Source organism: Moschus berezovskii, chromosome 27 (genome assembly GCF_049115385.1).
Source record: "Moschus berezovskii isolate FMDL1 chromosome 27, NW_MosBer_1.0, whole genome shotgun sequence".
NCBI lineage: Eukaryota > Metazoa > Chordata > Mammalia > Artiodactyla > Moschidae > Moschus > Moschus berezovskii.
This window is the reverse complement of record NC_142486.1, coordinates 29,761,466-29,905,644: the sequence shown is the minus strand read 5'-3', so window position 1 is coordinate 29,905,644 and position 144,179 is coordinate 29,761,466.

The window sequence follows — 144,179 nt, the reverse complement described above, 5'->3', positions numbered from 1 at the left end:
GGACTTTGTGCTGCAAATAATGAAAAACTAAACTCATGTTGGTTTTAAAATGTGCAAGACAGAGAATTTACTGACTTGCACAGCAGGAAAGTCCAGAGTTAGGATAGATTTCCAATATGGATGGCTCCAGAGATTAAAAATATCATTAGGTTTTTAGTTTTGCAACTCGGTTTCTCTGCAGTTCTCTTAGCTGTGTCCTCAGGATGGCTTCTCTCACAGTAGCGAAATATCTTCAGGAGTCTAAGACTTAGCATCTATACAAGGCAGGATTTTGGAAAAAAAAAAAAAAAGAGAGAGCTTCTGTGGTCTCTTTCCAGCCAAAGATCTGATTGGACTGGCTCAGGTCACATGGCTATCCCTGAACCAACCACCGGAGCCAAAGGAATGGACACTGCTGACTAGTTGGCCCAGATCACATGATCCAGAGGTTAGTGTCAGCCTAGAGTTTCCAGTAGTCATGTATGGATGTGAGTTGGACCATAAAGAAGGTTGAGTGCCAAAGAATGGATGCTTTTGAATTGTGGTGCTGGAGAAGACTCTTTAAGAGTCCCTTGGACAGAGGGAGATCAAACTAGTCAATGTTAAAGGAAATCAACTCTAAATATTCATTGGAAAGACTGATGCTGAAACGGAAGCTCCAATACTTTGGCCACCTGATTCAATGAGCCAACTCATTGGAAAATATCCTGATGTTCTAAAAACTTGAGGGCAGGAGGAGAAGGGGTGACAGAGGATCTAATGATTGGATGGCATAACCAACTCAATGGATATGAGTTTGAGCAAACTCTGGAAGATAGTGAAGGATAAAGGAGTCCGGTGTGCTGCAGTTCATGGGGTTGCAAATAGTTGAACATGACTTGGCAACTGAACAACAACAACACAGTTTCCAGCCAAAGATCTGAGATTCACTCTGACTGGATTGGCTTAGGTCACAAGTCCACCTCTGAACCAACAACCAGAGCAGAGGGGATCAATAGTGCTTATTGGCTGGGCCAGGTCACATGATTCAGAGGTTAATGTCAGCTTTTCCAGTACCTGAAGAATCTACCAAAATTTAAGACTAGTAGAAAGAGGGGAATGAATATCAGAAAGCAACAGCTTTCTATTACACTCTGACACAAAAAGGACAACCAAGCCCTCAAAGTGAAAACAGAGATTTCAGAAATTTCTCTTTTTAAAAAATGCATATTGATCCACAAATACTATTTTTCCAGGTACCATGCTAGGTTCTGAGTATATGTAGGTGAAAGATTCCCAGTCTCCATCCCCAAAGAGTTCACAATCTAGAGCTGAAGTGAAGAAATGTACCAATAATTACAGCACAGTGTCATCTGTTCAATACTAAGGGTAAATTCAGGACATACTGGAATCAAACAGGTGAAGTATCACATGTGGACTTAAAAAGTACTGGAAGGAAAAGACCATGAATGAGCCAGGGGCCCAAAGAGGGCTGGATTTCGCAGTAAGAATCAGGATGGCAAAACTATTCCAGTAAGATGGAACAATGTGTGCAGAGACACAGTGCTGAGAGGACATGAATTTCTGCTGATTCTCAAGGGCTGGATCACAAGCTTTACATGCAAAGGAGAGAGGAAGCCAGAGAAATTTCAGTGCTATCTCATCCCTTGAACAGCAACAACAAATTCCTTCCACATTATTTATTTTTTGAACATCTTTTTGAATATGGTATGTGCGCCAGGATTTGAAATGTTCAACGTCGAGTGAAGTCTTTGGCAGTTATTAGTCCCAGAATATTAGAAGACCATGAGTCATCCAAAGGAATGTCTTTGAGAGAACCAGCAGCCTCTTCCCACCAGTGACTGCCTTCCTTACATAAGCTGAGGGAGGAGGATTCAACCTCACATTCCTCGTGACACATCAGGTCTAACGGGAATCTCTAATCCCAAGACTTCACTCTCAAACTGATGTTGAACAGCTGCTCTGATGCTTAGGATTCTAAGTGAGAAGCAAACTGTGGACAGGAACCTCTCCTTTCCATTCCCTCTCAGGTTTGCAGCAAAATTGTATCTGATGCTTTTGCCTGGGTTTTGTGTTGAAGCACGCTGATTCTTCAGGGCTCCATTCAAATTCAGAATTTAACAACACAGGGGTAGCCAAGCGTGGGAAGCTGGAATTGGGAGAAAGGACTGGCTTGGTGAGTCTGATTGTCACAGTCAAGTGGCCCTAAATGCCAGGCGATGGGCAAAGGGAATCATCTAGTGCAAGCCTTGGTGTACAGAAGATGTTAAATAAATGTTAAATAATTTATAGGGTTGTGACAGCAGAAAAGAAGTGCTGGGTATACTCTGTATTGGTTGCAATTCAAATTCACTTAGCAAAAGAAAAGATACCAACAGTAACAAAGCAAAAGATAACTCTATTGGCTTGTGTACCTAGAAAGCTGAAGAGGAGACTAGTTGCAATCCAGAGTGGATCCTGGGACATCACTGAAGTCGTAAGAACTCTATGTCTCTCCCCTTCTTGGCTTGTTTCTCTGTAGGTGGTGGCTGCAGCCTTACCTTCCACAGGTAGCCTTTTTCCACATGGAGGGGGAGATGGTTGACCCAGTCACCTACCTTTCCTTCAGCTTTGTGACATGCAACACAAAGTCGTTTTCTTCCAGCACAGAATGAAGAATCATAGGGGATGTTCTCTTATTAACCTGTTTGAATGGGATAACACCTCCCAGAACAGGCGTTATGAACTGGAATAAGGCAGGTCCAAGATGCGCCAGCCTGGGGGTGCACAACCACCCTAATGATAGAGCTGCTTGAGTCAGCAAATAAAGAGATAAGCACGGACTAAAAAGTTATTCATTGTTTATCCAAATAAACAATGGGTGTCTTATATTTGATCCAGCAACACTGTGGTTGCCAGAGGTAGGAGGAGGATTCTGTGATTGAAAACTCCCCAGAGTCACTAACTAGAGGGGAGAAAGAAGAAATCAACTGGCTGTTGGATGGGCAAAAACAAAATTGCCCTCCACAGCTCAGTTTCTCCTGAACAAACTCACCGAGACACATAAAAATTCAAAACTTGATAGGAAAACCAAAGATTAAAAAGACCATAAACCAATGTTTCTTAAAATGTGCTCCCCAGGACATAAAATGAGTGGGATGTTAATAGTTCTTCCAGATAAAAGGAGTTTTGTGGCCAAATAGGTTTAGAAAAGACTGGATAAACCCAGTTAATCATGTTTCTCTGCTCTAGGACTCTCCTTGCGGAAATATGTCAATTTCCGTCGCAGATTTCCCAAGGGGAAAGGTATTCTACAGTTTTCCTCCAACACGTTAGGCTGGGGAAAGCTTTTAGAGTCAAGCAGCCTCTCGGCTGCATTCTATGGGAATCACAAAGTCCAAGGGGCATTCAGCTAGCTATATGGTCAATGGGATAGAACCCACAATCCGGTTCTCTGGATTACAAGAGTATCCCCGAAAAACAAAATTAGAGAAAATACTGATCCTCTTCACTATTTCCAACTAAAACTAGAATGCAGGGAAGGCAAATCCACCAAAATATACGTGTCTGTGATTTCAATGCATGCAGACTGTGTCCTGAGCCACAGGCCAAGTTCCGATGTTTTTCAACTTCTCTCCTTTCAACTCCTTGCTCTCTGCATACGCTCATGAGAGATAACTCCCAGCATGCAATGCAACAAGAAGTGTAGCGACAGGAGTGCAGAGTTCTAATTTCTGAGGGGATTAGATGCTGTATTATACCTGGTCCACCACGCTTATCACAAGTTGATAGAAATTGGGAATGAAAGAAAACTTTAAAGGAGAAATAAAGAGAAAGGACTTGTGGACACAGTGGAGGAAGGAGAGGGTGGGACAGACTGTCACGTTTCCACTACCATGTGTAAAGCAGACAGCTGGTGGGAAGCTGCTGTATAGCACAGGGAGCCCTGCCCGGTGCTCTGTGATAAACGAGAGGGGTGGAGAGGGAGGCTCCAGAGGGAGGGGCTATATGCATACACTCCCAGGTGGCGCTAGGGGTAAAGAACCCACCTGCCATTGCAGGAGTCATGGGTTCGATCCCTGATCAAGATCCCACAGGGTGCAGAGCAACTAAGCCCACGAGCCACAACTACTGAAGCCCTCATGCCCTAGAGTCCATGCTCTGCAACAAGAGAAGTCCCCACAATGAGAGGCCCTCACACAGCAACTGGAGAGTAGTCCCCACTTGCCGCAACTAGAGAAGAGCTGGCATAGCAACAAAGACCCAGCACAGCCAAAAATAAATATATAAATAAAAATTATATATTTTTTAGCATTTTAACAAGATTGAAAAATAAGTTAAAAGAAAAAAGAATAGAATCACATCTTGACCACCAGGCCCACATCAGACAGCTTGCTGTTCCCTTGTCATCCATTTTCTCAGTCACTTCCCCATAACAGTCCTAAATCTTATTTATAAAGGGGGTTCTATGCCCTAATAGGCAGAGGTTGTCTCATGGCCACTCCACAGATGCAGAAAGTAAGCCATTGTCTATGGCTTGATTGAGCTAATTTTGCTCCATGTCAATGTATGGCAAAACCAACCAATATAATACTGTAAAATAGCCTCCAATTAAAAAAATTTTTTTTAATTTTAAAAAAACAAACAAAAAAAAAGCTTTTGGAAGAAGAGATTTTTATCCCCTGTACAAAAATTTTTGCTATCTTGCACCTCTCTCAGCCATGCAGTGCTCCACATCCCCAAGAAACTCTGCTTCTTATTTTAACATCTGTCAACCTCTGCTCCCTCCACCAAATTTCTTCTAATGAACAGCAGCCAAGAAGCGCCGTTCCCTTTGTGTGCCCCGCTGATCCTCCGCATTATGTTTGATTTCAACATCTCATTGAAAATTGGATATTGGTAGTTGCCCTGCTACGATAATGAACCATTCATGTCTCAATTTGAAAAGGCTTTGAAGACACCTGTTTTCATTAGTAATTACAGATAATTGCTATGGTGGAGGGATATATATATATATATATATCACAGTAAAGGTCTTTGAGAAATGGAACAATTAATTTTCTGATACCTTACTAAGAGCAAATTATGATGTTAGCTTTCACTTTGGGAAGAATTTTTAGGTAATTGGGCTTGACTGCTTGTGAAGAACAAAAGTAAATTATATTCTAGTCAGCCTCTGATACATCCTATCTATGGATAGCTATTTTTTTTTAATGTTTTATAATTTTATACAAAGTTTACTCATTTATGCATTCTAAGAACATTTGTTGAATGAGTCCTATAGGCCAGGCACCCTGTTAAATGCTGGAGATGCAAGGACTCTGTTTATTTACTCTTTCATTCAACAATTAGATGCTTACTGCATACAAGGCACTGGTTATTAAACAATGACTTACAAATTTGAAAGCCTACTTTGACAGTATGAATCCATTCTCCTAAAGAAATGTTCCTGTCTTTCAGCCTAGAGTTCCATATCTAAGACGTTTTATTAAAGAAATTATATTTATGTTAGGAGCAATCTAGTTCCCTGGTGGCTCAGACGGTAAAGCATCTGCCTACAGTGCAGGAGACCTGGGTTCAATTTCTGGGTCAGGAAAATCTCCTGGAGAAGGAAATGGCAACCCACTCCAGTATTCTTGCCTGAAAAATCCCATGGACGGAGGAGCCTGGTAGACTACAGTCCCTGGGATCGCAAAGAGTGGACACGACTGAGCAGCTTCACTTTCATTTTCACTTAGGAGCAATCTAAGTATTTATCAAGAGTTGAAGAATGGTTAAATGAATCATGATAGTAACGTGCAGTCATTAAGAAATGTCTTATAGAAAAAGATACAAATGGGGAAATGACATTTTAAAACAAGGGAGAATGTGGTGTTGAACACTCCAAACTTGTAAAATAAGATAGACTAGAAGAAGGACTCCCCTGGTGGTCCAGTGGTTAAGACCTCATGCTTCCACTGCAGGGGTGAGGGTTTGATCCCTGGCCTTGGAATTAAGATCTTATGATGCTGATCAGCTTAGCCAAGAAACAAAGAAAAAAAAAAATAGAGATGCAACAAAACTATTTTAAAAAGAATAGAAGAGCATAAGTCAAAAATTGGAACTATCCTAGGTCTAGCCATCCCACTATTGAGTATTTATCCAAAAGAATTGAAATCAGATTCTTTAAGAGATCTTAATATTCCCGTGATTATCGCAGCATTAGTCACAGCAGCCAAGATGTGGAAACAACTTAAATGCCCATCAGGAGATGAATCAATAGAGAAAATGTGTTGTATACACACAATGGAATACTATGCAGACCTAAAAAGCAGACCCTGCAATATGCTACAAGATGGATGAAACTTGAGGACATTTGCTAAGTGAAATAAGTCACAGATGGACAAATACCTCATGATTCTCCTTACTGAGGTATCTAATATAGTCAAATTCATAGAATCAAAAAGAATGACGGCTGCGAGGACTGGAGGGAGGGCAGAGGGAGGGAGTTACAAATCAATGGGCATAAAGCTTCAGTTAAGAAAGGTGAATAAGGGGCCTGCTGTACAACAATGTACCCATGGTTGCCTTAAGGGATGTAAATCTGAGTCCAAAGGTGATAATAAGCTCCCTCATGATAATAATAGCAAAAGTAATTCACAGGATCTCAGGATGGGAGAGAACTACAGAGGATGATTCCTTCTACATCTCTGATTACCAAACTTGGCTGCAAATAATCAGCTCTGAAACTTTTAAAACATAAGAATGCTCAGGTCCATCCCTACTGCACACACCTCACAAGAGATTCACCATGAAATGGGGCTAAGCCTGGATACCTCTTAGACTCCCCAGGTGATTGTAATGTGCAGTAGCCAGGGTTGCGAACCACTATACCATTGATTCTCAAACTGAATGTAGGAATTACCCGGGAGGCTTTACAAAAACATTGATTCCTAATCTAAAAATAAATGATACAAATTGACTTACAAAACAGAAACAGACTTAGAAAATGAATTTATGATTGCCTGGGGTTGGGGGGAGGATAGGAGGAAGGGATAGTTAGGGAGTTTTGGATGGACATGTACACTGCTTTATTTTAAATGGATAACCAGCAAGGAACTACTGTAAAACACAGGTAATTCTGCTCAATATTATGTGGCAGCCTGGATAAGAGGGGAGTAGAGTGGTGTTTGGGGGAGAATGGATACATGTACAGGTATGTATAGGCTGAGTCCCTTCATTGTTCACCTGAAACTTTCACAACATTGTGAATCACCTGTGAGTGTATGGACACTAAGTCGCTTCAGTCATGTCCGACTCTGTATGACCCCATGGACTGTAGCCCACCAGACTCCTCTGTTCATGGGATTCTCCAGGCAAGAATACTGAAATGGGTGGCCATAGCCTCCTCCAGGGGATCTTCTTGACCCCTGGAGATCGCAACAATATCTCTTATGTCTCCTGCTTGGCAGGCAGGCTCTTGACCACTAGTGCCACCTAGGAAGCCCTTATCGGATATGTAAAATTTAAAAATACTGATTCCTAGGTGTCACTCTGAGATTCTGATCTAACTGGTCAGGGGTGTGGCCTCGCATCCTGATTTTTGAATCGGTTCTAATGAGGTGGATGAAACTGGAGCCTATTATACAGAGTGAAGTAAGCCAGAAAGAAAAACACCAATACAGTATACTAACGCATACATATGGAATTTAGAAAGACGGAAATGATAACACTGTATACGAGACAGCAAAAGAGACACAGGTGTATAGAACAGTCTTTGGGACTCTGTGGGAGACGGGGAGGGTGGGATGATTTGGGAGAACGGCATTGAAACATGTATATTATCATATGTGAAACGAATCACCAGTCCAGGTTCGACGCATGATACAGGATGCTCGGGGCTGGTGCACTGGGATGACCCAGAGGGAGGATATAGGGAGGGAGGTGGGAGGGGGGTTCAGAAAGGGGAACTCATGTACACCCGGGGCGGATTCATGTCAATGTATGGCAAAACCAACCAATATAATATTGTAAAATAATTAGCCTCCAATAAAAAATAAATAAATAAAAGCTCTCCAAGCAATTCTAATATGCAACCAAGTTTGGGAGCTATCTCTTTATACTCTTAAAGAGTGGCCCATGGACCAGAAGCATGGTTCATCTAGGAGCTTGCAGGTAATGCAGAATCTCAACTCTAGATTCCTACCTCTAGAAAAGCAGGGTCTGCAATACTCACAAGTATCTGTGTGTCTATTAATAAAGTCTGAGAAGCAGAATTACCAAGTCTCTGGCATTCTTACAAGTCACATTTCCACAGACACATGTCTCTACCTCACCCCTACTCCCATCCTTTAAAAGGGTGGGACAGGGATCATTTAGGACAGTGCTGCACCAGGTAAACTAAGGATTTATCCCTCCCAATTTATATCTCAGCATCAGGATATACACAATGCTGGAAAAGACTGAAGGAAGGAGAAGGGGACAACAGAGGATGAGATGGTTGGATGGCATCACCAACTCAATGGACATGAGTTTGAGCAAGCTCCAGGAGATGGTGGGGGACAGGGAAGCCTGGCTTGCTGTGGGTCCATGGGGTTGCAAAGAGTCATCAATTTATATCCAGGCTTTTAACCATCCCCTACCCAACGCAACTCAGCTGGAAGGCAAGCATTTGCTCCCTGAAGCTGGAAGATCCAGATTTTTTATTATTCCAAAGGACCACATTGAGTGGGAACAGAACAACCCCTGAAGAGGACATTTCACCAATGAACAGCTTCAGGAGGCCCCAGACTTCCCTACAACAAAGTGAACCATTTTCAACAGCAGCTGCTGGCTCGTCTGTATGCGAATCCCATGAATATGCAGGCCGGGTGATAGGATCTCAGGGAGCAGGGCTAATTAGTCCCTTTCACTTGATATTCCAGGCCACGGTTCTCTTCTGGTGCAGTTTTCCTCCCCAGCAATCTTGTGAGGGATTTAGGTCACAGCAAATGCCATGGGCATTCTCCATTAGAACAAGATCAAAGGGAGGAAGGAGCTCATTTTAGAGTCCAGGGGTGCGGTGTGATTACTTGATGATACTATTCAATTTCTTCTATGTTTGGCAACCTCTCTGGAGAGGGGTTTGCAAACACCCCTCTGCCTCATTAGCCTTGGGCCAAAGCAGCCCTGGGCTTACTGCATGGTGGGAGGTATGAAGCTGGTGCCTCCCCCTCTGCAGCCTGCTCTGTCTTTGGGAATGGAGAGATGTAGGGGCTCCCTAAGGCAAGATTAGTGAACGTGGAAGTCGCTCAGTCCTGTCTGACTCTTTGCAACCCCATGGACTGTAGCCCGCTAGGCTCCTCTGTCCATGGAATTCTCCAGGCAAGAATACTGGAGTGGGTAGCCATTCCCTTCTGCAGGAGATCTTCCCAACCAAGGGATCGAATCAAGGTCTCTGGCATGGCAGGCGGATTCTATACCAGCTGAGTCATTAGGCAGGAGCATTTGAAGACCCAAATCATCCAGATGTAGCCTCTGAAGCAGACACCATTGTGCTCACCAGCATTTATTCTCTCTTCTTCCTCTAGAGAAGAACCATTCTCTCCCCGGTTTTGATTTTGCATGGTTTGGGGATGACCGATCAGACTAAGGGTGGGTGTGTGATGCAAGTCCAGCCAATCACAGCTGCCTGATTCAAACACATGATAGAGTGGGAATTCAAATCCAGATAGGTTTCTCTGCTTAGGCCTGTCTGAAAATCCAGGCCAGAGGTGGAAAACTGCAAAATCAAGCCAGATCATGCCAAACAGTTGTGACTGGACCATGGAGATTTTTTTTTTTTTTTACATTTTAGAAGGATTGTTGTTGTTGTTCAGTCACTCATCCATGCCTGACTCTTTGCAATCCCATGGACTACAGCACACTGGGCTTCCCAGTCCTTCACTATCTCTCTGAGTTTGCTCAAACTCATGTCCATTGAGTTGATGATGTCATCCAACCGTCTCATCCTCTGTTACCCCTTTCTCCTTCTGCCCTCAATCTTTCCCAGAATCAGGGTCTTTTCCAAAGAGCTGGCTGTTCACATCAGGTGGCCAAAGTATTGGAGCTCCAGCTTCAGCATCAGTCTTTCCAATGAATATTCAGGATTGATTTCCTTTAGGACTGACTGGTTGAATGTCCTTACAGTCCAAGGGACTTTCAAGTCTTCTCCAACACCACAGTTCAAAAGCATCAGTTCTTCAGTGCTCAGCCTTCTTTATGGTTCAACTCTCACACCTGTACATGACTACTGGAAAAACGGTAGTTTTGACTATATGGACCTTTGTTGGCAAAGTGATGTCTCTGCTTTTTAATGTGCTGTCTACGTTTATCATAGCTTTTCTTCCAAGGAGCAAGTATCTTTTAATTTCATGGCTGCCGTCACTGTCCTCGGTGATTTTGGAGCCCAAGAAAAGAAAATCTGTTACTATTTCCACTTTTTCCACATCTAGACCAAGTATTCAAGACCAGCAACCAATAAAGGGAAACGAATAAAGTGACAGAAAAAAATGTGCCTCCCACTTGTCTGAAGAGGAATGAAATGACAGGTCAAAAGGGCTTGACCTCTTTCATAGTGGGGAGAAAAAAGTTTGGGGGGGATTAGGAACATCCGATTTATTATTGAGTATCTTCTGCGTGCCAGGCATGGTGCTAGGTGATCAGATACAGTGGTAAGTGAGACACAGTCCCTGCCCACAGTCTCCCTGGGAAGATCACACTATCGGGGGCTGAGAATAGGGAGATGAGAAGGCATGGGATGCTATAAAGTATAGGAGAGCTCTGACAGAACTGTGCATGGAGTGCAGGGGTCAACCCCACTCAGGGGGTGCAGTGGAAGCAAAGGCATGGAGGGGGAAAACAATGAAGCACATTAAGGGGATGGCTGTACAAAAAAGATCTTCACAACCAAGATAGTCACAATAACGTGATCACTGACCTAGAGCCAGTCATCTTGGAATGTGAAGTCAAGTGGGCCTTAGAAAGCATCACTACGAACAAAGCTAGTGGAGGTGATGGAATTCCAATTGAGCTATTTCAAATCCTGAAAGATAAGTGCTTAACTCAATATGCCAGCAAATTTGGAAAACTCAGCAGTGGCCACAGGACTGGAAAAGGTCAGTCTTCATTCTAATCCCAAAGAAAGGCAATGCCAAAGAATGCTCAAACTACCGCATAATTGTACTCATCTCACACGCTAGTAAAGTCATGCTCAAAATTCTCCAAGCCAGGCTTCAGCAATATGTGAACCGTGAACTCCCAAATGTTCAAGCAGGTTTTAGAAAAGGCAGAGGCACCAGAGATCAAATTGCCAATATCCACTGGATCACGGAGAAAGCAAAAGAGTTCCAGAAAGACATCTATTTCTGCTTCATTGACTATGCCAAAGCCTTTGACTGTGTGGATCACAATAAACTGTGGAAAATTCTGAAAGAGATGGGAATAGCAGACCACCTGACCTGCCTCTTGAGAAACCTGTATGTAGGTCAGGAAGCAACAGTCAGAACTGGTCATGGAACAACAGACTGGTTCCAAATAGGAAAAGGAGTACATCAAGGCTGTATATTGTCACCTTGCTTATTTAACTTATATGCAGAGTACATCATGAGGAATGCTGGGCTGGAAGAAGCACAGGCTGGAATCAAGATTGCCAGGAGAAATATCAATAACCTCTGATATGCAGATGACACTACCCTTATGGCAGAAAGTGAAGAGGAACTCAAAAGCCTCTTGATGAAAGTGAAAGAGGAGAGTGAAAAGGTTGGCTTGAAGCTCAACATTCAGAAAACAAAGATCATGGCATCTGGTCCCATCACTTCATGGGAAATAGATGGAAAAACAGTGGAAACAGTGTCAGACTTTATTTTTTTGGGCTCCAAAATCACTGCAGATGCTGATTGCAGCCAGGAAATTAAAAGACGCTTACTCCTTGGAAGGAAAGTTATCACCAACCTAGATAGTATATTAAAAAGCAGAGACATTACTTTGCCAACCAAGGTCTGTCTAGTCAAGGCTATGGTTTTTCCAGTGATCATGTATGGATGTGAGAGTTGGACTGTGAAGAAAGCTGATCGCCAAAGAATTGATGCTTTTGAACTGTGGTGTTGGAGAAGACTCTTGAGAGTCCCTTGGACTGCAAGGAGATCCAACCAGTCTATTCTAAAGGAGATCGATCCTGGGTGTTCATTGGAAGGACTGATGCTAAAGCTGAAACTGCAATACTTTTGCCACCTCATGCGCCGAGTTGACTCACTGGAAAAGACTCTGATGCTGGGAGAGATTGGGGGTGGGAGGAGAAGGGGACGTCAGAGAATGAGATGGCTGGATGGCATCACCGACTCTGTGGACATGAGTTTGAGTGAACTCCGGGAGTTGGTGATAGACAGGGAGGCCTGGCGTGCTGTGATTCATGGGGTCACAGAGAGTCGGACACGACTGAGCGACTGAACTGAACTGAACTGAAGGGGATGGCTTAGGTATGGGTAGGGGCTTCCTCAGTGGCTCAGTGGTAAAGAACCCACCTGCAATGCAGGAGACACGAGTTCAGCCCCTGGGTCGGGAAGATCCCCTGGAGGAAGGCATGACAACCCACTCCAGTATTCTTGATCGGAGAATCTCATACACAGAGGAGCCTGGCAGCTACAGTCCATGAGGTCACAAAGAGTTGGACACGACTGAATAAACTAAGCATGCATGCATCTAGGTATGGCTGGAGTATGGGCGGTGAGGAGGCCAGGGGCCCAGATGAGACAGATTATGCCAGAGAGGTTGGCAGGACCCCTAGTGTGATGGGTCCTTCATACTAGATTCAATCAGGTTATCATAGGGGATAAAGTCATAACTCTGGCAACACAGAGAATGGGGCTCAAATCCATATTCCCTGTCTACCTTACTGGGTGACCTTGAGCAGGTGACATCACTTCTCTGAGCCTCAATTATCTCATCTGAAGAATGGGAAATTAGCAGTGCTTACCTCATCGAGTAGTGGGGATAGTTAACTAAAATAATCTATTCAGATGCTTGCCACAGTGCTTGGCACTGAGTATGTGTTTAATACATGTTACTGTGGAAAGCTCCTGAAAGGTGAGGCAAGGAGTCATGTTGTTATCGTTCGTTCGCTAAGTACTGCCCAACTCTTTGCGACTCCATGAACTACAGCATACCAGGCTTCCCTGTCCTTCACTATGTCCCAGAGTTTGCTCAGATTCATGTCCATTGAGTCAGTGATGCTATCTAACCATCTCATCCTTAGTCTTTTCCAATGAGTAGGCTCTTCACATCAGGTGGCCAAAGTATTGGAGCTTCAGCTTCAGCATCAGTTATTCAAGTGAACCCCCCACTCCACCCCCATCCCCTCACCAAATGCCTAATTTGCTGCTGAGGATATGAGAAAAAAAGAGCTCCTGGAGGGAACTGGATCTTTCGGCTCCCACAGGAGACTATTTCTGCCTGTCCCCAACCCCACTGATAAGATGTGTTGGTACACAGGGAATATACAGAGTTTTGAGAGTCCCAGACATGGAAATGAAGTTTCTGATTTACTTTTCAATTTGCACTTCTATAAATGCATCCAGGCTGTAGGTCACTGAATTATTCAGGCACTTTGTGAACAATGCCCACAATGGAACGGGTGCTTTGGAGCTGTGCTTTCTGGGGTGACATCATTTGGGAAGTTATCAACAACTCGTCCTCAGAGATACCAGGCGAGCCTGCATTGTTGAGACAAGTGCTAATAACTTAAGCCTCTTGAAAATTAAGAGGGAAGAGTGATAAAATTAAGAAAGAAACAGTTTACATGTGGAATTTGCATTTGCAATGAGAAGCACCTCATGTGACTGCTGCATACACAGGACTGAAAAGGTTGGAAAGGTGAGGATAGTCATCCTGCTCATCCTCTGTCAGGCTGGTCGGGGGTCTGAACTCCACTATGATGCCCATCAATTTGAAGCCTGAAGACTTTACAGTCTTTTTGGATTCTTATTTAAAATGCTAATATCCTTAAAAAAAGGCAAAGGATTTCACATAAGAATTGTGGTTTTTAACTCCAGCTATATGCTGTTTATGCCTAAAACAAGTGACAACAAAAGTTTGTGAATATATCTACAGGTAAGGTACAGTGGACTTCCCTGGTGGCTCAGTGGCACAGAATCTGCCTGCCAATGCAGGAGATACGGGTTCCATCCCGGGTTCACAAAGATGCCCTGGAGAAGGAAATGGCAACCCAGTCCAATATTCTTGCCTGGGAAACCATGGACAGAGGAATCTGGCGGGCTACAGTCCATGGGGTTGCAAAAGAGTTAGACACAACTCATTGACTAAACAACAATAATAAAGGTACAGTAGGCAAATGCAAAAAACAACAATGGAAAGTATAAGTGGTACTGGTATCAACAGATAGAACACAATTCAAGACCAAAAGTATGAATTTACCCAAATGTTAAAAGATATAATCCGTGGAGAGAATAGTGTAATACTGACCGTTTCTGCACCAAACAATGGAGAATAAGGGAAAGAAATTAGGAACAACCTAATGAACACGAATGATGAACAGATTCTGATGTACCCCCTACTATGAAATATTATGTAATTATTAAAATGGACGAGTTACATTTATATGTATTAAAGTAGATCAGAGGCTTTCAGTCCTGACTGCACATTAGAATCATCCGGAGAACTTTTAAAAAAGGCCACTGGCCAAAGTGATTCATACCTGTACCTTTACCCGTAGATATATGAGTCTAGTCTTTGGAATTGTTTTAAACTTTCAACAGTGATTTTAATGTGCAATTGGAATGAGACTCACCAGCTTAATAGGACATCACTGTATCATCAAATATTAAGTAGTAAAGCAAAGAGAGAGGGAAATGAAGAAAAACAACAAGAGGAAAAATAAGAGAATAAACAATATGAATGTGTATAATTTTTCATAACTTTGTCTGAGGCTTGTGAAATATATATATATAATACCAAAAGTAAATACTGCTCATCTAATTTGTGGGGAAAGGAGTGTGGAGTACAAGGAGGTTAATCATTGACTGTCCTATATGTTTCTTTGTGTAATTTGATTTACAGTGATAAACATGAATTATTGTGTAGCCGTTAAAATTAAACCATTCAATAAAATTAATTTACCATCTACTACATGCCAGGCACTATCTTAGTCGCTGATGTTATAGCAGTAGGAAAAACAGGCAAAATTCCTACCTTTATAGAGCTTATATTCTAGCGGAATCAAATTTTACTAAATTATAAATAAAATGCCAATAATTATTTTAATGTTAATACTCAAAGTTGACAAGACATAGTGCTGTATCAGCTGTTGTTTTTATGTAGATTAAAACCTGTAGAAACAGTAGAATGATGGAAACAGAATGATCTCAGAATTTGATGGCTGAATCAGGGACTGGAAGTGATCCCCTGGTCTGACTGACATGTGGTTCAATTTTAAGTTAAGCAGACCTCTAAGTCATTCCCATAGAGGTTGCCCTCACTGTGGACTAGATAATCAGGAGTTTTTCTGTGCTTCAGCTAGATGTCTTATGTATTAATAATGGCATTTCTGAGTCTACTCTTCCCACTGGCATCTGAGTGTCCACTAAACCCAGACTTCCCAAATATCTAAACAGGGTTTTAAGACCTTAATAGGAGAGATAGGTGGCTTGAATAACAAGAATAACTTACTCCAACCTTATTGAGGCTACCTTATGTGCTTACTCATGAAGTCTATACTATAAACTGGCTTAAAACAGAAGAAGCCTATTTGAAACAAGGCATATAATCCCCTTCCCTTCTTATTCCTCTGATTAAAGAACAAAAAATAACTTGAGTTTCCTCAGGTCAGAAAAGAGCCATAAGTTTGTAAATACCTATTTCATGACTAATCTTGTCATCCCAGTCACTGCTGGTTTCTATTAGCACCCTCAAACCCTAAAACTAATGTTGTGTACCTAAAAGTATACTGAAGCCTTGTCAAATACTGGAGCCAGGACAATCCCCAAATATGACCAAAGTTCAGGAATAGCTTATGTTTTTACTAGCTGGAGAGAAAAACCTCATAATTCACAGAAAGTGAAAGTTCTGAAAAATGAGTCATCTTATTAGTTTGGAAATGTAAGCCCTGAAGTAAAGGGTCTGCTTACCAAAACTTAAAAGGCAAGCCTAGAAAACAACAAACTTAACTATGTCCCACAACAAAATCCCAAAATATTTATAAGATTACAAAACTATTCAGCATCCAACAAGGCAAAACTCAAAATGGCTGATAATAATAAAAATTTCCAGGCATGCAAGGGAGTAGAAAAAACTTATGAAAAATGAGGAGAATAATTAACCAGTAGAAAGACACCCAGAAATGACACTGGCCAGAGACTAGATGGACAAGGAAAACAAAACAGCTATTATTAATATATTTGATATGATCAAGAAGAGAGAAAAGCTGGAACATGTTAAGGAGAGAAGATATTTTAGAAGGTCGAAATCACACTTCTAAAAAGGAAAAATACAATCTCTAAAATGAAAAATACACTAGATGAAATTAACAACAGATTAGACACTACAGACGAAAATATTAGTGAATTGAAGACACAGCAATGGAAACTTGAGAGGAAAAAAAAAGAATGACAAAACCCCAGAAGATAAATATGCTGTGGAACAATTTCAGATGCCTTTGATAATGTAACTGTAATCCTGAGAGGAAAGTAGGCATAAATATTTATAAGTAAAAAGCAGAGACAATACTTTACCAACAAAGGTCTGTCTAGTCAAAGCTATGGTTTTTCCAGTAGTCATGTATGGATGTGAGATTTGGACCATAATAAAAGCTAAGTGCCAAAGAATTGATGCCTTTGAACTGTGGTGTTGAAGAAGACTCTTGAGAGTCCCTTGGACAGCAAGGAGATCCAACCAGTCAATCCTAAAGAAAATCAGTCCTGAATATTCATTGGAAGGACTAATGCAAAAACTGAAACTCCAATATTTTGCTCACCTGATGGGAAGAACTGACTCACTGGAAAAGACCCTAATGCTGGGAAAGATTGAACGCAGGAGAAGGGGATGACAGATGATAAGATGGTTAGATGGCATCACTGACTCGATGGACATGAAATTGAGCAGGCTCTGGGAGTTGGTGATGGACAGGGAAGCCTGGTGTGCTGCCGTCCATGGGGTCACAAAGTTGGACACGACTGAGTGACTGAACTGACTGACTGACTAATAAAAAGAAAACCAAATTAAATCCAAAAAAGTAGAAGAAGAAATGTAATAAAGAATAGAAATAAATGACATAGAAAATAGGCATATTAAAACTAAAAAAAAGTCTTTGAAGACATTCAGTTCAGTTCAGTCACTCAGTCGTGTCCGACTCTTTGCGACCCCATGAATCACAGCACGCCAGGCCTCCCTGTCCATCAACAACTCCCAGAGTTCACTCAAACTCATGTCCATCGAGTTGGTGATGCCATCCAGCCATCTCATCCTCTGTCGTCCCCTTCTCCTCCTGCCCCCAATCCCTCCCAGCATCAGAGTCTTTTCCAGTGAGTCAACTCGTTGCATGAGGTGGCCAAAGTATTGGAGTTTCAGCTTTAGCATCAGTCCTTCCAATGAACACCCAGGATTAATCTCCTTTAGAATGGACTGGTTGGATCCCCTTGCAGTCCAAGGGACTCTCAAGAGTCTTCTCCAGCACCACAGTTCAAAAGTTCACATCAATTCTTTGGCGATCAGCTTTCTTCACAGTCCAACTCTCACATCCATACATGATCACTGGAAAAACCATAGCCTTGACTAGATGGACCTTTGTTGGCAAAGTAATGTCTCTGCTTTTTAATATGCTATCTAGGTTGTTCATAATTTTCCTTCCAAGGAGTAAGCGTCTTTTAATTTCATGGCTGCAATCAGCATCTGCAGTGATTTTGGAGCCCAAAAAAATAAAGTCTGACACTGTTTCCACTGTTTCCCCATCTATTTCCCATGAAGTGATGGGACCAGATGCCATGATCTCTGTTTTATGAATGTTGAGCTTCAAACCAACCTTTTCACTCTCCTCTTTCACTTTCATCAAGAGGCTTTTGAGTTCCTCTTCACTTTCTGCCATAAGGGTGGTGTCATCTGCATATCTGAGGTTATTGATATTTCTCCCAGCAATCTTGATTCCAGCTTGTGCTTCTTCCAGCCCAGCGTTCCTCATGATGTACTCTGCATATAATTTAAATAAGCAGGGTGACAATATACAGCCTTGACGTACTCCTTTTCCTATTTGGAACCAGTCTGTTGTTCCATGTCCAGTTCTGACTGTTGCTTCCTGACCTGCATACAGGTTTCTCAAGAGGCAGGTCAGGTGGTCTGGTATTCCCATCTCTTTCAGAATGTTCCACAGTTTATTGTGATCAACACAGTCAAAGGCTTTGGCATAGTCAATGAAGCAGAAATAGATGGTTTTCTGGAACTCTCTGGCAAGAGATTAATATACTTTTACTCAAATTGATCAGGATGAAAAATGATGTCAATCACCAATATCCTAAATGAGAGAAGAGACATCACTATTGATCGATCTTACAAACATTAAAGGCCTAATAAGGGAATATTATGAATCCCAATATGCCATCATAATCAACAACTTGTTGATGAAATGGACAAACACCTTAAAAACCACAAACTGTCAAAATTCAATTGAAAAGAAATAGAATATCTGATAGTCCTATATCTACTGATGAAATTAAATTTAGAGCTTAAAACACCTTAGCACCAAGAAAACGCCTTGCCTAGATGAATTCATTTGTGAATTCCAGCAAACATTTAAGAAATAAATAATACCAACTCTACAAAAACTCTCTGGAAAAGTTACAAGCACTCTGGGACATAGACATGTGCGCACGCTAAGTTGCTTTGATTGTGTCTGACTCACTGCGACCCTATGGACTGTAGCCCATCATGCTCCTCTGTTCACGGGATTCTCCAGGCAAGAATATTTGAATGGGATGCCATGTTCTTCTCCAGCGGATCTTCCCAACCCAGGGACTGAGCTTGCATCTCTTATGTCTCCTGTATTGGCAGGTGAGTTCTTTACAACTAGCACCACCTGGGAAGCCTCTGTTGAACATATACATGCTTGCAAATTTAAAAAAAATTAAACATTTCACTAAACTATGATCCAATCATTCTGTTCTTAGGTATGAACCAAGGGGCAATTGAGACCTAGGTCCATACAAAGACTTGTAGACATATGGTCAAAGCAGCTTTACTTGTAATAGTCAAAAAATAGAAGCATCTGAGCAGTCTCTCATCAGATGGATAGGATAAGTGAGTGAAAGTCACTGAACAAAAAGAGTGTGTAATCTATTAATCCACTTATATGATATTCTAGAAAATTACAAACCATTCTACAGAGACCATAGATACATGGCAATCTGAGATAGGAGGATGGGGAAGGAACGGAGATGTATTACAAAAGGACTCCAGGAAACTTGAGGAGGTGATATATTCATGATCTTGATTGTGGTGATGACTTCACAGACACATCATAATGTCCAAACTCATCAAATTGTATATTTTAATGTGTGAAGTTATTGTAAGTCAATCGTACTTCAGTAAAGCTGTAAAAAAACACACAGCCACCCAGCTCCATGCCCAGAAATGTTTAAGTAGCAGTAGGTGAAATACAAGAATCAGCTTTTCAATACACCTCCCAGGACATGCTGGTGAAGGTGGTCCCCAAATTGCACTTTGAAAAATGCTGCTTGAGGAAAATATATCTTGGCCACACCAAGCCAGCCAGGAATACTAAATGCCAAGCACAGTTGGCCAGTTAGCCACAGTCAGCTGGACAGGTAAGTGACATATTACTAGAACTTATTTCCACACTTTTTCCTTTCTTCCCTTTCTCTCTATATTGGCTTATCCACAAGTTCATTTTTCTTTCCTGTCATTGCCCTTATGTGTCACATCACTGGTTCTGGATGGCTATCCTCAAGTCATCCCCTTGCGGCTTTAGACTGCTCATTCTTCTAAGCACTCCAGAATTGCCAGGGCCCTCCCCACCCTTAAGCTGGAAAAATTCGCCAATGAAAAGAAAACACATTATGGTTTCCAAATTTGATTCATAGAAAATATATTCTTGTTGTACAGAAAGGCTAGAAACCAAGCTCAGTTTAATGGAAATGGTTCGATGGCTCTTAAAACATCTTTTTTTGTTCCACAATTTTTTCTAAGAGTTCTTTTTCTGACTGCATCAAGTGTTGAGATCTTATGAAATGAGGTCAGCAGGCAATCCAAGGGCACATTGTAATAGTATAGAAAAAGGTTTCTTTTTGTTTTTTGTTTTTAAAAAGAGTAAGAAATGGAAATAAAAAGATAATAAACTTCTAAAAAATGCAAATAACTATGAGTCAAGTTTAATGCATTGTGCCTTATCAGTAGGTGTCTGTGTGGGTTTAAGGGGGTTTTGGTTGTTGTTAGTGTTGTTAGAGAACTGCTTTCGTCCATGTTTTTAAATTAACTAAACAAGAAGGTCAATAGACTAAGTTGACTTTAATGCCTTAATAGCTTCAGGTGGCTCAGCGGTAAAGACTCCACCTGCCAATGCAGGAGACGTAGGAGACGCAGGTTCGATCCCTGGGTCAGGAAGATTCCCTGGAGAAGGAAATGACTCCAGTATTCTTGCCTGGGATATCCCACGGATAGAGGAACCTGGTGGGCTATGGTCCATGGATAGGGTCACGAAGAGTCAGGCACAGCTTAGCTACTGAGCACGCAGCTGACATAAGCAAAGCAAAATCTAAGCCTGAAATCTCTCAAGGTTAAACAATCAATACCTAAAGACAACCAACCACAAATAGCCAACTAGTTTTCTCCCCATAAGGCAACCACTTAAGCTATAACTGAGCAAACCATTCCCTCACATTTCTTTCAACCTTTCTCTATAAACATCTTCCCCCAAGCTCTTGTGTTGGGCTACTCCTAACCACTTCCTATTGGGCACTGGCAAATTCAAATAGATTCTTGCTCAAATAAATTCTTACCATTTTGAATATGACTCAATTTATCTCTTAAAAATGCGCATTGACATCACCCATTTGCCTGCCCCACTCTACTTTTTTCTACCTTTCCTTCTAAAGTAAATCTATGCCTTCCTCTGGTTTGGTTTAAGCTGTCAGTCTTATGATGGTCACTTTGTTTGAAAGTCACTTTGCCAGCACCTGGCCCTCAGCAATTAGGGAAAGCTGGCAGGAAAGTCTCATTCTCAGATATGGGCAGCCTTGGTGCCCTCTGAGAGTGCCTCTTTTCTGGCTGAGACAATGAAAAATCTAATTTGGAAAACTGCCCTGGCTTGGAAGGCTCTGCTCACTCAGTCAAAAGAGAACTTTATTTACATAGCAACAATAATCCTGTAAGTTGATTGACTGCTTCTCATTTACATAGCACTCCTGGGGCCATTACAGCAATAATATCAGTCAGGACTCACTATTGCAGGTATCCAGAATTTCCAGCTCAGAGAAATAAGCAAAAGTGGGAGAAATGGCTTATGTAAACTGAAAGTGCAAGGGGAGAGTAAACTTTAAGCATGTTTTGATCCAGGGACCTTGTTTCTCTCTGTCATTTGACTACCATCCACTGAACTATCTTCATTCTCAGACCCCATGTTTGGCCCCTGACTGGTCTAGCTTGTGATGCAGTAATTGTTAGCATTATCTGTGGGAAAGACCATGTAACTCTCTACCAGCATTTCTAGTAAAAGTTTCCTTGAGTTTTATTGGCTTTCATGAGATCACGTGATCACCCCTGAACCAATCACTATGGGCAGGCAAATCTCATATTCTCTTTGGCCAAGTCTCAGGTCACAAGTCTCTCCTTGGAGTTGGGATAAGACTGAGAGTAGGGCAAGGGGCTTCCAGAGGAAATCAAAGTGCATTGGAAAGGTACAGTGGATGCTACTGGTATCCCAGCCTCAATACAAAGTCTATGCATTCATCTCCCAGCAGCTGTGATGCTGGGTGCTGACAGTTTATCTTGCATCCTTCTCTGGGGAATTGCCTTGCTATTGATAGGAGCCTTCTGTCTGGGAAATTAGGTCCTTCTGGGGGCAGGCAAGCAACCAATGACTGACTGATATGGCGGTATAAAGCCCAGTTCTCTGGCCTCTGGATAGGATAAACTCTGTGATACAGTGCACTAGAACTCCCTGCAGGATCTGACCAAAGCTGGACATCACCCCAAATCACTTCTTTGCATCTTTCCTTTCCCACTCTCTCCTGATTCCCTGATACTTGCTTGTCCTGAGAGCAGTCTCTCAGTAAACCATTTGCACACACACAAAAAATATCCTATTGAAAATTATGCTTCTAGGCAATATAACCTAAGGCAGATGGGAAGGGAAAAAGCATGCTAAGCAGCGAAGCAACCATCTGTCCCTCATAATGGTGGTAATGATGGTGATAGTGATGAAGACAGACGATGGTGGTTTTGAAGGTGGTGACGATGACGGTGATGATGGTGATGGTGACGACAGTAGTGATGATGATGGTGATGATGTGCTGATGGTGATGATGATGTGGTGCTGATGATGGTGATCCTTACATTGTACCGAGGACTGACATGTACTGGCCTCCATTCTAGATGTTTTAGATACATTGCTTCACATCCTCACTATAGCCTCAAAAGATGGTCATTATTATTCCTATTTTGCAGAGGAGGAAGTTGGGGTGGAGAGAGGGGAATGGAATCATTGCTAGGAGCAGGCGAAAGCTGCCTGTGATCATACTCTTCCTTGCTGCTGCTCATAGACCAGTTCAGTATTGCACCCGGCAATATAGCACACCTCCGTTCTCTGTTATATTATTTTTAGAAATATGCCATATGTGTCAGACACTTTGCTAAGCCTTTATATGCATCATCTCATTCAATCCTCCCAACATCTCTGAGAAGTTGGTTATTATCCCACTTTACAAACTGAGACCCGGTAAGGTGAATGAGCCTGCCAAAGTCATTCAGCTAATAAGTAGCAGGACCCAAATTTTTACCCAAGTATCTGACTTCAAGGCCCACACTCCTAACCCTTACCTTAACATCATTAATAAAGTTTTTCCAAAATAGTCTTATGAAACCAAACTTCACCTAACTATGAAAAAACTAAAACAAATAATGTTTCTCTATTCTGCCCTTCAACACTGATTTCCTAGATACGTGAAAGTGAAGTCGCTCAGTCGTGTCTGACTCTTTGTGACCCCATGGACTGTAGCCTACCAGGCTCCTCTGTCTGTGGGATTCTCCAGGCAAGAGTAATGGAGTGGGTTGCCATTTCCTTCTCCATCCTAGATATGTAAGAAAGTGATAATAACTCTGAGTTATTAACCCATGACTCAATCAATTTAAGTCAACTCCCCAAGCTGCCAGAGGTAGGCATGAAATTGTCTGTCTGCTTCATAACAATTATGATCTGAAAGAAAGAAAAAAAAAAAAAACCCTGAAAATCATGTTTAAAATTGGGACCCATGTCTTTTAGCCACATAAAGACCAGTTGGTTTCCTTCTCCAGTAATTGCCATGATTTTTTAGCAGTTTTTTTTGTTGTTGTTTGGCTCTTCTTGAAGGTAACCTCCACAAGAACAAGGGTTAGGTTGGCATTGTTTATCACTGTTTTTCCAATACCTGGCACTATCATGGCACATAGTTTTGTTTTTAAAAATTATATTTGGATGAATACATTCTGAGGATGAAAGGAAAAATAGCCATCACATCAGGTTATGTGTCACTGATACAGAAACTTTCCTTTAAAAGAGAGAACTGAATAATGTTAGAGGTCTACTAACTCCTCATGATTCTACTAGTGATTAAAAGCCAGTAGTTTCATTATTTCATTCTGTTCTGAGGTTTCTGGAACTTAATTGTGCCTTGTAAATTGAGGTCAGAAAACTGGTAGAGAATCTAAGTCCTCTGGGCTGTTTCTCCATTCTGGAGACTACAGTCGCCATCAGCAATGTCTTAATGAATCTCCACTCTATTAAATTGTTATTTGGTCCTGAAGCAGGTCATTTGCAGTTCTTCTTCCTCAGAACAGAAGGCAGGCTGCAGAAAAGAACAGGAAAATACAGGCAAGGCAGAATAAAATGAATATGTACCCTTCAACGGTGGATCCTTACTGAATTAACTCTTTCTATCTCAGATCTCAGACTCACACTATCAGAGGCAATGTGGTGGAAATTTTCAGCATGGGACTGTCCAGACCTGAACATGGTAGGAACCCCAAGGATAGGGCATCTGTTTGACGATTTGAATGTCTTGTTGCTGGGTCCCTGGAGAATGTCAGTTTCTTGAGTCAACTCAGTTCAGGTAGGAGCTACTACAGCTCATCTCCATCACCCCATCATTGTGCTAACTCATGACCCCATCATGTTTCATTCCTTCTTCTAAACTGGTCTCCCTGCCTTCAGGCTCAAACCCCCACATTTCCCGGGAAATCTAGAATAATTATTTAATGAGTTTCAACTGCATCCAGACACTTTAAGCACATTAAATGAATTAACTTCTTTAATCCTCACCAACAACCCAGTGGGGTAGGCAGGATTATCATCTTCATTTTGCAGAGAAGGAAGTGGGGGTTTAGGGAAGAGACATGCTTTGCCCAAGGTCCCACATGCTATTCGATGGTGAAGCAAGATCCCAGCCCAAGGCAGCCTGATTCCAAAGACAGTGTCATTCACCCTGATGCCCCAACTCTCGCCAACACCCATGTGATCTGTCTAAAGTCCACATCTGCCCGTATCACTTTTATTAGCCTTTTTGTAATTTCCTGCTGCCCAGTTAATGAAGTCCAGATTCATATTCTAGCAGTTTTCCAAAGTGGACTTAAATCTAGGTCGCCATCCTATCCCTCAATCCCTAACTCTCTCCCTAGTGTACCCATCACCCCATTCCCTTTAAATTTCTTACTCTGTTTCAATCACACTCACTAGTCACCTTCATATCACAGCCCCTTTGTTTGGGAGGGACTCCTTTCTTCCCCACCTGGGGAATATCAGATGATTACCCGAAGCCCCAAAGACACATCTTCTGTAATGCTCTGTCTGACTGTCCAAGAAGAAACATCCCTCCTTCTTTGTCTCTGACGGTACTTTTGCCAAACCTTAACACGGCACTTAGAGTTTTGTAATACACTTGCTCACATGACCTTCTCACAAGAGTAGTTTATTTGTCTTGATCTTCAGAATGCCTATCCCAATATTTCTCAACAGGCAACAGTTTTGTCTCATCTCCAGGGGATGTTTGGCAACATCTGGAGAAATTTCTGTTTTCACAATTGGGGAAGAGGGAGACTAGCATTTGGTGGGTTGAGTCAAGGATACTGCTAACTAACCAAAAATGCACAGACAACAAAAAAAGAGTTATCCAATCCAAAATGTTAATATTGCTTAGACAGAAATCTGGCTTCTCTCAAAGTCTGCTGACAGCATGGAAATAGGCCAGTATTTCCATGAGGGCAAATCTAGCTAGGAACCTCAGTTGTGATAGCTGTTTGTGTTAGAGAACCCCAGCTCTGCCATTGGGAAGCCAACAGAAAAATCCAGACAGAATCGAAGACTTTAAACTCCCAGGAATCTGCAGTGGAAAAATCTGATACATACACTCTTAGTCTTTGTTCTGGGCTTTTGGAAATTGACATTATTTGACAAAGACAGGATACTCAATATGGCAGAAATAAAGAAGGAGCTCCATTTAGAAAAGAGATTTTTTTTCAGGAGCTATTTTGGGGAGGAAGAAAGAATTGTCAGATACAGGAGAGGCTAAGGAGTGTGATCTCATGGCTGTGTTCCAGAATATATCCAAGAGTGCTTTAGATAGGAAGTATGGAATTATGCTTAGTGGAAAAAAAAAAGTGAAAGTCACTCAATTGTGTGACCCCATGGACTATACAGTCCATGGAATTCTCCAGGCCTGAATACCGGAGTGGGTTGCCTTTCCCTTCTCCAGGGGATCTTCCCAATCCAGGGATCATACCCAGGCCTCCCACATTGCAGGCGGATTCTTTACCTGCTGAACCACAAGGGAAGAAGGGTCTACTGTGTTGAGATATTTTGAGCAGAATACTGAGAAAACCCTTCCTCCAAAAGAAGATGGTGGCTAATAATGAGTGATGAGGGCCCAACAGAAGAGATTTAGGAATATTTCTTGAGTTAACAAATGAACTAATAATAATCATACAAAAATCTTTCCAGAGTGATTGTAGATCACTTACTATCCAGACTAGGAGACACTCTTGAAAATAAAGAGGCGTACATGCATAACTAAGAAGGATTAACTGATTTATGACAGGGATAAACTGAGACTGTCCCATGCATATTGGATCTTATGATAATCCTTTGCAAACTTTCTGTTTTATTTATTCGACTTAGGCTGCAGGTAACATACACATGTATACAGTTATTTCTTCTTCCGATGCTTGTAACGGACATTACTATTCACTTACATCACTCCATCCTTCTAAATTAGTGAGTGGTCTTCAAATTATCCTCAGTAGAGCATCCCCACCCTTCTCTATAAATGATAGGTGTTCAGTAAAAGAGTAAAAGGGCTTCCCTTGTGACTCAGCTGATAAAGAATCTGCCTGCAATGCAGGAGACCTGGGTTTGATCCCTGGGTTGGGAAGATTCCCCTGGAGAAGGGAAAGGCTACCCACTCCAGTATTCTGGCCTGGAGAATTCCATGAACTGTATAGTCCATGGGGTTGCAAAGAGTCGGACACGAGTGAGCGGCTTTCACTTTCCGGTAAAAGAGTAGATGCTTGCTGTAGGAGAGCACCTTATCTTTTTACTCCACGTGCTTCCACCCTGCCTTTACCACGCCTCTCCTTACTAGAGTTCTCATTCCCAGGAACACAGAATTCTATTTTTTCATACTCTCATAGGAAGACAGCATCCTAGATACAGTGGTTCTTTTAGACTTACTTGCAGTTATTTGAATATCTCTCTGTGCTTTTTAATAAAAATGCTATATGATGCTTGATCCATTAGATATCTAGGGTCAATGAGGCATGAATATTAAATATGTTTTTCAATTAATGGATAGTAAAATGAAACCCTCAGATGGATTTCTGCTTGTTGGAAGTTCTAGGCTTTGATTAACATGGTCATTTTTCCAAGGAGAGATTCCAGTTCCTATCTTTGCAAATACATGAGAGAATTTTGACATGCTTGACTAGTGGTTACTAAAGTGAGCGGAGGAACCAACAATAACTGATGGGCTGAAAGCCAGAAGCAGTTAAGAACCCCACCTCTCTCCATGAATATTAATGCATAAACACTGAGAACATGGTGAGGCAAGGTCAGGGGGCATGATAGGGAGCTTCTCAAGGGTGACATAACTTTCATGATTTCAATCATAATGGAGATCAATGACCTGAAGACGACAGACTCAAGGTCTCTACTGTGCTGAGTCAAGCACTAGTATAAAATGCTAAAAATTGATCTTTAATGCCATAAGCCTTCCTGTGTTATCTGGGAAATCCTTTGTGAAGTAGACTCACTAATATCTAACCTCCGGCCTCAAAATTGGGCTTTAACTGGGTCTCTATCAATTTTATAGGTTTGGTACTATTCAACAATAAACGTAGTATTTGATATTACCCAAGGTTGTTCTTTGGGCATCCCTGATGGCTCAGATGGTAAAGAATCTGCCTACAATGCAAGAGACCCAGGTTTGATCCCTGGGTCACGTATATTCCCTAGAGAAGGGAATGGCTACCTATTCCAGTATTCTTGCCTGGAGAACCCCAAGAAGAAAGGAGCTTGGTGGGCTACAGGTCCATGGGGTCACAGAAGTGGACACGACTGAGCAATTAACACCTTCACTAGTTCAAGGTTGTTCATTGTAAATTAAATATTCATTGCAAACTAAAATACCATTACAGGTGTAAAACATTTAACTCCTTTTCTCAGACTGATGGCTTATGAGTTGGCTGTAAGCTTTGGATATATTTTATTTGGCCCATATAATATTTTAGACATTCTGTTTTACTATTTCCCAATTCTATTAATAAAAAAATTAAAATCAGCACCTTTTACATTTCTGAAAAGCACATTTTAAAACTAAAATCCTACTCTGAAAAACTAGAATATCTAGCAATACTGAGTGTCTATTTCTATGAAGATACTGGATATCCATTCCTATGAAGATATTGGGGTTTTTTCAGTTATACCTAACCATCCTTGTTTATTATGCTTCTTTCTGGCCCCTCAAGGTAGTCTAGTTTTCAATTCCCAGTTTAGCTTAATAAGTCAATCACAAAGGAATCAACCATGAAATTGAAGATGTAGTCACCCAAGAGCATATTTTAATTTAAATTTAACATTAGCCAGTGCTTCAGGCAAATGATGAACATTATCCAGCTATTTCAACACAAATACACACAGACACATGCAGAAATACACACACAAAAAAAACTTCAGAACAATTTCTATTCACTGAACCAAACAAATATTTATTGAGTGTCCACTGTTGGCCAGAAACAATGTCAGGTATTCTGATAACAAGATCAACTTGATTCTTTCTCTCAAAAAGTCCAGAGATAAGCAGGATAAACTCACAGGGTAATGGAAAATTACAACACAGTGAAATGCTGGATGAGGGGATGTGCTATGGAAGCTCTGATGTGAAGCATATACCCCAGATTTTTAAAAATCCTTGTACTGAGACAAGCTAGGAAGAAGAGATAAGTTTGAGTAAGTTGAATAAGTTGATAAGCTTGTAACTGCCTTGGTACTTCGATAGGTACAAATCTTATCCAAGACATAGTAACAAAGAATCAGAGGACAGATGTTAATGACTCACTCAAGGTCAATTATTTGGCAGGACTAGAACTCAAGAGCTGGGCAATTTTATTTTTTTAGGAGGTTTACAAATCCCAACCCACTGACTTGAAAAGTGTGTCACTCAATTGCTGGTAGATTTGGAAAATACTATCTGCAAAAATACCCAACATAATATCTCCTTATTTCCACTCCTCTGAGATCATTATGGTGGCAAAAAAAAAAAATGCACTGAAAAATATTTCTGTCCTGTGAGCTTCATCTAGAATACCTGGCCCAAATAATGAGGGTCAGTCTTGAGGTTGGTTTTCAGTACAACACTGCAAGATCATAATGGAGAAATCAGGGGCTTGGAAGAGGCCCTTGTGGCCACACAGATCCAATTTGTATTTGACAAAATGTTGAATGAGACAGCTAAGCCCCAGAACGAAAGAGTCAAATTGAGAAAGATCTCACTAGACTGGAACATTGGGTGCAAGCCAAAAGATAAGCATTAACAAGGATAAATATTGCTTTTAAAAAAATCAATTGCTCAAGCAGAGAATGGAGAGGCTCAAGCTTGGCTTTGGCTTCCTTGAGAAAGACTCGGGGTGTCACAGAGGCTTCTGTGAGCCAAAAAGTGATGCAATGCCATAAAAAGACACTAACACAGAAAACTCTTCTAGTTAACAAATAATAAAACTCCAACTCAAATTAATTTAAGCAATATGGAGAACCTATTGGATCATATATCTAAAAAGTCCTAGGGTGAACTCTTTAATGTTAGTCATTTTTTATTGTGTGGCAAAAAAAACTTCCTTATCTCAGTAGCTTTCAACAACAAATCGATGCTTTCCTTTCTCATAGGTCCTTGGGGCGGATTTTCAGCAGATCCGGGTTGAACATGGTTGAACCAGACAGGACTCAGGACTCCCGGCTTGTTCCAAGTACTCCATGGGTCTCCACTCTGATGCCCTGCCAAAAACGGAGTGGCAGCTTAAGGAAGATCATCTCATGGCTGATCACAGAAGCTTAAAAAGGGCAGTAGAAATACAAACTCTCATAGGTCACTGCTCAAAACTGGCAGCCATCACTCCTACCCGTATTCTGTTGGCCAGGTCCAGTCCTGTGACTAGCTCAGCATCAGTGGGACTGAGAAATAGAATCCACATTGTTTGTTAGGAGGTGTTCTGGTTGCATGATTAAAGATGAGAATGTGTAATTCTAATGCAAAGAGAGGATGATTCAACCAGTCATTGTTGACTTCAGTATTTCTGGATTCAGAAATGTATTTATTTGTATCAAAGTATAGTTGATTTATAGCATTGTGTTAATTTCAGGTGTACAGCAAAGCGATTCAGCTATACCCATATGTATCTATTTTTTTCAGATTCTTTTCCCTTAATTGGTTATTACAAAACATAGAATATAGTTCCCTGTGCTATATAGTAGGTCCCTGTTGATTATGTATTTTATATATAATAGTTGGTATATGTTAATTGCAAACTCCTAATTTATCCCCATACTCCCTGCTAGAAATTTAAATGATGCCAACAGAATATCTTCCATCCCTCTACCTTCCATCACCTACATCCACAGCTTACTGTCTACATTATCAGTTCAGCTCAGTTCAGTTGCTTAGTCAGGTCCAACTCTTTGCAACCCCAGGGACTGCAGCACATCAGGTTTCTCTGTCTATCACCAACTCCCAGAGACTGCTCAAACTCACGTCCATAGAGTCAGTGATGCCACCCAACCATCTCATCCTCTGATGTCCCCTTCTCCTCCTGCCTTCCTCAATCTTTCCAGGAAACAGGGTCTTTTCCAGTGAATCAGTTCTTCACATCAGGTGACCAAAGTATTGTAGTTTCAGCTTCAGCATCAGTCTTTCCAATGAATATTTAGGACTGATTTCCTTTAGGATTGACTGGTTGGATCTCCTTACCATCCAAGGGATTCTCAAGAGTCTTCCCCAACACCACAGTTTAAAAGCATCAATTCTTTGATGCTCAGCCTTCTTTACGGTCCAACTCTCATATCCATACATGACTACTGGAAAAACCATAGCTTTAACTATACAGACTTTGTTGGCAAAGTAATGTCTCTGCTTCTTAATATGCTGTCTAAGTTGGTCATAGGTTTTCTTCCAAAGAGCAAGTGTCTTTAAATTTCAAGGCTGCAGTCACCATCTGCAGTGATTTTGGAGCCCAAGAAAAGAATGTCTGTCACTGTTTCCATTGTTTCCCCATCTATTTGCCATGAAGTGATGGCCCCGGATGCCATGATCTTCGTTTTTTGAATCTTTAGTTTTAAGTCAGCTTTTTCACTCTCCTCTTTCACTTTCAGCAAGAGGCTCTTTAGTTCCTCTTCACTTTCTGCCATAAGGGTGGTGCCATCTGCATATCTGAGGTTATTGATATTTCTCCCTGAAATATTGATTCCAGCTTGTGCTTCATCTATCCTGGCATTCACATGATGTACTCTGCATATAAGTTAAATGAGCAGGGTGATAATATAAAGCCTTGATGTACTCCTTTCCCAATTTGGAACCAGTCCATTGTTCCATGTCCAGTTCTATTTCTTCTTGACCCACATACAGGTTTCTCAGGAGGCAGGTAAGGTGGTTTGGTATTCTCATCTCTAAGAATTTTCCACAGTTCGTTGTGATCCACACAATCAAAGGCTTTAGCATAGTTAATGAAGCAGAAGTAGATATTTTTTCTGGAATTATCTTGCTTTATCTATGATCCAACAGATGTTGGCAATTTGATCTCTGGTTCCTTTACCTTTTCTAAATCTAGTTTGAACACCTGGAATTTCATGGTTCACATACTGTTGAAGCCTGTCTTGGTGAATGTTGAGCATTTCTTTGCTAGCGTGTGAGATGAAAGCAATTGTATGGTAGTTTGAACATTCTTTGGATTTACCTTTCTTTGAGATTGGAATGAAAACTAACTTTTTCCAGTCCTGTGGTCACTGCTGAGTTTTCCAAATTGTCTGGCATAGTGAGTTCAATACTTTCACAGTATCATCTTTTAGGATTTGAAATAGCTCAACTGGAATTCCATCTCCTCCACTAGCTTTGATCATAGTGATGCTCCTAAAGCCCACTTGACTTTGCACTCCAGGATGTCTGGCTCTAGGTGAGTGATCACAACATTGTGGTTATCTGGGTCATTTAGATCTTTTTTGTATAGTTCTTCTTTGTATTCTTGCCACCACTTCTTAATATCTTCTGCTTCTCTTAGGTCCAATGCCCAACGGTAACTCCACATGATCAGTTTGGTTAGTTTTCTGTGATTGTGGTTTTCATTCTGTCTGCCCGTTGATGGATAAGAATAAGAGACTTGTCTACATTTTCATGACTTTACTATTTTTCCAGGGCTTCCCTGATGGATCAAACAGTAAAGAATTTGCCCTGAGTGTAGGAGACCTGGATTTAATCCCTGGGTCGGGAAGATTCCCTGGAAAAGGGAATGGCTACCCACACACCAGTATTCTTGCCTGGAGAATCCCATAGACAGTAGAGTCTGGCAGGTTATAGTCTGTGGGCTCTCAGAATCAGACACAACTGAATAACTAACACTTACTATTTTCCTGTCTTCATAGACATAATTTTACCTTTCCAGAAAACTCTTACCCAGAAAGATAAAAGTGGCAAATAACTTTATTATTCTTTTAAGGAACTTGAGGAAAGATCCATCAATTCTTCAATAGAAAGCATTAAACAATAGTTTATATCCAAGACTCTTTGAATCCCTCATCTCGAATTTCTCATCCTGATATGTCTACCAATCCTAAATTATTATACAACAGTCCTTACTAATTCTGACAAAGTCCTCACATTAGAGACCCACAATAAATTGATTTCAGAATCTCAATAAATACTTCAATTTTGTCCTTACTTTCTGTGATGCTAGTAAGGTTCTATCAAGGTAGAGCTCTACTCTATGGTAAAAATCAACTCAACTTTGACTTATCAGCAAATTGTTTTGTTGGTATTTGAGGGAGCCAGCATTCAATAACTTCAGTCTTAGGATGTCATCATAAGACTGCAAAAATGTCCACAGCTCCTTTTGGTTTATATTATTAACATAAAAACTGGGCAAACCTAAAAGAAAAGGTGAAGACTGTTTCTTGGTAGCTACAGAAAAAGTCTTGGATTCTCCCAGATTAAAGTACAAGCCCAACTATAAATCAATCAGTTCTGAGGGCTGTGTATTCTGGCTCTGCCTTAATCTCTTGGCTACTGCTGGATGTGAGAACAGAGGAAACTCCTTCTGAATCATGTGGGTTGAGAGTGGGGGAATTGAGGCTCCCCAGATGACAATCAAGCATTTGATAACAGAGTAAGGAAGAATGGATGATGAGTAGACAAAAATGACTGCTATTTGCTACACGATCTTAGTGGATAGATATAAGTGGATCCCACACAAGAAGAGAAAAGCTTTATTGCATCGCTTAGTACTAATGTCTACACACTTTTGTGTATCCAGAAGAAACAGTGATAATAGTCATGAGGTAGAAACCAACTGAATAATGAAGCCTGCATAGTTTACACAGAACAAACAAAAGCCTTGAAGTCTTGTATAAAATGAATATGGGATGGGACGGGGGGAGAGGAGGTGCTCAAGAAAGAGAGTATATATGTATACATATATCTTCTTCAATTTTTTGTACAGTAGAAACCAAGGCAATGCTGTAAAGCAATTCTACTCCAGCAATAATAATAATAGGCGAACTCTTCAGTTCAGTTCAGTTCAGTCGCTCAGTCGTGTCCGACTCTTCGCGACCCCATGAATCACAGCACGCCAGGCCTCCCTGTCCATCACCAACTCCCAGAGTTCACTCAAACTCATGTCCATCGAGTCGGTGATGTCATCCAGCCAACTCATCCTCTGTCGTCCCCTTCTCCTCCCGCCCCCAATCCCTCCCAGCATCAGAGTTTTTTCCAGTGAGTCAACTCGTCGAATGAGGTGGCCAAAGTATTGAGGTTCAGCTTTAGCATCAGTCTTTCCAATGAACACCCAGGATTGATCTCCTTTAGAATGGACGGTTTGGATCTCCTTGCAGTCCAAGGGACTCTCAAGAGTCTTCTCCAGCACCACAGTTCAAAAGCATCAATTCTTCGGCGATCAGCTTTCTTCACAGTCCAACTCTCACATCCATACATGACCACGGGAAAAACCATAGCCTTGACTAGACAGACCTTGGTTGGCAAAGTAATGTCTCTGCTTTTTAATATGCTATCTAGGTTGGTCATAACTTTCCTTCCAAGGAGTAAGCGTCTTTTAATTTCATGGCTGCAATCAGCATCTGCAGTGATTTTGGAGCCCAAAAAAATAAAGTCTGACACTGTTTCCACTGTTTCCCCATCTATTTCCCATGAAGTGATGGGACCAGAGGCCATGATCTTTGTTTTCTGAATGTTGAGCTTCAAGCCAACCTTTTCACTCTCCTCTTTCACTTTCATCAAGAGGCTTTTGAGTTCCTCTTCACTTTCTGCCATAAGGGTGGTGTCATCTGCATATCTGAGATTATTGATATTTCTCCCAGCAATCTTGATTCCAGCCTGTGCTTCTTCCAGCCCAGCGTTCCTCATGATGTACTCTGCATATAAGTTAAATAAGCAGGGTGACAATATACAACCTTGACGGACTCCTTTTCTTATTTGGAACCAGTCCGTTGTTCCATGTCCAGTTCTGACTGTTGCTTCCTGACCTGCATACAGGTTTCTCAAGAGGCAGGTCAGGTGGTCTGGGATTCCCATCTCTTTCAGAATTTTCCACAGTTTATTGTGATCCACACAGTCAAAGGCTTTGGCACAGTCAATGAAGCAGAAATAGATGTTTTTCTGGAACTCTCTTGCTTTCTCCATGATCCAGCGGATGTTGGCAATTTGATCTCTGGTGCCTCTGCCTTTTCTAAAACCTGCTTGAACATCTGGGAGTTCACGGTTCACATATTGCTGAAGCCTGGCTTGGAGAATTTTGAGCATGACTTTACTAGCGTGTGAGATGAGTGCAATTGTGTGGTAGTTTGAGCATTCTTTGGCATTCCCTTTCTTTGGGATTGGAATGAAGGCTGACCTTTTCCAGTCTTGTGGCCACTGCTGAGTTTTCCAAATTTGCTGGCATATTGAGTGCAGCACTTTCACAGCATCATCTTTCAAGATTTGAAATAGCTCAACTGGAATTCCATCACCTCCACTAGCTTTGTTCGTAGCAATGCTTTCTAAGGCCCACTTGACTTCACATTCCAAGATGTCTGGCTCTAGGTCAGTGATAACACCATCGTGATTATCTTGGTCATGAAGATCTTTTTTGTACAGTTCTTCTGTATTCTTGCCACCTCTTCTTAATATCTTCTGCTTCTGTTAGGTCCATACCATTTCTGTCCTTTATCGAGCCCATATTTGCATGAAATGTTCCCTTGGTATCTCTAATTTTCTTGAAGAGATCTCTTGAAAGGCTAATAGAGTTTTGCCAAAGAACGCACTGGTCATAGCAAACACCCTCTTCCAACAACACAAGAGAAGACTCTACACATGGACATCACCAGATGGTCAACACTGAAATCAGATTGATTATATTCTTTGCAGCCAAAGATGGAGAAGCTCTATACAGTCAGCAAAAACAAGACCAGGAGCTGACTGTGGCTCAGATCATGAACTCCTTATTGCCAAATTCAGACTTAAATTGAAGAAAGTAGGGAAAACCACTAGACCATTCAGATATGACCTCAATCAAATCCCTTATGATTATACAGTGGAAGTGAGAAATAGATTTAAGGGACTAGATCTGATAGATAGAGTGCCTGGTGAACTCTGAAGGGAGGTTCGTGACATTGTACAGGAGACAGGGACCAAGACCATCTCCATGGAAAAGAAATGCAAAAAAGCAAAATGGCTGTCTGAGGAGGTCTTACAAATAGCTGTGAAAAGAAGAGAAGCAAAAAGCAAAGGAGAAAAGGAAAGATATAAGCATCTGAATGCAGAGTTCCAAAGAATAGCAAGGAGAGATAAGAAAGCCTTCCTCAGTGATCAATGCAAAGAAATAGAGGAAAGCAACAGAATAGGAAAGCGAACTCTTACAATTCAACAATTTAAAAAAAAAACTCGATTAAAAAATAGGCAAAGAATTTGAATAGGCATTTCTTAAAAGATATACAGATTCATGGGGTCGTGGAGAGTCAGACACGACTGAGCGACTGAACTGAACTGAACTGAAAAGATATACAAATGAAAAAGGTATACAAATGTATACATACACATCTAAATATGTGTAAAACTGAGTCACTTTGTTGTACAGCAAAGATTGTAACAGCATTGTAAAACAACAATACTTAAATAAAAAAATTTTAGAACATGAATGAACCTGATTTTCATCTGATTCCATTCAAAACTGGACTTTGTTATGGAATGAATGTATGCATCCTCCCAAAATTCATCTGTGGAAACCCTAATTCCCAATATGGCTGTTTTTGGAGTAAGGAAGTAAATAAGATTGAATGAGGTCATAAAGTTGGAGCGCTGATACAAAAGGACTAGGGTCCTTATAGAAAGAGACACCAGAGAGCTCCTTCTCTGTGTGTACATGGAGGAAAGGCCCTGTGCGGACAAGAAGGCAGCTCTCTGCAAGCCAGGAAGAGACCTCTCACCAGAACCCAATCACAGAAACTTTAATCTTGGACTTCTCTCCTCCAGCACTGTGAGAAAATAAATTTCTGTTTTTAAAGCCACCCAGTCTAGCAGCCTTAGCTGACTAACACAGATTTCAGGTTAATTTGCTACACAATATTCTTTCATTGGCTTCCCTGGTGGCTCACTGGTAAAGAATCTGCCTGACAATGCAGGAGACAGGGGTTCAGTCTCTGGGTCTGGGAGATCCCCTGGAGGAGGAAATGGCAACCCACTCCAGTATTCTTGCCTGGAGAACCCCATGGACAGAGGACCCTGGTGGGCTACAATTCCCGGGGTCACAAAAGAGTCAGACGCAACTGAGTGACTAAACAAAACAGATTCTTTTATTTCAGTCAGTAGTTGATAAATCTTCACTGGATTCTGATCAAAGCAAAAATTTTATTTCAAGAACTGGGCCAGGTGCTATAGCAACACCACAAAAGGGGCCTTGACCAAATGGGCTATTTTAAAAAGATGATATAAAATTTATAAATAAGGTCAAAAGAACATAGCCTGAGCTCTCAATGTTGTGTCAGAGCATTGTTTAACAATTCTGCTCACTTAAGATTTATTTAGTTCTCTTAGAGAATGTATCTATATTGGTTTTGTTATTTATTCTTTGCTTAGAGACCAAATCCTCTGAAGTTACATGTCACCTTGCAGATTTCTGTGCAGTTGAAAAGGCTACCCTACCGGTTCCATTTTCTCGTCCTATAGGACAGTATTCAGTTTTGCATCTAACCTAGCAGTCTTAGTCTAATGTTTTTCTTTCTAAGATGCCTATAAATACCCAGTTCTTCAAACTGCTCTCTGAATAAGTTTTACCTTTTCTATGGATTTCTTCATTAAAAAGAGAAATAAAATCTTGACATGAGTTCAACTGATATTCACCTGGAAGTTATGTCTTTAACTTTTTGAAAATTATTCTGGGAGAGAGCTTTCTAGACTAGGAGAGAGACATTAAGCAAATTATAGCTGGGAATTGTATTAAGGAAAGGTGACTACAGTGTCCTGTGGGGCCCGGAAACAGTGGGGTTTAATCTAGTCAAAAAGATTGCAGATGATTTCCCTAAAAAAAAAAAGTGGTATTTCCTGAAGCATGAGTGGAAATCAATCAAGTGAAGAAGAAGTTGGAGGCCATGAGTCCAACAGAAAAGACAGCTCTCCTAAGCCTGTGTGACACAGAAACCTAATTAAATCCCCATCCATGAAAAGGAATGGCTGCCACGTGGGCTAGCTCTGATTCCATCTCTGCTTTGCAGATGAGGGGGTTTAGATAATGAGCCCAATGCGCTCCTCATTTGGTTGCAAATTTCAGAAAACAGCAGAGATATAAAATGCCAGGGCTTGTGTTGCCAGGATATTAAGCTACTTGGCATAAAATGAGATAACTAGAATTCCATACAAAGAGGCGGCTTTTCAACGCTGGGTCCTGACTTCTGAAGCACAGGGAGGCCTTTGAGGGGGTGGTTTGACCTGGAGGATGGTGGAGGGAGGTGCTTTGTTTAGCCTGTAACCAATCCAGTCCATGCCAGCCACCTAAAGGAATCCCTGTTTGAACTTTAGACACTGATCAAAATTGTGCAGACTTCAGAAACACACAGGCCTGGGACTGTACCCTGGGTGTGTTACTTACTATGTCTGTGACCTTACACAGATAGATAGACTCAACTTCTGCACTGGGGAAATAACCGTCCTTACCTCATGGGGCTTCTAGCGTGAAGTGAGTGAATGCATACAAAATGCGTAGTCCAGGGAGGGGAATTTGGGGGAGAATAGATACCTGTATTCGGTTGGCCAAAAATTTCATTTGAGTTTTTCTATAACATCGTATATAGAAATCCAAGTGAACATTTTGGCCATCCCAATATATTAACACGTATGACTGAGTTGCTCTGCTGTGCGCCTGAAACTCTAACAACTTTGTTAATCAGCTATTGTTGTTAGGTAGTCGCTAAGTTGTGTCTGACTCTTCACAACCCCATGGACTCTAGCAGCCAGGCTCCTCTGCCCATGGGATTCTCTAGGCAAGAATACTGGAGTGGGTTGCCATTTCCTTCTCCACAGGATCTTCCTGACCTTAACTATAGTGATAATAATGATCCCCTTCATGAACAAGAACTGTCTGTAATTTCTATTATACAAATTTGATTTCAAATTCCAGTCTCTTTTTCTATCTCAAATTTCATCTTCTAACAGTTTTAAAGAGCATGTCAGCATCTTGGGGGAAAATGTGAGGAGTTTTGATTCCTGCCATTCAACTTAGAATGCCAGGCAGGTTCAGAATGATGACTGGCCAATTTGTCTCGGTTTGCATGGGTCCTTCCTGGTTTCAGCACAGAAAAATCCCATATCCTGGAAAACCGCGCCGATCTGGGCCAACCTGGACAGGTCAGTCAGTTACCTTAACTGCAGGACTGACTCAGGATGCACAGTGAGTCTGACACAGAACCCTTTCATAACTCCAACCTGGAGGTGCACCCAGCAGAAGTCACCTCATCTGGTCCTGGGGTGGGGTGAGGAGGAGCCCAGACTGAAGGAAGTTCCAGTTGATAAGCTTCAGGGCATAGCTTTTTGCACCTGGAACTAAAATGAATGAGCCATGCCAGGGGATTCCTGCAGCAAATCACACAAGCTTTCTAAGTGGGCAGCAGCTGGTTCAGTTCAGTTCAGTGGCTCAGGCGTATCCGACTCTTTGTGACCCCATGGACTGCAGCATGCCAGGCTTTCCTGTCCATCACCAACTCCCGGAGCTTACTCAAATTCATGTCCATCAAGTCGGTGATGCCATCCAACCATCTCATCCTCTGTCATCCCCTTCTCCTCCTGCCTTCAATCTTCCCCAGCGTCAGGGTCTTTTCCAGTGAGTCAGTTCTTCGCATCAGGTGGCCAAAGTGTTGGAGCTTCAGCTTCAGCATCAGTCTTTCCAATGAATATTCAGGACTGATGTCCTTTAGTATTGACTGCTTGGATCTGCTTGCAGTCCAAGGGACTCTCAAGATCTTCTCCAACCACAGTTCAAAAGGATCAATTCTTCAGCTCTCATGGCCAGTTCTTGACAGCGGGAGAACTGGAGCCAGTGTTGTGAAATACACTGATTATTGAAGAGATGGCAGATTTTCAAAATCTTTTCTTAAAAATGTGAAATCTCCCTATTTTTAATGCATCTGTTGACTAAAAAATATAGTCACAACCTGAAAAGTAGATAATTATTTTATCTGATGGAAATGTTTAGGACTCCAAGTCCAGGAGCAGCTTTCTCAGAGCTAACAACTAATTCCACTAAGATAAACAAGCAAACAAAAACTGGACGAGCCAAATAAAAGACATTAGTGAGTCAGTGAGGTCCGCCGGTCCTCAGTTACAATCCTGACCTTGACCGTCCTTTTCCTCACTCGTGGCCCTTGTACATTCTGGCCCCTCTGCCTGGTACATAATTTCCTATGCTTGCTTCTTATTCAGCTTAAGTACCAGAGCCTATTGGCCATGACACTGCATCTTCCTAATTTTCTTGCCACTTTTCGGAGGGTCCCAGGGCTCTACCCTTGGACTTCTATTTGTTATCTATGTTTATTTTCTAGTGCTTTTATCCTCATGACATTAAACAGTATCTCTAAGTTAATGACTCCCAAATTTTATTAGTAGGTTAGAACCCTCTCCGGAATGTCAGACCCATATACTCACCTGCTTGCTCAATATCTATTCTTGATGTTATCCGTTCCGTTCCGTCGCTCAGTCGTGTCCGACTCTATGCGACCCCGTGAACTGTAGTCTACCAGGCTTCTCCATCCATGGGATTCTCCAGGCAAGAATACTGGAGTGGGTTACCGTTTCCTTCTCCAGGGGATCTTCCCGACCCAGGGATCGAACCCGGGTCTCCCACATTGGAGGCAGACGCTTTAACCTCTGAGCCACCAGGGAAGCCCCTTGATGTTATAATTGGCATTTAAACCTTAACATGACCAAAACTGGACTTGTGATCATGTGCCTCTAAATCTATCCCCTCCCAGTAATGCTTACACCATTTCTTCCATCTCTCACCAAAACAGAAGTCATTCTTGGCTTCCCTCTTTCTGTTGTATCCCATATAAATACTTCAGTAGAGTCCATGGCTCCTCCTCCACAATACAACCGGAATCCCACCTCTTCTCACCCTTCCCCTGCTATCATCTTGGTCCAAGCAACAATCATTTCTTACCTGGATTAGAACCATAGCCTCCACAGTAGTCGTCCAGCTTCCACTCTCACGAAAACAGTGTTTGACAATCTGCCCTCCTCCCCAGCACATCTCTGACCTCAATTCCTGAAGTGTAGTGAAGTGTTAATCACTCAGTTGTGTCTGAGTCTTTGTGACCCCAGGGACTGTAGCCCACCTTTGTCTGGGGGATTCTCCAGGCAAGAATATTGCAGCGGGTAGCCATGCCCTCCTCCAAGGGATCTTCCCAACCCAGGGATCAAACCCAGGTCTCCCACATTGCAGGAAGATTTTTTACTGTCTGAGCCACCAAGGAAGCCCTCAATTCCTATTGAGTAGAATAAATCCCCTACATACAAATGAGTTCCATTTCGAGAGTGGGTCAGTAAGTCCAATTGGTTCCTAAGTCCAACAAAGATAGCCTAGGTTCCCAACTAACACAATCAGCTATACAGTACTGTGCCGTACTTGAGGATACCTTAGAAATGGAATATTTCCTGCCATATCAGTAAACAAGGATATCACAATCAACAGTGATTACAGCCCTTCACAATGATCTGGTAAGCCCTAAGGGCACTCAGGAAGGAAAAGAATACCTGCAATTTAGCAGCCATCAGACGGTAGTCACTCTACAGTGAGCCCCAAGGAAGCTCAGGATGTGAAAAACAGAGGACACTGGCCCCAGACAGCTGAACTGCGTGTGAAAGGAATGATTTCACTGAGACCAGACTCTTGTATATTTCCATTCATAGAAATGCACTAAAATCCTTAACTTGGGATAATGGGTTTTCTCTAATTAACAATAATCTCTCGATGTTCAGACTACCTGCCCTTTGTTGCAAAACTTCTATGTAACCTGGCTCCTCCCTTCACCTCCTCAGAGCATTTATCTCAGGGTCAATTGATAGGATATCTCCAGGGCTTGAAGTCCTAAAAATATCCACCACATAAAACATAACTCTCAACTTTTAGGTTGTGAATATTTTTTAAGGCCACATACTTTTCACACAAATAATACATTTAAAAAACACACAAAAATAAAAAACATTTTTAGTCTTACAATACAGTACCTTGAAAGCTACAGTAGTACCAGCTACATCACTGCTGCTTTTACACTTATTTCTGGACATGCTGGGCTTGAAATAAAGATACTCTACTACTGGTCTCTCTACAGTACTGTATTATAAAGTACACCAAAGCGCAACCACTTGTAGAGGCTAGAAGCACACCAGACATGTGAGTTAACTTACGGGACTGGATGTGTGAAGGCACGCCCACATCTTTGAAAGTTCGCAACTTGAAGGTTCTTTTTTTAATTTATTTATTTTAATTGCCGGCTAATTACTTTACATTATTGTATTGGTTTTGCCATACATTGTCATGAATCTGCCCCGGGTGTACATGTGTTCCCCATCTGGAACCCCTCTCCTACTTCCCTCCCCATCCCATCCCTCTGGGTCATCCCAGTGCACCAGCCCCAAGCATCCTGTATCATGCATCGAACCTGGACTGGTGATTCATTTCACATATGATAATATACATGTTTCAGTGCCATTCTCCCAAATCATCCCACCCTCACCCTCTTCCACAGAGTCCAAAAGACTGTTCTACACATCTGTGTCTCTTTTGCTGTCTCGTATACAGGGTTATCGTTGGAGGATTACTCAGCAATTAAAAAGAATACATTTGAATCAGTTCTAATGAGGTGGATGAAACTGGAGCCTATTATACAGAGTGAAGTAAGCCAGAAAGAAAAACACCAATACAGTATACTAACGCATATATATGGAATTTAGAAAGACGATAACTTGAAGGTTCTTATGTAGGGGATTTAATACATTTTGCTATTCCCACCATGCTTCCTTTGTACTTGCTGTTTTCTTAGCTGAGTGCTTTTCTCCCAGATATTCACATGGCTCATTTCCTTGCCCCCTTCATATCTTTAATCAAATGTCATCTTCACAATAAGACAAGGTTTTGAAAATTCAAATTTTGTAATTGCCACCCTACAATCCACCCCCCACCCCATGAAATCTTGATTCCTTTCACCTGCTTTATTTTCTCCCTAGCATGTATCATCACTGAACATATTATATATTTTACCTGCTTTTTGACTATCTGTGTCTCCTCGCTAGCCCCTAGAAGACAAAGGTTTGTGATAATTTTATTTCTGTCTTTCCAGAACCTAAAACAATGTCTGACACATAATAAGAGCTCAGTATTTGTGGAATGAATGAATCAAAGAACTAAGAAGGCATGAGGTGAAGGATCCTAAGGACCAGTTGTCCTTTAGGAGCAATTATGGATATTTGAATAAATCAGAACAAATAGATTCTCCCCATCCATAATAAAATCAAAAGAAAAAAATTATAAATTGAAGGAAAAATACTTTGGCACCATCAATGACAGAAGAAGGGTCAATTTCTTTCATCAAATCAGTGCTCTTTCAAACAAATTAAAAAATGGTCCCAGTAGAAAAATTAGCCTAGGACACAAACAGCAGTTCACAAAGGGGGGAAAAAAACAATAAAATGCCTCATTAACATATGAAATGATGTCTAACCTTCCTCATAATTAAAGAAATGCAAATTAAAATAACAATGAGACCCTAATTTTTGCCTCACAGGCTGAAAAATATAAAGATATTTCTAACTGACAGTGTTATTGAGGAGAGCCTGGCTGAAATGTGTCAAGCAGGACAGCTTCTGGGAAGCCAAATTAACCCAAATTATAAAAACTGTAAGATACAAATCCTATGATCTACCAGGAATTTACCTTCCCCTACAACGTGCTGTGATTCATGGGGTCGCGGAGAGTCGGACACGACTGAGCGACTGAACTGAACTGAACTGAACTGAACAACAAGAATACACAGAAGAACTATACAAAAATGATCTTCATGACCCAGATAATCACAATGATGTGATCACTCACCTGGAGCCAGACATCCTGGAATGCGAAGTCAAGTGGGCCTTAGGAAGCATCACTATGAACAAAGCTAGTAGAGATGATGAAATTCCAGCTGAGCTATTTCAAATCCTAAAAGATGATGCTGTGGAAGTGCTGCACTCAATATGTCGGTAAATTTGGAAAACTCAGCAGTGGCCACAGGACTGGAAAACGTCAGTTTTCATTCAAATCTCAAAGAAAGGCAATGCCAAAGATGCTCAAACTACTATACAATTGTACTCACCTCACATGCTAGCAAAGTAATGCTCAAAATTATTCAAGCCAGGCTTCAACAGTACATGAACCATGAACTTCCAGATGTTCAAGCTGGATTTAGAAAAGGCAGAGGAACCAGAGACCAAATTGCCAAATTCCACTGGATCATCAAAAAAGTGAAAGAGTTCCAGGAAAACATCTACTTCTGCTTTATTGACTATGCCAAAGCCTTTGACTGTGTGGATCACAGCAAACCATGGAAAATCATTAAAGAGATGAGAATACCAGACCACTTTAGCTGCCTCCTGAGAAATCTGTACGCAGATCAAGAGGCAACAGTTAGAACATGGAACAATAGACTGGTTTCAAGTTGGGAAAGGAGTACACCAAGGCTGTACATTGTCACCCTGCTTATTTAGCTTCTATGCAGAGTACATCATGAGAAATGCTGGACTGGAAGAAGCACAAGCTGGAATCAAGATTGCCAGGAGAAATATCAATAACCTCAGATATACAGATGACACCACCCTTATGGCAGAAAGTGAAGAGGAACTAAAAAGCCTCTTGATGAAAGTGAAAGAGGAGAGTGAAAAAGTTGCCCTAAAACTCAACATTCAGAAAACTAAGATCATGGCATCTGGTCCCATCACTTCATGGCATATAGATGGGGAAACAATGGAAACAGTGACAGACTTTATTTTGGGGGCTCCAAAATCAATGCAGATGGTGACTGCAGCCAAGAAATGAAAAGATGATTGCTCCTTGGAAGAAAAGTTATGACCAACCAGGACAGCATATTAAAAAGCAGAGACATTACTTTGCCAACAAAGGTCCATCTAGTCAAAGCTATGGTTTTTCCAGTAGTCATGTATGAATGTGAGAGTTGGACTGTGAAGAAAGCTGAGCGCTGAAGAATTGATGCTTTTGAACTGTGGTGTTGGAGAAGATTCTTGAGAGTCGCTTGGACTGTAAGGAGATCCAACCAGTCCATTCTAAAAGAGATCAGTCCTGAATACTCATTGGAAGGACTGATGCTGAAGTTGAAACTCCAATTCTTTGGCAACCTGATGCAAAGAACTGACTCATTTGAAAAGACCCTGATGCTGGGAATGATTGAAGGTGGAAGGAGAAGGGGACAACAGAGAATGAGATGGTTGGGTGGCATCACCGACTCAGTGGACATGAGTTTGAGTAAGCTCTGGGAGTTGGTGATGGACAGGTAATCCTGGCATGCTGTAGTCCATGGGGTTGTGAAGAGTCAGACGCGACTTATTGACTGAACTGAACTGAACTGAACAACAACAGCAACATTTGTCCTTGCAAAAATGCACTAATATATACACATGAAGAGATTTATAGCAACATTGTTCATAAAAGAGAAAGACTGGAAACAACCTAAATATTCATCAACAGGAGTGTTGTCGAATTTTTAAAGCAGGTCAAGACTGTCCCATTTTATAGATGACCATATACACCTATTTGGGGGAAAAAAGATATTAAGGTGGATCTGCATTATTTATTAGAAAATAGTAAGTGAAAAATGTAATATACAGAACACTGTGCTTAGTTTTGTCCCTTTTATGTTAAAAAAAAGGAGAATACACTGACATACATATACTTATAATACATAGAAAATTTATTTTAAAAAAACATAAGAAGCCATGAATACTGGTTTATCATGGGAAAAGTCATGGGAATCTGAGGTGGGAAGGAGACTCTGGTTTCATTGATACAGTTGTATTTTAATATTTTTAATTAAAATTATACTTTAAAATACTATTTCCCTAAAATGTACACTGAGTATTTTAAGTCCTACAACATAGCACCAAGAGGTACTTGTCTGTGAGATCACAGGCTCCCCACTACCTCACCCCAAATGTGGATTTTGCTGCTTCTTAATATCCTACCGTACACATGAATCAGTGAGAGTGATCCTCTTACATCATTCAATCTGGGCAGTGGCGCCTTCCAACCTGCCAGCTACAAAGATAATTACATTACAATGGCATTTTCCCTCTCCTGAGGCTCTGTCCTCTGCATATGCCTTTGGAGAGAGAAAAATTAAGGAGAGCTTTTATCCTTGACTTTGAAATGAAGCTTAAAAACCCTGAAACCACCTGTACAAATAAAGTGTAAGACAGACAGAAACTTCAGGTCCAAGAATACCTTGCTCTTTAGACTTGGGAATGAGATTCTTTGCAAAATAATAGCGTCTATTTAAGATGTATTGCGAATAAAGGTAAGACCACTCTTCCTCATTCTCTGGATCCAGGGATAATTGTCACCTCTTCATATGCCCTGACTACGTGCTCTCATAATTTACCATACTTTTTCTCTGTTGCGTTTATCATGAGTGCAGTTAATTGCTTGTGTGATTATTTGCTTAATGATCTGACTTTTCCTTTAGACCACAGCCCTGGGTAGGTGGAGACAATGTGTGTCTTGTTCCCTGCTCAAGGGAACAGTCGAGTGAATTTCCACATACTCAGCACTCACGATTGAAAAACATTTGTTCAACAGGTGGATATGTTTGAAGACAGATACCATTATCCTCTCCACATAATTAAGAAAAGTTACAGGGTTCAGTAACTTGCCTTAGTTTACAAGGTAAGAAGTAGATGGTAGAGCTGGAATTTGAACCTATTTCTATTTGGCTCCATAGCCATGCTCCTATCATATCTCCTCCTAACAGGAACAGAGTATTACCAGGGGTAGAGTATTTTAAGATATAAAGGGCCTATAGGGTTTGGAAGCAGTAGGTTATTTTCTTTCCCCACTGCAAGAGAAACTGTGTATTAATCACTCCTGCCCCTGGCTTGAGGCATTTGTGAATGAAATTGAGTGAGTATGAAGGAATACAAGCTCCTGGCTTCTTTGAGATAAATCATCAAATACTTTGAGAGGCAAAGAGGCACGGATTCAAGACTTTGATTTTGAATATTTTACTTAACATGTTTGAAATAGTGGGGAAGATTAAATTAGAAAATAAATATAAGGGCCTAGCTCAAGCTGCCAGGTTAGAAATAGTAATCATCATTATTAACGACAATTTTCAGTTAGTAATAACATTGTGTTGAAGACAAGAAAATAACATGATCCCCTAAGAGCACATGAAATTTATGACATGATTAAAAGAAATCATAATTACTGGATAGATAGATGGAAGAATGGAAGGGTAGATGGATGAAGAGAGAATATATTAGCCCACTCAAGCTACCATAATAAAGTACTACAGACTGGGTGGCTCAAACAACAGAAATTTATTTGCTCACAATTCTATAGACTAGAAACCTGAGTTGAATGTATGAACTCTCCAGGTGTTCTTTTTTTCATTCTTTTGTTCTTGAAATAACTGCATGTATGGATATTAAAATTAAATAATATTGAGAATTCTGTTCTTTGTTTGCCCTACTAACATGTCACAAGGGATCCACAGCCACATACCAAGGTCAAGTTTTAGCTGCTAAGTCGTGTCCAACTCTTGCGACCCCATGGACTGTAGCCCACCAGGCTCCTCTGTCCATGGGATTTTCCAGACAAGAATACTGGAGTGGGTTGTGTAAGGCTGATGACAGATGGATCAGACAATATACATTCTGGCTGTTGGACAGCCCAGAATAGACCATTTTAGTACATGGTAGTTTTTCTGATATTCAAGTTCTCATTTGAAACACTGCCAACATGCATCTCAAGATAAACTTGGATGCAGTGCTTCTCCCAATGTTCAGAATCACCCAGCTAGCTCCATTTGAACCTAAGGAAGCCGTCTAAAGCATCCCATGAGGACCATCAAGTCTCACATTTGTTGCAAATTGCTTTGGGTAGTTTTGCCTTTTTTCCCCAGTCCTATTGAAAACTGATATACATTACTGCATAAATTTAAGGCATACAGCATGATGGTTTGATTTGCATACATATGAAATAATGACCGCAATAAGTTCAGCTAATATCCATCATACTATAAAGATACAATAAAAAAGAAAAAAAAATCTCCTTGTAATGAGAGCTCTTAAGATTTACTCTCCCAACCATTTCTGTAAAGGTTACTCATCATGTAGTCCATTCCGCTCCAAGTACTTACTTGTCTCGTAACAGAAGGTTTCAATCTTTTGACCACCTTTCTCCATTTGGAGGGTCACACGGTGTAACCTCTATGTGGTTCCTGGAATCCCATCCTCCTCTCCACGGACCCTCTATGTGGCTGGGAGGTCGCATCCCCCTTGGGGCAAGGGGGCCAAGTGAGAAGTGACAAATGGCTTCTCTGAAGCTGATCATCCCTGGTTTAATTATTTGATCCAGCGGAGTATGGTGATTTGACTGGCTTAAGCTCAGGATCTTTCTAGGCAGCCACAGCTCAATTAGTGGATGTTAACTGCTCCAAAGTTACAAGACAGACTTTGAAATTCCACCAAAACTCCAACTACAGTTGGGTGGAAATCTCCAACTGTTAGGCTTGAAGATTCAAAAGAAAAAAACAAAAGGAGGAGAAAGAACTGGGAGGCAAAGGAGAATTGGGAGAGAAATGGAGAATTCAAGACATAATCCTTTTAGTGAGAAGAAATGGCTCACAAAAGTAGTCATGGGGGATTAAAACATAGGATTTACAGCTTCCACGTGTAGTTATGAAGGGGCATAAGATGTTCTGTGTTATTGATCTGGAGAACACAGAGGATGGAGCTCCTGTGTTCTAATCAAACAGATCTGACTTAAAATCCTAGCTCTTCTGTTTGCCAGATGTGTGACACTTGTGAAGTCATGCAGGCTCGTTATGCCTCCAAGTTTGACAGTGCCTACCTCCAACACCATTGTGGAGAATAAGTGAGAGAATGCGAGGTGTGTAGAGCACGTAGTGTGCATCTGGAAGGTCCTAACTAGAGATAAAGATGCGGCTGGGCTTGCCTAGAAAGTGTGAAGACAGAAAGGAAGGAGAGCCCAACTCAAGCCCTGAGAGACGTCAGATTCCTCAGAGAGGAAGATGGAAGGTGAGAAGGCTTTCAGTTCAGTTCAGTTCAGTCACTCAGTCGTGTCCGACTCTCCGCGACCCCATGAATCACAGCACGCCAGGCCTCCCTGTCCATCACCAACTCCCGGAGTTCACTCAAACTCACGTCCACAGAGTCGGTGATGCCATCCAGCCATCTCATTCTCGGTTGTCCCCGTCTCCTCCCGCCCCCAACCTTTCCCAGCATCAGAGTCTTTTCCAGTGAGTCAACTCGTTGCATGAGGTGGCCAAAGTATTGCAGTTTCAGCTTTAGCATCAGTCCTTCCAATGCTGAAATAGCCAGAGAGATCACAGAAAAGGGGAGAATTCCTGAGGCCATAGAAAGATAACGCTTCAAGATGCTCCCAAGAAGTAATAAAAAAAAAAAAACTGAACCTGTCAACTTATAACTCTGCATAGCCATTAAAAGTGAGGTGCTGCTAAAGCAGTAAATGTCATAGATGTTTATGATAGATTGCTTCAAGGGGAGACTCTGATTACAAAACGTTTGCATATTTAAAGATAAAAGCTGATGGTTGAGCTAGTATTGATTTAGCTTGTTTATTCAACAAGCACTCACTTTAGTGTCCGCTTCATTCTAAATGTTAGGGATATGAGGTGGGGGCAGATGGGATGAGGGAATGAGATCAACATCTTACGATGTTTATATCAGACTGCAGGAGACCCTAACCCACAGGCCACGGACCTGTACCGGTCCATGGACTGTTAGGAACCGGGTCACACAGCAGGTGGCAAGGGGCAGGCAGTCGAGTGTATTGACAGCCATTCCCCATCACTCACATTACTGCCTGAACTTTGCCTCTTGTTAACTCAGTGGTGGCATTAGACTCTCATAGGACTGCAAACCTTACTGTGAACTGCGCATGTGAGAGATCTAGCTTGCCCGCTGTCATCCCAAATCTAACCCCATCCCTGGTGCGGGGAAAAATTGTCTTCCATGAAACCAGTCCCTAGTGCCAGAAAGTATACACACACACATACGTACTTAGACATATCTGTACCTTTGACTGGAAACTAAATGTAATATGTGGATGACAAAAGTGGACAAAATCATATTTACACAAATGAATACCACTTAGAGCTTAAAATATGTCAGTCTATGTACCTAACACTAATGATGTTTCAGCCCAGTGGTGGGACAGTATCTGAATAACATGAGTTCAGATAATTGGGGGTCGGATAACATGAGTTCAACTTATTTTTGTCACCTACTAGCTGCCAAGTTGAGCAAGCTACTTGACTCACTCAAACTGTTTTCTCTTCTCTATAATGGATATAGTAATAGTCCCCACCTCCTGGTGTTATGGTGAGAATAAAATGATATATGCAAGCGTACGCCAAAATCAGTGTCTGGCACACAGTTAGTACCTAATAGATCTCAGCCATTATGGTTAATAATTGTTGAGGGGCTTCCCTTTTGGCTCAGTGGTAAAAAATCTGCTCGCCAAAGCAGGATACAGGTTTGATGCCTGGTCCGGGAAGATCCCACATGCAGCAGAGCAACTGAACCCATTCACCACAACTACTAAGCCTGTGCTCTAGAGCCTGTGCTCCACAACAAGAAAAGCCACTAAATGAAAGGCTTGTGCACTGCAATTAGAAAGTAGCCCCCAATCGCCTCAACTAGAGAAAAGCCTGTGCAGCAATGAAGACCCAGCACAGTAAAAAAACAAATAAACAAATAACATAAATAAAAATAAAAAACGATTGCTGAGTTTGCCTGGATTTTATAATATTTTTTGCAAAACATGGTTGTATTCCTCCTGTAACTAGAAAACATAATAGATGGTGTTTAAACATTTTTAGTGGAGAGTAAGGAGGGGCCAGTTGCCTGGAGTTTAAATATTTGAAGAGAAGAAAAGGAAAGTCATTCTGTTTTACAACCTGATTGGGTCAAACACCAGAACTCTGCAAAATGTGCCTCATCTTTCTATATTTAAAAGTCAATAAAAGAGAGGAAAAGTCAATAAAAGCATCTGGAAATTATATACTTGAAACAAGGTTTTATCAGTTTTTCCAATAAATGAAACACAATCAAACAAAAGCCTTAGTGGGCGAGTCATGTGGCCCCAGGGGTAATACCATAAGAAGCCATTGAGTTATGTGCTATGTGCTATGCTTAGTCGCTCAGTCATATCCAACTCTTTGTAACCCTATGACTATAGCCCACCAGGCTCCTCTGTCCATGGGGATTCTCCAGGCAAGAATACTGGAGTGGGTTGCCATGCTGTCCTCCAGAGAATCTTCCCAACCCAGGGATCGAACCCAGGTCTCCTGCACTGCAGGCAGATTCTTTTCCAGCAGAGCAACCAGAGAAGTCCCATCGAGTTACAGTCTATTTCAAAGAGCCCTTGGATGGTAGTCATGCCAAATTCCTTCCTAATGCAGAAATGTTCTCTAAGACACCTCTAAAGGATGGGAATTGAGCTGCTGATGGAGCTACTATTTATTTAGCAACTATTATTGCCAGACACTGTTATCATCTCTTCTTTCCTGGTGGCTCAATTGGTAGAGAATCCGTCTGCAATGTGGGAGACCTGGGTTCAATCCTTGGGTTGGGAAGATCCCCTGGAAGAGGGCATGGCTACCCACTCCAGTATCCTTGCCTGGAGAATTTCCATGGACAGAGGAGTCTGGTGGGCTACAGTCCATGGGGGCACAAAGAACCAGACACAGTTGAAAGACTAAGCACAAGCACACTTTCCTGGAGGCTCAGCAGTAAAAAATCCGCCTGGCAACCCAAGAGCCCCACGAGACACATGCTCTCTCCTTGGATTGGGAAGATCTCTTAGAGAAGGAAAGGGCAACCCACTCCAGTATTCTTGCCTGGGAAATCCCGTGGCTACAGTCCATGGGGTCGCAAAGATTCAGACACGACTTAGCAACTAAACAGTAACAACAGCATTATTAGCATCCTGAGCGATCTTGTTGAAACCTGAATCAAGTCTCACCGGCCTCAGTATATTCAAGTAATACACTTGCAAAGAGTTGGACACAACTTAGAGACTGGAACAACAATTGTATCTGAAGAAATAATGCACAGTGGAGAATACAGTTGCATCTGTAATACAACCCATTTCTTTCCTCAGCTTACAAAGAAGGGCCCTGCGGCTGCTTTTCTGACCTCATCCCCTTCTACTCTGCCCTTATCTACTACACTCCAGCCTCAGGCTATCTTCCAGGCTTCAGTTCACTTCCTCCTGAGATCCTTTGCCAGTTATTTCCTAAATCGCTTCTCCCCTGGGTCAGTGTAGACATTCTCCCTTCCCAGCCAGGTCTCAGTTCAAAATGGCCCTGCCTCCAAAAAGCCCTCCTTGTGACACCTGATCTAAAATAAGTCCTTCTTCCCTCATCACCCTCTGGCACATTTCTCCTGCCCTGTTTTCATAGCCCTCATCGCTACTAAGAATTCTCCTGTATTTCAGGCCAGTTTCCCTCGAAGAGGATCCTGAGGATTCCTGTGCAATTGACTGGCTTTCTAAGGGAAGGTTTCTGGGAGGAACTTGTAAGGGAGCATGGGATGCAGGACAGGATGTGGAAAAGCTAAACAAAGATATAGATGATACAGGTGACACAAAGCATCGGCAAAGATACGGGTTCATGTGACATGAAGCGTCGGCACTCACCCCCACCCGGGAGCCCCAGAGTAGGGACTGAACCACTGAGTCTGTCTTGCTTTGAAGCAAGGGGTTTTGGTAGCTACCCATCAGTCAGTCAGAGACTAAAGGCTGCCCTGGCGGTAGGGGGACACACAATTCGAGCAATCACAAACCTTAGCATGACACTGGAGGTATGAGCTGTCAGGAAGTCAACAGAGGCTCTAAGAAACGCAAGAACTGAATCTGCAACATGGTGTTCACTTACTGTTATTAATTGACTCGTGTCTGTCTACCCTGCTAGACTCTAAGCTCCATGAGGGCCAGGTCAGCAACTGCTTTCTCCACTGTGCATTATTTCTTCAGATACAATTGTTGTTCCAGTCGCTAAGTTGTGTCCAACTCTTTGCAACCCCATGGACTGTAGCATGCCAGGCTCCTCTGTGCTCCACCACCTCCTGGAGTTTGCTCAAACTCAAGCCCATTGACTCAGTGATACTATCCAACCATCTCATACCCTGCCATCCCCTTTTCCTTTTACCTTCAATCTTTCCCAGCATTAGGGTCTTTTCCAATGAGTGGGCTCTTCACATCAGGTGGCCAAAGTTTTGGAGTCTCAGCTTTAGCAACAGTCCTTCTGATTAATATTCAGGGTCGACTTCCTTTAGGAATGGCTGGTTTGATCTCCTTGCAGACCAAGGGATTCTTAGTCTTCTCCAACCACAGTTCAAAGGCGTCAATTTTCAGCGCTCAGCGTTCTTCAGATATATAGGTGCTTGGTAAATATTGTTTAAATGATCAAAGAATTAGTTTTTAAGTTAAGACACTACTTACCCTACCTAACTCATCCTTATAATCACACTGGGAGGCAGGACCTTTAAGTCTGAGTACTTTCCAGGCTCAGATCCAGGTCTGTCCACTTGAGAGTCAATTAACCAGACAGATCCGATAGAGATAAATCATGAGGGCAAACTTCACTCTAGCTTTGACTTTGGGCCTTTTTCTGTATTCCTCACTACTTCCCATCCCTAACACATGGATTTTCTTTTTTCAAAGTACTAATTCCCGACATCCTTAAACGTGAGACCAAAGAATCACAAAGAATCAGTGCACACATATATTAAGTCAACCTTAAAAATGCATTCCAATATATATTCAGTTCAGTTCAGTCACTCAGTCGTGTCCGACTCTTTGCAACCCCATGAATCACAGCACGCCAGGCCTCCCTGTCCATCACCAACTCCCGGAGTTCACTCAAACTCACCTCCATCGAGTCGGTGATGCCATCCAGCCATCTCATTCTCTGTCATCCCCTTCTCCTCCTGCCCCCAATCTCTCCTAGCATCAGAGTCTTTTCCAGTGAGTCAACTCATCGCATGAGGTGGCCAAAGTATTGGAGTTTCAGCCTTAGCATCAGTCCTTCCAATGAACACCCAGGATTGATCTCCTTTGGAATGGACTGGCTGGATCTCCTTGCAGTCCAAGGGACTCTCAAGAGTCTAGGTGCAGACAAATAGTGTTTGATTCCACTTATATGATTCCACTTATATTTGACTAGCATAGCCAAATTCAGAGTCAAAAATACACTGGTAAATGCCAGGGACCAGGAGGTGAGAGGGGTGAGGAGGGGGCATGGGGAGCTAGTGTCTAATTGGGACAGACTTTCAGCTTAAGAAGGTGAAAAATTTGGGAGCTGAGTGATGGTGAGAGTTGCACAACAAGGTGAAAGTACTTAGTGCCACTGAACTGTACAGTTAAATATGGTTAAAATAGTGTGTCTTAGATTATGTGACTTTTACCATAGTAAAAAAAAACCTTAAAAAGAAAATCTTAATATTTACATTAGAAGGGAAAATTCTCAATAACAATCCTGAAGAAGGCAATGAAATTACTAAATGCATCTTCTAAGACAAACAAAAAAGCAAGAGCAGCCAAGTACAATCCCTGTGATATATTCCTTGATGCCTAAGATATCACTCCTCTAAGACTGACTTGTGTAGCTGCAGCAGGAGCATCACCTGGGAGCTTGCTAGAAATGCAGACTCCCAGGCCTCCCCCCAGACCTGCTGAATAAGAAGCTACAAGACTATCTCCTCCATTTTCTTTCTTGAGTTCCTTGACCCTCAGTTCAGTTCAGTTCAGTTCAGTCGCTCAGTCGTGTCCGACTCTCCGCGACCCCATGAATCACAGCACGCCAGGCCTCCCTATCCAACACCAACTCCCGGAGTTCACTCAAAGTCATGTCCACAGAGTCGGTGATGCCATCCAGCCATCTCATTCTCAGTCGTCCCCTTCTCCTCCCGCCCCCAACCTTTCCCAGCATCAGAGTCTTTTCCAGTGAGTCAACTCGTCGCCTTCACCCTCAGACCCTCCCATATTCTGCAGAGCAATTTAACCTTGAACACATCTTCATAGCTCATAAACACAAAAATATCTATGTTGAAATCAGTTGTGAAATACTCCAAGACACGACTTCCATGCTGCACAAAAGATTGGGTAGAAGCTGTAAAGTTTCAGATTCCCCCTTTCTCTTCCACACCAGTCTACCTAAAAGATTTCTTTTACTCTTATTATGACAGATATAGCCACTCCATTCTCATCCTTCAGAAGACTGATAAGCGATTGTTCATTTGGGTTTGTAAGGTTCTAAATATTGTTTTCATCTGCTACACCTAGTTATCTCACTGCATCTCCATTGCACCTCCCAATAGGTCAGTTCATTTCAGTCGCTCAGTTGTGTCTGACTCTTTGCGACCCCATGGACTGCAGCACACCAGGCTTCCCTGTCCATCACCAACTCCCAGAGTCTACTCAAACTCATGTCCATTGAGTCGGTGATGCCATCCAACCATCTCATCCTCTGTCGTCCCCTTCTCCTCCCACCTTCAATCTTTCCCAGCATCAGGGTCTTTTCAAATGAGTCAGTTCCTCACATCAGGTGGCAAAAGTATTGGAGTTGCAGCTTCAGCATCAGTCCTCCCAATGAATATCCAATGAACACCCAAGAGGTACATATTATTCATATTATTCCATTTTTCTGAAGAGGAATCGAAGCCCAGAGTCACGTAGTACATAAATGGCAGGGCTGGCACCAAAGTTCAGGTCTATCTAAATCCAAGGATACAACAGTTCTTAAGGTAATATACTGAAACTCACTCAGTCATGTCCAACTCTCTTCAATCCCATGCACTGTAACTCTCCAGGCTCCTCTGTTCATGGAATTCTCCAGGCAAGAACACTGGAGTGGGTTGCAATTCCCTTCTCCAACAACAGTTCTTACCCAGTGTTAATGAGAAATGGAAGAGGATGGTGTCAAGCTCATAATCAAGAGATTAAGGGCTTATATTCCAAGGAGATTGAAGATTCAAAGACACAGCAGAGAAAGGATCTTTCCTCTCTCCTTTTGCCATGCCCATATTAAATATTAATTCCCTTTGTCTTTGCAAATACAGAAGTTGACTAAGACACACATCATAAAAAATGCAAGGTAAAGTTTCACTCTAATTTCAGCTTTCATATTGAAAATGCATCCAGAGGACATTGGCCCCTGCTTCTAGGGTTGAGCATTTGATCTTCTTTGCCCTTGGTCAGTGTCGTCCCAAAGAACAGGGTGTAGCCAGAGATCAAGGACACAGTCCCATCAGAAGACTGACAGCCCCAGCTCCAAGCATCAACAAACACTGTTCTTTAAATATTTTTAGGAAGCAAGAGGGCCTAAGAAGGAGACCTTCCTGGCTGATGGTTATCTAGATCTCAGGAGAGGGGCGGGGAGGGACAACTTGGGCAGGAGGGTTCGAAGGGCTCACCAGGATGAAGGAAGGCCCTTGACTGCAGGTTTCTGAAGGCACTCCTTTGGGGGCCCTGATTTCCAACATCTCCTTTTGGGTTTTAAAAAATAATTTCTACTTTTTTTTTTCCTGGAAAGGATATGTGTTCACTGCAGGAAATTTCAAAGATGTGAGCATGGAAAAAGGAGATAAAAATTAACTATAATCCAAGAAATGTCTGAGAATGATAAACACCCAAGTTACAGAAGTGTTTACCCCTAAGGGGAAGGGATGGAGTGTAATGGGAAACGAATAATATGCAGGGACCTTCAACTGCATCAGTTATGTTTTATTTCTTTGTCTAATTATTGGATACATGGATGTTGGTTGCACTTTTTATTTGATACTTTTTCATTATGTCTGAAATCACACAGGATGCATTTTTTAAAGTCATCTGCTATACTCATCATTGAAAACTCAGTGCCTAGCACAACCCCAAGCACTCTCCAAGCCAGGTTTCAACTGTACGTGAACCATGAACTTCCAGATGTTCAAGGTGGATTTAGAAAAGGCAGAGGAACCAGAGATCAAATAGCCAACATCTGATGGATCATCGAAAAAGCAAGAGAGTTCCAGAAAAACATCTATTTCTGCTTTATTGACTATGCCAAAACCTTTGACTGTGTGGATCACAACAAATTGTGGAAAATTCTTAAAGAGATGGGAATACCAGACCATCTGACCTGCCTCCTGAGAAATCTGTATGCAGGTCAAGAAGCAACAGTTAGAACCGGACATGGAACAATGTACTGGTTACAAATTGAAAAAGGAGTATGTCAAGTCTGTATAATGTCACCCTGTTTACTTAACTTGTATGCAGAGTACATCATGAGAAATGCCAGGCTGGATGAAGCACAAACTGGAATCAAGATTGCCAGGAGAAATATCAGTAACCTCAGATATGCAGAAAGCACCACCCTTATGGCAGAAAGTGAAGAACTAAAGCGCCTCTTGATGAAAGTCAAAGATGAGAGTGAAAAGTTGCCTTAAAACTCAACATTCAAAAAACTAAGATCATGGCATCTGGTCCCATCACTTCATGGCAAATAGATGGGTAAACAATGGAAACAGTGACAGACTTTATTTTTGGAGGCTCCAAAATCACTGCAGATGGTGACTGCAGCCATGAAATGAAAAGATGTTTGCTCCTTGAGAAAAGCTATGACCAACCTAGACAGCATATTAAAAAGCAGAGACATTACTTTGCCAACAAATGTCCAACTAGCCAAAGCTATGGTTTTTCCAGTAGTCATGTATAGATATGAGATTTGGGTTATAAAGAAAGCTGAGCCCCGAAGAATTGATGCCTTTGAACTGTGGTGTTGGGAAAGACTCTTGAGAGTCCCATGGACTGCAAGGAGATTTAACTAGCTAATCCTAAAGGAAATCAGTCCTGAATATTCATTGCAAGGACTGATGCTGAAGCTGAAACTCCAATATTTTGACCACCTGATGAGAAGAACTGACTCATTAGAAAAGACCCTGATGCTGGGAAAGATTGAAGGCAGGAGGAGAAGGGGATGACAGAGGATGAGATGGTGGGATGGAATCACCGACTCAATGGACATGAGTGAGCAAGGTCTGGGGGTTGGTGATGGACAGGGAAGTCTGGCGTGCTGCAGTCCATGTGGTCACATAGAGTCAGACACGACTGAGTGACTGGACTGAACTGAACTGAGCACAACCCCTGATACATAGGAAGTACCTAATAAATATTTCTTGAAGGAATGAATGAACAAGTGTGAGTGACTCAACAGTATGCTGAGTGTGTAGGTATGCTCAATCTAGTCCAACTCTTTGGGACCCCATGGACTAGAGCCTGCCAGGCTCCTCTGTCCTTGGAATTTCCCAGGTAAGAACCCTGGAGTGAGTTGTCATTTCCTACTCCAGGGTATCTTCCTGACCCAGGGACTGGACCCATATCTCTTATGTCTCCTGCATTGGCAGGCGGGTTCTTTACTATTGAGTCACTTGGGAAGCCCCAACAGTGTGTTACCTCTGATAGTTTTCCTCATCTAGAAATTAAGGCTGGCAGTGTCTTCTCCAAAATTTTGTGAGAGCTGTGTTAGGGAACACTCTGAGAGATTTGGGGACCTATTCTTGTTTAGCTTGCTAGGGAAGCAGTCTCAGATGTTTCCTCTCTTGGCTTCCAGTTACCTATAAAATAAAATCCAAATTTCCATATACCCTCACGATCTGGCCCCTCATCAGCCACTGTGTCTGGGCTCCTAAACTCTCCATCATCCAGCCATGTGGGTTTGTCCATCTCTGGATCACATCAAGCGCCTTCCTGGCCCCAGCTGACCACCACCCTTCAGAACCGTAGTACTTCTTCCCCAGCTGCTCCTCCTTCTTTGGTCTAAGCTGAATGTCACTTCCTCAGAAAGGCTTTTCTGATCCCCTAATTTATAGAAGGTTCCCTCACCTGCTATAAACCACAGGAAGCTCAGCTCGGTGCTCTGTGATGACCTAAAAAAAAGGGAGGGGATACACATATGTGTGTGCATGCTAAGTCACTTCAGTTGTGTCCAACTCTTTGTGACCCTTTGAACTGTAGTCTGCCGGGTTCCTCTGTCCATGGGATTCCCCAGGCAAGAATACTGGAGTGAGTTGCCATGCCCTCCTCCAGGGGATCTTTCCAACCCAGGGATCAGACAAGTGTCTCTTGTGTCTCCTTGCATTGGTAGGCGGGTTCTTTACCATAGCGCCCCCTTGGAAGCCCAGATATAGATATATATAATATACATACAGCTGATTCATTTCCTTGTACAGCAGAAACTAATGCAACATTATAAAGCAATTATATTCCAATATGAATAATTAAATAAAGAAGATTCCTTCATATCCCCTCTCATAACACCCTGTCCTTTCTCTTCACAGCCTTTGCTCTATTGTAATAATTAAATATTTATCTGCATGTTTATTTGGCAAATACCTGTCCTCACTTTCACTGTCCTCCTTACCAAGGACTCTAAGCCCCACGAGGACAGGGAGGAACCACAACTGTTTTGAATATATGCAACTAGCACACAGCCCCTGCAGCACACTGAGGCCTAATAAATCTTGAATGAATGAATGAAAAAACAGATCACTTGGACAGAGGAGTAGGTGTGTATTACTGACCTCTAGGCTTCAATTTCATCTGTCGATAAGAAATAGGGCCAGCAATATTTCCCCACATTTCTCCACCCCAATTATTATCAGTAAATGCACCCCTTCTGAGAAATGTCCCACTGGGCATAGTTAGCAGTGAGAAATGATTTCCACCTGCATGGTCCTTTTGCTCCTCAAACATCCCTGGCCTTAGTATTTAAAGTGGCAGATATGCTGCCCTACTTAACTTAAAACTTTCGCTTTCTTCTTTTGAAGGCAGGTGTATATGAGAACACTGGAATATTCATTTTCATATAATCCCTTTGAACCTTGAAATGCATATGATAGAATATGCGAGGACACACACAGCGTTACCTTTTTTCTAGCTAACTACTGTTTACAAAGTTGGTTGCTCTGGGTTAGTTCAAAATACCTTTTCAAAGCTTAGGCAGTTAATTACAGCTGCTTCTGGGCCCATGGAACCTGAGTCATACTCAGATCAACAGCTTTGACTACACTGGGAGGGAAAATGTGTCACTCAGGCATGACAGGCTGAATGCCAGTCGCCCCAGGACCCAAAGCTTCTCTAAGTCAGTGTTCCCAGCCTCATGTTCCATTTGCAATAGTTTACACAAACAATAATCAATCAATGCAAATACATCCTTAACTTCCCAAAGAAAATCTGGCCTCCAATCTGGAATGGAGGAGATGTTAAATAACTCATCCATTCAACCCACAAATGTCTATTGACCACCCACTACGTGTCAAGTTTTGTACTCGATGCTAAGCAAGAATACAGCTGTGAACAAGACAGTAAAAGATCTCTGCTGTCAAGGAGCTTACATCTTCTTGGAGGGAGATGGAAGAGGGACAGAAGACAGAAAAACAAAAGGAGAAAAGGAAGAAAAAATATCTTACAGAGACGAGCACTTTTAAACTAAGATAAAGAAAGAATGAGAAAGGTTGATATTGGATCAGGAGATTTCTCAACAGCAAGAAGAAATTAGCTACATGAACAGTCTTAAAGCAGAGCGTTCAGACTTGTGGACGCAGTGGGGAAAGGAGAGGGAAGGACGAATTGCGAGAGCAGCACTGAAACATAGACATTACCATGTGTAAAGCAGATAGCCAGTGGGCATTTGCTCTGTGACGCAGGGAGCTCAAACCTGGTGCTCTCTGACAACCTAGAGGGCTGGGATGGGGTGGGAGGTGGGAGGAAGGTTCCAGAGGAAGGGGACATGTGCATACCAATGGCTGGTTCATGCTGATAGATGGCAGAGACCAACGCAATATTGTAGAGCAATTACACTCCAATTAAAAACAAAGAAAAAAGAGCATTCTAGGAAGATGGAACAAGGAGTACAAAGGCCCTGGGGTGGGAAGGTCAGATTTTTGGAACGTTGGCAAGTGACCTGAAGAGGAAATAGAAAGACAGGTGTTGAGACTGACCGTGTACGTCATGGGACAGTTTCCATTTCCTCTATGGGGCAGCAGAAGCCGCTGGATGGTTTTAGCAAGGGAGTAATATGATATGACTTATGTTTTTAAACATCATCTGGCCACTGTATGGAAAATATATTATAGGTATAGGTGTGCAAGTAGTGAGACCGCACAGGAGGCTGTTGCTACAACCTAAAAGAGAAGTGGTGGTGGCTTAGGCAAAGATGTCACAGACATTCATGTCCACAGCGTGCTTACAGTCAGTTAGGGAAACCTTCAAGCCCACAGAGGAAGGACAAGAATCCTACAAGAACTTAAACAATAAAATACAATGATAAGTTAATTTGTACAGGAAAGTTCAAACCTTCATTCAAGCCTTTCGCGTTGGAAGAGGTGGTATACAAATAATCTTCCTTTCCTTCCTTCCCTAAATCATTAGTTAAGATTCACCTGTTTAGTTATACAGAGAGAGGAAGTCAGAAAGAGAAAAACAAATATTAACACATATATATGGAATCTAGAAAGATGGTACTGATGAACTCATTTTCAGGGCAGCAATAGAGACTCAGACAAGAGAACAAACTATGGACACAGCCAGGGAAGGAGAGGGTGGGACGAACTGAGAGAGCAGCACCGAAAAAAGTATATTACCATATGTACAATAGATACTAATTGGAAGTTGTTCTATAATCCAGGGAGCCAAGCCTAGTGCTCTGTGACAACCTAGAGGGGTGGGACAGGGTGGGAGGTGGGAGGGAGGTTCAAGAGGGAGGAGACATGTATAACCCATGGCTGATCCATGTTGATGTACGGCAGAAACCAACACAGCATTGTAAAGCAATTATCCTCCAATTAAAAATAAGTTTAAAAAAGATTCACCTGCTTATGACCGGTAGGTCTAAGATACTGTCATAGTCTTCAAAGAAAAAGGTCAAAGGAGGGAAAGATATATAAAATCCAAGAGGTTTGGGATGAGGACATTAAGGCCAGAGTTTATTTGAATGAAGCCAGCCATGGAACAAGTCAGAATTAGAAACCTCTCCTTCTTCCCCCTATGACAAAATAGGAACATCTTGGATCATGGAGTGAAGGCTGTGGATGAAATGACTTAGGGTCTCCTGGTGATACTCACTTGGGTGGTTAAGGAAGTGTACTGGGAAGAGAACAGGTAGCTGGAGATTATCTGTGAAAACTTATCACAGTCATGCATGGTCCAGTAATACCTCCTAAATGTTTGCCTGGTGATTAATCTCTTTTGTAATTTGCATTAGTCCAGGGACCTGGGACCATAGCAGCTGAGGGGGTGGGGTGGGGAACTTGGCAACCTTAATGCAATAATCAAATATGGTGGGTGAAGAGTTCAAAAAATAAAGATCAGTAATCAACATCTGGATGAGTGAAACTAAGACTCAACCCTGGAAGTATCAGAAAATAAAAATCAAATATTATGATACCAATTAATATATTAAATATATTATATAGTATTTAATATAATACATTATAATATGTACAATTAAGATATTAAATAATAGTGCATTTAAAAAACATAATACATTTGTTGTTGTTCAGTTGCTCAGTTGTGTCTGACTCTTTGCGATCCCATGAACGGTAGCAGGCTAGGCTTCCTTGTCCTTCACTCTCCCCTGGATTTTGCTCAAACTCATGTCCATTGAGTTGGTGATGTCATCCAACCATCTCATCCTCTGTCATCCCCTTCTCCTCCTGCCTTCTTCAATCTTTCCCAGCATCAGGGTCTTTTCCAGCGAGTCAGCTCTTCACATCAGAGGGCCAAAGAATTGGAGCTTCAGCTTCAGCATCAGTCCTTCCAATGAATATTCAGGGCTGATTTCCTTTAGGATTGACTGGTTTGATCTCCTTGCTGTCTGAAGAACTCTCAGGAGTCTTCTCCAACACCGAAGTTCAAAAGCATCAGTTCTTCGGTGCTCAGCCTTCTTTATGGTCCAACTCTCACATCCATACATGAAAACTAGAAAAACCATGGCTTTGACTATATGGACCTTTGCGAGCATTTAACATGATATTAAATGATATTATAGACAGACAAAGTTTCCTTTTTCTCCATATCCTTGCCAACACTTGTTATTCCTTGTCGTTTTGACAAGAGTGAAGTGACGTCTCACTGTGGTTTTGATTTGCATTTCCCTGATGACTAGTGATGTTGAGCTTTTTCTAAAGTGCCATCTGCATATTTTTATCCGGAAAAAATGTCTGTTCAAGTCCTCTGCCCATTTTTCAATTAAACTGGTTTTCAACATTAGGTTGTATGAGTTTTGTGGGTTTTTTTAAAATATATTCTGGATTTAACTCCTTATCAGATATATGATTTTCAAACATATTCTCCCTCATTCACCATTGGAGGGGACGTAATATGGAGTGTAATGGAATGTAATAGGGAAAACAGTACAAAGTTTCTTTAAATGATTAAAAATATGACTACCATATAATCCAGTAATTCCATTTCTGGGTATTCATCTAAATAAAACAAAAAAACACTAATTTGAACAGAGATATGCAACCTTATGTTTATTGCAGCATTTTTTACAATAGCCAAGATATGGAAACAACTGAAATAAGTTAGACAGAAAAAGACAAATACCACATGATTTCACTTCTATGTGGAAGCTAGAAAACAAAATAAATGAACAAATATAAAAGAGAAACAGACTCATAGATACAGAGAACAGACTGGTCTCCAGAGGGGAAAGGCTGGGGGATGGAGGGTGAAAGGGATTAAGATGTACAAATTTCCAGTTATAAAATAAGTCACAGAGATGTAATATACAGCATTTGAAACATAGTGAATAATACTGTAATAACAATCCTGGGTGTTCATTGGAAGGACTGATGCTAAAGCTGAAACTCCAGTACTTTGGCCACCTCACACGATGAGTTGACTCACTAGAAAAGACTCTGATGCTGGGAGGGATTGGGGGCGGTAGGAGAAGGGGACGACAGAGAATGAGATGGCTGGATAGCATCACCGACTCGATGGACATGAGTTTGAGTGAACTCCGGGAGTTGGTGATGGACAGGGAGGCCTGGTGTGCTGTGATTCATGGGGTGGCAAAGAGTTGGACATGACTGAGCGACTGAACTGAACTGAACTGAAGTTTAAATGATGACAGATGGTAACTAGACTTTTGGTAATGATCACCTCATAATGTTCACAAATATTGAATTGCTACTTTGTACATATGAAACATATAACATTGTGTGTCAATTATAGTTCAATTAAGTATATACATATTAAAATGAGTGAAGACATGACTCTAAAATGGATGTAGTGTCTCTCCAATGCCTGTGTCTGGTAAACCCTCTTACATCTTTTTCAGACGTCTGAATTGAGACATTGTTTTATTTGCTCTCAGGACAAAATACTCTGAGACATCAGAATCAGGAGAGGGACTGAGAAAGAGGCAGAGAAAGAGAGCCTTAACAGATGACACTACTCTTGTGTCTAACTATATGAAAAGGCCATTATCATGTGTCACAAAACATGGGCTCCCATGTCCTAAATCATAAAAACAACTCATGAACTTGCCCCACATGAAATTTATTATAAATCAATATTAAGCCATGACTTGGAATCAATTTACATGTAACCCCTTCAAAGGGTCTCACCTTCTTCCCAATCTTAGAACACAGCTCCCGTGTGGGACCTAGTCTAAAACTGAAACACACACACACACCTTCATCTCCAAAATAAGTATTCTCAGATCAGGTTCTCAAATAAAATAAAAGGTTGAAAGTTTGCAGAACATTTCATTTTAAATGAAGCATCCTGACAAGAAAAGAAATCTACCAAGTCTGAATGCTGATAAACCGTGATTTCTCCCCAAATATGTGGGGGGTGCTTTAGAAGTATCACCTTTTCAAGAGAAAAATGTCAGACTTAGCTGCCTCCTCTCCTTACCTTCTCCTCCACAACCGTCGCTTCTCTCTCCTCCACGTGACAGCCCCCTCCCGCCAACCAAGGGCAGATCAAAGGGAAATTCAAGTTCCCTGCCCTTTGGGAATGCCTTTCTTATTTGTAACCCTACAGAAAAAAAAAAAATTATTCTTACTCCGTGTTCCCCCAGGAGGCTGCTGAATTTGAAAGCCTGAGTTTGAGTCTCAGAGGCACAAAGGCACAGCAGAGTCATTGACCTTTGGGAGTGACCAACTTTAACTTCTTACACCTGGTTATAGAATCTTCTAGGGCCACAGAGGAGAGTCAGGACCATTGAGGAGAGTCAGATGCTGATTCAAAACCCAGTTCTGCAGGGAACTATATTCAATATCCTGTGATAAACCAGGATGGAAAAGAATACAAAAAAGAATATTCATATATGTATATACAACTGAGTCACTTTGCTGTACAGCAGAAATTCACACAATATTCTAAACCAACTATACTTCAATAAAGCAATTCTGTACTGATGCATTTGTGCTTAAGCAGTTAATAATGGATAAATGGATCAAAACATATTTTACTAACTCATACAAACTCAATGCATAGGAAATATTCATTCAGAAGTATACACGTGCTCTTTATTGACTGGGATATTTTTATTCATTTATGGATCTATTTTTTTCTCCTCTCCCACTTAGACTGTCAGCTCTAAAAGAGTAGGGACCTTGTCTGCTTTCTTCAGTGCTATAGCTGTAATATCTGGCACGCTGTAAATACTTAGTAAATTCTTGTTTAATGAAGAGAGGCAGAGAAAAAAAATAGAAGGAAATAAACCAAGAATTAATAGTGATTACTCAACCCTAGAGACCATGGTAGGCAGAATAATAAGATCCAAAGATGTCCAGGTCCTATTTTTCAGTATTTGTGGTATGTATATGGCAAAAGAGACTTTGCAATGTGGTTAAGTAAAGGATCTTGAGAAGGGAAGGTTAACTTGGATTATCCAGTGGGCCCAATGCAATCATAAGATCCTTAAAAGAGGGAGGCCAGGACTTCCCTGCGGGTTCAGTGGATGGGAATCCTCCTGCCAACGCAGGGGATATAGGCTCAATCCCTGGTCAGGGAAGATTCCACATGGTGCAGAACAGCTAGGTCCATGCCACAACCACTGAGCTGTGCTCTAGAGTCCAGGAGCCAAGACTACTGAAGCCTACACGACCACAGTCCGTGCTCTGCAGCAAGAGAAGTCACTGCAAAGAGAAGCCCGGGACCACAACTGGAGAGGGCCCCCACTAGTCACAACTAGAGAAAGCCCGCCCACAGCAATGAAGACCTAGTACAACCCAAAATAAAGTGAATAAATTATTTTTTTAAAAAAAAGGAGACCAAAATGTCAGGGTTGGGATATGTGATGACAGAAGAGGAGGTCAGAGAGAAAACAAGAGTTGAGGATGTTACATTCAGTTCATTTCAGGCATTCAGTCATATCTGACTCTTTGCGACCCCATGAATCACAGCACGCCAGGCCTCCCTGTCCATCACCAACTCTCCGAGTTCACTCAAACTCATGTCCATCGAGTCGGTGATGCCATCCAGCCATCTCATTCTCTGTCGTCCCCTTCTCCTCCCGTCCCCAATCCCACCAGGCATCAGAGTCTTTTCCAGTGAGTCAACTCGTTGCATGAGGTGGCCAAAGTATTGCAGTTTCAGCTTTAGCATCAGTCCTTCCAATGAACACCCAGGATTGATCTCCCCCAGAATGGACTGGTTGGATCTCCTTGCAGTCCAAGGGACTCTCAAGAGTCTTCGCCAGCACCACAGTTCAAAAGCATCAATTCTTCGGCGATCAGCTTTCTTCACAGTCCAGCTCTCACATCCATACATGACCACGGGAAAAACCATAGCCTTGACTAGATGGACCTTTGTTGGCAAAGTAATGTCTCTGCTTTTTAATATGCTATCTAGTTTGGTCATAACTTTCCTTCCAAGGAGTAAGCGTCTTTTAATTTCATGGCTGCAATCAGCATCTGCAGTGATTTTGGAGCCCAAAAAAATAAAGTCTGACACTGTTTCCACTGTTTCCCCTCTATTTCCCATGGAGTGATGGGACCAGATGCCATGATCTTTGTTTTCTGAATGTTGAGCTTCAAGCCAACTTTTTCACTCTCCTCTTTCACTTTCATCAAGAGGCTTTTGAGTTCCTCTTCACTTTCTGCCATAAGGGTGGTGTCATCTGCATATCTGAGGCTATTGATTTGCGGACTTAAAATGAAGGGATGGGCCAAAAGCCTCAAAAAGCATCTAAAAGCTGGAAAAAGCAAGGAAATAGCTTCTCCCCTAGAGAATCCAGAAGGAATACAGTCCTTCCAACACCTTGATCTTAGGGCATCTACACACTAGAATTGTAAGATAAATCTGTGCTGTTTTAAGCCACTACTATTTCTGGTAAGAAAAAAAAATATGTTTAAAACATTTTCATGTGCTTTGTACTTTTGCCATATATGTTTATTATCTATCTTAAATTAGTTAAATTATACTTTTTAAAATTGTGATTATTCAAGGGAGAGAAATTATGGAATGGTTACAATTTATTCTTTATCCTATCTTTTCTGATTTTTCTAAAAAAATATATTTTTCTAATTCAAACAACATCAAATGATGATGGTTTGGGTAAAACCCAAGTTAGCACCAATCTTAACATTAGCTAGCAAGCCATGAGAAAGTTCAGACTTGTTAATAATGCAGCTACTTGAACTCATGTTATTTTTAACACCAACAAGGTTTGTTTGTTGTTAAGTTGCTGAGTAGTGTTCAGCTCATTGTGAGTGTCTGCCTTTACTATCTCCAGGCGTTTGCTCAGATTCATGTCCATTGAGTCGATGATGCCTTCCAATCATTTCATTCTGTCACCCACTTCTCTTGCTCTCAGTCTTTGCCAACATCAGGGTCTTTTCCAATGAGTCAGCTCTTCATATCAGGTGGCCAAAGTGTTGGAGCTTCAGCTTCAGCATCAGTCCTTCCAATGAATATTCAGGGTTGATTTCCTTTAGGATTGACTTGTTTGATCTCCTTGCAGTCCAAGGGACTCTCAAGAGTCTTCTCCAACACCACAGTTCAAAAGCATCAATTCTTCAGAGCTCAGCTTTCTGAAGCTTTTCAGTGCACAGTGAGGTTAGACCTTCTTGTTTTTCCATTTATCCATTCATTCAACAAACATTTATTGTGGGGACCATGCATCATCAGTCCTTGACAGAGGCAAAAAAAGAATTATTACAGGATTATTTTAAAACTTCAGAAAAGGTCAAGTCATGACTCTTACCCAGAGTAAAATGAAAACATGTTAGAGAATTTAGTTGTCATTAATGAGGGAACTGGTAGGAGGTTACTGTCAGGTTAAAGAAGAATGCAAAGATTATACGCATGCATAGGTCAGGAATATTAAAGTGAATATGCAAACTGGGAAAAACTGGCCTCTTCTACATGAGAATCTCCACTGTCCAGATATGAACCTTCATGTTACAGAATTTTTGGATGTATATTGTCAAGGATGGTTTTGCATTGCTCTGGGTCATCCACGACTTACAGTCGTCAAAGAACTCAAAAATGGTAAACGCTCAACAACCAGAAAGAATACTCTCTAGGCAGTGGGCACTTTCCCACTGAACCACCACTTGTTCTTACACTACAAGAATGATTAAGATGCAGCCTCTGCCTTCTCATGCGGTGTCTGGGAAAGCTGACATAAACAAAGAACTTGCTTTGCTCTGCCTGGACAGAAGGAGGATAAATCTTTCCATGGCTCCTCTTCTGCTTACCCGGCCCCTGTGAAAGAAACTCCTGTATGAGAATTGAATACTATCCCAAGAATTAGAAAGAGGCTATTTTAAACTTCCTTGCATTAATGATTTCATTAAAATCCACCAATAAACCAATAGGCACTCACTGTAAAAATAAAATGCAAACCATAAATAAACATACATTTTAAAAAGAGAAAACAGAGTCCTTGACTGTCTCCCTTCTAGCAATTCCATTTTATCACCCAGCAGAGATGCTACCAATAAAAAAATAATGCCTGCATGTCAGATGCTTTGTGAGCTAAAGGGAGAGACCAGAAGAAAAAAACCTCTTATTAAGTGCGGCCACCTTAATGACATTTTTGGATATGTCAAGTCAGCCAGAGATTAGTTCAGAGGAAAGGAGGAAGACACTAGAAAGCTCTGCTTTAAGTCACAAGAATGTTAAGGGTTCAAGGCTGGCAAAAGTAGAGGGGAGGGGACATCCACAGAGGCAGGGCAAGAAAGGTATATGAAATAAAATTCTCGGCTGAGACACGGTCAGTGAGAAATCCCCAGTGCCAGGGAGCATTTGATGAGTTCTTGGCATCGCGACATCTAATATTTCATCTCAAGTTATTGTCTTCCTGTTCTTCCATGAGGTAATCTCCCACTGTGAGCAAAAACCTTCTGTCAAATAAATATCTGCTAGACAGGACAGCCTGTGTCAGCGGTGCTTCGAAGACCATGTCAGTATGGGTCAAGGGGAAGGGAAAGAAGAGAGAAAGTGCAGGAGGTGACCAGAGCACAGGAACTCAGGGCAAGAGACAACCAGGAGAAGCTAAGTGCCCTGTACTGGGTTCTGCCAAGAATCCCTAGAGATACAGGGCACAGATAGATTTTTATGCCTTCTCTTAGATTGGAGTTTCAGATATTTGAGATGAATATTAAAGGAAATGGTCATCTCAAGATGCTGGAGTGAAAATGAGAGCATGCAGAGCTTCCCCGAGAAAGTGATATTTGAACTAAGTCTGGAAGGAAGTGGAGGCTGTCATCACACAAAAGGGAAAGAGGAGAGAGACCCACGTGTGCAAAAAAAGCCAAGAGATGTTTGGCGGGACTAAAGAGCAGGTTGGCATTATTAGAGCTCAGTCTCTGTAGAACCAGTGGGATATGATTTTGAATAGTGTCCAGACCTCTCAGGCTAATGTTGATATTCATCTTAAGAGGTATACTCAGCGCTGAATAGAAAAGGCATCATGGTGGAAAACTGGTGATCGGACAGGATTTGAAGTGCCATAACCTAATATTCACTCTGCCACTAACTTAAGCAATCATTTCCTTCATCTGTGAAACCTTACCAGGCTGTGTTTATCCACCCCAAACACTGAATGAATACAAAGTATTGGGATCAGGGAAGACTTCCTCTTTCTCGAAGCAAGGATGTAGAACAAACCTGTGAGTATTTTGCTAAAAATGCTCAGAACAGGTAAATAGACTGAGTTTAATTCCCCGTGTTGGAGCAGAATCAAGGCAAAATGAACAATGACAACAAAATGCTCTTAAAAAGCTCCAAAGGTAGTGTCTGGTGTGTTAACAAGCAAGGCCTGATTTTAACAAATTTGGCCCAGTGAGTTTTTTTTCTTCTTGCCCATGGGTAGCATTTTGATGTGGAACATAGACCTCTGAACCACGAGCTCGATTGTTTCCACTTCCTTTTGTAAAAATTTATTTATTTTTAACTGAAGGACAATTGCTTTACAATATTGTGTTGGTTTCTGCCATATATCAGCATGGATCAGCCAGAGATCTACAGATGTCCCCTCCCTCTTGAAATACTCTCCCAACTCCCACCCCATCCCACCCCTCGAGGTTGTCACAGAGCACCTATTTGAGCTCCCTGAGACACACAGCAAATTTGTTTCCACTTAATTGTGGTTGTTTCTGCCTGCTTCCCTCTGATGCTCTTCTCAATATCTGTTATGTAAAAGAGAAAGTGAAAGCACAGCCCCTGGTATTTTTCACTTGGTATATTACATGATAGGATAATCCTCTTCTAAACCATGAATTCTAAAGATGTTTCCAAATGCTTTGACTTCCTCTAGGTTCAGGGGAGCATATAAAATATTAAATGTGGGCACCAGAGGCATTAGTTCAACAGAAGCAGATCTACAGAAGGTGAAATCGACAGACATGCAGCTACTCTGATGAACAAGCACTCTTTGACCCTTTGTCTCCCTCACTGTGAGACACTTGGAGCTCAAGAGCCAGGATTGACGCCACACACTTCTCTAATCCCAACGGTTCTTCTTGAAAGAACCCAAGGCTTCAGATGAGGTCCTTCAGATGATCTGTAGATACTGAAATCTTGCTTCCTGAGAGGAGACATAAAAGTCCTCAGTGGGTGGGTTTCAGCCATATGTCAAGTAGTTCTCTGGACATCAAGGTGGGAATGAGACTTATTAACAAGACATGATTTACCTGGCACCATATCCAGATTCTTTTGTAGGTAAGACTTAAGCAATCTATATGGAACATTGTCTATTATAGCATCATCATCATTAAATGATCATCAAGCAATTGTGATCATCTAAGTGTTAAGATAGATGTCCAACAGCAAAAACACAACTATTTCCCTAAGGGAGATACAGGATGCAAAACACACCATAAAAAGATAAAAAGTAGTATGCATCCTATATCTCTGAGTGGTGTGGATAGCAATGCATCTGAAGGCCAAGTTTATTGGCCTGACAAGTTCAGGACATGGACTGCACCATTTCACTTGCCAATATCACCCCAGAAACTAGCACAGAACATACACAGAGTAAAGGGGCTCGAAATGTCTGTTGAACAGAAGAAATGTAGAGGTCTGCAGTGATGGTAAATGAAGTTGACCACCAACCTGGAAGCTGACCAAGTTGATGGCTTACGATTTGTGAGAGAGAGAATGTACAGATGAGGGGTCAGAAGCATTGCCTCTGGAGCTGGGCTGCCTAGACTTGAATCCTGGCCACATCATGTACGTGCTAGGTGACTCTGGGCAAATTACTTAACCTCAGTGTTTCAGTTTCTTTATCTATACAACGAGGAAAGTTCAGATACCTATATCATAGGTTGGTGAGAAAGATTCAGTTCAGTTCAGTTCAGTGGCTCAGTCCTGTAAAGTACTAAGAAAATGAGGAAAGAGTAGATCTGTGTAAAGTACTTAGAAAATGACTAGAATATAGTAAGGGTAAGGGGTGACGTGATGATGACGGTGATGAGGAGGAAGATAATGATAATGAGGGTGATGACAATGATCATGAACATGAGAAAAATAAAACTGAGCCTCGTACTGAATGAGCCAAAGCAAAAGAGTGGTAAGGAATTAAATACCAGCTTCGTGGTGGGCATATAGTAGGGAAGCAGCAAGAAGTAAAATACAAAAAGGAGGAGAATCAGAGTGGAGACTTCCCCACGTGAATTTATGGTATGAACACCTGAAAATTCTATGATAGAGTGCTCACGTGGTGTTTTAGAAGAGGCAGAAATAAATCATGTTGCTTTTAATGATGAAAATGTGAAAATATCAACAGGAAGTGGCCTAATAAGTTTGTCACATTTATACTATGGAATCCCACACAGTAATTGAAGAAAATGAAGTCAATCTGTATGTAAGAATTCGTAAAGACCTCCAAATCATACTGCTGAGTTTAAAATAATAACAAATTGAGATACTTGTGATACACATTCAATATATTTTTAATGAGTACATACATTGGCAAACACAAAGAATGATGTCTGGAAATTCACCTGCCAAACTGTACACACATGAGCAGTCTGGAGAGAGGAACACAATTTGGGGGAGGAGGGTGTCAAAGGGATCTCACACACATGCTCCATGTCTTTAGATGAGGGAATGCATTCATGTATTCAGTTCAGTTCAGTCACTCAGTGGTATCTGGCTCTTTGTGACTCCATGGACTGCAACATGCCAGGCTTCCCTGTCCATCACCAACTCCCACAGCCTGCTCAAACTCATGTCCACTGAGTCAGTGATGCCATCCAACCATCTCATCCTCTGTCGTCCCCTTCCCCTCCTGCCCTCAATCTTTCCCAGCATCAGAGTATTTTCCAGTTAGTCAGTTCTTTGCCTCAGGTGGCCAAAGTATTGGAGTTTCAGCTTCACCATAAGTTCTTCTAACGAATATTCAGGTCTGATTTCCTTTACAATTGACTGGTTTGATCTCCCTGCAGTCCAAGGGATTCTCAAGAGTCTTCTCCAACACCACAGTTCAAGCATCAATTCTTCAGTGATTAACCTTCTTTAAGGTCCATCTCTCATATCCATACATGACTCCTGGAAAAACCACAGCTTTGACTAGACGGACCTTTGCTGGTAATGTCTCTGCTTTTTGATATGCTGTCTAGGTTTGTCATAGTTTTTCTTCCAAGGAGCAAGTGTCTTTTATTTTTTATTATTTTTTTTCATGTTGTTTCTTATTTTATTTATTTATTTTTTACTTTACATTATTGTATTGGTTTTGCCATACATTGACATGAATCTGCCCCAGGTGTACATGTGTTCCCCATCCTGAACCTCCCTCCCACCTCCCTCCCCATACCATCCCTCTGGTTCATCCCAGTACACCAGCCCCGAGCATCCTGTATCATGCATCGAACCTGGACTGGCAATTTGTTTCACATATGAAACTGGAACCTATTATACAGAGCAAGTGTCTTTTAATTTCACGACTGCAGTCACCGACTGCAGTCACCATCTGCAGTGATTTTGAAGCCCAAGAAAATAAAGTCTGTCACTGTTTCCACTGTTTCCCCATCTATTTGCCATGAAGTGATGGGATTGGATGCCATGATCTTAGGTTTTTGAATGTTGAGTATTATGTACATTCATAAAAAGTAAGAATTTGTTGCGGGGCGGGGGGGCGGGTTCCTCCCCTGGTGATCCAGTGGTTAATAATCCACCTTCCAATGCAGGGTACGTGGGTTTGGCTTGATCCTTGGTCAGGGAACTAAATCCCACATGAAAGTGAAAGTGTTACTAACTCAGTTGTTTTCAGATTTTTGTGACCCCATGGACCGTAGCCCACCAGGCTCCTCTGTTCTTGGGATTTTTCAGGCAAGAATACTGGAGTGGGTTGCCATTCTCTTCTCCAGGGGATCTTCCAGACCCAAGGATAGAACCTAGGTCTCCTGAATGCAGACAGATTCTTTATCATCTAAATCAACAGAGGCAACTAAGCCATTTCTCCACAACCAGAGAGAAGCTCCAGCACACCAAAAGTAGACAAAGCCCGTGAAGCACAATGAAGAGCATGGGTGCCACAATAAAGATAAACAGCCAAAAAAAAAAAATTCAAAGTAATAATTTTAAAATAAACTTGTTGGCATGGAGGAGAGAATAGAAGCTGGAGGCATGGTTGCAGGACATTGCAATGGTCTGGTTTGAGGGCTTGGTAGAAATGTCAGTAAAAGGAATGATAAGAAAAATTACATGAATCAACAGAAATGAGTGGAGAGCCAGAGAAAAGGGGAAGGATTTCTCAGAGAGAGAAGACTTGGCGCAGAAAGAGGCAAGAGAGAAACAGAGGGATTTAGGTCAGTTTTACACTTGCACATAGTGACAGCAAAGCTCTGAGTATAGCCAGCATCCAAAATTCTACTGCTTTCATGAGGACTGCTTTCTCTAGCATAATAATGACCAGATTAAATCAATTAATTTGGCCAATTAATTAATCACTTGGCCCACAGCTATTGTAACAGCTTTGTATAACAACCACAAAAAGCCTCCCAAACAGTTGATTGGATGTTTAGCTATAGCTTTAATCTTGCTTAATAAGAAATAGCTCCATTGACACCAGAGTATATTATTACTTTAAGAGAGGATTGAATCCCATGTACTCAATGGTCGCCACTGATCTAGAGAAGTTATTTTTATGCCACCAAGAAGGCAGTTTGAGCCCTTGGCCACTTGAATTAAAGCATTTCTGATCAGTACAGAGCTAAAATGTGTGTGTCACTTCCATCACAGCAAATAGCACTTGTAATGTCTTGACTTCTCAAGGCCTATGTATAGATAGGCCTTGATGATACTTTTTCTTTTCCTTCTGACAGCAGGCTCTAGAAATACAGTTACTGAATCAAGTTTAATATTAATCCTGTTGGAAGTTGTCTATTGGCAATATCAAACATGGTTACCTTGTGCTTCAGTTAATACACAACCCAAGAGAATTAACCTATTGAAGCACAAGTTCTTAATCATGAGCAAATGAAGGTATGGTGGTTTGAGGTACTTCTGAAGTATTATGCAAAATTCTGTGGAATTTTGCCTTGTTAACCTCTTGGTGAGGGCTTTCTGGGTGGCGCTAGTGGTAAACAAACTCCCTGCCAGTGCAGGAGACCTAAGAACCATGGGCTTGATCCCTGGGTCAGGAAGATCCTTGGAGGAGGGCATGGCAAGCCACTCCAGTGTTCTTGCCTGGAGAATCCCATAGACAGAGAAGCCTGGGGGGCTATGGTCCATAGGGTCACAAACAGTCAGATCTGACTGAAGCAACTTAGCACACACACACGCAACCTCCTGGTGAAAAGAGCCCACGGTTCAAATAGGTTCTTAAAAATGCTAAAAAACAGTATTCCCTTTATAAAATATGTCATCCTAGCTAACTGAATCATTTTAATAGACAGGGGATTGCTCATTCAGGTAATATTAAATTGAACTTCATAGCAAGTCAATTCTTTAAGGGAAATATGACTTGAGCTATTAACTTAAAAAAAAAAAATCATAGGCAGTAATGAGCCTAACATTTCTCACAAACAATACCTAAGAAGGAAAGTTTACAGAAACACTCTCTTAGGAAGGAAATTTTCAAGGAGAAAAAGGCTTCATCTAGTTGAGAAAATACTAGGATGCTTTTGGGAGCAGAAAGCACTTAAACTGTCCCCTATAGAAGAGATAGGAATTTGTAGAAAAAGGATGAGAGAGAAGGTTCTAAGCTAAAGTAAGTATTGGCCAAAGTCATAGGTGCAGGACAATGCAAGATGTCTTCAATAGCTAAAACTTTCTGGGAAAAAGTAGGAGATAAGACAAGAAATGTAGCCTTGGGCCTGACCAAGAAGCCTGGACTCTATTCATAGGAAACATATGAAATGGAGACCTATTTGATGTTTCTGATCAATGGAAGAAACTGAACAAGTAGAAGAAGCAAAGTAGAAGAAGTTTGGAGGAAGGAGGCCATTACCTGTAGAGGCCCTGAGGATTAGCCTCTGAGAGGATTACCCACAAAGGCAGCTGGACCGCTAGGGTTATAAAGTATTAATAGTTTATAGTTGCCAAGGGCAGCTACTATGAGGTCAAAATTTCGGTCCAAAATGATTGCTTTTTTCAAATGCTTAGTTACAAAAACACACATGCCATTAGCACCTGCTGTTAAGTCCTAAGATGATGAGTCTGAACTAATGCTTTTCCTAGTAACTTGGCCTTTGTGAGAGGGAAATAATCTCAGACCATAAAGATATTCAGCAAATGCCACAGGGCAGGAATGAGTTCCCTCCTAAACTCTCTTCCTTTAGTTGTAATCTTTTTTTTCTAATTTTTTATTGGAGGCTAATTATTTTATAATATTATATTGGTTGGTTTTGCCATGCATTGACATGAATCAACTCCGGGTATACATGAGGTCCCCTTCCTGAACCCCCCTCCCACCTCCCTCCTCCCCTTATCCTCCCTCTGGGTCATCCCCATGCACCAGCCCCGAGCATCCTGTATCATGCGTCGAACCTGGACTGGTGATTCGTTTCACATATGATAATATACATGTTTCAATGCCATTCTCCCAAATCATCCCTCCCTCGCCCTCTCCCACAGAGTCCCAAAGACTGTTCTATACATGTGCGTCTCTTTTGCTGTCTCCCTCATCAATGTGGGACATGAATGTTGCCTCTAGTAGGTGTCAAGCCCACCTGCCCTGTCTGACTTTCCCATCCACTCAGTTGAAGGATTAATTGCATCACACGCTCAGGCCTCTCAATGAATAAGTGGCCAGAAGTTCAGAGGTCATTCTGAATAAAAAATTGTATTTTCTTGAGAAACCATGACAAGTGTCTCCATCACACATCCAACAGAACACAGGCTTCTGAGATCATTATGCTGCATACAATCATTCTAACAACTTCAAAAGGAATAAAGGAACCGCAAGACGGGAATGTGAGTGTGCAGAGCTTTACACAAACTGCAGTAGATATGCACGGCCCTCTGCGATCACAACAGTGGGTTGTTGCTGTTGCTGTTGCTTAGCCACTAAGTCATGTCCGAGTCTCATGACCTCATGGACTGTAGCCTGCCAGGCTCCTCTGTCCATGGGAGTCTCCAGGCAAGAATACTGGAGTGGGTTGCCACTTCCTTTTCAGGTGATCTTCTCAACCCAAGGATTGAACCTGAATTGGCACGTGGATTCTTTACCACTGAACCCCCCAGGAAGCCCACAGTTATGAATAGAAAATGACAAACCTTCTTTCATTTAAATCCCCAGTGACTGGAATCCTTACTTTTTGCTTTTGGCAAATATGAGAGAAAAATGCCCACCCACAGGGATCGGAAGAGAAGAAATGGACCAAGCATTAAGTTCTCATCCTGAGAGTGTCAATTAAAAGCTAAGCAGCAGTTACCTAATCTTTGAGCAGAGATCTCATTTTGGACTCAGTTTGACAGACACCAATTTTGTAAAGATCTGATACAACCTGAGACTTCCACATAATAATACTTCCTCCTGGAAAAAATATTACTTTTCAACAAGGTGTTCCAGAGTCCAAGCATCATTTCTAAAATTATCTTGTTCCTCTGCAGTGACCAAGCATTTTTCATTGTCTGAAGGTTCTTTGCTTAAATTTCATTTTGTTTGATAATTATGCCACTTAGAAAAATCCCTCATTATTTAAGAATCATGGTCAGTGAGATGGGTAAGGATGCAGTTAAGTAGACAGATTATATATGATAGATAGACGGATAAAGAACTCCTCACCGATGCCATAAACACAATAAAAGAAACTTTTTGCTCATCTAAATAATGATCCCTTCCAAAGATTTCCATGCCCTAATCCTCAAAACCTGTGAATGTGTTAAAGGTAACATGTGACAAGACTTTGCAGATGTGATTAAGGACCCTGAGATGGGGAGATTAGCCTGGATTACCTGGCTGAACCCAATGTAACTACAAAGGATCTTATAAGAGGGAGGCAAAAGGTCAGAGACCAAGAAGGAGATGTGACGATGGAATTGTGGAGGTTGGAGCAATGTACTTAGAAGAAGGCAGAAGGGGCCACAAGTCAAGGAATGCGGGAGACCTCTATAAGTTAGAAAAGGCAAGGAAATGGGTTCTCCTCTAAAACCTCCAAGAAGAATGTAGCCCTGCCAACACCTTGGTTTTAGGACTTCTGACCTCCAGAACTACAAGATGATACATTTATGTTGTTTTGAGCAAATGCTGCTGCTGCTTAGTTGCTAAGTCATGTCCAACTCTTTGCGACCCCATGGACTGTAGGCCTCCAGGCTCCTCTGTCCATAGGATTCTCCCAAGCAAGAATACTGGAGTGGGTTGCCATTTCCTACTCCAGGGGATCTTCCCGACCCAGAGACTGAACCCATATCTCCTGCCTTAGTAGATGGGTTCTTTACCACTGAGCCACCTGGGAAGGCAATAGTTTGTGATATTATGTTACAGCAGCAATAGGAAATACATGGTGATAACTGGAATTACTCAGGACTCTCAATTTCTGCCGAAAGGAAACAGTAAAAAGTTGAAAATGGCCCCCCACTTCTCCGGTTCAGGTCCCCAGAAGCATCTGGAAGATCTGAGCTGCAGACAATGATGACCCCATTCTTCTGTCCAGAGCAACCCCTGGCATTTAACAACCATGGCATCAAGGTCTGATGGACTCCTTCAACCAGGTTCTGTCTCTTCATATTTCATATTTTATTCCATTATGATCAGAAGACTGAAAACCTGGCCTGGTCCAGAGGGTAAGAAAGCAGAGAGGGGAGTGATTTGCATAAGATGACTCAAGCCTGCAGTTGTATGGATAGAAGATCTGACAGAGGAAGACACTGTGGGGAGAAAGGAAGGCTGTTTTCAGCTGGGTCCTCTGAGAGCACTGACAGTGACCAGGGCCTACTTGCAGGTCGTTTCTTTGGGAAATGAGTACAGGGACTTGCCGTTAGTCCAGGGAAGAGGAACAGGGGGAAGGGAGAGCAATGCAAAGATGCACTATGGGATGACCCCTGCTGAGGGTGTTCAGTCTGCAGAGGCTGATAAAATGCATCTAAATCTCTCTGCCTGGGGGTATTCAACTTCTCAGCCCCATTGTTCAAGGTGGTCCCACAGGCATTAAACACACACACACACACAAATACATTCACAACTTCTGTGTCCAAGCTAAAGGCCAATCAGTTCCTATAGACCATCATGGTGTCATAGAAGCCAGAAATATACCCTTAGGGTTCAGGGTGGGGATTGACCAATTGAAGACTGTTGACATCTGCTCTCAATTAGTGGATTCTCAATTGAGAATCTAGATGAATCAATTGAGAATCTCTCAATTCTGCAGAATCATCTAGAGTAACAGGTGGGGCTCACAGGGTTTGCAGCATCCCAGGTGGCACTAGTGGTAAAGAACCCACCGGTCAGTGCAGAAGACATAAGAGACACAGGTTCAATCCCTGAGTCCAGAGGATCCCCTGGAGGAGAGCAAGACAACACGTTCTAGTATTCTTGCCTGGAGAATCCCATGGACAGAGGAGCCTGGCGGGCTGTAGTCCATGGGGTCACAAAGAGTTGGACACAACTGAAGCAACTTAGCACGCACACTCAAGAGGGACCCAATACAATGACAAAACCCAAATGATGAATTGAAAAGGAAGATCCATTTGGAAGGAAAAATGGATGAGGAGGAAAAGAAGGAGAGAAGGAGAGGAGGTGGAGGCAAAGCAGCCCATATCATGTGGTCACTACCACGTGTTACCAAAGGTGACCAGAGCTCCTCTTCAACACTTCCCAGTTCTCCAATGCCTGGCACAAGGCTGGAAGTCATACAGCAGGTCCTTAGCAAAAGTTTGTGAAATTGAATTATTTCCCACTGCTGTCTCCTCCTGTCATAGTTTCCAAGGGCTGCCATAATAAATTACCTCACACTCAGTGGCTGAAAACAAAACAAATTTATTGCCTCACAATTCTGGAGGCCAGAAGTCTGAAATCAATTTCACAGAGCCAGAATTAAGGTGTTGGCAGGGCCATGCTCCCTCTGAAGGCCCTTGGTGAGAGTCCTTCTTTATTTCTTGCACCTTCTGGTGGTTCCTGGCCTCCCTTGGTTTGTGGTAACGTGACTACAATCTCACCCCCGGCTTCACGTGGACTTCCTCCCTGTGTGTCTGTCTTTCTGTGTCCTCTCCTCTTCTTAAAAGGATACAAGTTACTAGAGTTAGGTTGACCTTACATCCATGACTTCATCTCAAGGCTTTTAACAAATTGCATCCTTTATATGCCCTATTTCCAAATAAAATCAGGTTCTTTGGTTCCAGGTGGACAGGAATTTGGGGAACATACTACTCAGCCCACTACACTGCCTTAATCCCCATCACAACAGGAATCTGGGGCCAGTTTTAGGTCTCCAAGTGAAAGTTGGGATAGGGGAAACCAGGGATGATCCAGGAAGAATCTAAAGTAGGTACTGGTAGAAGAAGGGAAACAGGCAAGAAGAAGGTTTCAAGAAGCATGGAAGAGAAAGAAAACTTTAAAAACGGCCCTGAAGGACTTGCCTGGTGTTCCAGTGGTTAAGACACTGTTCTTCCAATGCAGAAGGTGAGGTTCAATCCCTGGTCAGGAAACTAAGATCCTACATGCCACACAGTGTATCCCCATCCCACAAAATGAGCCTGAACTCTAAGCCTGGCTAAACAAGAAAGTGGGGAGGGAACGTGTGTATGTCACTGGACAACCATGCACTGTCAAGAGTGTATCTTCCAAGCAGTATGATTCTACAGGAGCTAATTCCCAACTTTGTAAGTTGTAGATAACTGATAGTAGTAAAAACAATTTTTGTATAGATGTGCAAGTAAGTCATGTCCAGTAGAGAGATCCTGCATCCCCATGTAAAGGCAGCTTTGTATTCATTTGCAAATCCATTTTAACTTTCCTTTACCCCCCATTAATTTGTGCTTTGAACCATTTGCTGCCTGTTGTCCTCATCTGAGTTAAATAAAATCTTTAACATGTGTGTTTCAGTTTGCTAAGCTGTCATAACAAATTACCATAAACAGAGTGACTTAAGACAACGGAAATTTATTCGTTCACAGTTCTGGAGGAGAGACGCCCGAAATCAAGGTGTCAGCGGGGCCACTTTCCCTCTGACAGTTCTAGAGGGAGATCCTCCCCTGCTTCTCTTTAGTTCCTTGTAGCTTCTTCCCCAGCTTCTTATAGTTTCTGGCACTCCTTGTTTTGCAGATACATCATTCTAATTCTCTGTCTTTGTCTACACCCAGCATTCTCCCTGTGAGTCTGTCTCAACATTTTCCCCTTACAGGGCACCATTCATTGGATTTAGGACCTACCCTAATTTAGTACGATCTCATCTTAATTTGATTACACCTGAAAATATCTTATCCTCAAATAAGGTCACATTCACAAATGTGAATAGGGGGATACTATTCAACCTAACGTGCTTCTTCATATGACTAAGGAAATCATGATTCTATCTTTTTGGAAAATTATCCCATAATAGTACTGCTGCCAGTGAAAGTCAACAGGAGATAATGGACTGGGAAAGTTAAAAGAGAAGGAGTGGAATATTTTGAGCTGGCCTACCTGTGGGGCTGGCAATCAGAGAAAGAAAGACTGGAAGAGAGAAGGACTGCAAAACACAATGGCAAACGCTTTGCTCCATCTAATGTGCTCATTTGACATATGAGAAAACTGAGGCCCAGAGAGGGGGACCTCTCCTGAGGACACAGAACAGGCAATGAGCAGAAGCAGAATGCAACCCAGACTTTTTGACTTTCAGCCCAGGATCCACCCACTGGTTGCAAAAGGTTTCAAGAATTTCAGCATTTGGACAGAGACCTTCGCATCACTTCTTTTCCCTGGACAACTTTCCACATAGCATATCTTTCACATTCCCATGTAGGCACACACATTCACACACATAAAAGAGAGAGTTCCCCATCATGGCTCAAAACCTAAGTGTGAAATCTCTTATTGAACCTGAATCAAAATTCAACCATAGATAATTAGCTTACACGCCTCTCTGATTACACCATTGTGTCATCTCTTGGCTGCAAGGAGATGCCTAAACTGTAGAAAACTCTATAGCTATTAGTTCAGTGAAACTGATTTCAAGACCACGATTTCAGTACTTGACAATGGCACAGGTACAGAGGATCTCTGAATGCTTATAATTTTTAAAAGTAGAAGAAATTGTGAAAATGGAAAACATCACAGTCCAAAACTTGAGTTTTTAAAATTATTGTACTGACACGATAAGCCTGGAAATATCGTAATCAAGCATCATTTTCTTGTCTAACCCTACAGTGATATTCCAGCTCCAAGAGTTTATAATTACCACATCATAAAATGTAGCTTAATTCCCACTTTCTTTTACTCTGTACCATTGAATGTATTAGTCACATAGCCATATTTCTTTACCAGCAAAAAAAGAGAACTGAGAAAATTTGATCATTCATTTCACAAACTTTCTTAAAACTTTAGTACTTCAGAGAGGTATCACTTCTATTCTGTGGGAAAATTCAAATTTGCACCAGGAGGGAGAGGAGATCAAGATGGCAGAGTAGGAGGACAGTGAGCTCAACTCCCCCCAACAGCAGCAAAAATACATCTCCTTGTGGAGCAATTCTCATGAAAGCAAATGAAACTGTCAGAAAGACTCTTCTACAACCAAGGATAGAGAGCCACATTGGAAGATGACCTCCAAGCCTGTAATATCCCCATCCTGTTCTGAGTCCCCTAGGCATATTGTAGGGGTCCCAGATGAAGAAATACAGAAGGGGAACAAAAATGTATTTGATAAAATTATGGCTGAAAGAATCTTGAGCCTAAAGAAGGAAACAGATATCCAGGTACAGGAATCACAGACAATGCAAGCAAGATGAACCCAAAGAGACTCACTCCAAATCATATCTTGATTAAAATGGCAAAAGTTGAAAAGAGAATCCCAATGGCAGCAAGAGAAAAACAAAGAGTCACACATGCAAGGAAATTGGCTATTAGCAAACTTTTCTGTAGAAAACTTGCAAGCAAGAGGGGACTGGCATGACATATTTAAAGTGTTGAAAGGGAGAAACCTAGGATACACTACTCAGAAAACTATCCTCCAGAATTAAAGAAAAGATTTTTTAAAATTTAAGAGGGTAGAAATTATTTCAAGCATCTTCTCTGACCATAGTGGTACAAAACTAGAAATCAACCACAGAAAGATAAACAGGAAAAAAAAAAATGATTACACAGAGACTGAACAATATGCTACTAAAAATCAATGGGTCATCAATGAAATCACAGAGAAAATCTGAAAATACCTTGAGACAAAAGACAATGAAAACAATCTTACACAAGGGGACACAGCAAAGCTAGGTCTAAGAGAGAAGTTTATAGCAGCACAGGCCTTTGGCAAGAAACAAGAAAAATTCAAATAAACAACTTAACCTACTAACTAAAAGAATCAGAAAAATAAGACAAACAAAACCCAAAGTCAGCAGAAGAAAGAAAATAATAAAGATCAGAGAGGAAATAAATAAAATAGAGATTTAAAAAAAAAATAGAAAAGATCGCGAAAACCAAGAGCTGGGTTTTGAAAGGATAAACAAAATTGACAAACCTCTAGCCAGGCTCACCAAGAAGAAAAGAAAGAAGAGACAAATAAACAAAATAAGAAATGAAAGAGGAGAAATAACAACTGACACTTTTTTGTATTTTTCAGAAATAAAAAATTATAAGAATATACTATGAAAAGTTAAATGCTAGCAAATGTATCAATATATATTAATATGTGTGTGTGTGTGTATAACTGAATCACTTTGCTTTGCACCTGAAACTAACACAGTATTATAAATCAACTATACTCCAATAATAAATAAATAAATATCTAGAATTTCAGACCTGGAAAGAACATGAATATCATCCAGTTCAGTGGTTCTCATCTGGAGGGTGTTGGCTGACTGCTGTGGGGACAACGGTACTGTCTTGTTGGGCCAAGAATGCTGTTAAAACATTTTACAACACACAGATCAGAATCCTGCAAAAAGAATCATTCAACCCAAGATGTTAATATTGCCAAGTCTGAGAAACCCTGATCTAGCTCAGAGGCCTGCAAACATTTTCTGCAAAGGGCCAGATAGTAAATATTTCAGGCTTTGATCTTTACAGCAAAAACAACCTTCAGTTCAGTTCAGTTCAGTCGCTCAGTCGTGTCCGACTCTAAGTGACCCCATGAATCACAGGGAGGCATAACATGTAAATGGACATGATTTTCTTCCAATATAAGTGTACAAAATTACCAACTTTCCGGATTTGGTCCACAATGGAATTCTAATTTTCTTTTCTAAAAACAATTAAATGTTTCATTCAAATGAAATATTATGTGGAATCCAAGGTGTAAAACAGATCAAAAGGATGCTTCTCAGATGAGGCAAGTGTGCATTCAAGGAATTAATAGCTTTCAAAGAAACTCCAGTAGTAGTTTGGCCATCCCTACCGCGGGCAGCTTGGAACACTCTCATCTTACCCAGATGCCCTTCCCAGAATGAATTAGTCATCCTTTCCTCATAACCCTTCAGTGGTACCCCACTCTTCCTGGGATGAAGTCCCTTTCCCAGCAGACACAGCCTCACATAGCAGCGTAGCCCAATGGCTCTAGACTCTGATTTAGAGGCTTCCAGGTTAACTACTGCTCTTACTGGCTGTGTGACTGTAGGAAAGTTACTGCAACTCTCTGAAACTCAGTTTCCTTATTTACACAGAAAGAATTACCAACAAAACCTACCCCACATGATTGTTTTGAGGAATAAATGAAATAATACATGCATAGCCCTTCCCCAATCCTAGCACATAATAGCAGTCAGTCAACTGACATCATTATTACATGAATTTATTACCTTTAAAATGTCTATTGTGTGGGGTCTTAGTTGCATCATGCAGGATCTTTAGTTGCAGCATGTGGGATCTAGTTCCCTGATTAGGGATCAAACCCTGGACCCCTGCACTGGGAGTGTGTAGTCTTAGTCACTGGACCACCATGGAAGTCCCTGAATGTATTGTTTTCATTGGGCACTTGTATCTCTACAATCAACTTGAATGCCAAAGGAAGCTGGTGGGATGCTGAGTTTATACACATGGGAGGTTTGTGAATAGAAACTTGTCCTAAGGAAGACCTCTCTTGGGTTTCTACTTAGTTATTTTTGGTCCTTATTCTGCACAAATACCGATTGTGGGAGAAGATTAGCTCAAGCTGCTTATGTCAAAGCCTTCTGGACTCCAGATGGATAACAGCATTGACAAGTTTATCAGTGTTCCTGTCTGGAATGAAGATTCCTGTCCCTCAGCCCATGGGAAGCAGAGATGGATGCAAACTGCAGAGATAAAACTTCCTCTGGTTCTGTAGTTGCTTCCATTAGGCAGAAAAAGAGTGGCTCAGTTCGTGGTTGACACTGTTAGTTGTTTCCCCAACAGCTACGGCCCCCTTCTTTGTTGCTAACAGAAATGTCAAGACTCAAGGGCCAAGTGCTCCCGAGGAGGCTCTTCACCAGCCCAGAGGCTAAATCTTTACCAGCTCCAGCCACTCATGACAATTCCACTCGCCTGTGATTCATTGAGAGGTGGGCCTGGGGTACTGCTCTGGTCAAAAGAGGTAGAGAACAATGTCTGCAAGACCACGCTCACTTCTGACATCACCTCCAAGTCTGTTGGTCTCCAAGATCATGTGCAGGTATAATACAATAATTGCCTAGAACTCATAGAACTCTAACTTCCCTGGTGGTTCAGACAGTAAAGAATCTGCCAGCGATGCAGGGGACTTGAGTTTGATCCCTGGGTTGGAAGGTTCCCTGGAGAAGGGAATGGCTACCCACTTCAGTATTCTTACCTTCAAATTTTCATGGACAGAGGAGCCTGGTAGGCTACAGTCCATGGGGTGGCAAAGAGTTGGACACAACTGAGCGACTAATACTTTCTCTTTCACAGAACTCAACAAAGTCTTCATAATGACAGGGACAGAGTAAAGGACAGACAAAATAGGTGATTAAAAGTTAACAGAAAAAAATAGGGGAGACCCCTGTAAGTTAATGATTACTCACAAAAGCAGGCTTACTTAACCACAAAAACAAGCAGGTTTGCTTAGCAACAAAACCATGCAACAGAAGCACGAGGCATGCCCCCAAACAATAAAACAATGGTGGCATGAGACCCACAACCAGCCCAGTGAGCTTAATAAGTTAATAATCCCTGGAACATGCTCTCTACACGTGTGCACACACACACACGTGCGCGCGCGCACACACACACTAACATGTAGCTTGACCATGTCAGTTCAGTTCAGTTCAGTTCAGTCGCTCAGTCGTGTCCAACTCTCCACGACCCCATGAATCACAGCACGCCAGGCTTCCCTGTCCATCACCAACTCCTGGAGTTCACTCAAACTCATGTCCACAGAGTCGGTGATGCCATCCAGCCATCTCATTCTCTGTCGCCCCCTTCTCCTCCCGCCCCCAAACTTTCCCAGCATCAGAGTCTTTTCCAGTGAGTCAACTCAGCGCATGAGGTGGCCAAAGTATTGCAGTTTCAGCTTTAGCATCGGTCCTTCCAATGAACACCCAGGATCGATCTCCCTTAGAATGGACTGGTTGGATCTCCTTGCGGTACAAGGGACTCTCAAGAGTCTTCTCCAACACCACAGTTCAAAAGCATCAATTCTTCAGCGATCAGCTTTCTTCACAGTCCAACTCTCACATCCATACATGACCACGGGAAAAACCATAGCCTTGACTAGATGGACCTTTGTTGGCAAAGTAATGTCTCTGCTTTTTAATATATTATCAAGGTTGGTCATAACTTTCCTTCCAAGGAGTAAGCGTCTTTTAAGTAGGAACCAAAAAATTCCCCTGCCCAATTGGGAGGGGGAACTAATGATGGGAGCATGACATATACTCAAGAAAGACAAAGAAGGTCTTCTCCTCCACCACCCCACTTTTCCTTTGATTATAAACCTGTAGCCCAATAAGTTCTCAGGGTTTGGCACCCTCTCAACCACAAGTGTAAGCCTCACAAGTGTCCTATTCTAATAAACTACTTTTCTATCACTTCACCTCTCACTGAATTCTTTCTGCAAAGAAACATAAAGAACTAGAGCTCTTTGGAGCCCCCTGAAATGCCACCTAACAGTTTCAATAGCAACTATTAAGGGCTTTTTTTTTTTATATAGCAAAAGAACATATTAAAACCAGCCAAGTTTCATGAGCAACATTTAAGAGATACCTAGCGTGGAGATTATGGTTGCTCTCTTCCAGTGGAGTCATGCAGATACCACTTACTTCTCAAGCAGCTGTGTATGATGATGTATGCTATGTTGCCAGCCAGGAATATTATGCAAACCTTGGTATCCAGAGTTTTTATTGGGGCTCAGTCACAAAGATGCAACTGACCACTCCCATGGCTGACCTTAATCTCCAGCCCTTGCAGAGATCCAGCTGATGTGCTATGCAAGGCCTCCCACCTTAAGTCACCTTGTCAACAGACACTATCTGGCTTGGCCCAAAGCCCCCAGGTAAACAGATATTCTTATCATGCAGGACTCCCCAAGGGCTTAGAGGTTACCTCCCAGGAGCTGAGGCCAAAGCCCAAATCTTGGGGCAATTTTAATCCTTCACTGCACAGGCTCACAGAGGAAGACTTGTGGAATTTTTATCTCCTATCTTTGAAACAGTTAAAGATAAGGATTCTTCCTCCACATTTGATTGTTCTTATGTGCAGTTGTGAGGTCTGGAACTACAGCAACCATCCTGTAGCCATGAGGTGACTCAGTTGGGGATAAAAGTCACAAGTGTAGGGTGGTTGAGGAGAAAGGTGGGAAGGCTAACATTCTTCCTAACGTGTGTTTTTTTTTTTTTAGGGGAAGTTTTATTTTATTTTAATTGACCTTGTTCATATGTCAGAATCATGTCTATTTATTTATTTTTAAATTTTAATTTTGGCCATGCCACATAGCATTCAAGATCTTAGTTCCCCAACCAGGAATCAAACCCACACTCCCTGTGTTAGATGTCCAAAATCTTAACTACTGGACCGCCAGGGAAGTCCCCTTGCTCATGTCTTGAAACAAACTTTTCTTTATATGAGATAATGCACATATTTAACATTTAAGCTATTTTAAGTTAGACTTTCCTGTCACAACTGAAGGCATCCTAATTCATACACGTGGTCATTAGGGTATTCTAGTCTGGCTTAGAGCAAGTCAACATGAGGCAAAACCAATGGGATTTTCTGAGGCAACCTGTAAGTAGACTATAAGGCATACCTGGATAATAGTAATAGAGTCACCAGTTAACTTCATTGGAGTGTGTCTGTATCTGCAGTTTCAGTGTGGGTGGAGCAGAAAAGTCCCAAGTTAGGAGTATGGAGATACGGTTTTGATGTTTGATCCTGTCAATACTTTACTGTGGAAACTTGAGGAGGTCACTCAACTACTCTGAGCTTCCAATTCCTCATCTGAAATAGAAACCAAATAAAAATTCACCCAATTTCTAGTGCTTTGGAGAAATTCCATGAAAAATCTTAACTGGGACTGAAACCCAGGTAAAATGGTTTAAGGAAAAGAGAGAAAGAAAATTCATTTTGAGAAGGAGATAGCACCACACGCAGAGATGGACTGCTGAGCTAGACGGTTACTTAGGCTGCTGGAGGGGGGAGGGCACATATGCAGGTTGCTTAGTCAAATCTTCAGTGGAGGAATATTTCCCAACTCAAATATTAGAGAATGGGACTTAACCAGGCAATGAGTAGAGGAAAGAGTGTTCTGGTCTAAAGGAACAACATACAGGAGGGGAACCACGTAAAATAAAGCACAGCCATGAAGGTTGGTGCATGTGTGTGTGTATGCAAGTGTGCACACACACATGTGTGTATTTATGATAGAGTGTGGGCCACTAGATAAACAGTTCAATGTTACCAATGAGTAAATCAGGTGGGAGATGGGGCTGGACAGGTCATCAGAGACCACCGCATGTAAGGCAGATTCCATGACAAGCTAAGATCTGTGTAGCTTCCTTTTACACTGTGCAGGAAGCGAGAAAAAATCGTCCTCAAGCAGACTTTAAACCCATCAGGTACTTACATGAGCAAAAGTGGCTATCCCTCATTCTTTCCTAGGCTTACAACCCACACAATTTCCCTTTGCTTTCAGTCTACTTTTCTTTTCTTGCATCCACCATTCACCAGGTGAATGCCTTTTTTATATATTTTATTGGATTTTCCTTTCAAGTTACATAATGCATGCTTGTGACAACAAGTCAAAATCAGAGCTGTACAAAGAAAAGGGCACCTGTTTCTTCTCATTCAATTCTTGTCAACCTTCCACCAAAGAAACAGGATAACACACATATTTGGTGTATGATCTTTTACATCTACATTCATCCAACCATATGTAAACATAGTCACAAACATAAAGTTATTTTTAAAATAACTAGATCACACTATTCCCACTATAGTATACAACTTGCTCACATTAAGGTATAGAGATGTAATTAATTTCCCAAAATACTGAATAATATTGTGTAAAAGGAGAAATCCAGCCCATCAATTCAACCATCTCTATCAATAGATGATATGGAAATTGCTTTCTTTTAAACCATTGTTAATAATACTTTAATAAACATGCTAACACAGAGATCTTCAGGTACTAATATGCTTCTTTCTATAGGATTTCTCAAAGTTGGATTTGTGACTGAAGGGTTATTAATGTAATTAATTTTACAATTAATTATATATTTAATTATGCATGCTAAGTCACTTCAGTCATGTCTGACTCTGCAACTCCAGGGATTGTAGCCTGCCAGGTTCCTCTGTCGATGGGATTCTTCAGGCAAAAATACTGGAGTGGGTTGCCATGCAGGGAATCTTCCTGACGCAGGGATCATACCTGCATCTCTTACTTCTGCACTGGCATGCGGGTTCTTTACCACTAGTGCCCCCTGGGAAGCCCATATGTAATTATATAATTAATATAATTATTGCTGCTGTTTAGTCACTAAGTTGTATCCAATTCTTTTGCAACCCCATAGAGTGTAGCCTGCCAGGTTCTTCTGTCCATGGGATTTCCCAGGCAAAAATACTGGAGTGGGTTGCCATTTCCTTCTCCAGGGGATTTTCCTGACCCAGGGATCAAATCCGTGTCTCCTGTGTTGGCAGGTCGATTCTTTACCACTGAGCTACCAGGGAAGCCCAATTAATATAAATATAATTAATTTTTACAGACACTGCCAGATTAATTTCCTAAAAGATTATAGCATTATATTTGTACTGCAAATTTTTTAAAGTGAAGTGTCAACTAGAAGATGCCATTTTTTCATCTATCAGATTGGTAAGCACTGGCCAGGGTAAGGGGATAAGGGTTAGTGCCTTTGAGGATCTTGGAAAAAATGGTGAGCTACCTCTATGGTGGAGTATCCTTAGGTATTCCCTGCAGTCTGATACTTAAGAACTGTACTAGAGAACCTAGTTTGAACTTGGCTACTCAAGAAGGTCATGTCTTATGCATGACAAATCACAGAGAAAGTGGTTTGGAATCTATTTTAGCTCAAGGTCATTCCCTATTCCCTGCCCTTCTCCTATTCCTTGAATAAGCCATAAATGCTTCCATCTCCCAAATCTTTGCTTAAGCTATCTCCTTTTTTCCAGGTTTCCATTCTTCTCCCAACTTATATGCTCATGTCAAATCCATACGCTTAGTTCAAGATGAATCTCAGCTTCCACATTTTCCAAGGAGCCTCCAAATGTCTCAGTGAAATGAATCTCCTTCTCAACCATTTATTTGAACAAGATCAACTATTCATTTCATCATTTATGATGGGCCAGGCATCACCATGTACTTTGTGTGCATTATCTTATTGACCCCTAGTAATTTTATTAGGTAGTTTATGGTATTATATATATTTTGAAGGTAAGAAAACCAAGACTCAAAATGGTGAAGTTACCAGACCAAGGACACACAGCCAAAAAGTGTTGGAACTGGGTATTATACACAACTCTGACTTCAAAGTTCAGACTCATCACTTCACACCAGTCAGAATGGCCATCATCAAAAAAATCTACAAATAGTAAATGCTGGAGAGGGTATGGAGAAAAGGGAAGCCTCCTACACTGTTGATGGAAATGTAAACTGATACCGCCATTATGGAGAATAACATGGAGATTTCTTCAAAAACTAGGAATAAATCTACCATGTGACCCAACAATCCTACTACTGGGTATAACCCTACTAAAGGGCTTCCCAACTGGTGCAGTTGGTAAAGAATCCTGTCAAAGCAGGAGATGCAAGAGATGTGGGTTTGACCCCTGGGGTCAGGAAGACCTCCTGGAGTAGGAGGGGCAACTCACTCCCATATTCTTGCTGGAAAATTCCATGCACAGAGGTGCCTGGCAGGCTACAGTCCATGGGGTTGCGAAGAGTCAGACACAACTGAGCACACACACACACACACACACATGACTCAGCAATCCTACTACTGGGCATATACCCTGAGAAAGCCACACTTCTAAAAGACATGTATGTGATGTTTACTGCAGCACTGTTTATAATAGCCAGGACAAGAAAGCAACCTAGATGTCCATCTACAGATTAATGGATAAAGAAGACGTGGAAGAAATACACAATGGAATATTACTCAGCCATAAAAAAGAATGCATGTGAGTCAGTTCTACTGAGGTAGATGAACCTAGAGCCTGTCATACAGAGTGAAGTAAGTCAGAAAGAGAAAAACAAATACCGTATATAAATGTGTATATATGGAATCTAGAAAAATGGTATGATGAACGTATTTGCATGGAAGGAATAGAGATGCAGATGTAGAGAATGGACTTGTGGACACAGTCAGGGAAGGAGAGGGTAGAAGGAATGGAGAAAGTAGCACTGAGAAATACACACTACCATGTGTAAAATAGACAACTGGGGAAGCTACACAGAGTGCAGGGACTCCAGCCTGGCAGTCTGTGATGACCAAGGCGGGTGGGATGAGGGGAGGCTGGTGATGTATGTATAATTATGACTGGCTTGCGTTGTTGTATGGCAGAAACCAACACAACATTGTAAAGCAATTTTCCTCCAATTAAAAAAAAAATTTTTTTAAGTTCTGTCATCATCCAATGTCACATAATAAAAGAAGAATTTCACTGAGTAAGGCTTGACTTCCATAGCAGACTGCCCAGGTCATTGCTTTGTAAACACTGCCTGCTATAGATGAATTTGTTTTCTACATCTTCTAAGGGATCTTGCTTCACCAATGAATCTTATGAATGGAGCAGAGTTGTCAAAGCTCTACAGTAAATGGCATGCAGTGTGATGTTACCAGAATTCAAGCTTTCTGTTGCTAATTTTTCACTGGGTTGCAAGCTTTAATTTAACTGTCAGACCCTGGGTCTTTTGCCAATGCTAATGGAGGACTGTGGCAGTGATGGTAATTATTTCCAGACTCTGGTACCTCCTTCATTTACCTTCTGGTCGCAAATACTCAGCAGCTTCAAGCTAATTTCCTTTCTTATTTTCCTCATTAGTTTGCAAACTCCTACTGTCAATGCAAACAAGCAACCCATCTGATAAAAATGTCAACATGGAGTGTTCAAAATATTAAAACTGTCAAATAAAAATTGTGTTTTTACAAGGCAGTCTAACCATGTCATGCATGTGGAAATCACTTTCTGAAGACAGATTATATAGGTCAAAAGTTGTTGGGATATTTTTTTTAACCCACAGAAACAAGCCCACCGTGACAGAGTCTTCTGGATAATGTTTTGATGTCTTGAAAATCAACTTCCAAACTACTCTGGACAAATCTGATTAAAATTCTAGTGTCAAATGTCCTCGCTTCCAATAAAAACCACAGGTTTTCTACTCACAGTGAAATTAATAGGAGAATTACCCAAAAGAAGATACAAGAATTTGACTTTATTTATATTTCATTCTTCCCACCATTTAACAATGCGGACAGAAGATGGAGCTTGTCAACTAATGCTTGTTATCAGGAGTGCTATTCATTCACAAATCTCAGAGGCTGAACACCCTGATTCAAATTGCTAGGTAGCAACTCAAGTTGTGCACGGGAATAAAAGCACCAAAGATAATTGAAAGGCAGAGAGGAGAGGTGATTGACCTCTGGTGGAACTGAGCTGCGCAAACAGACAAAGACTGAACAGCAAATGGGTGATTTTAAAAGGGATTTTGAGGAGGAAAAATCCTCCCAAATGAAAGGCTTCCCAAATACTGGCATGTTTGCAATGCTAGTTTAAAGAAAAGAAGCCATTCAGAGGGGCCTTTATCTTCCACTTAGCTCAACTCAAAAGGCTCAAACCAAGAGAACTTGGATGTGTGACTTAGGGAAGCCAAGCCTCTTGCGATAAAGGGAAAGAAAAGTTAGTAAAAGGTGATACAAGAGGAAGCAGAGTCATGTCTGGGAAAATAGCTCATGTACACACATACACACACAAAGAGAAAAACAGACATACCACGTGCATTGCTTTTGTGTGTATATGAGAAACATTGAAAAAGAAGGAGACAAAGATAAAAAGGCAGACATAAGCAGAGATAACAACAAAGACAGAAACAAATAGAAATTAGGATAGAAATAGCCAAATGCTGAGATCAAGACACAGAGACACAAATCACAAACGCTAGAAAGAAGGTGGAAAAAGGAACCCTCCTATACCGTTGGTGGGCATATAAATTGGTGCAGCTACTGGGGAAAATGATATGGAGGTTTCTTTAAAAACTAAAAGTTGCATTTCAGTTCAGTTCAGTTCAGTTCAGTCGCTCAGTCGTGTCCAACTCTTTGCGACCCCATGAATCACAGCACACCAGGCCTCCCTGTCCATCACCAACTCCCGGAGTTCACTCAAACTCATGTCCATCGAGTCGGTGATGCCATCCAGCCATCTCATTCTCTGTCGTCCCCTTCTCCTCCCACCCCCAATCCCTCCCAGCATCAGAGTCTTTTCCAGTGAGTCAACTTGTTGCATGAGGTGGCCAAAGTATTGCAGTTTCAGCTTTAGCATCAGTCCTTCCAATGAACACCCAGGATTGATCTCCTTTAGAATGGACTGGTTGGATCTCCTTGCAGTTCAAGGGACTCTCAAGAGTCTTCTCCAGCACCACAGTTCAAAAGCATCAATTCTTCGGTGATCAGCTTTCTTCACAGTCCAACTCTCACATCCATACATGACCACGGGAAAAACCATAGCCTTGACTAGACAGACCTTTGCTGGCAAAGTAATGTCTCTGCTTTTTAATATGCTATCTAGGTTGGTCATAACTTTCCGTCCAAGGAGTAAGCATCTTTTAACTTCATGGCTGCAATCAGCATCTGCAGTGATTTTAGAGCCCAAAAAAATAAGGTCTGACACTGTTTCCACTGTTTCCCCATCTATTTCCCATGAACTGATGGGACCAGATGCCATGATCTTCGTTTTCTGAATGTTGAGCTTCAAGCCAACCTTTTCATTCTCTTCTTTCACTTTCATCAAGAGGCCTTTGTGTTCCTCTTCACTTTCTGCCATAAGGGTGGTGTCATCTGCATATCTGAGGTTATTGATATTTCTCCCAGCAATCTTGATTCCAGCTTGTGCTTCTTGCAGCCCAGCGTTCCTCATGATGTACTCTGCATATAAGTTAAATAAGCAGGGTGACAATATACACCCTTGACGCACTCCTTTTCCCATTTGGAACCAGTCTGTTGTTCCATGTCCAGTTCTAACTGTTGCTTCCTGACCTGCATACAGGTTTCTCAAGAGGCAGGTCAGGTGGTCTGGTATTCCCATCTCTTTCAGAATGTTCCACAGTTTATTGTGATCCACACAGTCAAAGGCTTTGGCATAGTCAATGAAGCAGAAGATCTAACAATCCCTCTCCTGGGCATATATCCAGAGAAACTCTAATTTGAAAAGATATATGCACCCCAATACTCAAAGCAGAATCACTATTCACAATAGCCAGGAAATGGAAGTAACATAGGTTATCCATCAACAGATGAGTGGTTAGAGAAGGTGAACTTCTCTATGGAAAATATATACACACACACACATACACACAATGGAATACTACTCAGTCATAAATAAGAATGAAATTCTACCATCTGCAGCAACATGGGTAGACTTGGAGAGCATTATGCTAAGGGAAATATGTCAGACATAGAAAGAAAAATACCATACCAATTACATATGTAATCTAAAAACTTAGATTAACTTATTTACAAAATAGAAAGAGACACACAGAAACAGAAAACAAACATATGGTTGCCAAGGAGGAAGAGGGTGGAAGAGGGATAAATTAGGCATTGGGATTAGCAGATACAAACAATTATGTACAAAATAGACATACAGCAAGGTCCCTACCATATAACACAGGGAACTGTACTCAATATCCTATAATAAACCATAATGGAAAAGAATATGAAAAGGAATATATATATATATATGTGTGTTAATATAACTGACTCACTTTGCTATACACCAGAAACTAACACAACATTGTAAATCAACTATGTACGTGTGTGTGTTAGTCGCTCAGTCACGTCCAACTCTTGGCGACCCCATGGACTGTAGCCTGACAGGCTCCTCTGTCCACGGAAATCTCCAGGCAAGAACACTGGAGAGGGTTTCCATTCCCTTCTCCAGGGGATCTTCCGGACCCAGGGATTGACTTATTAGATTCCTTACCTTCTCAGCCACCAGGGAAGCAACAAATACTTCAATTAAACAAAAAGAGAGACAGACAGAGATGAAATAAGAGTGAGACAGACAGAGGCCAGAAACATAAGCAGAGGAAGAAGGAAACAATGTATTTGTGAAAGATGATTGCATATCTGCATAGTCAGGACATCGTACTATTTTGCAAATTTTCTGTCTGAGTACAGCTTAGCACCCAGAAGTAAAGAAACCAAGAGGTCAAATGAGATCACTAAATATTCGGTGAAATGGGCAAGAGAGGTTTTCAAACTGCCCAAGAGAAATTCCTGGAAAGAAGGTCAGAATTCCTTGTCACTACAAGATTGAAACCCGTTTGCTTTTTTAAATTGCCAGGGTCAAAAGAGTTTGAAAACCAACATTGGATTGGTACTTAATTTTCCTGAAAAACATATGCATGTGTAATAGTAACAGCTAAGAGTTAGTGGGTGCTTACTATGAGTTAGGCACTAGTTTAAGTATCTATATGGATCAACCCACTTAATCATCATTACAGCTGAATCAGGTAGGTTCCACTATTATCATCCTCATTTTGCCTATGAGGAAACAGAATCACAAAATAATTAAATAACTTGCCCAAAGTTACACAACTTGTAGCCTAAGAGCCAAGATATAATTAAGGCAGACCAGAGGTCAGATTCTACACTCTTAATGGCTGCACCATACTGATCTTCCTTGCTAGGTTATACTGTACATTTATGTGTTTCTATATATTCCACAAAACAGAGTGCCATGAAAATTTCCAAAGAAATAAAATACGCTATGATCAAAACATATATTTTCAGGACTTCCCTGGTGGTCGAGAGATTAAGAATCCAACTGCCAATGCAGGGGAAAGTGAAAGTGAAAGTTGCTCAGTCATGTCCGACTCTTTGTGACCCCATGAACTATACAGTCCATGGAATTCTCCAGGCCAGAATACTGGAGTGGGTAGCCTTTCCTTTCTCCAGGGGATCTTCCCAACCCGGGTCTCCAGCATTGCAGGCAAATTCTTTACCAACTGACCAAAAATACTGGAGTAGGTAGCCTATCCTTTCTCTAGCAGATCTTCTCAACCCAGGAATCAAACCGGGGTCTCCTGCATTGCAGGTGGATTTTTTACCAACTAAGCTATCAGGGAAGCCCTGCCAATGCACAGATTCTAGGCATTCAGGGAACCCACGGGAAATAGGTTCAATTCCTGGTCCAGGAGGATTCCACATGCTGCGGAGCAACTAAGCCCTAGCACCACAACTACTGAGCCCAAGCTCTAGGGCCCACGAGCTGCAACTACTGAGCCCATGTGATGCAACTACTGAGCCTGCATGTCTGACTCTTTGTGACCCCATGGACTGTAGCCCACCAGGCTCCTACATCCATGAAATTGTCCAGGCAAGAGTCCTGGAGTGGGTTGCCATTTCCTTCTCCTATATAAATACAATGAGAGAAGCCACCGCGATAAGACGCCTGGACACGACCACTGAGAGTAGACCCCACTCACTGCATCCAGAGAAAGCCCGCAGGTAGCAACAAAATAATTTTGTTGCTACAACCACAGCCAAAAATAATTAATTAAAAATCTTTTAGGTGAATTGCCAAGTTAGTGTTGGGGCTTCCCTCATAGCTCAGTTGGTAAAGAATTTACCTGCAATGCAGGAGACCCGGATTTGATTCCTGGGTCAGGAAGATTCCCTCGAGAAGGAAATAGCAACCCACTCCAGTGTTCTTGCCAGGAGAATCCTATGGACAGAGGAGTCTGGCGGGCTGCAGTCCATGGGGTTGCAAGAGTCAGACACGACTTAGTGACTAAATCACCACCAAACCAGTTACATTTTGTTTATGATAGAATTTCTCTGTTACTCTGTATTAATGTGCATTACACTTCAAATGTGCTTTATTTCAAGTCTTATTTTTTTCACAGATTCACCTAATAGCATAGAAATTGGTGGGAAATACTGATTTAGATATTTTTTTTAGGTCTCCCACAATTCTAAGACTCCTGAATTAACTCTGTAGTCCTTTCCTTGGTGGTTACTAATAAAGATAAATTTTAAAACTAAGAAAAGGATAAACAAAATCATCTTAAATCAGAAAATATCAGCCATATCGTCTCTCTCCTCTCTTTTTTTGGCTGCACTGGGCATTAGTTGCAGCACACGGGATCTTCACTGCATCATTCAGGATCTTTCCTTGCACGCACGGACTCTTGTTGCAGTTGTGAGGTGTGGCCTCAGTAGTTGTGGCACGCGGGCTTAGTTGCTCCACAGCATGTGGGATCTTAGTTCCCTGACCAAGGATCAAACCTGCATCCCCTGCACTGCAAGGTGGATTCTTAACCCCTGGACCACCAGGGAAGTCCCAGCCATATTCTTTCACTCACTCAACAACTATTTACTGAATAACTGCTTTGTACCAAGAACCTGTCCACCATACTGGCTAATCACCATACTGCTTTTGGGTGTGGGAAGAGTGGTACAGAAACAGTTAAGAAATAAATACCGAATGAACAATATAATCAGAATGAGATCAGTACTATGAAAATATGATAATCAAGAATTAAGGAGTAGAAAGGGACAAGTGTTGCTCTTTCAGCTAGGCGTGTTAAGAAAGGTAACACTTGAGGAGGTGACATTTGGGCAGAGTTCCAGATGAAGTTAGGGAGTGAATCATGTAATTATTGGTCAGAATGTCCAAGGCAAGGGGAAAGAACAGGTGGAAAGGCCCCAAGGTGGGGATATTTGTATGATTGAGGATCTGCAGTGAAGCCAATATGGCTGGGGGTCTGTTACAGGGGGTAAGTGGTGGTCATGTGAACAACCCTATAGACCAGAGATCCCTGAGCTCTGGACTGTGGATTGGTACCTCCTGTCAGGTCAGAGGCAGCATTACATCAGAAATAAAGGGTGCAATAAACGTAATATGCTTGAATCATCTCAAAACCACCCTCGTCCCCATGCTGGTCTGTGGAAAAACTGTCTTCCAGGAATCAGGTCCCTGGGGTCAAAAAGGTTGGGGACCATTGCTATAGACCATAGGAAGAACTTGGATCTTTTGCTCTTACCTTATGGTTAGTTAAGGGGCATTGCATAAAAAAAGACCTTACTCTACCATGCAATAAATTATTGAGAATCAGTTGCTCCTAGAAAGAAAGTTAGATGGATAGTGTTGACCTCAAAATAGTGTCAGAAAGACAGTAGCAGAGGAATCTAATTATTAAGGCTTCAGAAAAGTAAAAGCTATAAATGAGGTAGCTTCAACAGAGCTGTGCCATGGTGTCGTGGGAAGGTAGGATGGCACTGAGATTCAGAGGACCTGAGTTCATACCCTATGTCGTCCATGCTGTGAAATGTAAGGGCCGGTATGTGTGTGTCGGGGAGGGGGGGCATATCCAAATATAGATTTTGATACTGGCTTTAGAAGTGTTTTCTTTATAAAAATTTTAATTTTTATAAAAATGTTCAAACACAAAGAAAGGCACAGGTCTCCCTTGCACTCTTACTTCCCATTTGCTTCTCCACTTTAGCTCCCCAACCCTTCTCCCTCCATGGGAGCTTCACTTACCAATATTCCCAATGACCTCCATCTGTCAAACCCAGAGCCCACATGTGGGTCTTTATTTCGCTCAGTCTCTCAACAGCGCTTGTCAAGGCCTATGTGGGCAGCTGGGCTCTGTTTGCTTCTAGAATATTGGTTTCTCCTCCTCTCTCCCAGACCATGGCTTTACATCTATCTGTCACTCTTCTTCTTCTTAACTCTAAAGGGCAGAGTTACTCAGGGGTCAGTCCTGGGCCCCTTTTTAGTTCTTTCCTTTCCCTTCATGCTAGATTCCCAGTTCATCCAAAAGGTCTCAGAGTTTCAACCAAGCAATGTTGGACTCAACCACACAAGGCTTCCCTCATAGCTCAGTTGGGAAAGAATCTACCTTCAATGCAGGAGACCCCAGTTTGATTCCTGGGTCGGGAATATCCCCTGGAGAAGGGATAGGTTACCCACTCCAGTATTCTTGGGCTTCCCTTGTGGCTTAGCTGGTAAAGAATCTGCCTGCAATGCAGGAGACCTGGGTTCAATCCCTGGGTTGGGAAGATCCCCTGGAGAAGGCAAAGGCTACCCACTCTAGTATTCTGGCTTGGAGAATTCCATGGACTGTACAGTCCATGGAGTCGCAGAGAGTCGGTCATAACTGAGCGACTTTTACTTTCACTTTCCAGCAATGTGACCACTATGTCTGCCTGTTTTCTGGCTGGAATCTGAGAGAAAAGTGAGCCTGTGTTGCTTGAGGGAGGAATCAGTGTGTGGTCTTGGGCAGATGTCAGTGAAAAGCAGGATGACAGGAATAACAAAGGTTATTTAACCACTGTGTTGCTTATCGCAGTGTGACCATGAAGTTTCTGAATATTTATTGACAAGCAGCTTGCAAGGATCCTGCAATACAGGCAAATGCATTGAAAAATAAGAGAAGTATTCATGACTTCAGGCTTCAAAGCATCCAGAATTATTAATAATTTCTCAGCCGGCCTCAGTGCCCCTAGCAAGAAAGCACCAGCATTTTTTTAATTCAAAAAATATTAATTAGAAGTAACCTTTAAGTAAAGGCAGGCTCCTGTAATAAACCTACAGTTCCAATATTATTCAAAACCAATAGTTTTTTTATTAATTATTACAGATTAAGTCTCTCTTCATGTATATGCATTTTCTGAGAATTTTATCTGGAACACATGAATATCAAACACATGAGCTTTTTTATAACTCATTCCTTTCCCCTGTTAAAAACAAATACTTTTTCTTGCATAGAAAATTTTGTAAACTCTATTTAAATATTAAAAATAGATGAATAGATATGAAGGCTGATGGTTAGATAATCAGGCAGACACAAACAACTGTGTCAGACCACAAGGAAAAACACATAAAACCATTACTTCATTTAATCTTCATAGCCCTTCCATACGGAATATGAAGTTTTTATAGACATTTTACAAAGCAACTGAAGCTGGGAGATGGTAAGTAATTTTCCCCAGACAATCCAGCTTGGCAGTGCAGGAGCCATTGATGGTGATCACAATGATGAAGACAAAGATAGCAAAACATTAACAATCATCTTAAAAAATCTGTTATGTGCGAGGTATCATACTTGGCTTTTTATTTGTATTGTGTCACTTGTTGTGTTAGTAGTCACGTCCAACTCTTTTGGGACCCCATGGGCTGTAGCCCACCAGGCTCCTCTGTCCATGGAATTTCCCAGGCAAGAATACTGGAGTGGGTAGCCATTTCCTTCTCCAGGGGATCTTCCCAACCCAGGAATTGAACCCAAGCCTACTGCATTGGCAGGCGGATTCTTCACCACTGTGCCACCAGGGAAGCCCCATTGTGTCATGTAGGCACCACGATAAATATTTAACTATCTCTAGTTCAAGTATGGAAACTGGGAGTCAAAAAATCAAGTAGCATGGCCAACGTCATCAAGTTATCAGTGATGGCATCATATTTTGTTTGTTTGTTTTTTGGCCTTGCTATAGAGCATCTGAGATCTTAATTCCTTTATTAGGGATTGCATCTGAGTCCCCTGCACTGGAAACACGCTCTTAACCACTGGCCTGCCAGGGAAGTTCCTGGCATCATAATTAGAGCCCAGGTCCATTTGTTATCCATGGCTGAGATCTTCCCATTGCACCACGCTTTGTTTCTCCTGGTTTGGCGTTTTGAAATTTTACTTCCTGTTTGTGTCCAAAGCTACCAGCTTTGTCTCTGAAGACTTCAGAAGTCTGTTGGAAAGTTTATGAATCTATTTTTGTGCTGTTATTCTTTGTGAGGACTGCTTATGGAAGTCACAGATATAGAGCACCAAAAAGACTCAGCTCAGAAATATCTCCTGGGTATTATATTTTGAGATTTGAGTAAATAAGAGCCTCTTTTAAAATGTAAATACCACCTGAAAATGTTAAGCCTATTAGAAAGTCACACCTCAGTTTTAACAGTTAGATAATCCAATTTATACTTGAGTAGCATACTGAATGGGCATTGTAACTGTGGTAGAATGGATCATTTTCTTTTCATTTAGTCTGGGACATTGCAAAGGAGAGGAAGGAAGAAAATACCTGGGTAGGGTTTCTTTCTTTCTTTTTTTTAATAAGCCTTTTCACTTTAGCAAACTTTTGGATATACAGAAAAATTGTGAAGATAGCTCAATGAGTCCCCACATACCCCACGTCCAGGTCTTCCTATTATTAGCATGGTACATTGATCTGATACATTTTTGACAGTAGGTGAACCAGTATTAATACACGATCATTAACGAGAGCCCATAGTTTCTCCTTACATCTTTAGTTTTTACCTAGTGTCCTTTCTTTGTTGCAGAATTTCATCCAGGGGGCCATGTGACATATAGTCATCACGTTCTCCTTAAGCAATCTGGGCTGGGACAGTTTCTCAGACTCACTTTGTTTTTGAAGACATTGACAGTTTGAGGAGTGCTATTCAAGTATAAATGCAGGATATCCCTCCACTGAGATTTTGTTCTGATAGTTCTCTTCTGATTAGACTGGGGTTATGGGTTCATAAGAGGAAGAATACAGAGGTAAAATGCCATAATACCACAGGGTACATGCTTTCAAGATGACTTATCACTGTTGATGCTGACCTTGATCCCCTCACTGAGTAGTGTTTTTCAGATTTCCCCTCTATCCAGCCACTCTTATTCCCTTTCCATTCTGGACTCTTTGGAAGGAAGTCACTACATGAAACCCACAGTTACAGAGTAAGGTCTGAGGCTCTCCCTCCTTGAAAAAGGACTATCTACCTAAATTATTTGGAATTCTTCTGCCTGGAACATTGGTCTCTTTCCCCCATTTATGTAACTATTTACTTATATCAGTGTGGATTGGTGGCTATTTTTCACTTTGAGTTGTCATCCAATACTACTTTATTTTTTTGTTGCTCAAATTGTTCCAGCTTTAGCCACTGGGAATTCTTTCAATTGACTTCTGCATCTTTGACAGATCTCCATCATTGTGGGACTTTTTTTGTTTGAGGTTGGTTTTTGTTTTTAGCACTTCCTTGACTCTCTAGCACATGTGCTCCAAGTTTATTTTATATATTTTTTGCCCAGTCTTAGAATCAGTTATTTCTCCAAGGACCACCGATACATATTATTGGAGCTTAGAGTTTATTGGAGAATCTGTGAGAAATTAAGATATGAGCTCCAGGACTGCTTGTTGCTACTGGGTATTTCTTCTAGGTCCTCTCAACCAACAGAAAAGAAATTTCATGTAACTAATCTAACTGTATATATGTGTGTGTGTGTGTGTGTGTATACACATTTTTCTATAAAGACTTCTATATGTAACCATCTGCATCTATATTAATCTAAATATGAGTTCATACTAATGCTTGGGTATAATTTTTAAAAATACCTATGCTCCAAACACAGTCCAGATCAACTGAATTAAAATTGATTAAACTTGACTCCAGGTGGGTGGAGAAAGGGGTCTTGCCCAGGCCTAGGGTAATTTTTTGAAAGCTCCCCTAGGAGTCTGACAGCTGCCACAAGCCTTGAGAATCACCGATAGAAACAAAATGGCAGATATAAAGGCAGATTCTTTTTCTGGGAAACTATATTTTAAAATTACTAATAGATGGAAGAGTTAAGAGTATTTTCCTAACACCTCCTGCCTTTATATCCTCAGCATTTAAAAATTTTTTTTCAATTTAATTCAATATTCATTGATCAAACCCAGCCACAGCAATACTGATATTTTATATATATGAGCAGAAATGGAATTGTCCTAGTCTTGGAAAGAACCAAGATGGGGGAAAAGACTCATGTGTATGAAATCCACATACAAAGAACATAGGCACCATTTTATCCATAAACCCAAGGAGACAGAGAATCATCTGAGCACAAAAAATTAGTGGAGCACCTTCAATGTACAAAATGTTCTGCTAGGTACCATTCTTTGGGCAATGTCATAATAGGATATTCACCATTAAAAATAACATTAAGAGACTTCCCTGGAAGTCCAGAGGTTAAGAATCTGCTTTCCAATGCAGGAGGCGCACGCGTGTTTGATCCTTGGTTGGGGAGCTCATATCCCACGTAACCTGGGGCACCTAAGCCTGCACACCACAGCTACTCAGTCCACACAACTCAACGAAGATCTTGCTTTGTGCAACTAAGACCTGGTACAGCCAAATAAATAATTATTTTTAAAAAATAAATAGCATTAAATTGAGAATAATCTATGTAATATAATTTTTAAAAATCTCTGGTCTTTGTCCCTGCCTCCTGGCACAGAACTTCAAAAATCCTTGAAATTTCATGAGTGATGGGCATGCCATTGTATACTGATGAGGTGACGAAAGTCAGAGCTACTAGATAGCTTTGGGATGAGGGCTGGTCCCTAGAAAAACCAACCAAATGATGAGAGGGTTGGAACTCTCAGTAGCCCAACATTTGGGGAGGGGAAGAGTTCTGGAATATGAGTTCAATCACACAGTCGATGATTTAATCAATCATTCCTATGTAATTAATAGACCTTGGTAAAAAAAAAACAACAAAACTGAACATCAGGGATTGAGGGAGTTTCCTGGCTGATGAACGTATCAAAGGCCTAGAGAAAGGGAGATACTCTGACTGCATAATACTGAAACCTTGCCACCCTATGTACCTTATCTGGCTCTTCATTTGTATCCTTTATGTGAAAATGGTAATTATAAGTATAGCACTTTCCTGAGTTCTGTGAGTGGTTCTATAAATTACAGAAGGAAGTTAGTGTGGGAAGCCCCAAAATTGTAGTTGTGCATTAGTGAAGGCGGCCTTAGGTCCCTACTTGAGGCTGGTGTCTGAAGTAAGGGGGAGTTTTCTTGGGGAACCTTACCCTTTACCATATGAGATTGGATGTTAACTCTGGGCAGCTAATTTCAGAATTGAATTGAATTAGAAGAGACCACACTGGTATCAGACAATTTCCTGCAGAACACAAATTGAAGCAAATAACATAACTGTATATCAAGTTTTTGGCATAATCACCCAAAAATTATTTTAAGTGACAGGCACAGAATATGTTGAATTTACATTCCAAGGGGTAGATATCCAAAATGCAAAAGAGCTTAAACTATTTCTAGCAGTGTTAGTATCAGTTATTCTTATTTTGAAATTACATATATATATATACATATATATATAATACATATTAAGAAGAGGTGGCAAGAATACACAGAACTATACAAAAGAGACCTTAATGACCTAGATAACCATGATGGCACAGCTGGATGTCCTGGAATGCAAAGTCAAGTGGGCCTTAGGAAGCATCACTACAAACAAAGTTAGTGGAGGTGATGGAATTCCAGCAGAGCTATTTCAAATCCTAAAACATGATGCTGTGAAAGTGTGGCACTCAATACGCCAGCAAATTTGGAAAACTCAGCAGTGGCCACAGGAATGGAAAAGGCAGTTTTCATTCCAAACCCAAAGAAAAGTAATGCCAAAGAATGCTCAAACTACCGCACAACTACACTTATCTCACACACTACCAAAGTAATGTCCAACATTCTTCAAACTAGGCTTCAACAGTATATGAACCGAGAACTTCCAGATGGTCAAGCTGGATTTAGATAAGGCAGAGGAACCAGAGATCAAATTGCCATTATCCATTGGATCATAGAAAAAGCAAGAGAATTCCAGAGAAACATCTATTTCTGCTTCATTGACTACACTAAAGCCTTTGACTGTGTGTATCACAACAGCTGTGGAAAATTCTTCAAGAGATGGGAATAACAGACCACCTGACCTGACTCCTGAGAAATCTGTATGCAGGTCAAGAAACAACAGTTAGAACCAGTCAAGTCTGTATACTGTCATCCTGATTATTTAACTTATACGCAGAGTACATCATAAGAAATGCCGGGATATATGAAGCACAATCTGGAAAAAAGATTGCTGGGAGAAATATCAATAACCTCAGATATGCAGATGATACCACCATTATGGCAGAAAGTGAAGAGGAGCTAAAGACCCTCTTGATGAAAGTGAAAGAGGAGAGTGAAAAAGCTGGCTTAAAACTCAACATTCAGAAAATGAAGATCATGGCATCTGGTCCCATCACTTCACGGCAAATAGATGGGGAAACAATGGAAACAGTGACAGACTTTATTTTTTTGGACTCCAAAATCACTGCAGATGGTGACTACAGCCATGAAATTAAAAGACTCTTGCTCCTTAGAAGAAAAACTATAACCAAACTAGATAGCATATTAGAAAGTAGAGACATTACTTTGCCAACAAATGTCTATCTAATCAAAGCTATGGTTTTTCCAGTAGTCATGTATGGATGTGAGAATTGAACCGTAAAGAAAGCTGAGCACAAAGCATTGATGCTTTTGAACTGTGGTGTTGGAGACGACTCTTGAGAGTCCCTTGGACTGTGAGGAGATCAAACCAGTCAATCCTAAAGGAAATCAGTCCTGAATACTCAATAGAAAGCTTGATGCTGAAGCTGAAGCTCCTCCAAAACTTTGGCCACCTGATGTGAAGAACTGATAATTAAAATTACAGAAATCAAGCATCTAGCCTGCTTTCATAAGTAGACTATATTCATGTTGACCCTTGAACAACATGGGGAGGGGTTAATCTGTATATAATTTATAATTGGCCCTCCATATCTGCAGTTTCTCTGTTATCTGTGGATTCAACCACCCATGGACCTGACTGTGTACCTCTGTAGTATTTACTATTAAAAAATATTTAGGTACCAGTAGACCCTTGCAGTTCAAATCCAGGTTGTTCAAGGGTCAACTGTATTTCAGAGTCACCAGATTTTTTTTTTTATTTAATAAATGGTACGATATTTGTTTTTAATTGGAGGATAACTGCTTTACAATGTTGCATTAGTTTCTGCTGTACAGTGATGTGAATCAGCTATACATATACATACACAACCTCCCTCTTAAGCTTTCCTCCCACCTCCCACCCTCTCCCTCTAAGTTATCACAGACCACCAAGCTGAGCTCCCTGTGTTGCACAGCACCTTCCTATGAGTTATCTGCTTTACACATGGTAGTGTATATATGTCAACACTACTCTCTCAATTTGTCCTACCTTCTCCTTCCTGCCCTGTGTTCACAAGTCTGTTGTGTATGTCTGTCTGTGTCTCTATTCGTGCCCTGCAAATAGGTTCATCAGTCTATATATATGCATTAATATATAATATTTGTTTTTCTCCTTCTGACTTACTTCACTGTGTATGGAAGACTCTAGGTTCATCTACCTCACTAAGATTGTTTCTTATACAAGAATTCCTGTTAATAAATTCAGCAGAAATCATATAATTTTGAGATTGCTATTTTTCAATCACTAAAAGTGGGACAACAAATGCCTCCAGATGTGATGCCATAGGAAGCAAACAGAGGTATTAAGATTTTTTTTTCCAGAAGAAAACAAACATGAAAATCATAAAGCTTCTAACCCTAACTACCATATTACAAGAAATAAAGGAAAGGGAGGAAGTTGTTAAAAAGTCACAAGATTAGAATCAGCCAAATCTCAAATGCAGAAAGTCCTATCAGGCAGTGACTCATTTTTTTATTCACAAATAAACAGCATGAACCAAAAAAAAGCTGGGGAGATTAATTATCACAGTTGTATTCTTATATAAACTGTTATAGTTAAAAGGCAAGAGTTGTTTGGATTCCAATCACAAAAAAATGTAACTATAAAAATATATTTTAAGAATTTAAAACATAACCCAAGTAGTAACTAAGATATAAGAAATTGTTTTCATAAATAATTTCAGTTATAAGCACCTGCATAAATATTATCCAAAATCTAAAATTTTGCATAGAAGGTAATAGCCAGTAATAGTCAATTCATTTCTTAAAGTGCTCTGACTTATCTCAATATGAAAATCACTTCAAGTGTATAAAAAACAGTTGAGGAGGCAATCTTTAATAAAGGAGGCAAAAATATACAATGGAGAAAAGACAGTCTCTTCAACAAGTGGTGCTGGGAAAACTGGCCAACTACATATAAAAGAAGGAAATTAGAACACTTCTTAACACCATACACAAAAATAAAATCAAAATGGATTAACTATCTAAATATAAAACCAGAAACTATAAACTCTTAGAGGGAAACATAGAGAACACTCTCTGACACAAATCACAGTGAGATCCTCGATGACCCACCTCCTGGGATAATGGAAATAAAAACAAAAATAAACAAATGGGACCTAATTAAACTTAAAAGCTTTTGCACAAAGAAGGAAACTATAAGCAAGGTGAAAAGACAACTCTCAGAATAGGAGAAATATACAGCAAATGATACAACTGATGAAGAATTAATCCCCAAAACATACAAGTAGCTCATGTAGCTCAATATTAGAAAAGCAACCCAATCAAAGAGTCGGCAGAAGACCTCAATAGACATTTGTCCTAAGAAGACACGCAGATAGCTAATAAACACATGAAAAGATGTTCAATATTGCTCATTATTAGAGAAATGAAATAAAAACTACATGAGGTATCATCTCACACTGGCCATCATCAAAAAGTCTACAAGCAATAAATGCTGGAGAGGGTGAGGAGAAAAGGGAACCCTCTTGCACTGTGTGGGAATGCAAACTGATATAGCCACTATGGAGAACAGTGTGGAGATTTCTTAAAAAACTGGGAAAAAACTATCATACGACCCAGCAATCCCACTACTTCCTCAGGGCATATACCCTGAGGAAACCAGAACTGAAAAAGACACATATACTCTATGTTCATTGCAGCACTATTTACAATAGCTAAGACATGGAAGCAAACTAGATGTCCAGTGACAGATGAATGCATAAGGAAATTGTGGTACATATACACAATGGAATATTACCCAGCTATGAAAAGGAACACATAGGGCCTATTATACAGAGTGAAGTAGTCAGAAAGAGAAAGACAGGTATCGTATATTAATGCATATACATGGAATCAAGAAAGTACTGATGATCCTACTTGTAGGGCAGCAAAGGAGACACAGACGTTCTGGACACAATAGGTGAAGGAGAGGGTGGGATGATAAGAGGGACTAGCCTTGAAACACATACATTACCATATGTAAAACACACAGTAGGAATTCAATGCATGGTGCAGGAAACTCAGTGCTCTGTGACAAACTAGAGGTGCAGGATGGGGAAAGAGCTGGGAAGAGGGTTCAAGAGGAAAGGATATATGCAAAGAGTCGGACACGACTGAGCGACTGAACTGAACTGAACTGAACTGAATGCCGATACATCTTGATGTACGGCAAAAACCATTATCCTCTAATTTTAAAAAACAAAATATACTTTTTAAAATGTTGAAACATCTTTACAAAATAAATGGCTTATTTGAAAAGTGTATCCTAGTCCTTCCTATTTTAATCTGGAGAAAGCCAAGATTTTCTTTGTTTCTATTTCAAGCATAGGCAGTGTTGTGTGTGTGTGTGTGTGCATGCACGCTCATGCATGTGGGTTTGCATCAGAAATTTCTAAGTAGACTTTGTTTTTATTCACAGAAGCACACAAGGTTTCATTCTCTAACATGTGTCCTATACAAACTGTGATGAGCTATTCAACTATGAGGTCCTGAAATATCCCAAATAAGACTGTACAAAACAAAGCAAACATATCCCAAAGTCATAAACCAACTCTGAGAGTAAATAAACAAAATATTTTAAAATGGAGCTGAACAAACATTCAAAACATGGCCAAAAAAATAAAAGATTTTAAGACAAATGTAGAATTTTGAATATAAACCAAGTAGTAGAAGATATATACGAAATTACCATTGAACTTGTCAGGTATAATTAACAATATTATAGTTCTGCTTTTAAAAGATTCTTTATCAGTTATTAATGCATACTCTATTATTTATAGTTGAAGTGCTATAATATTTTACTTGCTTTAAACTATTACAGAAAAAAAAAAAAACCACAAACAAACCAAGAAGAGTAGCTGAATGAAGAGTGGCAAATGTTAATACCAGTTGAAGCTGAGTGATTAGTCCCTGAAGGATCATTATGTAGTGGCTCTATTTTTGTGTTTGCTCAAAATTTTCCATAAAAAGATTTTTAAAAAGAAAAAATAGCAGTTATTCAGAGACACATCCTACTAGCCCTTAGTGAGCGCCACCCCTGAGCCAGGTCCTGTGCTAGAATTAGGGATACAAAGATGAGTCACTCATGGACTCCAACTTCAAGAACTTTTCATTGGAGTATAGTAGTTCAAGGAGTCAAGAGGTAATTACCATATAGATGCGTATTCCCACTGGGAGGACTTTGCCAAGCTGTGCATTCCTTTTGATGGCCCACTTATGGTTATCCCTCCACTCTCAAAGAATTTCAACCCTGAGGTATCTGCCATTCTTTGAAATACTGTCTCAAATCCAAAGGAAGGCAAGCCTTGGAGGCCAAGGATGGACCAAGGCCAATGAGTGGTGGGCAAGCCAACATTCCCCAATGCAAGTCATCATAGTTCTGGGCTGTCACTCAAAGGAGTAGCTTCTCCAAATGACATTTGGAGAATATCAGGGCTTTATGGCAGCTGGTGGGTGGGCATACTGGGCTGGCACTTGACCATGAGGTGATGGGATAAGCCATCAACACTTCTCAACTGATCAAACTGGAAAGGGATTCCCTGTAAATCGACCAGGTGAAAGGCTAGGACACTCTCCATGGTGGAAAACTCGTATTTGTTAGCACATTCATTATGTTCATCAACAGAAGCTGCCATTTCCTGAACACCTAGAATGGGCTCTGCCTTGCGCTGTGTGCTTTGTATATGTGATTTCATGCAATGCTCACCATGAACTTGCAAGCATTTTGACATGTAAGAAACTAAGACCGAGAAGTAAACTGTTCTTGGTCAAAAAGTGTGAAGAGTTTGCTTTGTTTTGAATCAATTAAAACAAATCAACAACCAAAATAAAACAATATGCAGGCCAAATAAAGCACACGTCTGTGGGCTAGCTCAGCCATAGTTTCCAGTTTGAGACCTATGCTGTACCCCGATGCTTTTACCAAATGCACCTCTTCCTAAAGCCTTTTTTATTCTCCAGCTTAAAAAGTTATAGTTCTAGAGCCCTGGGTTCTAGAGCGTAGAATGCAAGGCAATTCCACTCTCTTCTTCACATGATATGGAATGACCAATTTCTACTTGGAAATACACATTTCTTAGGCAATGTGTTTTCTCTTTTCCCTTCTTCTAAGGACATAATCTTTGTCAAGGGTCAGGGCTTCACCCTTATGAATTCATTTAGCTTTACTTCTAAGAGGCCCTATCTCCAAATGCCATCATACTGGGGGCTAAGACTTTAATACAAGAATTTGGGAAGGGCATAAACACTCAATTTACAGGACTCTATACATGTGAGTTGTCACAGCTGAGCCTGGCAAGTACACAAACTCACTGGCATCAGTGGGAAACACTGAAATGTGTAAAATGTCCACACAGTATGGAAATACTGCATTTAGACAGATATGGACAGAGGAGCCGAAATATCAGTCCTGTTTCAAGCCCAGGAATTACATCAACCATTTGCTCTGGTATGGAAAACTCTCCTCTATTTGTTTGTGAAAACTTCCTGTCATGAATAAGAGATCAAACTAGAAATGTATATCAAACCCAATGCAGCAGGAGTTGGGGCAGCCAGGAAGGGAATATGGTGAATTATAAATCTTCCAAAAGAAAAGGAAATCTGTACAACTCTCTAGAGCAAAACCTTGACAACAAAAGAAGAACCATCATCATCCAAGAGCCTAAAAGATGTGCTGCCCAGAGGCTGTTCTACCAGCATGAATGGATCATCCCATCGTGTTCAACAACCACTTTACAAAACAGATTTCTGTACTGGCCAGTTATCTGACTAAGTCAGGATTGGCTTGCCACTCAGCTATAGTAGGTGATCAGATGGTATAGACAAGGAATGAAAGTTTTAGGGTCAGTGTAGACCTGGGTTCAGGAGAAGGCAATGGCACCCCACTCCAGTACTCTTGCTGGGAAACCCCATGGACAGAGGAATCTGGTAGGCTGCAGTCCATGGGGTCGCTAAGAGTCGGACACGACTGAGAGACTTCACTTTCAATGTTCACTTTCATGCACTGGAGAAGGAGATGGCAACACACTCCAGTGTTCTTGCCTGGAGAATCCCAGGGATGGGGGAGCCTGCTGGACTGCCGTCTATGGAGTCGCACAGAGTTGGACGCGACTGAAGCACTTAGCAGCAGCAGCAGCAGACCTGGGTTCAAATTCCACTTGCATCACCTATAAATTACCTATAAAATCCATTTCAGCAACAAACATGACCCACATGAATCTACTTTTCCCAGATTTGTAAAATGGAAACACTGCAGATGCTGATTGCAGCCATGAAATTAAAAGACGCTTACTCCTTGGAAGGAAAGTTATGGCCAACCTTGATAGTATATTAAAAAGCAGAGACATTACTTTGCCAACAAAGGTCCGTCTAGTCAAGGCTATGGTTTTTCCCGTGGTCATGTATGGATGTGAGAGTTGGACTGTGAAGAAAGCTGATCGCCGAAGAATTGATGTTTTTGAACTGTGGTGCTGGAGAAGACTCTTGAGAATCCCTTGGACTGCAAGGAGATCCAACCAGTCCATTCTGGGGGAGATCAATCCTGGGTGTTCATTGGAAGGACTGATGCTAAAGCTGAAACTGCAATACTTTTGCCACCTCATGAGACGAGTTGACTCACTGGAAAAGACTCTGATGCTGGGAAAGGTTGGGGGCGGGAGGAGACGGGGACGACAGAGAATGAGACGGCTGGAAGGCATCACCGACTCTGTGGACATGAGTTTGAGTGAACTCCGGGAGTTGGTGATGGACAGGGAGGCCTGGCGTGCTGTGATTCATGGGGTCGCGGAGAGTCAAACATGACTGAGTGACTGAACTGAACTGAATATATTTCTCCTAAGGTCCACTGGAAAAAAAATGTTGAGTGATACACTTGCGTGCCAGGTCCCATGCTAAACTTATAACCTTCCCAACAGCCAGTGATGTAGATTTTTACCCCATATTATCCTGTATTAGAGACAATGAAACTGAGGCACAGAGAAGTTAAATAACTTTCCTAAGTGCACATATTTGAGAGAGTATGTATGTGACATTTAGCTGCTTCCAGGCACAGGTACACTCTCAAGAAGTGCTTCCTCCTCGTCCTCTGTTGTTTTCAGACACTAATAAACTTCAGGTTTAGGCAGTTGTTGATCTTGTTCAGTTAAATCATATCTGACTCTCTGCAGCCCTATGAACTGCAGCATGCCAGGCTTCCCTGTCCTTCACTGTCTCCTAGAGTTTGCTCAAGTTAGGCAGTTTAGACCCCTTTGAAATGTAAATATTTTAACTAGGGAAGATAGCACATTAAACCATATCAGTCAAGAAATAAAATTACCTTAGCATCTTGTTTTCCAAACTTCCCCCAAGACAAAAATCACTTGGGACTCTTGATGTCTTTCCCCTCTTCCCAGGACCTTGCCCTGATGATTCTGAAGCAACAGATTGAGCTAGAGGACTGGAAATTTTTATTCTTAAACTTTCAGGTGATACTGATGCTCAAGGAAAATGTTCACCTGATCCCCATGGAGAAGAGACCTCTAGGAAGTATATGGCCACATTACCCTGAGAGCTTAGTTGGTAAAGAATCCACCTGCAGTGCAGGAGACCCTGGTTCGATTCCTGGGTCAGGAAGATCCTCTGAAGAAGGGATAGGCTACCCACGCCAGTGTTCTTGGGCTTCCCTTGTGGCTCAGCTGGTAAAAAATCTGCCTGCAATGCAGGAGACCTGGGTTTGATCCCTGGGTTGCGAAGATCCCCTGGAGAAAGGAAAGGCTACCCACTCCAGTATTCTTGACTGGAGAATTCCATGGACTGTATAGTCCATGGGGTCGCAAAGGGTTGGACACAACTGAATGATTTTCACTTCACTTCAAATGGCATGATAAACTCTTACAGCAAGAAAGGATGGGAGACCTTACTGAATCACATCCCTTCATTTTACTGATGGGGAAAACTGAGTCCTGGTGAGGAGAAGTGACTTGCCCCAAAGTCGCACAATCTATGTAGGGCAGATGTGAAAATTGAACCAATGTTTGCTGACCCATCAAGACACTTTTCTTTACCCTAACATCTTCAGGACAAGCAAGTATTGGTGAGGTGAGAGGGAGAAGCAATTAAGAACACCAGGAGATATCCAAGTAAGGTGAGTTTGGATGGACCATGTGTGAATGACCCTGAGCAGCCCAGGAGGAAACAAGAGAGGCACAAAAGGGGGAAATAAAACAAGTGTTTCTGGGACTCCCCTTGTGGTCCAGTGGTTCAGAATCCACCTGCCAATGCAGGAGACATGGGTTCAATCTCGGGTGCAAGAAGATTCCACATGTCCTGGGGCTCCTGAGCCCGTTCACCACAACTACTGAAGCCCTAGAGACCAGACACCACAACAAGAGTAGCCCCCACTCTCCACAACTAGAGAGCAACACAAGACCCAGCACAGCCAAAAACAAATAAATGATTTTTTTTTTTAAATCGCTTCCGGTGTGCATTGTAAGACCTGCCTATCTTATATCCGTTCATATTTATAGCTTCTCTCTCTCTCTCTCCCCCACTTTTATCTTTCATCTTTTTCCTTATTTCTTTTTCTGTTCTCTTGTACCGTGTGTACCTCTTTTTTGGATCTATTCCTATCAAACAATAAAGACATCTTTTCTACAGAAAACTCGGATTTCTTATTCAATGCCTAGAAAGGGTCAGAGTTTTCTTTCTCTCAGTGACAATTCTGTTCAACATAATCTTCGCCTTCCCAGCAGTGGCTGCCCTCCTCCTTCACTTAGTCCAGATATGTTTTCTTAATTTTCCTCCAGAAAATATTCCTTCAGGCTCCAGTTGGGGCAAATCTAAACCAAGAGATAGGCAGCCTGTGTCTAAGGCTTGAGAAACCCCAGTCCATGTCTGTCCCACAGACTTCCATGTTTTTGTTCTGTCCCCATGGACTGAAACATGCCAGGCTGCCGTGTCCTTCGCCAACTCTTGGAGTTTTCTCAAACTCATGTCCATTGAGTTGGTGATGCCATCCAACCATCTCATCCTCTGTTGTCCCCTTCTTTTAATCTTTCCCAACATCAGGGTCTTTTCCAATGAGTCAGCTCTTCGCATCATGTGGTTAAAGTATTGGAGCTTCAGCTTCAGCATCAGTCCTTCCAATGAATATTCAGGGTTGATTTATCTCTTTGCTGTCCAAGGGACTCTTAAGAGTCTTCACCACCACATAATTGGAAACCATCAATTCTTCAGCACTCAGTCTTCCATATGGTCCAACTCTCACATCTGCACATGACTACTGGAAAAACCATAGTTTGACAATAGTGAACTTTGTCAGCAAAGCGATGTCTCTGGTTTTTAATATGTTGTCTAAGTTTGTCACAGCTCTTCTTCCAAGGAGCAAGTATCTTTTAATTTCTTGGCTGCAGTCACTGTCCGCAGTGATTCTGAAGCCCATAAAAATGAAGTCTGACACTGTTTCCATTTTTTCCCCATCTAATTGCTTTGAAGTGATGGCAAGGCCACCCAAGATGGAAAGGTCATGATGGAGAGTTCTGACAAAATGTGGTCTGCTGGATAAGGGAATGGCAAACCACTTCACATTCTTGCATTAAGAACCCTATGAACAGTATGAAACAGCAAAAAGACTTCCAAGGGAGTTACCTTGATCTGGGGCATAGTTTGGAATCAGTGAGGGAAGAATATGTTGGCGGAGGATTAAGTTAAAGCCAAATGTCTTATATTCTTTAAGCTATTCAGGGCCCATGGTAAAAATCAGTTCTGGACTTTAGGAAGAGGAGCAGAGAAAACCATGGATTCTACTAGCCTGGGGAGGAGCAGTCAGCAGGATTGCTACCTGGTGCACTGGATGGCAGCCAGAATCTCAGAACAGAGCCAACGTGTCCTTCCCTGGAAGCCATAGCTCTGCTGACCCTGAAGGCAAATATCGAATCAACTGGTACCCCACAGGGAGTCCTTTAGTCCCCAGACTGGAGGTTTCCCAAGCCTGCCTAGACTGTGATCTCATTTCCCACAGAGATGTTCAAATCTGAAGATGTAAATAATAGAACCAGAGAGAAATTGAAAATTCTTTTTAATCTACTTCCCAGAACAGATTTCTGCAAATACCATTTTATTCCTGATGAGCATAAACAGAGAAAAGGCAGAAGATTTTCCCTTTCCATTGGAGGAAGATGGAAGAATATACACTAAACTCTAGTGTCAAAAATCCTTTCAAATCCTGGCTCTGTCATTTGCCAGTGGTGTGGTCTGGAGGAACTGACTTATCCTTGCTGAGCCAAAATGTCTTCATCCATAAAATGGGAATGATACTCATAAAATCTATTCCAGAGGGATGTTGAAAGGTTTAAACAAGGTGATAAAGGCAAAGCATTTAAAACAGTGGTTAAAACTTAATATGTGGACTTTAGCCATTAGTACAGATAATGTTAAAGAATGTTCAAACTACCAAACAATTGCACTCATTTCACATGCTAGCAAAGTAATGCTCAAAATACCACCTCTACCAGTCCATTCTAAAGGAGATCAATCCTGGGTGTTCATTGGAAGGACTGATGCTAAAGCTGAAACTCCAATACTTTGGCCACCTCATGCGACGAGTTGACTCACTAGAAAAGACTCTGATGCTGGGAGGGATTGGGGGTGAGAGGAGAAGGGGACGACAGAGAATGAGATGACTGGATGGCATTACCGACTCAATGGACATGAGTTTGAGTGAACTCCGGGAGTTGGTGATGGACAGGGAGGCCTGGCGTGCCGTGATTCATGGGGTCGCAAAGAGTCGGACACGACTGAGCAACTGAACTGAACTGATATAACTTTGATTTTTAAGGTTTTTTTTCTTTTTTTAAATAAGTAGTGGCAGATTTACCCTCTTAATAATATTCACTGTGAAAGTGAAAGTCACTCAGTCGTGTCTTACTCTTTGCGACTCCATGGACTATCAGTTCAGTTCAGTTCAGTCGCTCAGTCGTGTCCGACTCTCCGCGACCCCATGAATCACAGCACACCAGGCCTCCCTGTCCATCACCAACTCCCGAAGTACACTCAAACTCATGTCCACAGAGTCCGTGATGCCATCCAGCCATCTCACTCTCTGTCGTCCCCTTCTCCTCCCGCCCCCAACCTTTCCCAGCATCAGAGTCTTTTCCAGTGAGTCAACTCGTCTCATGAGGTGGCCAAAGTATTGCAGTTTCAGCTTTAGCATCCTTCCAATGAACACCCAGGATTGATCTCCCTTAGAATGGACTGGTTGGATCTCCTGGCGGTACAAGGGACTCTCAAGAGTCTTCTCCAACACCACAGTTCAAAAGCATCAATTCTTCGGCGATCAGCTTTCTTCACAGTCCAACTCTCACATCCATACATGACCATGGGAAAAACCATAGCCTTGACTAGACGGATCTTTGTTGGCAAAGTAATGTCTCTGCTTTTCAATATATTATCAAGGTTGGTCATAACTTTCCTTCCAAGGAGTAAGCGTCTTTTAATTTCATGGCTGCAATCAGCATCTGCAGTGATTTTGGAGCCCAAAAAAATAAAGTCTGACACTGTTTCCACTGTTTTTCCATCTATTTCCCATGAAGTGATGGGACCAGATGCCATGGACTATACAGTCCATGTAATTCTCCAGGCCAGAATACTGGAACGGGTAGCCATTCCTTTCTCCAAAGGATCTTCCCAACCCAGGGATCAAACCCAGGTCTCCCATGTTGCAAACGGTTCTTTACCAGCTGAGCCACCAGGGAAGCCCAAGAACACTAGAGTGGGTAGCCTATCCCTTCTCCAGTGGATCTTCCTGACCAAGGAATCAATCCGGGGTCTCCCGCATTACAGGCAGATTCTTTACCAGCTGAGCTACCAGGAAAGCCAAATATTCACTGCAGTTGAATGTTAAAATGAGTTTTTATTTCCTCAAGCACGTTTATGGGGCTTATGTTTATGCTGGGCTTTAGAAGGAAGCCAGCCCCTGATAGACCCGCCTCCTTGGAGATAAATCAAGAAATGATACATGGGGACTTCCCTGGTGGTCCAGTGATTAAAAATCTGCCTGCCAATACAGGGGACACAGGTTCGATTTCTGGTCGGGAAACTAAGATCCCACATGCCACAGGGCAAATAAGCCTGCATGCCACAACTAGAGAAGCCCATGTGCCACAATGAGGACCCAAAACAACCACTCCTCCCCTAAAGAAAAAAAAAAAAAGAAATGATACAGGACATTCATCTAATCACCAGTAGTTTAAGCAATGGAGTCAGATTGACCCAGGTTAAAATTCTTTCTATTTCTTACTAGTTAGCAAATAATTTTGGGTAGTTACCTAAAATTTTTGAGTTCTGGTCTTTACTATGGGCTTCCCAGATGGCTCAGCAGTAAAAAAAAAAAATCCACCTGCAATGCAGGAGCCTCAGGAGATGTGGGTTTGATCTCTGGGTTGGAAAGATCCCATAGTGGAGGGCATGACAATCTATTCCAGTATTCTTACCTGGAGATTCCCATGGACAGAGTAGCCTGGTGGGCAACAGTCTCAGTTCAGTTCAGTTCAGTTCAGTCACTCAGTCGTGTCCGACTCTTAGCGACCCCATGAACCACAGCACGCCAGGCCTCCCTGTCCATCACCAACTCCCGGAGTTCACTCAAACTCATGTCCATCAAGTCGGTGATGCCATCCAGCCACCTCATTCTCTGTCTTCCCCGTCTCCTCCTACCCCCAATCGCTCCCAGCATCAGAGTCTTTTCCAGTGAGTCAACTTGTCGCATGAGGTGGCCAAAGTATTGGAGTTTCAGCTTTAGCATCAGTCCTTCCAATGAACATCCAGGATTGATCTCCTTTAGAATGGACTGGTTGGATCTCCTTGCAGTCCAAGGGACTCTCAAGAGTCTTCTCCAGCACCACAGTTCAAAAGCATCAATTCTTCGGCGATCAGCTTTCTTCAAAGTCCAACTCTCACATCAATACATGACCATGGGAAAAACCATAGCCTTGACTAGACGGACCTTGGTTGGCAAAGTAATGTCCCTGCTCTTTAATATGCTATCTAGGCTGGTCATAACTTTCCTTCCAAGGAGCAAGCGTCTTTTAATTTCATGGCTGCAATCAGCATCTGCAGTGATTTTGGAGCCCAAAAAAATAAATTCTGACACGGTTTCCACTGTTTCCCCATCTATTTCCCAAGAAGTGATGGGACCAGATGCCATGATCTTCGTTTTCTGAATGTTGAGCTTCAAGCCAACCTTTTCACTCTCCTCTTTCACTTTCATCAAGAGGCTTTTGAGTTCCTCTTCACTTTCTGCCATAATGGTGGTGTCATCTGCATATCTGAGGTTATTGATATTTCTCCCGGCAATCTTGATTCCAGCTTGTGCTTCTTCCAGCCCAGCGTTCCTCATGATGTACTCTGCATATAAGTTAAATAAGCAGGGTGACAATATACAGCCTTGACGTACTCCCTTTCCTATTTGGAACCAGTCTATGTGGTCACAAAGAGTCAGAAACGACTGAAGCAACTTAGCACACATGTACTCCTTCTCTATAATGGAGCTAAGGAGGATGACTATGTCCTTTATAGTTTTTATGAGATTAAGAGGATAATAAACACTCAAAAAATGTCCTTTTTGTTTGCCTTTTCCTGCAACCTCCCAGGCTCTCTCTGCACATTCATATCCTGTTTGTTGGTGAGACCCATCAGAGCAGAGACCACGTCTGTTTTTTCCATCTTTGTATCCCAGCCACAGTGTGCAGCCCACGATAGTACTCAGTACATATCTGGAATGAATGAATGTTTGAGTAGACATCAGCTTCCTAAAGAACATGAGGAAACCTGGGTTTTCACCTGTTGCTTCTCCCCACCCTCTTCCTGACTTCATTTCACTGAATTCCTGAATTTACAGCCATTTGGACAGTATCCTAACAGTAGGTATTTTGTGATGAAGATGTTGGCTAGTGAGCGCTTTCTCTCTCCCCATCTGCCTTTATTCCTGTGCCACTGATAGCTTTATGGATTTTTGCCCCCATAGGATGAATGGTAGATCTTAACTGAGAACATCTTCTGCAGTGACCCTGGTGGCATATAGTTATTTTAAAACCTGGAATATCTCATCTGTTTAGCAGGCAAAGATGAGCTCCTCAGGGCCTCCTAGAACAATATCATAGGCTGGCTGTTCAAGGAACACTGGGTAAATGAGTTTCTCCTCCATCCCAAAATGTGTCAGACAAGCTCAGCAAAAAAAGGTGACATTGCCCAGGTGGAATGGGAAAAGTGAGTTCACACTTGGCACTGGAAGCCCATGTAAGTGGATCTAAAAAGTACAGCAAAATTAGAAAGGAAGTAATTTGGTTTTATCAACTATCTATTCCACCTTGCCTTCTAGCTTTGGCCTTCATCAATCCCTCAAATATCCAAAGCTCCCCAACAATGAAATTTCCTTTCATTGCCTATATCTCATTCCCACAGTGCCCTACCTTTCATTTTTCTAATATGATTTTTTAAATCCACATTTACATGTTAGTTAATGAACTAAAGACCTAACTACTTTGAATAACAAATTGCTTTTTTTAAAACTATTTCCCAGTGGGTGTTCCACGGAATTTCTGTTTATTATTCCTCATCATTCTATCCCCTGAAACTGGCATAGTGCCAGGTATCTAGTGTGTTCTCCATGAATATGCATTTATAAAATAATAGAATACTCTGTGACTAAACGGGCTTAAATTAGTTTTGACTTACATTAGGTTTGACTGCAAAAGAAACTCAAAATATCAGTGGTATAAACTAAGCCATGTTTATTTCTCTCTCCTATAAATGTTTAGAGGTTGACCAGTTCGAGGTTGACCAGTTCAAGATTGACATGGAAGTTCTGATTCATAGGAAAACAGAGCTGATAAAGAAACTATGGAGAGCCCAACATTTTTTGGAAGTTGTAAGCATGTATAACTACACACCATAAGCAAAAGACAGGTCCTTTAATCGGACAAGATCTAATCGTGACCTCAAATTTACTATACGTATGAAATTTGGCAAGTGATCATATTTTCTGGGTCTGTTTTCTTAACTGAAAGAAGAAGGGGAAGAAGCAGAAGGATAAGAAAAGGAAGAGGAGAAGGAAAAGGGGGAAAGGAGGAGGAAAAGGGAGGGGGAGAAGAGAGAAGGGGAAGGAGAAGTAAGAAGGGGAGAAGGAGGGGGGGAAACGAGCAGAAAGAAAGAGGAGGAAAAGAAGAGGTACCACGACTCCTGGGGACACAGAAACATCATGGGTGAAGAAGAAGACCCATGTCCCACAGTTTCCTAGGAAAAACTGGACCCTCTCTGGCTGGCCATCTGTCTGACTTGTACCTCCTGAACCACATACCTTCTCTCCCACCACTGCCTCTTTCATACCACGGTTCAGAATATCTAACCATCAGTGAATCCATATCTCTAGAGCTGGGAAGTGAAAGTCGCTCAGTCATACCTGACTCTTTGCCACATGAATTCTCCAGGCCAGAATACTGGAGTGGAGAGCCATTCTCCAGGGGATCTTCCCAACCCAGGGATTGAACCCAGGTGTCCTGCATTGTGGGCAGATTCTTTGCCAGCTGAGCCACCAGGGAAGCCCAAGAATACTGGAGTGGGTAGCCTATCCCTGCTCCAGGGGATCTTCCTGACCCAGGAACCAAACTGGGTCTATGCATTGCAGGCAGCTGAGCTAAAAATCAACCAAATAAAGTAAGGGCTTAGGGAGAGGCTCTCCTTAATATTTTCATCACTTCTAGAAAGGCATCCTCGTAAGGTTTTTAGACTCTACATGCCAAGTATAAGACTTGGCACATAGTTCAGTTCAGTTCAGTTCAGTTCAGTCGCTCAGTCGTGTCCGACTCTCTGTGACCCCATGAATCACAGCACGCCAGGCCTCCCTGTCCATCACCAACTCCTGGAGTTACCTCATGCGATGAGTTGACTCACTGGAAAAGACTCTGATGCTGGCACATAGTAGGTGACCAATATACTTGAGTTTTGTTCTCCTTCATTCCTCAATAGTAGTAGAATTTATTAATTTTTTAACTCTGTTAAAGTTATATCTTCAGATTTAAATCCAGGATAATCCAAAATCTACTCATTTTATTCTCAAGAGTATGACTTCCTGATCTTCTATAATAGCTTTAAATGAATATAGGACACTTCTAATTCCTTTGCATTTAGCAGAGAAGTTATTTTAATATCATATTTTATTTATAGATCTCAGGAGTAGGCAGTTTGTCTGGAGTCCACGGACCCAGATGCCTGAAATAATAATATTTTTAGTCCCATATACCCAGGTTTTCTAATCTATAACATAAGAGAAAATATGTCAGCCAAATTTAGAATTCCTGAACTTCGTGCATTTAGTCATCCCTAATGGGGGAGTGGAGACGATGGGCAAAGGTGTAAATCAGAAACACTGAGAGTTTTCATTCTGTTTATTGAACACAACCCTCTAGGAGTTCTTGTTTCTCTGATTATAATCTGGAGCTTATGATCCGCTCACAACTCTTCAGCATCCTGGAAATCCCTTTCATTAACCTGGAAATTCCTTTTGTCTCTTTCCTAAGTTGGAGACATTGTTTCCTGAATTCTATATATTTTTTCTTTTTCTTAATTGGAAAATAGTTGACATTAAAAGCTATACATATTTAATGTATACAACTTGATGGTTTGGGGGATAGACATACACTATGAGGGCTTCCTTGGTGGCTATAAGGGTAAAGAATCCACTTGCAATGCAGGAGACCTGGGTTTGATCCCTGGGTCAGGAAGATCCCCAAGAGAAGGAAATCTACCTACTCCAGTATACTTGCCTGGAGAATTCCATGGACAGAGGAGCCTGGCAGACTACAGTCCATAGTGTCCCAAAGAGTTGGACACAACTGAGCAACTAACACTTCACTTCACACACACTAATGAAACCATCACTATTATAACCTCCTAAAGTTTCCTCTCACCTTTTTATTATATTGTTATTATAGTTCTTATTTGTGAAAAGAACACTTAACATCAATCTACTCTCATGGTGAGTTTTAAGTGTACCATGCAGCACTGTTAGCTATAACACCTTATCTCTATGTAGATCTCCAGAACTTCTCTTGCATAATTGAACATTTGAACACTTTCATATCCTCATTTTCCCTCTCCCCAACCCCTGGCAACTAACACTCTACTGTCTGTTTCTGTGAGCTTGACTATTTTTGATCACACATATAGGTGAGACGGTACAGTATTTAAAAAGCAGAGACGATACTTTGCCAACAAAGGTCCGTCTAGTCAAGACTATGATTTTTCCAGTGGTCAGGTATGGATGTGAGATTTGGACTATAAAGAAAGCTGAGGGCCAAAGAATTGATGCTTTTGAACTGTGGTGTTGGACAAGACTCTTGAGAGTCCCTTGGATTGCAAGGAGATCCAACCAGTCTATCCTAAAGGTGATCAGTCCTGGGTGTTCATTGGAAGACTGATGCTGAAGCTGAAACTCCAAAACTCTGGCCACCTGATGCGAAGAGCTGACTCATTTGAAAAGACCCTGATGCTGGGAAAGATTGAAAGCAGGAGGAGAAGGGGATGACAGAGGATGAGATGGTTGGATGGCATCATCAACTCAATGGACATGGGTTTGGGTAAACTCTGGCAGTTGGTGATGGACAGGGAGGCCTGGTGTGCTGCGGTTCATGGGGTCGCAAACAGTCGACACGACTGAGCAACTGAACTTAACTGAACTGATTTCAGTACATCACCAACTCCTAGAGCTTACTCAAACTCATGTCCATCGAGTCGATGGTGCCATCCAACCATCTCATCCTCTGTGATCCCCTTCTCCTGCCCTCAATCTTTCCCAACATCAGGGTCTTTTCAAATGAGTCCGTTCTTCATATCAGGTGGCCAAAGTATTGGAGTTTCAGCTTCAGCATCAGTCCTCCCCATGAATATTCAGAACTGATTTCTTTTAGGATGGATTGGTTGGATCTCCTTGCACTCCAGGATACACTCAAGAGTCTTCTCCAGTACCACAGTTCAAAAGCATCAATTCTTCAGTACTAGTCCAACTCTTACATCCATACATGACTACTGGAAAAACCATAGCTTTGACTAGATGGACATTTGTTGGCAAAGTAACATCTCTGCTTTTTAATATGCTGTCTAGGTTGGTCATAGCTTTTCTTCCAAGGAACAAGCATCTTTTAATTTCACGGCTGCAGCCACCATCTTCAGTGATTTTGGAGCCCCCAAAAATAGTCACTCACTGTTTCCATTGTTTCCCCATCTATTTGCCATGAAGTGATGGGACCAGATGCCATGATCTTCGTCTTCTGAATGTTGAGTTTTAAGCCAACTTTTCACTCTCCTCTTTCACTTTCATCAAAAGGCTCTTTAGTTCTTCTTCGCTTTCTGCTATAAGGGTAGTATCATCTGCATTTCTGAGGTTATTGATATTTCCCCTGGCAATCTTGATTCCTGCTTGTGCTTCATCCAGCCTGGCATCTTGCATGATGTACTCTGCATATAAGTTAAATAAGCAGGGTGACAATATACAGTCTTGACATACTCCTTTCCTGATTTGGAACCAGTCTGTTGTTCCCTGTCTGGTTCTAACTGTTGCTTCTTCACCTGCATACAGATTTCTCAGGAGGCAGGTCAGGTGGTCTGGTATTCCCATCTCTTTCAGAATTTTCCAGTTTGTTGTGATCCACACAAAGGCTTTGGCATAGTCAATGAAGCAGAAGTAGATGTTTCTCTGGGACTCTCTTGCTTTTCAATGATCCAGTGGATGTTGGCAATTTCATCTCTGGGTCCTCTGCCTTTTCTAAATCCAGCTTGAACATCTGGAAGTTCACGATTCACATACTATTGAAGCCTGGCTTGGAGAATTTTGAGTATTACTTTGCTAGTATGTGAGGTGAGTGCAATTGTGTGGTAGTTTGAACATTCTTTGGCATTGCTTTTCTTTGGGATTGGAATGAAAACTGACCTTTTCCAGTCCTGTGGCCGCTGGTGAGTTTTCCAAATTTGTTGGCATATTGAGTGCAGCATTTTCAAAGCATCATTTTTTAGGATTTGAAATAGCTCAACTGGAATTCCATCACCTCCACTAGCTTTGTTCACAGTGATGCTTCCTAAGGCCCACTTGACTTTGCATTCCAGGATGTCTGGTTCTAGGCGAGTGATCACACCGTCATGGTTATCAGGGTCATGAAGATCTTTCTTGTATTGTTCTTTTTTTTTTTTTTCTGACTTACTTCATTCTTTTTTTTCACCTTTCTTTTTAATTTATTTATTTTAATTGGAAGCTAATTACTTTACATTATTGTATTGGTTTTGCCATACATTGACATGAATCTGCCCCGGGTCTACATGTGTTCCCCATCTGGAAACCCCCTCCCACCTCCCTCTTCATCCCATCCCTCTGGTTCATCCCAGTACACCAGCCCCAAGCATCCTGTAACATGCATCGAACCTGGACTGGCGATTCATTTCACATATGATAATATACATGTTTCAATGCCTTTCTCCCAAATCATCCCACCCTCGCCCTCTCCCACAGAGTCCAAAAGACTGTTCTATACATCTGTGTCTCTTTTGCTGTCTCGTATACAGGGTTATCATTATAATCTTTCTAAATTCCATATATATGCATTAGTATACTGTATTGGCGTTTTTCTTTCTGGCTTACTTCACTCTGTATAATAGGCTCCAGTTTCATCCACCTCATTAGAACTAATTTAAATGTATTCTTTTTAATTGCGGAGTAATACTCCATTGTGTAAATGTACCACAGCTTTCTTATCCATTCGTCTGCAGATGGACATCTAGGTTGCTTCCATGTCCTGGCTATTATAAACAGTGCTGCGATGAACATTGGAGTACATGTGTCTCTTTCAATTCTGGTTTCCTCGATGTGTATGCCCAGGAGTGGGATTGCTGGGTCGTATGGCAGTTCTATTTACAGTTTTTTAAGGAATCTCCACACTGTTCTCCATAGTGGCTGTACTAGTTTGCATTCCCACCAGCAGCGTAACAGGGTTCCTGTTCTCCACACCCTCTCCAGCATTTATTGCTTGTAGATGTTTGCATAGCAGCCATTCTGACTGGCGTGAAATGTACCTCATTGTGGTTCTGATTTGCATTTCTCTGATTATGAGGGATGTTGAGCATCTTTTCATGTGTTTGTTAGCCATCTGTATGTCTTCTTTGGAGAAATGTCTGTTTAGTTCTTTGGCCCATTTTTTGATTGGGTCATTTATTTTTCTGGAATTGAGCTGCAGGAGTTGCTTGTATATTTTTGAGATTAATCCTTTGTCAGTTGCTTCATTTGCTATTATTTTCTCCCATTCTGAAGGCTGTCTTTTCACCTTGCTTATTTTCCTTTGCTGTGCAGAAGGTTTTAATTTTAATTAGGTCCCATTTGTTTATTTTTGCTTTTATTTCCAATATTCAGGTGGGTCAGAGAGGATCCTGCTGTGATTTATGTCAGAGAGTGTGTTGCCTATGTTTTCCTCTAGGAGTTTAAGAGTTTCTTGTCTTACATTTAGATCTTTATTCCATTTTAAGTTTATTTTTGTGTATGGTGTTAGGGAGTGTTCTAGTTTCATTCTTTTACAAGTGGTTGACCAGTTTTCCCAGCACCACTTGTTAAACAGATTGTCTTTTCTCCATTGAATATTCTTGCCTCCCTTGTCAAAGATAAGGTGTCCATAGGTGCATGGATTTATCTCTGGGCTTTCTATTTTGTTCCATTGATCTATATTTCTGTCTTTATCTCAGTACCATACTGTCTTGATGACTGTGGCTTTGTAGTAGAGCCTGAAGTCCAGCAGGTTGATTCCCCCAGTTCCATTCTTCTTTGTCAAGATTGCTTTGGCTATTCGAGGTTTTTTTGTATTTCCATACAAATTGTGAAATTATTTGTTCTAGTTCTGTGAAAAACACCGTCGGAAGCTTGATAGGGATTACATTGAACTTATAAATTACTTTGGGTAATATATTCATTTTCACAATATTTATTCTTCCAATCCATGAACACGGTATATTTCTCCATCTATTAGTGTCCTCTCTGATTTGTTTCACCAGTGTTTTATAACTTTCTATATATAGGTCTTTTGTTTTTTTAGGTAGATATATTCCTAAGTATTTTATTCTTTTCATTGCAACGGTGAATGGAATTGTTTCCTTAATTTCTCTTTCTATTTTCTCATTATTAGTGTATAGGAATGCAAGGGATTTCTGTGTGTTGATTTTATATCCTGCAACTTTACTGTATTCATTGATTATCTCTAGTAATTTTCTGGTAGAGTCTTTAGGGTTTTCTGTGTAGAGGATCATGTCATCTGCAAACAATGAGAGTTTTACTTCTTCTTTTCCAATTTGAATTCCTTTTATGTATTTTTCTGCTCTGATTGCTGTGGCCAAAACTTCCAAAACTATGTTGAACAGTATTAGTGAGAGTGGGCACCCTTGTCTTATTCCTGACTTTAGGGGAAATGCTTTCAGTTTTTCACCATTGAGGATAATGTTTGCTGTGGGTTTGTCATATACAGCTTTTATTATGTTGAGGAATATTCCTTCTATTCCTGTCTTCTGGAGGGTTTTGATCATAAATGGATGTTGAATTTTGTCAAAGGCTTTCTCTGCATCTATTGAGATAATCATATGGTTTTTATCTTTCATTTTGATAATGTGGTATATTACATTGATTGATTTGCAGATATTGAAGAATTCTTGCATCCCTGGGATAAAGCCCACTTGGTCATGATGTATGATCTTTTTAATGTGTTGTTGGATTCTGATTGTTAGAATTTTGTTAAGGATTTTTGCATATATGTTCATCAGTGATATTAGCCTGTAGTTCTCTTTTTTTGTGGCATCTTTGTCAGGTTTTGGTATTAGGGTGGTGGTGGCCTCATAGAATGAGTTTGGAAGTTTACCTTCCTCTGCAATTTTCTGGAAGAGTTTGAGTAGGACAGGTGTTAGCTCTTCTCTAAATTTTTGGTAGAATTCAGCTGTGAAGCCATCTGGACCTGGGCTTTTGTTTGCTAGAAGATTTCTGATTACAGTTTCAATTTCTGTGCTTGTGATGAGTCTGTTAAGATTTTCTATTTCTTCCTGGTTCAGTTTTGGAAAGTTGTACTTTTCTAAGAATTTATCCATTTCTTCCAAGCTGTCCATTTTATTGGCATATAATTTCTGATAGTAGTCTCTTATGATCCTTTGTATTTCTGTGTTGTCTGTTGTGATCTCTCCCTTTTCATTTCTAATTTTATTGATTTGGTTTTTCTCCCTTTGTTTCTTGATGAGTCTGGCTAGTGGTTTGTCAATTTTATTTACCCTCTCAAAGAACCAGCTTTTGGCTTTGTTGATTTTTGCTATGGTCTCTTTTGTTTCTTTTGCATTTATTTATGCCCTAATTTTTAAGATTTCTTTCCTCCTACTAACCCTAGGGTTCTTCATTTCTTCCTTTTCTAGTTGCTTTAGGTGTAGAGTTAGGTTATTTAGTTGGCTTTTTTCTTGTTTCTTGTGGTGTGCCTGTATTGCTATGAACCTTCCCCTTAGCACTGCTTTTACAGTGTCCCACGGGTTTTGGGTTGTTGTGTTTCCATTTTCATTCATTTCTATGCATATTTTGATTTTTTTTATTTCTTCTATGATTTGTTGGTTATTCAGCAGCGTGTTGTTCAGCCTCCATATGTTGGAATTTTTAATAGTTTTTCTCCTGTAATTGAAATCTAGTCTTACTGCATTGTGGTCAGAAAAGATGCTTGGAATGATTTCAATTTTTTTGAATTTACCAAGGCTAGATTTATGGCCCAGGATGTGATCTATCCTGGATAAGGTTCCATGCGTGCTTGAGAAGAAGGTGAAATTCATTGTTTTGGGGTGAAATGTCCTATAGAGATCTATTAGGTCTAACTGGTCTATTGTATCATTTAAAGTTTGTGTTTCTTTTTTAATTTTCTGTTTAGTTGATCTATTCATAGGTGTGAGTGGGATATTAAAGTCTCCCACTATTATTGTGTTATTGTTAATTTCCCCTTTCATACTTGTTAGCATTTGTCTTCGGAGAAGGCAATGGCAAGCCACTCCAGTACTCTTGCCTAGAAAATCCCATGGATGGAGGAGCCTGGTAGGCTGCAGTCCATGGGATCGCTATGAGTCGGACACGACTGAGCGACTTCACTTTCACTTTTCACTTTCACACATTGGAGAAGGAAATGGCAACCCACTCCAGTGTTCTTGCCTGGAGAACCCCAGGGACGGGGGAGCCTGGTGGGCTGCCGTCTATGGGGTCGCACAGAGTCGGACACGACTGAAGTGACTTAGCAGCAGCAGCAGCAGCATTTGTCTTACATATTGTGGTGCTCCTATGTTGGGTGCATATATATTTATAATTGTTATATTTTCTTCTTGGATTGATCCTTTGATCATTATGTAGTGTCCTTCTTTGTCTCTTTTCACAGCCTTTGTCTTAAAGTCGATTTTATCTGATATGAGTATTGATACTCCTGCTTTCTTTTGGTCTCTGTTTGCACGGAATATCTTTTTCCAGCCCTTCACTTTTAATCTGTATGTGTCCCTCGTTTTGAGGTGGGTCTCTTGTAGACAACATATATGGGGGTCTTGTTTTTGTATCCATTCAGCCAGTCTTTGTCTTTTGGTTGGGGCATTCAACCCATTTACATGTAAGGTAATTATTAAAAAGTATGATCCTGTTGCCATTTACTTCATTGTTTGGGGTTTGAGTTTATACACTTATTCTGTGTTTCCTGTCTAGAGAAGGTCCTTTAGCATTTGTTGGAGAGCTGCTTTGGTGATGCTGAATTCTCTCAGCTTTTGCTTGTCTGTAAAGCTTTTGATTTCTCCTTCATATTTGAATGAGATCCTTGCTGGGTACAGTAATCTGGGCTGTAGGTTATTTTCTTTCATCACTTTAAGTATGCCCTGCCATTCCCTCCTGGCCTCAAGAGTTTCTATTGAAAGGTCAGCTGTTATCCTTATGGGGATCCGCTTGTGTGTTATTTTTTGCTTTTCCCTTGCTGATTTTAATATTTTTTCTTTATGTTTGATTTTTGTTAATTTGATTAATATGTGTCCTGGGGTATTTCGCCTTGGGTTTACCCTGTTTAGGACTCTCTGGGATTTGTGGACTTGGGTGATTATTTCCTTCCCCATTTTAGGGAAATTTTCAACTATTATCTCCTCAAGTATTTTCTCATGGTCTTTCTTCTTGTCTTCTTCTCTTGTATTGTTCTTTCATGTATTCTTGCCACCTCTTCTTCATATCTTCTGCTTCTGTTAGGTCCATACCATTTCTGTCCTTTATTGTGCCCATCTTTGCATGAAATGTTCCCTTGGTATCTCTCATTTTCTTGAAGAGATCTCTAGTCTTTCCCATTCAATTGTTTTCTTTTATTTCTTTGCACTAATCACTGAGGAAGGCTTTCTTATCTCTCCTTGCTATTCTTTGGAACTCTGCATTCAGATGGGTATATCTTTCTTTTTCTCCTTTGCCTTTGGCTTCTCTTCTTTTCTCAGCTATTTGTAAGGCCTCCTCAGACAACCATTTTGCCTTTTTGCATTTCTTTTTCTTGGGGACGTTCTTGATCACTGCCTCCTGTACAATGTCACGAACCTCTGTCTGTAGTTCTTCAGACACTCTGTCAGATCTAATCCCTTGAATCTATTCATCACTTTCACTGTAAAATTGTAAGGGATTTCATTTAGGTCATACCTGAATGGTCTAGTGGTTTTCCCTACTTTCTTCAATTTAAGTCTGAATTTTCCAATAAGGAGTTCATGATCTGAGCCACAGTCATTGTCTATGTTTGGCTTATTTTATTTAGCATAATATCCTCAAACTTCATCCACGCTGTTGCAAATGGCAGGAATTCCTTATTTTTTAAGAGTTCAGTAATATTCCATTAAATTCATATGCCATATTTTCTTTATCCATCCAACAATCAATGGACATTTAGATTGTTTCCATATTTTGACTATTGTGAATAATAGTACAATGAACATGACAGCACAGATATCTCTTCAAGGCGCTGATTTCATTTGGATAAATATCCAGCAGTTAAATGACACATCTTTCTATTTGAGTTACTCCCTTGTTTTAGGAGAGCACATTTTCAGTACTTTTCAAGACAGGAACCTTCAAAGATTAATTTAATGAGATCTTATCTGTCTGAAGTTTTCTTTTTTCCATCATCCAACTCAATGGATCATTTGTCTGAGTGTGAAATTTTAGATTGGAAATAATTTTTCCCTCAAAATGCTGAATCCACCCCTTCTATTGTATTCTAAATCCCAGTGTTTAGACTGCAGTGTTACTCTTGAGAAGCTCAATGCCATTCCAAGTCCACATTTTTTAGGGTATTTTAAAAAACTTGGGAAAGTTTATGTCCATCTATTTTTTATCACTGCTGCTGTAAAATTCACAGTGAGGTAGTTTAGGATGTAGAATTTTTATTCACATTGTGTGGATACCCAATGACACTTCTTATAATTCATGTCATGGAGGCCTGATAGTTTAATCATTTCCTTCTTTCCATTTTCTGTTTTCTTTTCTTGGCCAGCAATATTTCTGTCTTTGTATTTTCTATCTTTTTTTTATTCTTAAAATTTTGAGTCATTAACTTGACTTTATCTTTAAATTTTTATATTAAAATTTGGCAAATATCCCTCCATCTTTTAACTTCCAATATTTCTTTCTTGTTCTTTTCTGTACCTTTTCTAAAGCATCCTGTTCTTCTTTCATAATGCAATGGTTATAGTCTACTATCTCTCTGAAGGTACTAATGGTCCTTTTGTGGTCTGGACACTACTTCCTCTGCATTCCTTTATTTAGGTCATTGAATTTCATAGTAGAGGCTTTCCTTTAGTGTCTAAAGATCAGAAGATTTTACTCATTCATTGTAAATCCAATATGGAATTGGATTTTATGTAATAACAGGACACTAAAATGCTGGTTGAGGATGATGGGTAGTTTTATCTTCATAGATAGAACTTGTCAATTTGTGGACTTCACTCTAGGAGTAATGACCTAACTATTTCTCTGGGTGCACCTAAACACCAGTATGTCTATACAAGGCTGTATATTGTCATCCTGCTTATTTAAATAATATGCATTTCATATATCATGTAAAATGCCAGGCTGGATAAATCACAAGCTGGAATCAAGGCTGCGAGGAGAAATATCAACAACCTCAGATAAGCAGATGATGCCACTCTAATGGCAAAAAGTGAAGAGAAGCTAAAGAGACTGCTGATGAGGGTCAAAAATGTGAAAAAGCTGGCTTGAAACTCATCATTCAAAAAACTAAGATCACAGCATCTGATCCCATCACTTCATGGGAAATAGAAGGGGGAAAATGGAAACAGTAGCAGACTTTATTTTCTTGGGCTCCAAAATCACTGCAGATGGTGACTGCAGCCATGAAATTAAAAGACACTTGCTACTCGGAAGGAAAGTTATGGCAAACCTAGACAGAGTATTAAAAAGCAAAGACATCACTTTGTCCACAATGATCTGAATAAGCAAAGCTATGGTTTTTGCAATAATCATGTATGGATGTAAGAGTTGTACCATAAAGGAGGCTGAGAGCCAAAGAACTGATGTTTTCCAGCTGTCGTGCTGGAGATTTTTGAAAGTCCCTTGGACAGCAAGAAGATCAATCCTAAAGGAAATCAACCCTGAATATTCATTGGATGGATTGATGCTGAAGATGAAGCTCCAATACTTTGGCTACCTGATGCAAAGAGCCGACTTATTGGAAAAGACCCTGATGCTGGGAAAGATGGAAGGCAAAAGGAGAAGAGGGCAGCAGAGGATGAGATGGTTAGATAGCATCACTGACTCAATGGACATTAATCTGAGAAAACTCCAGGAAATAGAAGAGGACAGAGGAGCCTGGCGTGATGCAGTCCATGGAGTCATAAAGAGTTGGACACAACTTAGCAACAGAACAACAATAACAACAACAAACTTACTATCTTTTCAGATAGCAAATATTCCCAGAGGTAACTTCATTGTCCTAGTTGGATGGTCTAGATTTGGCTGACAACATTCTGGGAGCTAAGAGGAAAAAGAGAACTCAGAGTCTCACCATTTAGTATGTAGATATTTTCTCAATGCCTTATCTTTAGTACAGTACCTTCCACCAATTTTGTTTGAATCTGGTATCCTAATCAAGCTGGAATCAAGACTGCCAGGAGAAATATCAATAACCTCAGATATGCAGATGACACCACCCTTATGGCAGACAGTGAAGAGAAACTAAAGACCCTCTTGATGTAAGTGAAAGAGGAGAGTGAAAAAGTTGGCTTAAAGCTCAACATTCAGAAAACTAAGATCATGGCATCTGGTCCCATCACTTCATGGGAAATAATGGGGAAACAGTGGCTGACTTAATTTTTCTCGCCTCCAAGATCACTGAAGATGGTGACTGCAGCCATGAAATTAAAAGATGCTTACTCCTTGGAAGGGAAGCTATGACCAACCTAGACAGCATATTAAAAAGCAGAGACATTACTTCATCAACAAAGGTCTGTCTAGTCAAGGCTTGAGTTTTCCAGTGGTCAGGTATGGAAGTGAGAGTTGGACTATAAAGAAAGCTGAGCACTGAAGAATTGATGCTTTTGAACTGTGGTGTTGGAGAAGACTCTTGAGAGTCCCTTGGATTGCAAGGAGATCCAACCAGTCCATCATAAAGGAGATCGGTCCTGGGTGTTCATTGGGAGGACTGATGTTGAAGCTGAAACTCCAATACTTTGGCCACCTGATGTGAAGAACTGACTCATTTGAAAAGACCCTGATGTTGGGAAAGATTGAGGGCAGGAGGAGAAGGGGATGACAGAGGATGAGATGGTTGGATGGTATCACCGACTCGATGGACATGGGTTTGGGTAGACTCCAGCAGTTGGTGATGGACAGGGAGGCCTGGTGAGCTGTGTTTCAGGGGGTCACAAAGAGTTGGACACGACTGAGTGACTGAACTGAACTGAACTGAATCTAGAGATCCTCTGGCTGTATCTTCCTGGAGAACAAACTTGCAATCTTCTGCCAAAGAAGAAGAGATGTAGTAAAATGATTCCTAGGTTTGCAGTGAGGGAGCAGCTCCCATGTTTTCACTTCTCATTATAGAAACTTTCAACCAGTCTTCCTCATGCCTTTTTTGAATCTTTCTGGGCTTCAGCAAATATACCTCCTTGTTTTTAGCCTTCTCCCTCTTCTCCCTGGTACCTAACTTTCAACTTTCTCAGTCTGCCAGGTGGTTATCCTTTGCCTATCTTTTTATCAATAATCAAAAATATACTGAAAGTTCTTGCCTAATATTATGTCCTCTGTTTCTTTGTGTAGCTTTTTAAAAATTTTTTACTTTTGATCATTTTTTTGGTGTTTTAGGGGATTTCAGGAGGGCTGGCATAAGGAGATGTGTTCAATCCACCACACTGAACTCAAGTTTCAGTTCAGTTCAGTTCAGTTCAGTCGCTCAGTCGTGTCCGACTCTCCGCGACCCCATGAATCACAGCACGCCAGGCCTCCCTGTCCATCACCAACTCCCGGAGTACACTCAAACTCATGTCCACAGAATCGGTGATGCCATCCAGCCATCTCATTCTCCGTCGTCCCCTTCTCCTCCCGCCCCCAACCTTTCCCAGCATCAGAGTCTTTTCCAGTGAGTCAACTCGTCTCATGAGGTGGCCAAAGTATTGGAGTTTCAGCTTTAGCATCAGTCCCTCCAATGAACATCCAGGATTGATCTCCTTTAGAATGGACTGGTTGGATCTCCTTGCAGTATAAGGGACTCTCAAGAGTCTTCTCCAACACCACAGTTCAAAAGCATCGATTCTTCGGCGATCAGCTTTCTTCACAGTCCAACTCTCACATCCATACATGACCACGGGAAAAACCATTGCCTTGACTAGACGGACCTTGGTCGGCAAAGTAATGTCTCTGCTTTTCAATATACTATCAAGGTTGGTCATAACTTTCCTTCCAAGAAGCAAGCGTCTTTTAATTTCATGGCTGCAATCAGCATCCGCAGTGATTTTGGAGCCCAAAAAAACAAAGTCTGACACTCTTTCCACTGTTTTTCCATCTATTTCCCATGAAGTGATGGGACCAGATGCCATGATCTTTGTTTTCTGAATGTTGAGCTTCAAGCCAACCTTTTCACTCTCCTCTTTCACTTTCATCAAGAGGCTTTTGAGTTCCTCTTCACTTTCTGCCATAAGGGTAGTGTCATCTGCATATCTGAGGTTATTGATATTTCTCCCAGCAATCTTGATTCCAGCTTGTGCTTCTTCCAGCCCAGCGTTCCTCATGATGTACTCTGCATAGAAGTTAAATAAGCAAGGTGACAATATACAACCTTGACGTACACCTTTTCCTATTTGGAACCAGTCTGTTGTTCCATGACTGGTTCTAACTGTTGCTTCCTGACCTGCATACAGGTTTCTCAAGAGGCAGGTCAGGTGGTCTGGGATTCCCATCTCTTTCAGAATGTTCCACAGTTTATTGTGATCGACACAGTCAAAGGCTTTGGCATAGTCAATGAAGCAGAAATAGATGTTTTTCTGGAACTCTCTTGCTTTCTCCATGATCCAGCGGATGTTGGCAATTTGATCTCTGGTGCCTCTGCCTTTTCTAAAACCTGCTTGAACTCAAGTTTACTGAGATTTATTTCAAAATGATAGACATCACTACTATCTACTGAGGATCCTGGACCAAAGTAAGACTAAGAAGACCCAATTCTAAGTTCTAAGATACCATGACAAAAACACCAGAAAGAATGTATACAATAATAAAAACAAAGATTCTGCATAATAATTTATTACTCAAAATATGCATTTCTAGTAAATGATCTCGTTTAATAGTTACAGAATCTCTGAAAGACACATTTTAATTTTATTACCACTTTTACTGTTGTTCATTACTCATTTGTAACTCTGACTCGTTGCAACCTCATGGATTGCAGCACACCAGGCTTCCCTTTCCTTGACTATCTCCCAGAGTTTGTTCAAACTCATATCCATTGAGTCAATGATTCCATCCAACCATCTCATCCTCTGTCGCCCCCTTCTCCTCCTACCCTCAATTTTTCCCAGCATCAGGGCCACTTCCAATTTACAGGTAAATATAATGAAACTTCAGAAATGTTAATCAGCTGCTCAGGATATGACAGTCAGTAAAATGTGGAAGCTGATTTTGGACTTTCTACCTCCCAATGCTGTGCTGTTTCCACAACATCACCCAGTGGGGAATTTCCGAAAGTAAAAAGCCTAAATTCCCCATCTTGAGGAAGGCATGGTGTAAGTTTTAGGATTAAGAATTCTTGGATGATTTACTAAAGCTGAAAACTCTCCCTGAGAGCTCTCATTGGTGTTCCCCATGGCTCTAACCTTCATTCCTGATCTAGTACCCTGTATTGTAGGATTCATCTCTGAAAATCTCTTCTTTTAACCACTATACTTCTTCAACTCAGACTTTTTAAGTCAACCTGTGGTCCAGTTGCCTTTTGCCCTTATTTTTCATCCACTCTATTTTATACCCACACTATTGGAGTCTAGAAGGTGTTGTAGGAAGAGAAAAGGGACCCTAATCCCAATTGCACCATTAACTAAATGACATCAAAGAGGCTTTTAGTCCTAAACCTCCTCATCTTTAACAGGGGGTGGAGATGAAAATGGGTTAAATAATTTCTAAGATTTCTTCCAGGAATAAGTATGTGCATTTCTACCACTTAAATAATTGAGTTGTCTGTCCAACAATGAATTAAGGACTAAAGAAGTCATGCATAGCTTTTTATATGCATAATGACTCCCTTTGAGGCCAACAACAGCTGTTCTTCTCAAAATAAGTGAATAAATCCAGAATTAAGAACTGTCTTTTTTTGTTGTTGTTCAAGAAATATTAGGTTTCAGATCCATCAAATAAATTGTGATAGTTCAAAATGCCCAAAACAAAGAAGATACACTTCTTTCTTACTATATTAACATGCATGCTAAGTCACTTTCTCTCGTAATTCATCTGGTAAAGAATCTGCCTGAAATGCAGGAGACCCCAGTTCAATTCCTGGTCCGGGAAGATCCCCTGGAGAAGGAAATGTCTACCCACTCCAGTATTCTGGCCTGGAGAATCCTATGGACTGTATAATCAATGGGATCACAAAGAGTTGGACCCAACTGGGTGATTTTCACTGGACTGTAGCCCACCAGGTTCCTCGGTCTATGGGATTCTCCAGGCAAGTATACTGGAGTGGATTGCCATACCCTCCTTCAGGGAATCTTCCTGACCCAGGGATCAAACTCATGTCTCTTATGTCTCCTGCCAATGCTGGTTCTTTACCACTAGCACCACCTGGGAAGCCCATTATTACCATGGAACCCCATAAGTTATATTACAAGCTTTATAGAGTACTGTCTTGCTCTCCACTGCCTAACAGAGTTTCTGGTATATTGTTATGCTGAACTAACATAATAGCTCTTTGATGAACTCTATTAATATTTAATCTGTGGTGTAATTGTTTTCCAGGTCTACCTCTTACATTAGTGGTAAACTCTTGAAGGAGAGTTTGTATGGATATTTTCATAAATTGAATGCCTAACATAATAGCACCAGTTGGGCTATTTCAAATCCTGAAAGATGATGCTGTGAAAGTGCTGCACTAAATATGTCAGCCACAGGACTGGAAAAGGTCAGTCTTCATTCCAATCCCAAAGAAAGGCAATGCCAAAGAATGCTCAAACTACTGCACAATTGTACCCATCTCACACGCTATTAAAGTAATGCTCAAAATTCTCCAAACCAGGCTTCAGCAACACGTGAACCATGAACTTCCAGATGTTCAAGCTGGTTTTAGAAAAGGCAGAGGCACCAGAGATCAAATTGCCAACATCTGCTGGATCATAGAAAAAGCAAGAGAATTCCAGAAAAGCATTTATTTCTATTTTATTGACTGTGCCAAACCCTTTGACTGTGTGGATCACAATAAACTGTGGAAAATTCTGAAAGAGATGGGAATAGCAGACCACCTGACCTGCCTCTTGAGAAACCTATATGCAGGTCAGGAAGCAACAGTAAGAACTGGACATGGAACCACAGACTGGTTCCAAATAGGAAAAGGAGTACGTCAAGGCTGTATATTGTCACCCTGCTTATTTAACTTCTATGCAGAGTACATCATGAGAAACGCTGGGCTGGAAGAAGCACAAGCTGGAATCAAGATTGCTGGGAGAAATATCAATAACCTCAGATATGCAGATGACACTACCCTTATGGCAGAAAGTGAAGAAGAACTAAAGAGACTCTTGATGAAAGTGAAAGAGGAGAGTGAAAAAGTTGGCTTAAAGTTCAACATTCAGAAAACAAAGATCATGACATCTGGTCCCATCACTTCATGGGAAATAGATGGAGAAACAGTGGAAACAGTGTCAGACTTTATTTTCGGGGGGCTCCAAAATCACTGCAGATGGTGACTGCAGCCATGAAATTAAAAGATGCTTACTCCTTGGAAGGAAAGTTATGAACAACCTAGATAGCATATTAAAAAGCAGAGACATTATTTTGCCAACAAAGGTCCGTCTAGTCAAGGCTATGGTTTTTCCAGTGGTCATGTATGGATGTGAGAGTTGGACTGTGAAGAAAGCTGAGCACCAAAGAATTGATGCTTTTGAACTGTGGTGTTGGAGAAGACTCTTGAGAGTCCCTTGGACTGCAAGGAGATCCAACCAGTCCATTCTAAAGGAGATCAGTCCTGGGTGTTCATTGGAAGGACTGATGCTGAAGCTGAATCTCCAATACTTTGGTCACCTCATGCGAAGAATTGACTCATTGGAAAAGACCCTTATGCTGGGAGAGATTGGAGGCAGGAGGAGAAAGGGACGACAGAGAATGAGATGGCTGGATGACATCACTGACTCGATGGACGAGTTTGAGTAAACTCCGGGAGTTGGTAATGGAGTTGGCAGGCCTGGCGTGCTGCAGTTCATGGGGTCACAAAGAGTCGGACACAACTGAGCAACTGAACTGAACTGAATTGAACTGAACATAATAGCTGCTACATTACAGATGCTCAATAAATACTTGCTAAACTTATATGGATCAATGTCTGGATCAATTCATGTGTTAATCACCACTCTCCAAGAGGTTAACATTATACCAAAGTGTGAAACAAAATTCCCTGGACACGGCCCACTTTAGCTTGTGACTCTTTCTAGCTGGTTACAATATGAACACTATTAATCATCAGCACAGTTTATGGGTCTCACTAAGAATCATCCAGCATCTGTCATGTATAACCTAGAACCCATTACTTGCCTAAGAACATGCAACAAATGGAGACTTGAAGCTCAGTATGATACTGAGGTTGCAATTTTCATCCTCTTTTCAGAGTCACTATAGGAATTGCAGCTTGGCTTTAGCTCACTTATCCTGAAATCCAGTTTCACACCTGAGATCTGAGCAGGATATGAAAAGCGCATTTTAGGCTTATCTGGTGATAAAGAATCTGCCTGCCAGTGCAGGAAACATGGATCCAATCCCTAATCTAGGAAAATCCCATGTGCCACAGAACAACTAAACTCACGCAGCACAACTATTGAGGCTGGTGCCCTAGAACCCAGGAGCTGCAACTTCTGAGACCCACATGACCTAAAGCCCATGCTCCACAACGAGAGAAGCCGCCACAATGAGAAGCCCATACACTGCAACTCGAGAGTAGCTCCTACTCACCACAACTAGAGAAAAAGCCTGTGCATGAAAAAGACCCAGCACAGCCAAAAATAAGGAAATCAAATAATAAGAAAAAGAAAAATGCATTTTTTGTTGGGCAGGCCCTAGTACTGATGCCAAGCATTTCTCTTTCAACTTTACCAACATGCATTTTCTATCTCTCACTTATAAAAACTGAGATGCAAAAGCACCATCCAAAGAGGAAAAAATTACCTAAAGGATAGACACTGGAAAAGAAAAATGATGCCATAAAAATCTAATATTTCTCATCATTAAAAATGTCAGACATTACACATTTCATGAAAGTCCTTATTTCACCCTCTTGTTTTGGAAGACATTTTTACTAGGTATAGAATTCATAGCTGACAGGTTTTTTCTTTTGATCCTTTGAAGTTGTTCCACTGTCTCCTTGCATTGTGTCTAAGAAATCGGCTGTCACGCTTATCATTGTTCCTCTATATATGATGTGTGCTTTTTCTCTGACCGCTTTAAGATTTTCTTTTCATCCCTGGTTTCAAGCAATTTTATATGACATACTTTGGATAAGTTTTTATCATCTTTCTTGTCCTTGCTGTTTGTTGAGCTCCTTGGAGCTACAAGGTTTAAACTTCACATCAAATTTTAAATTTTTTCAGCCATTATCTCCTAAAAAAATTGTTTTTGCCACCGATTTATCCACACTGCAATTATAAACATATTGAGCTCCTTAAAGTTTTCCCACATCTCATTCATGCTCTTTATTTTTTCCCAGTATTTTTCCTCCATTCCATTCCGTTCAGTCGCTCAGTCGTGTCCGACTCTTTGCGACCCCGTGGACTGTAGCCTACCAAGCTTCTCCATCCATGGGATTCTCCAGGCAAGAATACTGGAGTGGGTTACCATTTCCTTCTCCAGGGGATCTTCCCGACCCAGGGATCAAACCCGGGTCTCCCACATTGGAGGCAGACACTTTAACCTCTGAGCCACCAGGGAAGCCCAGTATTTTTCCTAAGTGCATTTTATTTCAGGTGAAGTGAAGTAAAATGAAGTTGCTCAGTCGTGTCTGACTCTTTGTGACCCCATGGACTGTAGCCGCCAGGCTTCTCCATCCTTGGGGTTTTCCAGGTAAGAATACTGGAGTGGGTTGCCGTTTCCTTCTCATCATTATCTCTTCAAGGTCCCTAATCTTTTCCTTTGCAACACCTAATCTGCTATTAACACCACTCAGTATATTACTTTTTAATCTCAGACATCATAGTATCAATTTTTAGAAGCTCAATTTTTTTTTAAATATATCTTTCATTTCTCTAAACATGGGAGAGGGAGGGAGTACTAACTGTGTTACCCACAACAGATGCCACCACTGCAACTATTACAAAAAAACCAACCAGGTGTCCAAATGAAAAGAAGGATACACAGCAACTTCAATGAAGAACTTGCATAAGGATATTTCATATTTATACTGAAATCTTTCTCCTGTTGAAATCATGACATCTTAGGAAAAGAGTGGTGTTTCCTCTCACATCACAGTATTTCTCAAACTTTCTCAATGATAAGAATATCTTGGAGTATTTGTTAAGACAGATTCCTACACTTCAACTGAGTCTTACTGAATCAGTATCTCCTGGGGAAGAAATTAGGTAATCTCTAGAGTAGACAAGTACTCTCATCATCATGGAAGTTTGAGAAAAAGTATGTATGGATATGCAAGACCATACACCTCTAAATTGTTTCTTTCATAGAACCCGATCAGAAGCTAGGATTTCTGAACAAAATAAACAGGAGTGTAGACTAGGTTACAACTACATACTCTAGAAAGGCTTCCTATGCCTATAATTACCTAAAGTTAAAAAAAAAAAACTTTCTCTTTTCAGTCATGGTTTTAACTTTAAAAGCTATAGTTAATTAAGCACAAGTGCCAATTATTTTTGCTAGTACAGTGGACTGTTGGCATTTATCTTTCTTGATTCTAACAATTTATGAGTGGCTCTGAACATCTATCATTTGAAATGACCCATTTGTGAGTTTAAGGGATAACTGTTAGAACAGCGTGCCTCTGTAAATTATAACTAGTGAGTGGACTTAGTTCACCACCAAACACTGTTTTCCATTAGTAATTAAGATGCATCAATTCCTGTGAGTTAAACAAAAAAAGTTAATTCCCCCACCCAATCCCTTCTCCCAAGAAATGCAACTGATAATGTTGGTTTAGAAGCAACAAGAAGAGATTAAGGGAAGAATAACTTCTGGGCTTCTGTGGTGCCTCAGTGGTAAAGAATCCACCTGCCAGTGCAGATGTGGGTTCGATCCCCAATCAGGTAAGATCCCACATGCACGTGGAGCAACTAAGCTTGAGCACCTCAGCCACTGAGCTTGTGCTCTAGATCCTGGCAACCACAACTACTGAAGCCTGTGCCCCGCAACAAGAGAAGCCACCACAATGAGTAGCCCCTGTGCCACAGTGAAGAGTAGCCCCTGCTCACTGAAACTAGAGAAAAGCCCCAGCAGCAGCAAAGACCCAGCACAGCCAAAAATCAACAAATAAATAAAAATTGTTTTTAAAAATTTAACAAAAAATAATAAAAATAAGTTTTACGGAAAAAAAAAACCATGGTGGAATTTGAAAATGTGGATCATTTATAAATTAATGTCTAGGGTGATATTCCCTAGGATGGGAGACTTTATCATAATTATATTTTAAAATATTATAGAATGAGAAGTTCCTAAGTGCAACTGCTGCTGCTGCTGCTGCTAAGTCACTTCAGTCATGTCCGACTCTGTGCGACCCCATAGATAGCAGCCCACCAGGCTCCCCCGTCCCTGGGATTCTCCAGGCAAGAACACTGGAGTGGGTTGCCATTGCCTTCGCCAATGCATGAAACTGAAAAATGAAAGTGAAGTTGCTCAGTTGTGTCCGACTCTGTGCGACCCCATGGACTGCAGCCTACCAGGCTCCTCCATCCGTGGGATTTTCCAGGCAAAAATACTGGAGTGGGGTGCCACTGACTTCTCCGAAGTGCAACTAGGCAATTTAAAAAAATCATTTGCTATTGATTTTAAATCACTGCTTTGTTTAACTTTTTTTTTCCCCTTAGAAATCATTAGAATAATTTGTTCCGAACCAGGACTTCTGCACATCAAGACTAAGGTATTCTCATAAACAAACATAGCTGCAATCCTTCTATATCATTCTCAGGCGTCCAGAAACTCTTTCTTCTGCCAGAGGCTTTCATTTTCCTATTGAGAACACCGCTAGAATACCAGTGACATTCAAAAACTCTTCCTAAGCAACTAAATCTCTCTTGGATTTCTCATTAAAAATTTACACAAGTAAATGACCTTGGGCAAGTCACTTCACTTCTCTAAGATACAGTGTTTTATCCATAAGAGAATGGGAAGAAGGGAGAAAAGAAATGGACTAGAACACAGTTACTAAGGTAGGGCACTTATTTTATATTTATATTTAAAAGCACTAAAGCCAGAGTGAAATACCTTGTATTTTAATAATAGATTTGGCATTCACTGTCTAAGAATCTTTAGGAAATTTTCTTAATCTTTCTAAGCCTCTATTTCCTTTAAAAGAGATCATCCTAGTGTCTGTAAGACAAGACTGTTGTAAAGAATTAAATGAGTTAATTGGTGTAAAACAATTAGCATAATGCCTAGACCATGATTAGTCTTCAATCACTGTTACCTTTTATATTACATATGACAATGAATTGCAATACTAATAAAGGAAGTAATGGTGGTAGTAGCAAGCTGTTGAAAGTTTAGCTAAACTACTTCACAGTATGGCTGCCTTGGCATCCATTCTATCTGGGTAAGTGGTCTGAAGGGACCTTCAACTGACACTAGCCATCTCAGAGAAGCACATGCTCTAGAGAGCAATCTGCAGAGCCACAAGCAAATATAAGTCGCTGATATGCCTTCTCCAATGTCCCTATGTTCACCCCTTTGATAACACCACCATATATGCATACTCAGTTGCTCAGTCCTGTCTGACTGTGACTCCATGGATCTGTAGCCCGCCAGGCTCCTCTGTCCATGACATTTCCCAGGCAAGAATACTGGAGTGGGTTGCCATCTCCTTTTCCAGGGGATCTTTCCCACCCAGGGATCAAACCTGCATCTCTTGTATCTTCTGCATTGGTAGGCAGGTTCTTTACCACTGCTTCACCTGGGAAACCCCAACACTCCCATGATGCTTACCAAAATCTTTTTCTTCTGGTTTATATTGACCAAATATGCCCTTACCCCAAAAAAGCAGTTTTTCTGTTTGTGCACCTTATTTTTTGAGGTGCATCTCATTGTCCTCCATCAGAGACCAAGAGGAGCTCCTGAGATATAAACTGTGGTACAGATAGTCATTTAAGTTTGTTGATTTGGGTCCAACATTATAAGCTCTTTAATTTTTTACCAGCTCTGTCTGTTAATACAATTTACAGCCATTTAAAAAATGACACTATTATCTCTAGCAGGTAGATTAATAGACAGCAAATCATTTAGTCTGGTGCTTATGCAAATGTTTCTGTCTTCCTCTGGACAGAGTGACAAGGAGGGCGGGCGGTGAGAGAGAGCTTGCTTTGATGATAATTCAACTGACTCTGTAGATCATCATAGTCCTCAAACCTGACTCACAAATTTAAAAATTGAAATCATAAATCACCCAAATCCAGGGCAATCATCCCCTCCTTGCTTTCTTCCTTTGCTCATTATACAAAGGTGTTTTTACAGCATGACAATCAGTATCCAGAAACCCTGTGATGGGTTCCTTAGGAAATCTTCCAGGAAAAGATTATCTCCTTGTGGTAAAAAGAAAAAAAAAAAAATTCAACAATTCTGCTCTGACCGACTGTGATATCCAGGATCATGTTACCCTGGTTTGCAATAAGGATATGGATGTGCTGACTTTGAGGCAGGAGAAATGTGGCTTCCAGGCTAAGCATTTAAAAGTGGCCTCCTGTTTATATTTCTTGAGGCAGGGGATAGATAAGCTCT